The following is a 144,179-nucleotide window of genomic DNA, read 5'->3' on the forward strand; positions in this document are numbered from 1 at the left end:
TCTACTTTTGTTTTAAATGAACTGGTAGATGGTTCAACTCGTAGCAGTTACTTTTCCTCCTCCTGTTTTGCTAATAGCAGCAAACAAGAGGTCAACTACAAACTGATTTCTAATTAGCCCTACTGAATCTTCCTGGAAAAGACTGAGATCTTGTTAAGCTTTGAAGCTGGGTGGAAGGCAGTTAATGGATTTATATGGAGACTTTTAATTACCAGTCTTAAACAAATTTATCTTTTACTGCTAGATAGCACCCAAGGGCAAGAGGTAATCTGCTTTATAAACCTTAGAGTGATTTGCTTTATAAATCCTGGAGCTTAAGAAAGTGGAAAACTCTCTTTAAAGAGAATATTCTCTTCCACTAGAAATTATATTTTTGGCAGTTTTGTGAAAAATTTAGTGATGGATTCTTTGTGACCTCCCAATTTATAAACGTCAGTGACCAAAGCACATTCAATGTGAAGGCCAGTTCCTCACGGTAGTTAGGGCCTGTTCAATGGACAGGATTCTCCAAAACCACACTGAGCATACAATATTAATAAACCAATTAACAAATTGGCCCATCTAATGTTTTGAGCAAATTGACTCTAAATTTCTTTTTCATTCAAAGCATTACATCTTCCTGCCAAATGCAGGTCTCCCCACCGCCCCCCCCCCCCCACCTTCTTAGTCATCTCTATATTAGAAAGCCACTTGGTCTTGCAGAGGTCATGTAATTTGTGCGGTTTACATTGTGTGGATGGTAAAACATCTGAGTAACATCGGAATTGACTGAAATAAAAAAATTAAAAATCAGATCCATAGCCAAATACAGAAATATTCTAATTCAAAGTCTAGAGTTAAAAAGAAAAATAGTGACCGTGATTTTAATTTTTCAAAGTTATAAATGGCTCAAGATTAACAAGGAGCACCCTGTTTCTGAACTAGATCAATTTAATTGTGTTTTTCTTGGATACTTTGCTTGCATTACTCTGACATCTGCATCTCAGTCCCGGATGAAAGATGGAGTTCACAGGGAATGCAGTGGGAGACCCCATTCCTAGACTGTCTCCCACAGCAATAGTACCAAGGATAACTTTCTCCAGATTTACTATGGACAAATTCACTTAATAATTCTTCACAAATGATATGCTCAGCTCCTGGGAGGATGGGGATCACTTTAAACGCATGGTCTGTCTGTCTCCCAGGAAATGGAGGCTCAGTGATCACGATGCTGCGTTAGCTTCACATTCAAGCGGATGACTCTTGCTCAATGATTTCCAAAGCAATGACCTCGGCACCCTCCTCGCCCAGGTTGTTGGCGGCTTCGTTCCTCGGCTCCTGATGGCAGATGTAAACCGGGATGTCCCCGGCTTCGGCGGCGGCGGCGGCGGCGACCGGGCGGCGGCGGGGGTTCCTTCGCCCCCAGCGCTGGTCCCACTGGGTTTTAAACTGGGCCCATTGGCGCTTCACGGTGGTTTGGACCTGGAAGAGAAAAGGGAACCTTGTTGTCATATAATCGTCAGAAACGACCGAACCAAGCTTATGGGCACAGTTCGTGGAGCCTATCAGAGGCTAGAGGAGGCCGAGTTGTAATTCTGATCCAAAGGACCGTGCAGTATACACGCTTTGGTTGGGGAATATACCATCTTGGGAGAAGAATTTGCAAGTCGGAGAAACGAGCTGCTTGCCTAAACTACCACTGGCAAGGTCGTTTGCCCTTTTGAGCAAAAAGTGTCTTCTTTAGCTCTTCTGTCCAATGAATGAAATTTGCCTTGGTTTTATACCCAATATGGTATACGTGTCCTATCAGAGGAAAAGATTTTGAAAAGTTCTTATCTGCTACCACCTCTGATAATGCAGAAGCTTTAATCTAAACCTACACATTATTGGTCATGTAAATACACACACACACACACACACACACATATATGTAAACCACAGCACAGTTCAGGGGTTTCATGATAAGGACTTCATACTGTTGATTTTCCTTTCTCCAACATGGCTTGGGGTGGGGTGGGCCGGATAAAACTCTGGTTAATGGAGTGCGAAGCTTTTAAGCATAAAATTTCAATCTCTTCCTGTGGAAAAACTTCTAATATGTAAACCAACTTACCAAACTTGCTTCACGAATATGATAAACTATACAGTAGAGAAGAAGATGCTAAAGCCAGGAAGCTCTAAATATGAAAACTACAATAACCACAGCAGAAAAGAACACCACGGGCAGTGACACTGCTTGTGGAGCTCAGCTTTCTTCAGAATTGAATTCAATTTAGTCATTAAGTTCATCTTCCCTGTTGTTTCCTAACTTCTTGCTTTCCTCTATAGCTGAGCAAGACTAAAATAATTGGAGATTATTGCTACAATATCTACTCTACATTTCTGAATTTCTGTTGTTCAGTCAGTACATGAGACAAGCTTTTATATAAAAATATTTGTGTCGATTTATTAATACATCTTTCATTATTTTGCTACCGAACTTGAATGTAAGACCTAACCATTATGGGGGCACAGGAGGGGGAATCTGGAAATAGTATGACATGAGATAAAGTGTGTAAAAGTTAATTGTGAAGAATCAAATTTGTATGAATCTAAAAGAAGATATAAATGATGGCCCAACCTATTAATCTTATAAAGCGATATGTATGATAGAAGGCTGAATAATTTCTGTGGCAAATACATTTTCTGTGTATCATAGCAGAACAATCTTTCCAAATAATTATTAGTATTTGTCACATCATTTAAATAGTTTACGCAGAAAAAGGCAAAGCAGTCAAAGGATTCACTGATGACAAGAGGGTATGAAACTTGTCACTGGGAGGTTCCTTTTCATACAACAGAGCAGCCACCAAGTTCAAGGTGACAAATGGCAGAGGAACTTGGTAATCTGATCATTTGGAATTACTGCGGCAACACACTCTGTTTTGTCTTTGTGTTTTTTTGGAGGTGATGAGTGTGTGGGCGTACTCTCTAAGGTGTGTCTATCTAATTTCATTTAAAAGAGACCAAGACCAAAACTTGAAGTGCCATGGTTAAGCTGTGTGCCATGCAGCTGGACCTTGTGTTGACAAAAGATGTACACAGGACCGAGGATGGCATGAAAAGCTGTAGCCGGCGCTGTTGTTTACTGAGGGCTTACCGTGCGCCGTTTTCCAAGCTCTCAACTGGTATGACCTCATTTAATCCTGTTGATTTAATGACTACTGTTCCCTTCACTTTGCATACGGGGACTGAGGTGATGTAATGTGTCCAGGTCGGACAGTTGGAATGTGGTGGACCCACCAGGGCAGGGGAAGCCCGTGCCGCTCCTGACCTTGCTGCTTGGCCACAGCACACGCTGTAGAGAGCTGACCATCAAGTTCAGAGCTGAACTGGAAAGAGGACTTGTTTCTTGTGGTCACGGCATCGGCAGGATGAGAGCATTAAGTGTTGACACATCTGCTCCAAAGACTGTACTCTTTGGGTTTGGGTCCCAGCTTGTTTCCTGCATGTTGTTTTTTTTTCTTTCTTTCTTAGACTTTTCTCCTTCGTGAAAAGGAGATCAGGACACGAATTCAGAGTTATGAGTAAGATTTACTGAGGCTATCGGAATCACCTCGTATGGTGTTGGTGCGTAGCAGCAACAACTCCCTACTTTTTCTCCTATTCTCTCCCCATCCTGACCGCGCCCCCCCACCCCCCACCTCCAAGCTTCTTCCAGTCCATGTGGCTGGATTTGAGAGAGTCAAGTATCTCCCTTATGATAGTCTGGCACCTTCAGGCTCCTATCTGGCCTCGTTCTTTATTAGGGCTATTTACTGGTTGAAAATTGATTCATGGGCGCCTGGGTGGCTCAGTTGGTTAAGCGACTGCCTTCAGCTCAGGTCATGATCCTGGAGTCCCAGGATCGAGTCCCGCATCGGGCTCCCTGCTCAGCAGGGAGTCTGCTTCTCTCTCTGACCCTCCCCCCTCTCGTGCTCTCTCTCCCATTCTCTCTCTCAAATAAATAAATAAAATCTTTAAAAAAAAAAAAAAGAAAATTGATTCATGTAAGTGTTTTGCCTCCTATGGTTTCCTAAGCACCTTCGTGGAAGAGGTACAAATGGAAGGTGTAATATAGCTAGAGGGGACGGGATGGATTGGAGGAACGGAAGAGGCAGAGATGAGGAAGAATGAAACAGTAAAGAAGAAAAGCAATTAGGACAGTTTATCTACATTTAGTGCTGAATAACTGAGCACTGACTGGTTTGTTCACCCTCTGAGACATTTCTGTCTAGAGGTCAGGACACAAAGAGAAGACAAAGTCTGAAGGATTAGGTCCATTTATTCTCTCTAATTGAAACAATGTGCTCGTGCACACACCGGCTTCCTGCGCTCAGCTACTGCCATTCAAAACAGCAGTAGGGTGACATACTCCAAATGGGCGGAACTTGATCAGGGTTATTCTCTTCAGGAGGAATGCAGTCCACACCCAAAGTGACCTGAAATCTTGGTCTGATGGTTTTGTCCTTTAGCGGTTTATCCCTAATGCCCCCATTTCAGCCACCCGGCCAGGCACATACAGAAGGGATTTGGGTCCTGTAAGAGCACTTAGACACCAGGCACAGAGCTGCTGTCAGGGGCAGGAGTGGAAAATTCCCATCACTCTGCTGCTTTTGTCTGAGTTGGCTCATCTCTCTGCCAGAGTGGTTTTAAGCCACTTACGGCCTTGACCCAAGTTCTCCAAAATTAACCAACTGCTTGTTTCTCTCCACCAGCTATATCGTTTCTTCCCATCAGGCCTCTCTGCTCACGCCGCTCCCTCTCCTGGAATGGCCCTCTCCCCACCCTTCACTGATGTCAAGACTTGATTTTCAGGACTCAACTCTGTTTCTCTAGGAAACTTTTCTTGACCCCCGATAAAGAGTCAGGAGTCTCTTTTCTGTGCTCTAGTTGCAGTAACCTATATTCCTTATTGCTCTTACTGCGTTATCGCATCATGACTTGGTATGTCTCTCTCTCCTCCTGTACGGGGAAATCCTTAAAAGCAGGAACCATGTCTCGTTCATTTTTATATTCCCAGAACGTGCCATGCTGTTGGGCATATAGCAGTTATTCAACAAACACTTGTTGACTGCTTGTCAACATCCATTCTAGAATGAGTTCATAACTCTTTCAGCCAAGAAAGTGATCACTAATGACCATAATTAGTGCACTGGTATCCAGTGGTACTAGGGTGGGGAGCTGAAAGCATCTGGGGTAAACCTAATGGAGAAATTAAAATTTTCTTTCATGCAAACATGACACACTGGGTTTTGATATGAGACTTAGAATCACTGCTTTTTGAGAACTTGAATTCCTTCCGGAGGTGAACTGTAAGCCACTGGGTGTTAGATCATCTACAACTGTCGCTTGGTCTTCTCTAGGTCTTATCTCATGCCATGGTGTATGTTTTTGGGAACTGCTCTTGAGCTCCAATGACTCATTACTTTTGGAAATGATCAGAAGCAGGTACTTGTTGTATTGCCTGGGCAACCAGCTGGGCAGGAAAGGAAGACTGTCACTGGGTAACACCACACCACCTTTCTGTTCTTTTTCCACCTACAGCATCATTTCACAGGATCTCATTCAATGCCATGAAAAGAAGGACCGAACTTTGGGTCAAGAAACTCACTCTGCTCACATTAGCCTTGTAATCTTGGGTAGGATAGTTAACCTCTCTGAGACTCCTTTCTTCAATACAACTCTTCTACCTCACCTTGCTGTTGGAAGGATTAAATTGTGACAGTATATATCAAAGTGGCATCTCAGCTTTAAAGTACCATACAGGGAGGCTACTGTTATTATTGCTATTACTGTACTGTTATTAGGGCAGGATGTTGACCTCAAGTCTTCAGACGACGAAAATGAAACTCTTCTGTCATATTCTCTTTGGAGGGTGGTGGTGCTAAGAAAATACAAAGACCTCTCAATGACACACATAGTTTCTGAGCTCATACATTCTAAACTAGGTCTCCACAGAGTGCTCCATGGCCCAGGCTTGCTACTTCCTGGATTTCTTTTGGATTTCTGTACAATTTATTTTTCTGTTGGGACTAGTCAAGAGATGGCATGGTTTTATTTGGGTCGTACTGTCTATTAAATGTAGGTCCTTAAATGCTTTAAATGCCAGGTTTATAATTTAGAACCATCAAATGCCCTGTTGAGGAATTAGGAAATATACTGCTTCGGCATATTTTTGGAGAAGCGATGTCCCCAGACAAAAGGAACTGATAGTTTCCGTGGATTCAGCATCTCTCAAATACCAACACTGTCTTTATAACTAAAACTTACACAGATATTTAGAGGCATTCCAAAGCAGACAGTTTAAGTTTAGAGTGAGTTTGTAAAAGTGCCCAGCAGACCAAAAAAAAAAAGTCTTTGTTTCTCCTCACCTGTTCTTTTAAAATAATCCCCATTGGAGTATCCATGCATATTAATGAAGTATCCTGCCCAGCATGAGGCCAAAGGGTTTGAGGCCTATTTTATGTTTTTAATATTATTATTACAGAAATGTTGATAGCCTTCTATAATTGCATTCCTGAATTATAATCTATTCTTTTGTGTGGAGATGGCAGTCTGCTTCAATTTGTAAACCACACATATAAGAATAGGCCTTTAGCTGGATGTAAAAGACACTTGAATAATTATAGTTTAATAGGGCAATTATCTCCTACAATACCACAGGTTGAGCTTGATGCTGCTTTGATCACTACAATAAGGGCATTGAATCTGTTAGAAAAAAAAAAAACAGGGAGACTTTTCATTGCTCCTGAAAAGCATCAGAAATGTTAGGAGTTGCCAATGTGATAAATATAACATACAAAGTTTTGAATTATATAGATTCACCACTCATTATAAAAGCAATTAACACAGATCACTTTACATTTTCCCTAATTATATCAACTTATTTATTGCCAACTTTAAAAAAATAGAGCCCTGGTCTGATGAAGACATAATTATTGCATCTGGCTCTATTATTAACCATCTATATGAGGTTGGTATATTTGGGCCTCAGTTTCTACATTTGTGAAAAAGAAAATCAGGTCAGAATCTTCGTGGTTGGACTTGAAAGCTTTTATCTTTGGCCTTTGTTTTCTTGAAGTTCAGTATAAGCACCAGCAGTCATATACTGTTGAATGGAAGGTGGGATTTACCCCCGGGAGTTTTGAGTCAATGGATAGCAAGATTTTCAGACCTGCTCCCTCACACCTTCACTTGCTGATGCCACAACTCAACTGGCCTGCTGCAATCTAAATTTAAGATTAAAAATCACAAGTTTTAAAAACACTTTAAATCCACCTGGAAGTATGCTTTAAATGCTTTTATATGACTTTCTGAAGCGGAATCCCTATTAAACCCCGTTAATTAGATGCTGAGGGGTACTTCTGAATATTATTCATAAAGTTGTCACTGATATTTCTTTCACCCTTTTGGAGCATTATCTTTACTGGTCTTTATCTTACAGAATGTACATGCCCTACAGTTTGAGGTAAATTGGGTACTTCATGATTATAAGATCAAGGCTTTCTAATTCCTTTTCACTACGTACTCTTCTATGTCTGTAGAAGCTTTCCTTTTCTAGAAGACAACAAATAAATAGCATCTATAATAAGGTTAATATTTTTCAAAACATTTAACTATTATATTTCCTAAATAACATTCCCCTGCAACTCCCTCATTCATTAAGTCAAGGTCATTCATTGCTTGAAGAACAAATTAGATTTTGTCTAGAGTAGGTTCTCAAAGTGGGTTCTCTGATCAGCAGCAGCAGCATCACCTGGAAACTTGTTAGAAATGCAAATTCTCAGGCCCCATCCCTGTCCTGCTGAATAGGAAACTCTTCTGGGAGGGGTCAAGCACTCTATGTTTTGACAAACTTTTCCAGGCAATTCTGATGCACATTAAAGTTTGAGAATACTGGTCTAGAAAAAAGAAATCATTGCTTAGCTTTGAGTCTCAAAGCTGACTTTCTTGAGTCTCTAGGACAACAGCTTTGAAAACCAGGTTTTATTGAGTGAGAAAAAGAATTTCTAAGTAGAAAAGCTTATCTTTGCATATGAAGTGAAAACCATACTACTCTGGAAATAGAATTTTACTAAAAGCCAGAGTATTGAGAACATGCAAGATATGGCATAGGGAGAGTCCCCTGCAGTTGGAAGGAGCAGTGGTGAGTACAAAGCCCTTCCAATCCCGAAAGGAAGAGGAGAGAGCTATACGGAAACACAAATAACCTTGCATTTCCCCTTCGTGGTGGAAATACCTGGGGAAATGGGGAGAAACATAAACAAGAAGGATAGAAACACCCCAGTAGAGCAAATCTTTCTCTTCTCATAGTCATGGCTATGACATGTGCTGAAGGGATTCACGGGCCCTTCACAGTGTGAAGAAAGGAGGCTGACTCTGCAGGCTCCCCGGGTGGCTTGAAAGAGAGAACTGGTGTCGCAGAACAGGGCTGGGGCCTGGCCAAGGAGGCTGCAGAGTCAAAGGATCTCTTGGCTCCTCAGAAGTGAGGGGAGCCACCTGAGTGTCAGCAGGGGCTACCAACTGCACCTTTGGATAAAGGCTTTGGAACTAAATATTTTCTAGAAAGAGACTGCTGTCTCTTAGAAGCTGGTGGGATGGGCCCTCTAAAGCAGGATAAGTTACAACAAACAAAAGTAGTTGTAGTTTCCATCCACTCCAATCTGTTACTGTTAAATTGAGATCTTTCTGATCATGCTACTTTGATCGACAAATGATTTTACCCACAACGCATGGACAATGGCGGGAGACATGAAAAGGGAGAATATCCACTGTGTTGTTGGTGCTCTCTCAATTTTTAAGTTGCAGCTTGGAACCACTGGGCATCTTTAGAGCCACCGTCATCTTTTTGAGGTCCCTTAGATACTTAATAATTTACTGAAAGGTGTGGGTGGTCCACGTCCACACTCTTGGAAGACATGTAGGAAATATGTGACCCATAAGCGCGCTCTCATGGGCGCTTCCTGACTCGTACTACTTTCATTCTCCAAATTCCTTCCCTGCTTCTAGTCTCTCTGTCGACTCTCTGATCCATTTTCATAATGGGAATCACTGATAACATACAGGTAAAAAATGAAAATGAAAACGTCAATCTGCACCGTCTAACTGCCATCTCAGCCCCCGAGACCTCTGCTAAAACTCAGCGTGCTGCCAGCAAAGCCCAAGCACTGCTCTGTGGCGGCTGCAGCTGCAAAGGCATCCCGCAGGTCCGTGTGTCCTGCCGGGCTCGTGGGGTGTAGACGGCACCTTCACAGAAGGCCGGGTGGAGAGCCGCAGGCCTAAAACTCATGGCGCTGTGAGGTTACATTTGGCACAGTACACAATTTCTATCTTATTAGAAACATCACACTTGTAGCTTTCCCTGGTAACAGAATCTTAATTAAAAGGGAGATGGTTTCTTGACTTCGAAAAGCGGAGATATCATACTCAAATGAACTAGAAACATTCAATTGTTAGGAGGACTTCTTGGCTTGCTTCCTATGCCTGACGCTCCAAAGACAGCGTCATGGTTAAAAATGAGGCATTTTTACAAATGCCTGCAATCCTCTCGTGTTTTCAAGGTATGCCCCTTCTGAACCTGATTTTTACGTTAGCCCTATATAGATACAGCTTTAGGTGGAAAAATTTATTTGTATGGCACCTGAAACAACTCAAAGATATAAACAACTCAAACAGAGATATACATTCACAGAAATTGATAGAAAGATGGGATGCCCTGAGCCCTATTTATTTATTTAGCTTTTGCTATGCTTAAAACAAACAAAGAAAAAGACAAAGAGACTTTAACAGCTGGCAGCAGAAGAATGTCTTTTCATTCCTATCTCAGGCCTTCAGTCTAGCCCCTAGCGAGAGTGAATGCACAGCATATTTCTGCTGAGTGATGGGATGAGTTTATGGAGGAACGGATGAAGGGAGGAATAAAATGTACCAATTAAAAAGGAGAATGAGAGCGACAAAAATCTTGTGATGCAGTGACAAGGTTGGAGATAAATAATAGGTCACAGAACAGCAAAATCTTATAGGTGCTCCCTATTTACCTCAAGAAATAAAGAGTAGAGAATCAATTAAATATCAATTGACTCTGGTTAGAAAACCTTTCTAATTAGCAACAGGAAAATCATATGTTTGTTGATCTCTTAACCAAATGTGATTTTCCTTGGTATAGAATTATTCTTACTAGGAATCAATGTAAAATTATAAAAAATGTTTGTACATTGCAATTCATGTGGTATATAACTAGAGAAAGTATACTAACAAAGCTCCAGGGAGGAATCATAGACATATTACAGTGCAGTTGGAAGAGTCTGTTCATTTAATTAAGAATCAGGAAATTTGGTTCTAGTCCTGGTTATACAACTATGATTGTGACATTGTGCAAGTCACATGTTCTTCCTGGAGTAGATTTCTTACCTAAAAAATGAGGGAGCATACAAACCATGTTTCTTGAAGCCCTGAATATTCTTTGGTACAAATTTAAGCAGCTCCACTTTTTTTTTTTTTTAAATTCAAGTATAACTAACATATATGTTGCAAATGGCAAGATTTCATTGTTTTATGGCTGAGTAATATTCCATTGTATGTATATACCAGATCTTCTTTATCCATTCATCCATCAATGGATGCTTGGGCTGCTTCCATATCTTGGCTATTATAAATAATGCTGCAATAAACATTAGGGATGCACATATCTCTTTGAATTAGTGTTTTCATATTCTTTGGGTAAATACCCAGCAGTGGAATTACCAGATCATAGGATAGTTCTATTTTTAATTTTCCAAGGAGCTTCCATGCTGTTTCCCACGGTGGCTGCTCCTGTTTGCATTCCCAATGACAGTAAGCAGCTCCATGTTTCTGCTTCACCAGTTGGGGTCCCAGGCAAGAAGATTTCATTGGAAGAAAGGGAACTCTGGCTAACCCCGCCCTGACAACACTGGCCATATGGATCCCTAGATTTTACTGAGCTAAATATTCAGATATTAAATTACTTATTTGAGAATTCTTTTGGGGTCTTAACTTCAAGGGGATTGTCACAATGTCAAAGACTTGGTATGACACCGGCACCAAGCAGTGGGACAAGATAGCAGTGAACCAGTACAAACTGGCTGGATACTGACTCCGCCCCAGTGAGGAGCTGGGTCTTCCAAAGGGATGGCAGCATGACTTCTCTTTCTATGGGAATCCAGAATAGCTCTCACTCTTGCTGCTCAAGGGACTGACCACCTTAAGGTGCCATCCAAGGAAATCAGAACATAGCTGCCCGTGTGGGTAATATCTGCAATTCTCCCATAGAAACATAGATAAGATTCGGCTTGAAGTAGTGGAAAAATACATGATCCTGCATGTCACGAAACCCCGCGAGGTCAACTGCATAAGTGAGAGCAAATGAAATGTGTCCAGAGGCCCTCTGGGAACTGTAAAGTGCTGGCTTTATATCAACAAGTGATGGTATTATGTGAAATGCATGCTTACCTCGTTGTTGCAGAAGCAGTAGATCACGGCGACGAAGAATCCCTAAAAAGAGGAGGAAAAATAGAACTGAAGTTATTTTTGGGTGCATTATGTTGTTTAGGAATCAATATAAATAGACAGCCCAGAGAGGAACATTTCGCTATTGCACTAGCAAGTCAAGGTTTGATGAAAGACGATTACTAGCGCACTCATATTCAGTGCTTCACTCTAAGAATATTCTAGTTTAAGAGGGATGTAGCTTCCAGCTTGGGGTCCAGTGGAGGCATTTCTGACTGTTAGGAACATCTGCCTCTCTGCCCTGTGTTTTCATGGCATTGGTGACTATGATGCTAGCAATCCAGGTTGGGAAACTGATTGGCATTGGTTATGTTGATCTTCAAAACTCCCCTTCATGAAGGCAAAACAAATGTGGCCTTCAAACTACTGGAAAGGGGAAGGAAAGGTTGAAAGGACAGTGGGAATAGAAATTCTGTCCTCAGTACTCAGTACTGTGCAGTGGGTCTGTCCCTGGACAAATATTTGTCCTCAGAAAGATGTGTTCTCAAAGCTCATACTCCCCCTGTTTCCTTCCTCAGTTTTGAGATTCAAAAAAAAGGGAGAAACAGGTAATGAGAAAGAGAGAAGCTGTATCCCTTCCAGGTTACATCTATTTGAAAAGGCCAATCACAGATGGGCCTTGGAAAATGCTTCACCCTACGTCAACTAGCTGAGCGAATAGTTGAATAAATACACCACTGGCTTCTTTACCTGGAAATGAATCAGAGAGTGCATCAGGTAATCATATATCTTCCCAAGCATCTTGTTGGAAGGCCTCCAGGGAAAGACGACGAACTGGATTCCCAACAGGGGCACCAGGATCAGAGTGGCCCTCACTGCCTTCAGGTACATGTGCGATTCCGCCTCCTGGGTCTCCCTCATCTTGCTCACGAGCACCCGGACGATGTTGAGCAGGAAGAAGAAATTGACCTGCCAAGATGTGATGTTATGAGCAAATCATCCAGGTTGGACCGACTTAAGGATGCCTGCTTTCCTCGGTTCTTGTTTATCTCGTCCTGGGAGCAGATGTCACCCCACAGGACGGGACAGACAGCCTGTGAGGTGGTGTAATTCGCTCAGCATTGCCTGAAGCATCCGTATAACCAAAGACACTCCCCAGACCTGAATTAACATTTCCTTTTTTTTTTTTTCATCCAAATGAGAAAATATTTTTTTCTTGTATAAGTAAATATATTAGGTTCAATTCCAATGAGGGTGGTTTATTCTTTACTTTGATTTTTATGATTTTTACGAAGGAGAGTCATAAATGACACTTTTAGATCTTGCTTTCTGATCATTTCATTACAAAGATTTTCCCCTTAAGCAGGACCACTTCATGGAAAGTGAAATGAGGACTGAAGAATTTGTCTGTAAAGTTTATGTAGTAGAGACAGTTAACCCAGCCTTCTTTTCTTTCTAATAACATTTTTTAAAGAAAATAACTTCATTGAGGTATAAGGCACATTCAGTAAATTGGAGATTTTAAGTTTACATTCAAGAAGTTTAGAGAAATGTATGTACCTGGGTAGCAAGCACTCCAAACAAGAAAAGAGCATTTTCATTACCCCAGAAGGTTCTCTCCTGCTCCTTTGCAGTCAACAACCCCCTCCACCTCAATCAACCACTAATTTCTATTACCATAGAAGTGGAGTGTTATACAGTATGTTCTCTTTCGTGTCTGGCTTCTTTGGTTTGACATAGTATCTGTGAGATTCATTCATGTTGTATATACTAGCATTTCATTCATTTTTATTGCTGAGTAGTACTCCATTACATGGATAATACACATAATTTGTTTATTCATTCTATTGTTGATGGAAATTGGCATGGTTTCACAATTTGACTATTACGAATAAACATGCTATGAATATTTGTATACAGGTCTTTGTGTGGACATATGTTTTCGTGTCTCTTGAATAAGTACCCAGGAGTAGAAGTAACTGCCTGTTGATATGGTAAGCATATATTTAACTTTATAAGAAACTGCCAAACTATTTTCCAAAGAAGTGGCTTCATTTTATGTTCCCTCTAGTTCTAGTTGAGAATCCCAGTTGTTCTCTACCCTTGTCAACACTTGGTATGGTCACACTTTTTAATATTAGCCATTCTGGTAGGTCCCAAACTACTTTTGACTATGAAGATTAGTTTTGAAACCAAAGTTGTTTTTAAAACTTAATTGATGATTTATTTTTAAGTTATTAGAATGATTTTTCTACCCTAAATAGAAGTAAACATTGTTGCCCCCAAAACTCAAGGAAGGAAAGAGACCTTTAGTAATAATTAAACTCTTATGAGGTATTGGAAATAACTGGACAGTTGGGCTGGTACGTCCATCACTGCTCTGGAGAAGGGTAAAAGAAATCGAGTGTGCACTGGAGAGACTGGAGCAGTGGGAAGTCAGGCTGGATGATGACTCGGTTTGATGGGTTACTAATGGATACTTCTTCAATACGACCCAGACTGTTTTCATTTTTCTCATTCCTACCCAGAGAAAAAACACTGTCTTTGAGGTTAGTGGGAAAAATAATGTCTAAATAATAAATGGGATGGTTGTCATGCTCGCTACCATAGAGTAAACCTTGGGTAAAAACAAAGAGCTTGGAAATAGATGCAGATGGTCATATTCTCCCCAAACCCAACTTCTTACTAGTCATGTGATTTGGGGTGAGTTTACTTGAACCTTTGGGTCTAGTTTTCCTAATGAGTTAAAGTAGTCCTGATGTATCTACTTTGAAGGGTTGCTGTTAGGAACAGCCTGGCAATGTATGTGAAGGGCCTGAAATACTTTTAAGTGCATGCTCCGTGGTAGTTCTGATGATGGTTCACGGACCAAAGATGAAATGAAAGATGGTTTTGTTTGGCAGAGACCAGGGAAAGAGGTGCAGAGGGACTCTGATTTTTCACTTCCTTTATCAGTAACATCTTCTTACCATTCTTTAGCCCCTTGGTCTTTACCTTTAATGAGGAGCATGTAGGTATAGCATTGTTTAAAGAAAACTGTATTTTTGTGATGGCGGGGGTACAAATGAACTTATGCCCCTTCCCCAACTGTGTTAAATAAAATTTAGTTTTCTCATTTGAAGACCCTCAAATTGAATTGTTACAGATGATCTCATTATAGATCATCATTATATTAGCCTAATTTTGAAGTTATGATACATATGCGACACAGAGCCATCTCTACAGAAATCTTCACAAAGAGATAACACTTAACAATGGATTTAAAAAGCAATTCTCAACAACAACAAAATAAATAAAAAGCAATTCTCACCACCAGCGCTGCCATGACGGGGCCGTGGATGATGTAAAGCAAATGGGTTTCCACACTCAGCCAGCAGCTGAAAAAAAGGAGGGAGGGAATGCATGAATATAAATGCATTTTCTTTACAAATATGTTCACTTAAAAACCACCAAAATACTTACTTGTCATTGAAGTACAGCGCCCTAGTAATCGCATGGATAGTGGTTGGCACCAGCGGGAACCCTGAAAATGTGAAAAAGCAGAAATCACACCTGATTTCTTGGTCATAAGCTACAACTGTGATTGCATGGAAAATGGTCGTTTATTTTCAAAAATAGTGGCAAATTGTGATATCTCTGTCAAGATACTTCCCTGATGTTTTTACACAAACTATTTGTGGTCAAACCAGGTAAAAGTCTCTTGGTTAGAACATCATGTGTCTTCAGAGTTTCATTAAGAGCATCCAGATAATTAAAAGCCTTTTACAAATTATCCAGGATGGTAGGCACCTTATTACTCTATGACCATTATACCATTGTTATGTCTATGGTGATGACGATGATGATGATGATGGTGATGACTATTAGTTGAGACCAGAAAGCTCTTCACTGCGTGTGAACTGGACTCTCTTATAGAGAGGAGTTGGGTCCCCATGGAGGGAAGTGACTTGGGGCAGCTTATGGAGACAAAAGCCTGATTGCTCTGAAAGCCTTGTTGATGTTCATAGTATTTCTTGTAGGCTTTTTGTTTTCCTGTCTGTTTATATCACGTATATCGATCCCGTTTTCTTTCCATAAGAATATTTCAGGGCACAACTGCATTCCCCACCCTCTGTAAGTTCTGCCTGCAGAACCTCTATGAAGGCAGCTTAGCATCTACTTCCCTGACTAAACTCCAAGTGCTAGTAAAAAGCAACTTTGGATTTATAAACGGAACGATGGGGGTCATTACCGGCAATGCATTCGGTCAGGGTACCTCTTTTTAAAATCATTTTTCATTCTACAAGTGTCATCTAGAATAAAGTTGTGATTCTTGCAAAATGATTTTTTTCTCAGATGTACCCCAGCCCAACAGAATATTGCTTGAGACATTTGTAGAAAGAGCTTTTAAAATTATCATCGGATTAAGAAATGTATCTCAGAAGTGAGTTAGACCTCCACACTTTTATTTTCTGTGAATTATATGCAGAAAGAGAATGCCTCAGAATATTGAGTTTTCACATGAGAACAACCTCAGCTTCTTAACCCATGAAGCATATCATTCAATAGGGCCATTGATTAAATGCTTGGCCTGAGAGAATTTTGAGTTAGACTCTTTACACAAAACATAATTGTGTTTTATTCACAGCAGTTCTAACGTATCATTTCCCCACTTGGGTTTTAGAAACAGAAATTCATTCTCTTGATTTATTCTGAAACATACGTTTTAGAATTAGACAGCAGAAGAAGCATATGGAGATTCCCCCCCACCTCATCATTTTGTAGAGAGGAAGATGTGTTCCTTAATGTACAGAGGAGCGCGGACCCTGTATCTGCTCCTTCCCGGTGCTCTTTGCCTTGCTCTAGCCATGATACCGCTTTTGATGCAGTTTGTTTACCCTTTCTCTTCCTCTCATCCCCCAGGCACCAAGGGCCATAACGGCCCTTCCTGCCACTGAAGTTGGGGAGGGTAAAAATAATCTCTTCTCCCTAGGATTCTTTTTTTTTTTTTTTTTAGGGGGACCAAATAAATTCTATGTGTTCATTGTAAAAGTCCACGGGGGGGAATTTCCTTCTTTGAAATTTAGCAAGAGGAGAACGAGCAAGGTGAAGAATCAATCTGGAGAGTGTTGTAAAATAAATGATTTTTTTCAGAGAACTAAACTTCACTATTTGAAGTTGCTTCAATTTGAGAGAAATCAACTAGTAAGCGGCCCCGTGCAGATTTGTAAGGGAGTAACTACCGAAAGAAGCCTTCTTTCACTTTCTGTTGGGAAGAATTGCACCACTGGGTACTTTTCTCCCAGAGGGTGATGTTCCTCAAGTCTCTTATAATTTTTAGGATCTGTTCCAGATCCTGGAGTGGGTAGTATTATTCACAGCTGAAATGAGTGGATGGGATGTACGTCACCTGCAAACAAAGTTATGTCTTAGGACATAGCTTTCTTGGGCCAAATCTTCTGCCGTACCACTTTCAGACTCTTTTCAAAGCACAGGTTATGCCTTATTTCATAGTACCATAAAATTTAGGACCTATCATACTTTTTAGGTGTGAAAATAATTTCAAAAGGACAATAAAAATATTATCCAGTAGAAATTTTTTCTTCTTCCCTGCTCCATTAAATTCTTTAAAGATTCTGTGACACTATTTTTCTTGAGAAGTTATTTCAGTTGTACTTTTCACTGTCTTCCTCTCACCCAAAGATAATACTTGCCCAAAGTTCTAAGACAGAACAATTGCTTCAAAACACATCATCATGGTTGTCTCTCAACTTTGTTCCCAGACATGGTGAAGAGTTGGGTGGAATTTTGGAGCGTGTGCACACACACACGTGTGTGCAGGGGTAGAGAAAGATAGATTTAAGTCTGGCCTGCTAAGAAATAATTACATTTTAGAACTATATCGGTTGACTATCTGTCTTTCCAAACATCTGTCTAGAGGGAAGTGCAAATCCTCATTCTTTTAAATTTATGATTCCATGCTTACCTTACTGAGTGCAATGTTCCTTAGGATCCCACTTCAATCATTCTGATAAAGTTTTAAGTATTTTCTGATTAAGAAAGGTTAAGGTATCCCATAAATATTTTTACTTATTTTTATTACCTTCATTTTGATACAGCTGAACAGCTTGTTCCTTTTTCTCTTTGAATTGTTTATGCGTGTTAAGCAGATGTCTTCATCGAGCTGTCTATGATGATGTCAAAAGTTTTATAACTAATTCACAATGCATCAGAATGGAAAGAGTAGTTATAAATTGTTCCTTCCAGGGTGTCCTCATCTCTGCTGAATGTCACAGGCAAGAATAAATTTACAACCTTTTTCTTCCATGGGAAATTTTCTGAGTATGGCAGAGAGATGTTTTTGAATAGTCAAAACCAGTATAGGAAATATGCCATAGATTTTATTTTAAAGGAAATAAGTAAAATACATCAGACAGAAATGGCGTGTGTGTGTGTGTGTGTGTGTGTGTGTGTGTGTGGCAGGCCAGGGGTGGGATGTTATTTTCAGGTCTTCAGTTGGAAGGCATCTGACCAGCACCAATCATTACTATTGTGATGATCAGAATTACTATTGGGGGCATTGAACTGTATTCAGTTGATTCCTGGTATGATTAGCTTTGGAGGACAAGAAATCTCTGACAAGGTACATATGAGGCTGAGAAGGTCAGGGAAAGGTAAGATCAGCCTCTTGTGGAAGGCTGCAGCTAAAAGAAAAAATAATAAAAGGCCATTTTGATCTTTGTATTCTGACCTGTTTTGAGGTCAAGGAAGAGCAAGAGAACCCAGCACTGTAGGACAGTCACAAGCCTGCTTTCTAATCTTGCTAGATCGTTAAGGTAACAGAATAAGGGGGTTGTGGGGGAACAGTGGTGAGGTGGTTTGGGGTATATTCTAGATGGGTTGTCCAGTTCACAAAGACCCCTCTCCCATTTTTTCTGGATGGGTCACCCATCTCCAGACATGTTTGCACTATGTGATAATCTCCCTCTCAAAGTCCGTGGCCATTATTCATTGAGTAGTGGCTGGCCCCCTGAGTTCAGTTGGAGCAACCAGATTCTCTTGTCCTGCTATTCAGAATTAGGACTTAAAGACAAGCACCTAGTCTTTTTATGTACCTGGAACAGAAAAATGTGAGCTCAGGAAAATTTGGGGTAGCTTTAATTGACCATTAGGATTGGGGGAGCAGAGACCCTATGATCTATGGTCTGTAGAGAAAGAGAAGGGTTAAAACAGATGCTTAGGAAAAAAAAAAAAACACACACGCACAAGACAGAGACAAAAGATAGAAGGAGAGTGCTCCTGGTTTTCTAGTCCCAGTGTACAACACTTGTAGTAGCCTTGGTCCATTTCAGCCCTTGACTTCCATGAGCTACTCTAGATTCTGATAATTTCTCTCTTTTTGCTTAAATTAGAAAATCTTATTCTCTGTTACTTGCAACCAAAGAGACGAAGCATCATCAGTTCATCGATGACACACCCCAAATATCTGCCCCACTAGCCCACCACTATACTTTTGTCCTATTGGTTTTGGGTCACGTGTTTTGCTAAAGTCCATATATACCTGTTAGGAAGGGTGTTTTGGAAACAAATATTGCATAGCGCCAGGCCTGGTGTAGACTGTGAAAGATTTTAGGTCACTTACATGACTTCCCAGACATATTTCCATACAGTTGGTGACAATGCCTGTTGAGTAGGGGTTTAAATACAAAGGTTGATGTTTTCAGAAAGCTTTTGGATTATCTTCTCTCCTCATTAACTCTTTCCTCTCCTATCAATATTTTTAGGGGCTCTGCAAAATGCTGCATTAAAGAGCAGGCTTAATTGAGAGTAATCCACAGCTTCTGCTCCAAGAGCCATAGTCACCCTATCAGTGGAGAATAAGGGCAAGCCTTTGGCTCTACAGTCGGGATCCTCCTCTGATATGGGAGGTTCACAGGATGTGTCTTTTTTTGGTAAGGCAGCATGCTTTTTTTGTCCCAGAGCTTTTTGCCTCTCCCTGTCTCACTACCTACCTAGTTCCCTTCCATGAGAATGAGCTAGACTTTAGCAACCCCTGGGGGAAGGGGAGAAATTCTAGAGTGGCCTCATCGACCTCAACACCCTACCTTAGTCAACCAGTACAGAAGCAGCCATGGTTTAAGCAACCAACCACAGGCTTTTCAAAGTCATTGCCATGCACTGTGGTGTCAGGTAGGCTGCACTTGGAGTCCCATGAGGTTCTTTATGTCTATTGTTTGGTGGGATTCTACCTCCTGACCTTTCACTGGAGGAGTCCTGCTGATGGATTGATAAGAAGGAATGTTTTTGAGGAAGGGAAGTGGTGCCTGGATGGAGGAGATACAGAATTCAGAATGTGAAACTCTCCTTTGTTCTACAAACAGGATGATAAATAAAACTGAAGGGAGGGTCTAATCAGATCTCTCAGTCGGGGCACATTTGTCCATCTGGTAGCTGGGTTTGTTTCCTGGAGAAATGCATAATCACACTCCTCCTTCTCTGCACTGACTCCCATGCTGATCACAATCCATATGAACTTATTAAAGGGCTTCTACCAAGCTCTCTTGGAGACTGAACTCCTGCCCCCACCTGTGTCCCATCATTCCTCACAAGATCTAGGCCCCTGATCAGTTTCTGAGACCAGAAAGACTAGAAGAAGGCTGTAAATATGCAGACAGAGGTGAAGGTGGCTCAAAACTCAGCTGGAAAAATACATACCCCAGCCCAAGAGATAATACCACCGCAGGTGCTGCTCCTCGGTGAACACGGCCACCACGATGAGTGTGTGCAGATAGATTCCTTCACAGAGCATCCAGAAATAATTGCATGCCATCATGTACTGGTGAAAGAAATGCAAAATCTTGCAGCTCAGCTGTCAGAAAGAAATGGAGAAAGTCAGTGGAAGATATTGACCGTGAACAGAGGGTAATGTGAAAACGAGCCAAAGTATTTGTATTCAGCCTTCGAGGGAGTTTCCCCAAGCATCTGTGGACACGTGCCACCCTCTGTCTCCTCATATCAGAATGACAGTGCATAGAGCATTAGTATTACAGGTAAACAGCCATCTAGGGCAATGGAAGCCTTGTCCTCAAAATGTTCTTTTCCTGTTACATTCTGGGGACTTATATAGACTAGACAGGTTGATTTCCCTGCAATGTTTCTGAGGCCCATAATTTTTGAGAGCATCCAAGGATTTTTCACATGACTTTTATGGCCCTTTTTCTGTGGCCAATGAGGCAAATAACCCAGAAATTGTTAATGATGCTCCTAAAGTTCATTGATCTGTTGGTGATGTCTCGTTAGCAATAGAGAGGAGAGAACCAAGTGATAAATTTCTCATATATGAGCCGGGAGCTATGCTGAACCCAACTGATGTGAGTGATATGGGAGCCTTAGCTTCTACATTGGGATCCACATGTTTGGTGCACAGAGATTAGGAATAGCATCCTTGTTTAGTACTCAATGCAGACGTAGGAACCACATCTCTGGGGGAATCAGATCAGCTACATATTGTTGTCTGTATAGTAATAATCATTGCTTAAACTACATAACAGAATACCCTAAATTACTTCGTAGTCATCTTTAGAATAGGGCTTCTCATCTTGGTACTACAGATATTTTGGACTGGATGATTTTTTTGTTGTTGTGGGGTGCTGTCCTGTGCATTGTTGGGTATTTAGCAGTATTCCTGACCTCTGTCCATTAGACACCAGTAGCAGCCCGGCCAATTCATGAAATCAAAAATGTCTCCAGACATTACCAAATATACTCCGGGGAGCAAAATGTTCCTGGTTGAGGATCACTACCCTAGGATATTTAGCTGTGCTTAACTCTGTCTAGCAACAATGACAACAACAACATTTACTATTCAAGACGTTAGGTATTAGAGATGATTGTTTGCATTATTATTTTACCAGTTGCTCCCTATTGCATTTTGAATCTGACTGATTTCAGGCTTTCTTTTTTACAAAGTATGATAGCCATAACATGACTTCCAGTGCTGCACTAACCTTTTCAGGACTGCACATTTCTATTTAATGCATAGCAGTAATAATTTATTTACTGAGAATCCAATGTGCTCAGTCCTTTCGGGACTCATAGAACATAGGGAAAAGCCAGCTGGGTCCACAAGAAGGCAAATATTGCATTTTCAGAGATAGAAGCAACTTCTGATTCTGACCAAAGTGGAACAGTAGTGCAAATAATTCAAAACATCAGGTAATCCAAAATAATTTATAATTGGCTTAGGAAGGCACTGATTTTTTTTTTCTATCTGAATACCTTCCTGACTGGAATTATTTGATTTAATTTTATATTAGTTTGCATTTGCTAAGCAAACACTTGCTAGGTGCACATGAACTCAAACATATAGGTGAAGTAAGAAATTCAGTCGATACTCCGCATTCATTTTTGAAGACTACTCTTATTTCAAAGCCCTATACCTTCTGGGTCAAGAATCCCAGTGTAGATGCTTAGGTGTCTGCCACTTGTAGAGGAGGGGATAGGGAGAAGATAAAGATGATAGCCCTGTGCAAATATGTGGCTCTTTGTCATCCAGAGCAGTTTGGCTTCATGTTTTATAGACAGTCAATTCTCATTATTCACAGTAGTTATGTTCTACAAAGTTACTGCAAAAACTGAATTAGCAAATACTGAGCCATTGCTCCAAGGGGAAATACAGGTTTAGGTTCCTATAAGCCTCTGGTCAAAATATTTTCATCTACCAATCAATATATAACTTTTATTTGTTTCTGTTTAAAGATAACTTATTTAATATATATTGTTGATTTACTAACATTGAACTCATGGCTAACAACACTATAACTTCTGCCTGAGGGAAACTTATCTAACATATCTATTTTTTCTGTAAGATACATCATAGCCTACTTGTGCTTAGGAATATGACAGCACTTAGGCATTGTGCTTGGGGGCTATTTTAAGCAATTAAATCACCAACAAAAAGCACAAAAATGTGAAAAGCATGGCATTAAATAGACCGTGAAAAGGACATTTACACTATGAGAGATGAAATAAGAAGACAGAGTGTTGCCTTGTTCAGCCTCAGCTGGGAATGTGTACATCAGGTGACTCAGTGTTTTTGCTACTCTGTGCATGTCTGTGAATGACCATGAAAGCACTGAGAATATGGATTTTGGACTTACAAATAAATTTTAGCAAGTAGGCAAATTTGTAAATATGGAATCTTTGAATAATGAGGATCAATTGTATTTGGGTTCAGGGTAAGATATTTTCTGAGGATAAATGGCTCAAAAGTTCACAAAAATTCTGAAAATCACCAGCCTATTAGTTTTTTCCCCAATATATCATGGACATAATTGGATATATCTAGATGATCAAGATGATTATTAAAATTTTTATAAAATTGGTCACCACTTTGATCAGTGGTTCATAACTAGCGTTGTTTATCAGTATCACCTGGGGATCACTTACAAAATATACATAACCAGATCTCATCTCCCTTGCGTATTTTCAAAATATTTTAGGAGTTTCTAATGTAGGTTCCTAATGAAGAATCACGTGCCTGAGATATTCAAGGTCATTCAGTTGCATTCAACAAACATTTATGGAGCACCTATTAGGAGCCAGGAACTACACTAACTCTGTGAATATCAAGATGAATAAGGTATAGTCATATAATCTCTGACTTGATTATAACTCTTCCCTCAAGGATGGAGTAAACCAGGTATTCAACAGAGAGGTCCTCTTGCCTAAGGTTAGTCCTTCCCATCATTCTGGGATGGTTTTCTGCTTAGCAGCATGAGGTAATAAGATATTAACTCTGAGATCAAATAAGCTAAATAGCTTTTTGACTATTCTTCCAGGAAGCAGTCATAATACTGTAATTTTGTTTAGAATAATTATTTCCCAAATTGCAAGAAATAATCTATATTCAAATATAACTAGATCACTCCCAAGTAAAACAACAAATGTTCCAAGCCAAAAATATATGGAATTTGTGAATTATGCTCTATTTTATTTTCTTCACTAATATGGGCAACAAAGAAATAATTCTACTGTGAATGATATGTATCCTAAGAAGTAAAAGCAATACTATCCACTTTGGCTTCAGAAGACACCATTTAGTGTCTTCCTTATCTGTTTGTGTTTCAATAAAACATAAAATTTGTTGAGCAATAATGTCACTATCAAGAGAAGAGATCCTACAGTTTTCTTGATTGGGCACACTCACTAGACAAATCTATGTTTTCCATCAAATGGCATGAAGAGCTTTTATAGTAATTTGATTAAAAATGGAATTGGAATTATAGAGCAAAGATTTTCTTTAGTCTAACAAATTAAGTCAACCTCAAAATTCTACAGAATGTTGATGTTCAGTTGTGGATTTTATTCCAATTATATCTCCCAACCACACTTAAGAAAATTCTTCTTATCTGTATAGCATAGAAAATACTGTGCGTCAATGTGTTTAAGAACCATTCAGTGGGGGGTACCTGGGTGGCTCAGTTGGTTAAGCATCTGACTCTTGGTTTCAGCTCAGGTCATGATCTCAGGGTCATGGGATCAAGCCCTGCGTCAGGCTCCATGCTCAGCTCAGAGTCTCCTTGGGATTCTCTCTCTTGCTCCCTCTGCCCCTACCCCTGCTCATTCTCTCTCTTTCTCAAATAAATAAATAAATAAATCTTTTTAAAAAAAATTTTATTATGTTATGTTAGTCACCATACAATACATCATTAGTTTTTGATGTGGTGATCCACGATCCATTGTTTTCGTATAACACCCAGTGCTCCATGCAGTATGTGCCCTCCTTAATACCCATCACTGGGCTAACCAATCCCCCCTCCCCTCTAAAACTCTATTTGTTTCTCAGAGTCCATAGTCTCTCATGGTTCATCTCTCCCTCCAATTCCACCCCCCCTCATTTTTCCCTTCCTTCTCCTAGTGTCCTCCATGCTATTCCTTATGTTCCACAAATAAGTGAAACCATATGATAATTGACTTTCTCTGCTTGACTTATTTCACTTAGCATAATCTCCTCCAGTCCCATCCATGTTGATGTAAAAGTTGGGTATTCATCCTTTCTGATGGCTGAGTAATATTCCATTGTATATATGGACCACATCTTCTTTATCCATTCATCTGTTGAAGGGCATCTCGGCTCTTTCCACAGTTTGGCTATTGCAGACATTGCCGCTATGAACATTGGGGTGCATATGGCCCTTCTTTTCACCACATCTGTGTCTTTGGGGTAAATACCCAGTAGTGCAATTGCTGGGTCATAGGGTAGCTCTATTTTTAAATTTTTGAGGAACCTCCACACTGTTTTCCAAAGTGGCTGTACCAACTTGCATTCCCACCAAAAGTGTAAGAGGGTTCCCCTTTCTCCACAACCTCTCCAACATTTGTTGTTTCTTTCCCTGTCCATTTTTGCCATTCTAACTGGTGTAAGGTGGTATCTCAATGTGGTTTTGATTTGAATTTCCCTGATGGCTAATGATGATGAACATTTTTTCATGTGTCTGTTAGCCATTTGTATGTCTTCTTCAGAGAAGTGTCTTTTCATATCTTCTGCCCACTTTTTGACTTGATTATTTGTTTTTTGGGTGTTGAGTTTGAGAAGTTCTTTATAGATCTTGGATACCAGCTCTTTATCTCTAGTGTCATTTGCAAATATGTTCTCCCATTATGTGGGTTGCCTCTTTGTTTTGTTGACTGTTTCCTTTGCTGTGCAGAAGCTTTTTATCTTGATGAAGTCCCAAAAGTTCATTTTTGCTTTTGTTTCACTAGCTTTTGGAGATGTATCTTGAAAGAAGTTGCTGTGGGCGATGTCAAAGAGGTTACTGCCTATGTTCTCCTCTAGGATTTTGATGGATTCCCGTCTCACATTGAGGTCTTTCATCCACTTTGAGTTTATCTTTGTGAATGGTGTTAGAGAATGGTCGAGTTTCATTCTTCTGCATGTGGCTGTCCAATTTTCCCAGCACCATTTATTGAATAAATAAATCTTTAAAAAAAATTCAGTGGGGGAAAGAGTGCCTCCATATGAAAACTGCTTTGGAATTTTTTGTTTTTTTAGAAAAGACCAACCTTAGAACAGGTGGTCAATGTTTTGAGGTGTTCCTATGTTGTACTGGGGACAAGAGAAGGATTTTGGGATGAGAAGTAGAAAGGAAATCAGCACTGATCTATGGAAGTAATGCAGGCAACAGTAGGTCACAGCCTATATCCTACCTTTAAGCCATTGAAGAATCTACAATGAACCATTCTTGGTACCATTTGCCCTATGGGTATGTTACCAGGTCTGAAAGGGAGCTAGAGAATACCATCTTGCCTCCCAGAATTCACTCCACCATCTTCATAATGTCTGAAATGCCACATAATTTCATTTCTTTAGCTTAAGACTGTTTTCCTTATTAAAATGCCATACCTCTGGAAAGGATTACACATTTAATCCTATCATTCATAGAAACCTTAGAGTGGAAGGATTGAAGAACTTAAAAAGGAATGGGGATGGAGAACCATAGGAAACACAGATGTGGAATGTGGCATAACAAATACTTATTAATCTTGTACTGGATGCAGGCATTAGGCTGGAAGATTAAAGTGGTCAAACACCAACTGTACTCCCAAGAAACTTAAGAGTCTTGAAGGCCCAGAGAAGTGCTGCCAAAGGTAAGCTTTCTACAGTGGAAATTTTTGGCAAGGGCCAAGCCAGTGCATACTTCATTCACATAATAGATTTTGTATGTGACCAAAAACTCTTCTCTTTTACAAAAAATACTTGCAATTTCTCCCTTTCATTGGTAAAATGGAATAGCGGGTGAATAGGTTCGGCTTCCATATTAATTCTGTCAAGTCAAAGCTGCTAGGTTTGTCATGTTTTATTTTTTTATTTTTTTATTTTTTTTTTAAGATTTTATTTATTTATTTGACAGAGACAGAGATAGTGACAGCAGGAACACAAGCAGTGGGAGTGGGAGAGGGAGAGCAGGCTTCCCGCCGAGGACGGAGCCCGATGTGGGATTCGATGCCAGGACCCTGGGATCATGACCTGAGCCGAAGGCAGACGCTTAACGACTGAGCCACCCAGGCGCCCTGTCATGTTTTAAAGTAGAAAGTTTAAAGTTTGCTCTAAGTTCAGAGTGATTTCCAGTGACTAAGCATGATTATTTATGTTTCCCTAAGCTTCTAAAAATGTTTTTTTTTTTTAAATGTGGTAATTCTTTTTATTATTTTTGCTTCTCAGAAAAATTAATACTTGACACCAGTCTTGCCTGAAGTTTTAAGTCAGCTGTTCAGGGTTAATAAGAAATGAATTTTTCTACTGAATTTACAGGACATTTAGCTTTGTTAAATAATTTCTCATCTTTTTCTTCATTATTTATTATACAACATTCGAGGATAATACAGCTGCCTTAAGATTTCAGATCTGAGAAATCTATGGCAAGACTTTTAGAAAGTGCATTAGTCAAGGTACAATTTAAACATGAATATACACACATTCCATAACCCAAATCTATAACATGGACTATAATCTTTCCCCCTACAATATGGCCTGACTTTGTAGAACAGTGGATTTCAACTGGCACCCTAACACAGAAGGAAGGGTGCAAAGTCATATTTACTTGAGCCAGGGAAGAAGAATCGATAAGTCAATCTCTAGATATTTTGCTCGAAGGAAAAGACATTTTTAAAAACCGTGAATAAGAAAGATTTGTGGTCTATATTGGTTAAATTTACCAGGTTAATTTATTACATTTTACTTTTTTTTTTTTAAGATTTTATTTATTTATCTGACAGAGAGAGAGAGAGAACAGGTAGGCAGAGAGACAGGCAGAGGGAGAGGGAGAAGCAGGCTCCCCACTGAGCAGGGAGCCCAATGCGGGGCTCGATCCCAGGACCCTGAGACCATGACCTGAGCCGAAGGCAGCCGCTTAACCGGCTGAGCCACCCAGGCGCCCCTATTACATTTTACTTAATGGACATTTAGATTACATATTGAGTGAACATGTAATTGCTGTTAAATATGTGTCTCCCTGATCATCTTTTTGTCTCTGCTGTTTCTCCTATCTTGACCCTCAGGATTTAAACCCAGTAATATTTATACAATAGGTGAGCAGTAGGTGCCAATTAAATCTAAATGAACATGGCTTTGGGTAGTGCTTATAATGTTGTTAACTGAAAACATTTTGATACCTAATTTGATTATTTCTCAAGTATCCAAACAAGAGCTGCTTAATCAAGATTGGACAAATAAATTCCAGGGTCCTTTTTTCCTAACAGACCTATGGTTCTCGCAAATGTCTGAAGGGGTCAGGCTATTGACATCAATAAAAAACTTACAGTGCTGGGCAGGATCCCCGGCAGGGGTGCCCTCCTGAGTCTCTGCCATGTTCTTCTAAGTTTTGGCACCTTTAGAAGGCCAACAATTCCCTGTCATTTATGCCCTGTAGCCCTGCTAAAGCAGTTCCTTCTCTTTGCACAGCGGTCTTCAAGCTGAGCATACAAATTCTTCTTTCTGAAAACACTTCCAATCTTCGTGATTTGCAGTTTATCTTTTTTTTTTTTTTTTTTTTTTTGAGAAAGAGAGAGCACAAGAGGGGGTAGGGTCAGAGGGAGAAGCAGACTCCCTGCTGAGCAGGGAGCCCGATGCGAGACTCGATCCCAGGACTCTGGGATCATGACCTGAGCCGAAGGCAGTCGCTTAACCAACTGAGCCATCCAGGAGGCCTGCAGTTTATCTTAAAACATTCCCAGTCTTGAAATAATGGTTAAATAACATATTTAAAACTATAGTCACCTATAAACCTGGTAGTTTAATTTTGATAATATACCTACTTTTTACTCTGTCACAATGGTTCACATTTTTCAATTATTTACACTGCATGCAAATCATCCAGAACTTTTCAAGGCCTTTGAGCTTATTACATGTAAAATCCATAATCACTTTTTTCTCATAAAGGAGAGATGCAAGACTTATTTATCAGCTGAATTCAACTGCATGTGACAGGAAGATGGATGCTCTCTATTGAAGTACTATTTATGTATGCAATTGAAACATTTTTCTCCAATGGCCATCTTTATAGGAGACCTATTTAAAAGTATGTCTTTTGCTGCTTCCCTTATCATTTCAATTAAAAGAAAACAAGCTTTTGTGTGAGTCAAATATACTCAGTATCTCTTCTCCCCACCCCATCATTCCAAATAGTACTTCTTTAGAAAACAGAAAATCCAGAGAAAACATGCTCTCCAATGATTGAAAAAGGTCCTACTTTATGGGCCCTTCATCAGTCTGCCCCCGATCTGTGAGAAGGAATTTTGATTTCAGGATCATTTTAAAGTATTATTATTGGAGAAGGGTTTTCATGATTAGCTTTAGGTTTTACATAAAAAAGTTTACAAGTGTTCCCATTCTCTGTAATATGATGGCAAGTGTGTGTTTATTTCTCATTCATTAGAAACACTATTGAACCCAGTTATAAGACCAAAACAAAATGGGAGATACTAGATCTGATGAGATGAGGGATGCTGAGAAGAGTTTTATTTCCCTTACTTAATTATTTGAGGTTGTGAATTGTCTTGAGACATGTTACGGGAGAATGAGGTATCTGAGTATTTTGACATATAATCAAAGGAAGGTAAATTATTTTACATTTTTAGAGCCAAGGACTCACTTTTTTTGTCTTTTCTATTGCTTTTCTTTTCTAAAACAATATCAGTTTTACAAAGTTTCCAAAACAATATCAGTTTTACAAAGTTTCCAAAACAATATCAGTTTTAGAAAGTTTCCAAAAAGACTTAGCAAAAAATTAGTGATGTTATTTATCACTGCCATTTTCTCCCTTTTGTAAGTGGTCCCTTATCATTCTGGAAGCTATTTGAAAGCAAGGAACTCAGCATTCCCAGCAGAGAAAGTTGCCCAGAAAAATAACCCAAAGTATCCTCAAACTTTTGTGTGCATAAGTATTTCTGTACAGGAATGTATATTGTACTTGATAGATGATTTAAGGGATTTTGGAGAATAATTTTGATTATTTGAGAATGTTATTTTTATAGGCAAATGTTAATAATGCCCAACACCCCTAGTGCACAAATCCACAATTCTGCTTCTCTGTTTAGGCCTTCATTTTAAGGAGAATAATTTGTAAATTTATAAGCAAAACTTTATATTATTTTTTTAAGATTTTTTATTTATTTGAGAGAGAGAGCACAAGAGGGGGGAGGGTCAGAGGGAGAAGCAGACTCCCTGCTGAGCAGAGAGCCCAAAGTGGGGCTTGATCCCAGGACCCTGAGATCATGACCTGAGCTGAAGGCAGCTGCTTAACCAACTGAGCCACCCAAGCGCCCCAGAACTTTATATTCTTTAAATCAATTTCTTTATTAGGTGACTGATTATTTCATGCTGTTAGGAATGTCATCTGTTTCCCCAACATATCAACCCCTGACCTGCATTCCAAATGTGCAGAGTTTAGAGGGAGAAATGAGAATGTTTCTCTGGAATGTGATATATTTATTTCAAAGGTAACTTATATCTGGCCTGGTGCCTCATGCCCTCAAATTTCAGGTTTCAGTGAAGATTTTCACCTTCTTGTTTTCATCCTAGGTTTTTCCTGCCTATCATACCTCTGCTTTTCAGATTAGCATTTACCTTGCTGTAGTCACAGGAGTGTAAATTTTCTTTTCTGGGGTGTTTTTATTTCTAAATGATATTTCTAAATCTTCAAGGTCTCTATCTTCCTATGAGGAGATTTTTGATTACTTTTTTCCAGGAGATTTTTGATTACTTTTCTCTTTAGAACTTTTGGGGAGCTGCGATAATGCTCCTCCAGAGAAGTATTTTGTGTCATTCTCGGGTGTCTCAGGATGTTGTGTGAATCAGAAAATGCTGGAAAGGGCTTCTTCCGGTTTCTTTAGGGAAACATGCCATACTGGGCCCAGGTACAACGGAAGAGGTATTTTATACTTTCAGAGTCAATGTGGGGTTTCCTTTGGAAAAAGCAGTCAGGCCTGTAGGGGCAATGCAGTCTCCTGTGAATGACTGCTCGGATTAGGACTTTGTCCACATTCTAGTCACTTCCACACAGACTGCCAGGATTGGTTACAGGTGAAAACTGGTAGGCAACCATCCAGAAGAACTAGGAGATGGGGAGGAGTAGTGAGTAAAAATGTAGAGAAGAAAATCCTTGTGGGAGAGAGGTAGGTTAATCACAACTAAAAGCCAAAACGAAAAGGATTCTGATCTTCTAGTCGATTTTGTTGGAGTCTGATAAGTTCCTGGAAATCACGTTTTTGTTCTTCTGTGAATGTTCCAGGAAAAGCTGGCCAACATATGTATGAACGTCAACAAGGCACCAGCCAGCACTCTGGCTCTGGCTTGTTCTGCCTCCTGTGTCCATGTGATGTGCAGATCATTCTGTCTTGTGTGGGCACAAACTTTTGGGAAATGGAGGCTGCATCTCCATGATCTTCCCCGAATTATTTGGAACTGGAGTAAACAATACCGTGAATTTGTGGGCAAACGTTTTGTTTGTCTATCAGGGAGGATGGATTAAATGAGACTGACATCCAATTAAGTTGGTAATTTCCCCAGCTCTCTTCTATTGAAGTGAGAGGGTTATTTTGATACATGGAGAACTAAAAAGGAATATTGCTCAACTTTTCCTCTCCATCCCTTCATACATCTTACAAGGTTGAAAATGCCCTTTAATCTACTCCTTTTTAAAAAAGATTTATTTATTTATTTTAGAAGGGAGATGGCAGAGAGAGAGAGAATCTCAAGCAGACTCTGTGCTGAGCGTGGAGCCCTATGTGGGGTTCGATCCACACCCTGAGATCACGACCGGAGCCAAAACCAAGAGTTGGATGCTCAACCAACTCGTACCACCAAGGTGCCCCTAATCTACTTTTTGATATTAAATTCTAAAAGGGGTGGCTATGGCTTACTTACAGGAGTCTGAGTTCCTGAAAGCATTTTAAAATGCATCCCTCCAAATATGTCCAGTTCAAATGTAAATAACAAAGGCGTCTACAGTAATTATCTTCCTATGGGGCTGATTTTCTCAAATTTTAGGATGCATCAAAATCACTGGCAGAGCCTGTTAAAACACAGGTTCTTGGGTCCCAGTAGTAGGAGATCATGATTCAGAAGGTCTAACGTGGGACCTGAGATTCTGCATTTCTAGGGAGCACCTGGGGATCCTGATGCTGTTGGTCCACGGGCCACCCTGAATGGGTTTAGGGTATAGAAGGAATTTCCTCAGTACCTGATTCCTGTTTTGGTTACTCGCTGGCCTTCCAGTGCTGATAATCCTAATTATCTATGTTCCAGTAGACTCACAATGCAGTGGGGAAAGTCCTGACTTTGATGCACATGTATACTAAAACCTCATGAGAAGGAATTACAGTACTTTTTGTCAAGATGCCAGTGCAGTTGATAAATGAAGGAGCAAAAGGCACTCATATCAACTCGAAAACTGTCAACTTGTACAGTCTTTAAAGCTAGCTGAATGAAGGAGAAAAATCCCCCAGTCAGAAAGTCAGCATTAAATAACTTTGTAAGGAAGTACTGCAGTGTTTCTCCAGAGGAATTTAAGGATGTAACATTTTCAATTAAATGTGAGTCTGTCATGCAATCCTGAGCTGATTTCTGATAAAGCCTCAGAGAAAATGAGCTTGAGTCTGTGGAACGGTAGTTGGGATTTGGTGTGTTTAGGGGGAAAAAATGCACTGGAGATAAAAGTCCCATCTAAGATAAGAATGTTGGAAGATGATCTACAAATTGGCAAAGGAAGCACTCTGGAAGTGTTCCGAAAACAAAGCCACAGTAAACAGAAAAGCAGGATACACACATGATGGAAAAAAAGCCTGTTAGGAATGCAACACGGGAATACAATTAACAGCTTGCTATGCTCAAGGGTCTTTCTCTATATGGTATAATGAGGATATTATGTCACTCTTCACTAGAGGTTCTCAAGCCATGATTGACTTAGTTTTATTTTCTCAGACCACTGCCCTTTTGGTGATTTCCTATTTACTAACCTCTGAGTATTCTCTGCATTCTGTTTTTACACTTAGTCCCTTTTGGATTTAAGCAGTTTTTTGTTTGTTTGTTTGTTTGTTTGTTTGTTTGTTTGTTTTACAAATGCTCTGAAGTTTCCAAATCTATGCTGTTTAACGCAGAAATGAAACCAGGTGCCACCATGAGAAAATGGCAAGTGCTTAAGGCCTAACGACAATAGTAGCAACTATAATATAAATAATAATAGCTAACATTTGAGAGTTGTTAATGTGCCAGTGTTTTGAAGATTTTTAAGTGTATCAGTTCATTTAACCCTCACAAATGACTCTATGAGGAAGGTGCTATTATCATCTGCACTTTACACATTAGAAAAGTGAGGTTAAGTACATTGCTTAACATTGCAGAATGATCTGTAAGTAAGTAAAAGAGCTAAGGATATGAGAGCCTGTAAGATCAGTAGGATCAATGCTATAGTATTTGGAGCAATCCAGCTAAGCACAGCAAATATCAGACTGACTTGCTCCATGGCTTTCTAGCAATGAACCAACAGAATGTACCACCAAGGGAGAGTACAAAATTCCTTCTATCTCAAGTAGAAGCTTTTTGAGAATGAAAACAAATCTATAAGAAATTCATGATAGCCTAGCTGCAAATGTTGACATGAAGCCTCACTACATAAACCGTCTCACAAGGTACCATTTGTAAGACACTGATTTCCTGTGCAGAGGAACCACCCAGATTGGCCAGATGAGAGAAACTACAGGTTGGGTTGATGTTTTATAGCCATTTTAGGAAAAAATTCATCAAATCCATATGGGAAAATGGCCAATTATAAATAATACATTTTAAAGGAAATAAAGAAATCCTCCATACTTTTCTGCACCATATGATCTTGGTTAAAATACCATTTATTGGTTTTGACGAATAAGTAAAGTGAAATGGCATAAATGACCAGAGTAGGATATTCCCTTACCATCATTCTCTCTGCATTGTCCCTCAAATCCATCATACTTTTTCATCCTCAGTCTAATTTCTTCCATAAGCTACTAAAGTGGATAATTCCAATATATTTTTATCTGCATTGATCTCTCTCATCTCAAAAAATCTGCTGTCCCTGTCACGTCTCTCACACTGAGATGCCCTCCCTTGCACCAGCCTCCTCTGGGCTGAGTATGAGATGAAACCCAGTTTCCAACCCTGGGTTTCATCTATCTCTGGTGTCTCAGTTCTGGACATCCATTCCAAACTGATCTTCCTGTGACTAGGATGAAGTTCTGACATAGTCTGGTGGCTCATCTGTCCCGAACAAATTAGAATTAGAAGAAATTCACTTTGTTTTTCACAACTTGGGACTCATTTGACTTTACTTATATAAGAGGCTACAGATAATGTGACTGGATTATTTTGGCTTTTGAAGTGCAAAGTGCCCAGGTTCCCAGTAAAAACTAATCTCCCTGTATTGTCCCTTTTAGACCCAGAGAAAAAGTGCAGAGAGACATTTCTTTCTAGAAAATGACAAATATGCTGCCAGCTTCCTTTAGATTCAGTAAAAACAATGCTTTTAATTCTGCCTCCTGACTCTCTACATGAAGATCATCAAATAAGCAGATAGAACAAGAAAATGAAATTTTAGATATTATGGAAATGAAATGCTCAAATGACACAAATGACAATGGGCAATTTTCACGTCACTCAATAAACTGAGGCTCTATTCAGCCCTTATTTATGCCATGAGTTATTTTGAGTTTAACTTTTTAAAAAAGAATATCAAGGAATGAAATTCTCACCCTTGGTTTTACAGGAGAGACTCTGCCTATCTAAAAAACTTCCAAGGGAAGAAACTAGCTACTTTGATGGGAAAGGGACCACAAACCCATGGGGATTCCCTACTGAGGAGTGAGAACATTGTTTTCTTTTGCCCCCAACTAAATAAACTCTTATAGAAGCAGTGCAACAGCATTTGGGATGATGCAGCCTCCTTTTACAAGAAATAACTTTCTTTTTAATATATTCCCTTGGGCACTGGGAAGGAAAATCTTTTTGCCTCTTAACTGCTGATTCAGTGACCTAAGAACTGGGTCAAAATGAAAAAATAATCCACAACTCTGCCTTTAGTTTGCTTAAGAGAAAAAGTGTCTTAAAAAAAAAAAATATATATTTTTTTAAAGGAGACACATACCTGAATCACAGGTAAATGGAATGCTGATAAATATGCTTTAATTTATGGCCTCAGTTATATATTTTTTGTTAGTTGTAATTTCAATCGATATTTGTAATTGACAATGTCCAATAACTTCCCTTTTTCAAAAATTTACTGTGGTTTTTTTTATTTTTTGGCCTTTTCTTGGGTTTTTCTTTATTATCTCCACTCTTCTTGGCTATGGAGAACCTTAATCTAAGTTTTCTGGAATGTCACTTTTTCAAGAAAAATGCAATATTTCAAATAATTCATTTAAAGTAAATTTTAAATATATAATTTTGCATGTGACTTAGTAATATATTGATGACCTGATTCTCAGTGTTGAGATGTTATTTTGTCTGTCTCTTCAGAGGTAGAGAACTTTACTCTTAGGAAAGATGGGGATTTCCTACTTAAACTTTTCCTACTTCTTGTTTATCCCCTATAAATTTAAATATATTACAACAGGGAAAATTTCTCCTTTCTTGATGCCTGAATTTATAGTTTCAACTGCAGTTCACTTTCAGAGTCTTCTGGATGGGAAATGATACTTAATAAATTGGGCTTCTATGAACGCATTTATAACAGAATATGTATTTTCAAGGTGAGCTACAACACAGATTTCAAGACTTGTGTCTCTTTTGGAAATAAGCAGTTTCAAGGATGAATAACATATAAGACATGTCCTACTTGAGGGTTCTTTCTTGCCCTTTCTTGAACTAACTTTGCTTAGACAGAGCAGCCCTGTGTTGTTTGCATACAGAGAGTTAGAGAAGAGATTTAGGAAGATCTCGCTGGAAAACAATAACTGTTGCAAATAGAAAACATACTAAACACAAATGACCTAGTTTTGGGGGGCCAAGTGCATTACGCTTCACAACTTACAAACATGATTTAATTTTTGTCATTGTAGCCATTTCTTTTTAGCCGACACTATTTATATGTATTTGGTAAAAGGTGCAAATTTCCAAATTTTGTCTTAACGGAATAAAAAGACTTTTGGAAATGTGAAAGAGGGCACAGGGTGTTCACACATTGTGACCGTTCCCTGTTTCCCACTGTCAGTGGCTTATTATTGGTGGTGTATTCTCATTTGGTCTGCCCTCAGAGGAATGAGGCTTCTCTTTCAGGCACACAGTCTTTTTGCTCCTTTGTTTTCCGTTAAAAAAAATCTTGCAAACACTTGGAAATAGGTAAACAAAGGGCTCATGGTTGCGAGACATAGGAAACCGTTTCCACATGAGGTGTGGTCCATTTCTAGGGATTGTCATAAATAGCTATGTTCCCCAAATTCTATGAATTCAGTTCAGTTTAAAGCCTAAAATTTGAGTTTGGGGCACTCAATAAACACTTGATTGATTGGATTAAATTCTACCTTTCAAGATTTTACAATTTTTCCCTAGGAAGTGTGTTCTTGGATAGCTAAAAGTAATAAGTCTGTTAGGTTAACAATATATTGATTGGCAGAACCAGGTGCTAGTCATGCCATAAAGATAAGCTTCTTTCCTGATTTCCAAACTTAGATCACTTTGAGAGTGCCTAATGTGTGCAACAGAGCCACCCTCACTCCTCCATAAAAAAGCTTCCTGTTAATTTCTCTGGCTCCTCTATGCTCACACTTACATTCTCCCAGGAGATCAGCTGCATAGTAGTTGAACTGGGTCCCTAGACATCTGCTTAGAGGCTTTAGTATAGGTTTCCAGGCAATAGAGAAGCTGCAAGGCGGAGCAGGGTTGACCTGGTGGTGGCTAGGAGGCAGTCTGTGCATGGTGACAGGCAAAGTATATAGGCACGTCTGCCCCTAAAGTGTCCTATGAACGTGAAAACATCCAGTGATGATAACTCATGAGACTGTTAAGAGCAATGAGTCGACTAATGGATGAGTTAGGGAAGCCAAGTGCAGAGACCAAGGGCGTTAGTTATAGGGCAAGAGTTAGCAGCAACCCTGTGAGCAATCACTTGCAATATTGTGCCCTTGGGAATTTTTAAAAGCTTTATGCTTCTTTTGGGACTCCAGGACAAGCTCTTGGAAGTAAACAGGGCAGTTTTTATTTTTCTTGTTGATGGATAAGGTTAAATGGCTTCTGTATTTCAATAGCAAATCCAGAGAAATCCTGAATTTAGACTATTAGGGAAGATTGTAGGTTTAGTATGGTCTTACAATGGATGAGAAGCCCCCTTCACCCTACAAGCCTCTAGAGAGTGGGCTGGTGGAATGACACGTGGGTATGATACCCCCATAAGAGTGATGGGAGAGAGCCTACTCAAGAATTTACAATACTTTATACTGTGACTGAGCACTGCATTGATTCTTTAATGACTAAAGTGCCATTTCCTGGCCTCCTCCATACAGTAGTAGCTTTTTAAGGATTTCCACACTTAATGGGATATGGGAAACCAAAAATTTGAGTCTTTTCTGCTGAGAAATGCTTAGTTAATTGCTTCTACCACTTAATAGGAGTCAGCTTCCCTAATGTATGTATCCAAATATGGACAATTACCACTTTGGAATGGTTCAGCCCATTTCTTTCTTTCTTTTTTTTTACTTTTTAAAAAATTTAAATTCAACTAACATGTATTATTGGTTTCAGAGGTAGAGGTCAGTGATTCATCAGTCTTATATAATACCCAGTATTCATTACATCACGTGCCCTCCTTAATGTCCATCACCCAGTTACCCAATCCTCCCACCCAGCCCCCCTCTAGCAACCCTCAGTTTGTTTCCTATGATTAAGAGTCTCTTATGGTTTGTCTCCCTCTCTGATTTCATCTTGTTTTATTTATCCTCTCTTCCCCTATGATCCTCTGTTTTGTTTCTTAAATTCCACATATGAGTGAGATCATATGATAATTGTCTTTCTCTGATTGACTTATTTCGCTTAGCATAATACTCTCTAGTTCCATCCACATTGTTACAAATGGCAAGATTCCTTTTTTTTTGATTGAGCCCATTTCTTTAAGAACACATCTTCCTAAGGAAATAAAGCAAGGGCACAATGTGGTATATAGAAGAGAGGGTGGGCTTCTGAGTGAGACATGTCTGGGTTTGAATCCCACCCCTAAATAACCACAGTACAGAAGACCTGTCCCTTCACTGATCCTCAGTTTTCTCAGTTAATAATGGGAATAATATCCATTCTTTGCTGGGGTCTTGGGAAGACTAGATGAAATGAAATTATTTTTATTAAAATCAGTTGACATTAAAAAAGAAAACTCATCAAGATAAACCCATTGGATCACATTCTGCAGGTAAGATAGGACTGTCTCAGATAATAGATGCCACGGTTTTAGAAGATGACCCATAATATCCTTCTGGATATATTCACACTGCAAAAATTATTAACACTGTGGATTCATTAGAAGCCAAATTAAGCTGCTTTCCCATGCCATGCCACTGTCACGCAGGATGCATGCTCTGGGCAGATTTCACGCATTTTTGTCTTTGGGTTGGCAGAGCTGTCAAATGCCAGTTTTGAAAGATGAGGCTATCTACAGATGCTTGCATAACATAGTTAAGCAGAGAAACAAAAATGAAAATATCCCTTGGTCATTCATTGTGTGCTAGATAGCTTCTGTTTATGCTTTCAAATGCACTCTCCACCCTGCTCCCACCGCCCTGGGCCCAGAGAAACCCATCTGTACATCTCCATCAGGGTTTCCTTGCCCTCTGATTTATGGCTAAGCTAAGTCAATGGGGATCATCAGCAGAGACTGGGAGATGAGAGTGAGTGAGCTTGGGGTATTTAAATCTTTTTCAACTCAAGACAGTATTTATATGGCTTACCAGAGTAAATGCATAGCTACTCATAGCTCAATTGACTGGCGCAAGCCCAGCCCAGTGCCAGGACGCTAAGGGGATTCCTATATAGGCTTACCTGTAACCCATTAGTGACACCCTGAGGCTCTGCCTTAGTACACCCCGTACTGCCTATGTTCACAAGATGTGCTCAGTAAATTTCCCATAGATGTGAATACATTTTTGAGTAGTAGTAAAAAGTCATGATTTGTTGTATAATTCTTATTTGGTTATGACTGAATTATTCCCAACCCATTACTACTGCATATAGCAATTACTTCCGATAACTGTATAGAAATGACACACCATGCCTTATGCAAAATTCGACTGTAAAAGTAAATCTGATCACACATGTAAATAGCTGTTTAAGTCAGACAACAGCAGCATGTTCACTATTTATGGGGACCATGTCTTTAAGAATAAATCACAAGCAAGTCATGCAATGCTTACCGGATCCCTTCTCACAAGCTCTCCATTGGGTACGACTTCAACCAGGTGGATGATGATAATCATAGAATTCAGAATGTAAGTCAGAAACATGTTCTTGTGCAGAGTCACCCTCTGGCAGCCAAGGCTCCTGGAAGAAAATGTAATAGAAAGCATTAACCAGTGCCAAAATGTGGAAGGACCTGGAAAAAAAATATTTTGGTAATATTTGTAATATTTCCTTTAGCAATCAGTGAGAGACCTATAGGAATAAGTGAGGCTGGTCCCATCTTTAAGATTCATTACCACTTTTCTGCCTGATTTTTACAAACAGTTTTCCAGTCACAGTAGCTCATAGTTTTCAGTCCTCAGGGTGACTTCATACAATAACTGAAAGAGTGAGTGATAAAATCACTTTTAATTATAACAAATGTCGTGAAATTAATTAAGAGAAGGACTCTTACAAGAGAAGCCATTAGGGTTTGGAGTGTGCTTCAGATGAAAAGTTGAATATTCATTGATGTAACCAGGCAGAAATCATGTGGCAAATGGGATAACAGAGCATGAAGTCAGAACCAAGGCTGCCCTTGACAAAGTACCGACCCATCCCAGACTTCATTAAGTCTCCGTCATTCTTCTCTTTTGCCATTTCTTCTAACATCTTCTTATTTCTCATATTCCAACTAGAATCAACTCTGTGATTCTCCCTTTCCACATCCTCCTGATGGTGGAGCTGAGACACAGTCAGAGAATTCTAAATAGGCTCAAATTTGATCTCATTATGAGGCATATTGTGGTTTGCATCTGATGAAACCCATCCAAGTGCTGCTGCTTGTTGGCATAGCCATTTCCCACCTTTTGGATACTAAACAATTTGTTGGATTTTTCATTCCTTGCTCCTCCACTTCATAAGCTTGTACATATGTATTTGTGTGAATGAGCACATAAATAAACATTAGTTTCAATATTCTATTTCACTTTTTGATGCAAATGGAGAGAGCCCTGCAGGATGGCTACAACAAAATTGGAATGATTATCCTTGATGAACAAAAATCTTGCATTTACCATAATTGATCCAGTCAAAAAATATTTAACATAATGTGAAAATTTAAAACATTCAGTTAATGATGCCAATGATTGATCACAGTAACTATTCCTAAAAAATCTTCATGGAAGAAAGTTAGGATTCCAGGAATTTTGAAAAGGGAATTCTGGGGAAAGCTGAAATATGAGAATGGTCTGGGTTTATTTACAATGCTTTCCTAAATTTCAAATCAAAAGAAAATGCAATTATCTGTAGTAAAAAGTAGATTTAAGTAATGAGGGCATCTGTTAGAGCATATTTTGATTATTGTAGCTACATCTTTCAACTTTCAGGAAGCAAAACCATTAATAAATTGTTAATACAGAATATTTTAAAATTTGCAACTTGTTGAGTAGGGATAGAATGCAGAACTTTATATCCAGGAAGGGTTTAGAGAAGAACTTCCACACACACACACACACACACACACACACACACACACACACACACGCACACGCACACACACACACATCCATGTACTACTTTCTTTGGCAGCAGAAAGCTCTGTTAAATAAACCAAACCTAATTGGTTTTATAATAGTACTATAAAAGTAGGTTGCAAACTTAAGGCTTTAAAAAGAAAAAATTATTTATGTGAAACATCATACCCATTTATATTGCATAAACTCTTCAATATTGCAACTGCTACGTTAAACCTGTGACCTGCCATTTTCCATAGAGTCATACGGCATTTTATAGTTCTTCTCACTGGGGGGCAAATATCTGTGGTCTCATTATTGGATTCAGCCTGGCTTAAGCCAACAACAGTTGACATTATCCAGAACTAAAGAATATGGAGGGGGGCGCCTGGGTGGCTCAGTCGTTAAGCGTCTGCCTTCAGCTCAGGTCATGATCCCAGGGTCCTGGGATCGAGCCCTGCATCAGGCTCCCTGCTCAGCGGGAAGCCTGCTTCTCCTCTCCCGCTCCCCCCTGCTTGTGTTCCCTCTCTTGCTGTGTCTCTGTCAAATAAATAAATTTAAAAAACTTAAAAAAAAAAAGAGTATGGATGAATGCATCAAACAGTGCGGCTATTCTCGTGCCTGGTTTTCTTTTAACTAGGTAGGGTTCAATAATCTGCCGGTGTACAACATCAGTTTAAAGGACTGGTTAATGCTCAGTCTAGTGTGTAAATAAAAAATATACTTCCTCTGCTGCTAGCTTATTACTCCCTGGCCCTTTTATCCCTGCTTTATTATTTTTTGTTCTTAACACCACCTCCTGACATAACATCTATCTGTTTATTGACTCTTATTTTCTCTTTTTCTCTCACCAGAGTGGGGGTGCTAAAGGAATTTGTTTTGTCCACCTAGAAGAGTGTCTGATACCTTGCAGGGTTTGATACTCATGTTTTTAAATTAAAAATCTTTACATAAGAGTGGTTTTCTTCTTCAAGCTGTGACCAGTAAACAGGTTTCCAGTACATCAGAAAATTACGTTAAATGCTAGATTGTCTCACATCTTATACTTTGTATCATACTGAACATTTGCCAAGTTCTTGCTATAGGTATTAGCTAACTAATATTGGACATTATGCTGTTGTTCAACAGTAGGGAAAACCTATATCCAGTGCAGTATTATGTACATAATGAGAAAATTATCTGGTTTAAAGCCAGATAAACTGTTAGGCTCCAAAGGAAGAATATGGCTAGTATAGAATATGAGTTTCTGTGTCTTGAAGTTTCAATATAATTTCTGCTTATTGAGTTTAAAAAATTTTATTACACTTACTTGATGACATTTACACTCAGCTTTTTGAAGCAAGTTAGAGGTACTTTAAGTTTATTAAAATTCATTCAGTAATCTAACACATATTACTGTGTACCCATTTAATAATCCAACACACATTACCGTATGATTCAGACCTTCTGGTAGATGCTAGGGATATATGGGTGAACCAAACAGACAGCTTCTGTTTGTTTACAGGGACCTTATATGCTACATAATTGTTTATTTACTCTTATTAGGATAACTGTTCTGAAGGAGAGGTATAGGATGCTAAAGAGATTAACTGAACTTAACATAAGTAATTAGGTGTTCAATTGTTCTCAATGCAAATGTCTTGTTGCTTGGATGAACATGATCTGTCAGATCTGAAATGTCTTAAGTAGAAAATAGCACAAACCTGATGTTAGCTATACTTCATTCCTCTTGATGAAAAGAATTGGTATTTAGATAGACCGAACATTGCTTCCTTTTTGAATGACAGGGAACCCCAAGTACTATAGATTCTCTAATAGCAGGATAAGACACCATAATCTACTTCTGTCTTGGCCCAACCAAAGTGTCACTCATATGTGAGGAAGAGATAATGATTTACTTAGGTATGAATCTCAAGATGCCATATTTTAAGGCTAAAACTAAATGTTATTTTCATGGTTTTAGTTTACTTGGTATAAATCTTCCACACTAAAAAATGTTTCAAGTAATTGGGAGCCTATGTATGTATGCGTGTGATTTGGGGGAGCTTGTAGTTGTATGAGGAGGCATTGAATATTTGCCTTGAGTTTTGCAGATTGCATAAACCAGTTTGATATCACAGCATAAGGAACAGCAATCTTCAGTTCTTTACAAGACTGTAATGATAGTCACATTCAAAGTAAATAAGGAAAGAAGCAAGTAATAAAACAAGTAAAAGTTGTTTTGAGTTTACTGGTGCATGTGAAAATGCGCATTGGTATAACTGCTGTGACTGGGACAAGCAGGTGTAGCTTTCCTTTACCTAGAAACCCAGTATCTTATACATCTTTCCTCTCTGACAAGAGACTTTATACCTTTGGATTTAGCACAAAATCCTTATCCTTAAGGAACTCCTTTTCAATCCTAATTCTTGCTTCTTTTCCTATTACTTCTGTTCTATGAGTGAACAGTTTGCTAAGACGTGAGTGACAGTTATCTTTTGTGTCCAGTCATGTCAAGGGTTGGGTTGGGAGAAAGGAGGCTAGCTATCTTTGGTGCCATTGATTTAGTGGTTTTTCTGGAGCAATAGGAAGGCAACCAGAGATGTAGAATAGTGGCTACTATACAAGTACAAGATAAAGTGTTATCTCTCCATCCACTATGTAGATGTGACAGAGAATACTAGGGCATACTGAGTGAGTAGAGAGGAATCAGTATTGCTTCTGGAGGTCCCTGTGGAAATCCTTCTTTTGTGCTGGTATGGCTAATGTAATGTAACATAGACAAGGCAAGGCAATAAAGACACCCCCTGCCTTCCAACATACATCTCTATTCATTTTCAGGCAAGAGTAATTAATATTCAAAATTTAACAATCAGTAAGGCGTGAGTATCAAGTAGTCAAAATGGATGTTAATGAATGTTCTATTGTGGTGCTTTCTTGAGAGAAAACAGTAAGATGTTTTAGTAATTTAGGACGATTCCACAGAAATGTCAATTGATACATTCTAAGTGGAACTGATGGGATAAGTGAATTTAATTGCAAACTTGCTTAAATGGTCAGGGAACAAACACAAATAAATGGCCACTTATGTGACTTTCTCAAGACAGTCTTCCCTAAGGGTATCTTCATCTTAACTCTCTTGTTGACATTTACTATTGGCATCTAGTAGTAAGGAGTCTTGCTGAATAAATTTGATGTTTCTATTTAATCCCTCTCTGTATTGTTGCTCCTAACTATTTTTTTCCTGCAAAGAAAATGAGTATATATATGAGTAATTTCCTAGATTTTTAGCAGCAAAGTAGTGGCAGTTCCACAGCCTCCCATATATTTAGTAACTTTAAATTCCTCTGCAGGCTTTCTTAGCCTGCTGGTTTGAGGGGGACACCTGCAGGGTTATTCCTTTTTATAGACCCTATAAGGCACATTTTATGAGTTGAGAGTGAGATTTCAATGGGATGATTATGAATGGGGCATTAGGTCTCAAAAGTGGAGCTGGGTGTAACTTCTCATTTTGGTTTCATGAAAGTTTTATGAAATTGATTAGATTTTGCAGAATAACTCAAGCCTGGGAATGTAGATTTAAGCAAGGGAGTGATGATTATATTTTTGCTCAGGTTTCACACAGATGATACCATTTAAGCACATAAATCATAAAAGCTTCCATTGTAATATGCAGTAAAGACCTTAAGGGTGATGTTGAGCATTTGAAAACAATTCTGGGAAAATATTGGTAATTAAAAGATAAAACCCAGTGATAGATCAGAATTACCTTTTTTATTTTTTTCACTCTTAATATTTATGAAATGCAAATGTACAGAAAAAATCTGAAGATTGAGAAGCATACTTTAATTTTTTTTTCATACTTTAATTTGAAGAAAACGGATGCCCTTGATATTTTTAGTTTGGGTAGGTTTAAGATAAAATTAAGAACAAGTATAAAAATCAGGGCGCCTGGGTGGCTCAGTCGTTAAGCGTCTGCCTTCGGCTCAGGTCATGATCCCAGGGTCCTGGGATCGAGCCCCGCATCGGGCTCCCTGCTCCGCGGGAAGCCTGCTTCTCCCTCTCCCACTCCCCCTGCTTGTGTTCCCTCTCTCGCTGTGTCTCTCTCTGTCAAATAAATAAATAAAATCTTAAAAAAAAAAAAGAACAAGTATAAAAATCAGATGTGACTGCTTTTAGATCTCAGCATGTGTGTTTTTCATATCCTAACCGTCTCCGGTTGTGTGCACTCTGGAGAACAAACTATTTCAGTTTCTGTCTTCCCATTACCGTATTCAGATTATAAATCAATAAGACTTGATTTTCCTCCTAAGATTTAAGTTGCTGTTTGGTAGGCTTTTGGAATTGAGAGACAGTAGGACAAAATTAGGTGCTTTCTAGACAGTCTGCCCCCAAATTCTCTCAAGGGTTCAACCAGATTAATTTTGTTCTGGGTCTAACTGGAGTTGAGAAATATTTTACTTTACTTATGTGCTGCACTTTTAAACACACATCTTCAGTGGCTTCATATAGAAATGAGTGTTGAAGGAATATTCTTATTTTCTTAGCTGATTTGGCTCTCACATCTCATCACTTACTTAAGTGACTGCAGAAATAAAGAACTAAGAAATGTCCGGTTGACATTTTTTTATCTTTAAACTCCTGCATACATTTATTAGCTGCACCATTACAAATTTGGGGGCTGTTTCTTTCAATTTTTTTCCTTTCAATTTTTTTTAATGGCTATATTAAAAATTTTAAAGGTTAGACTTTTAGTGACAGACTTTTTAATCAAAGTTGTATGGGAGCCATCATGATGTATTTATTCACCGTGGTCAAGTGCAGTTGAAAAATGAATAGAAATTCCAAGATTAATCATGCTATGTGTTTATTCTGATGCATTCTGATCATTATAATTGAAAATACTCTTCTATTCTAATTCTAGGAATTAATCCCTTATATCTTGTTGCTTTGTGTTTATCTTTCTCCAGTTAAACCATATATGGAAGGAGCTCATGTTAATTTAAATTATTTAAATTATTATTTATTTGTTTACTATTATTTATTATTATTCAGTTAAGAAAAAATTGCATTCAGTTACATTGCTTGGTCAGAGTAAGAACCTTGACTATATAAGATATAGACCTAATGTGATAATGGTATAAGATGAAGACAAAGATTAAAAAGGATCAAGGGAAAAATGATAATAGTAGTTGTGTTCAGGGTGTGCTTACAGGTGATTCTCCCCTTGGCTTAATTTTCTTTAGTAGTATCATGATAATATTTTAACAAAAATCAAATTAAAATTCTGTTATACTATGTATGAATCACTGGATATTTAGTTACATTATATATTTAGTTACATTATCACATCTTTAAAGTGTGGAGGATTATTTGTAGTCTGAGCCTATGAAGGAGCTTTTCTTGACCATTTGTATAATACCACCACGACTAAAGAACATATTAGTTGAAGGAGACAGCCCAGTAGTATAGAAATTAGTCAGAATTCTCATGAAAGGGTAATGTAGTGCTTCCCGCCTTTGATTTAAAGAAATCACACTAAATTTAGGACGTTTCTAGGACTGAATTTAACATACATTAACATCTCACATGCATGATGAAGTCATTCCTGAAAAAACAGATTCAATGTTTTAAATTCTCTGTTATTTCAAAATCAATATTTATACCAACTTAATCATTTTGCCATAGGTAATGCAATCAAGTGCACAGACATGGCCTCGGAATAGAAACCTCATTGGGATTTTACTCTTCAGAGTGTTAGAAGATAACTGTGGTTGAAGATGCTCAGTTTGCAAGGGCAAAACATTGACACTTAACTCTTCTTCCAGAGATTCTCCTTGGTCCCAGCTGAGTGAGTCAGGACCAGAAGGGAGCCTTACCTTCCTTCTATGGCTAAACACTATTCTGGGCTCACTAGCCACACTTCTCTTCCAGCCAAATCCACCTATGATAAACTCATAATTAGACAAGGTGCATTTGAGCTTCTGGCCATGGCCTCCATATTTTAGGATGAGGGTGAAAGAAGGAAGAGGAGCCTCTCCTCAGTACCTCCTGCAACCTTAGCCATGGTAAGTGGAGCCTTTCACATGTTAACACAGTGTACCTATGGACTCACAGGACTGTTTCATTTTGGGAAGAATCATATTACCTTTGAAAATTATCTGAATCCATCTTATTTTCCTTAGAGATAGTGTTAAAAAGCATGTTTTAATTAATTTCATTTTCCTTGCTACTTCATAACTCCCAGTGCTGCATTTCTCTTGTGGTTTGCAGAAGACCACCCTTCCCCTAACTCTTGCAGTTTGCCATTTATTTCAGTACCTTAAAGAAGAAAATAAAAAGCAGATGCTATGAGGGTACTTACTTGAAAAACACGAAAATCCCCAGGGAAATCACCAAGGTGAAAATCGACAAAGAATGGCCCACGATAGCCAAGTAGTACAGAACGTATGCATTCTGGAACAACAACAACAGCAACAACAACAACAAAACAGTTATAAAAATAAACAGGCAAATAAATGATAATAGAGGAGGGAAAATAGTTTCTATTTTTAATATCAGTGTAAATCAACAACTGTTCTCATCCTTTAAAAAAAATCTACTAAAATTATAACAAATGTTTCAGAGAATTAAATTATATTGAATCATAGTATTTGGGGTTAACAGGTTAAATATTATAAGATTACCAGTTATATTAGAATATGCATGATGTGGTGGGAAGAACGTAAGACTGGATTCATCAGCGCTGTTCTTTACTTGGAGTACTAATCATTAAGTCTTTGTGTGACTCTCATAAGTCAGTCACTTCCCCCCTCTGGATCTCAGTAGTCCTCATCTCTAAAATAATTTGGTCAAAACTAAATGATTTTTAAAACAATTATGTGCTGCTTATAAGAAACATCGTTAGCTACTGGGATGCAGAAATACTGAATATAAAAGGACGGGAAAAGATGATCTAGGTAAACACTAACCACAAGATAACTGGTATCATATCATAAAGGTCCAGATATTAAGTCAGGAAGACAAAACAATTTTTAATTTCTATTCACCTAATAATATAAACTCAAACCACATAAAGCATAAAGCAAAAGCTGATACCACTTAATAATCAATAGAACATATGGTATAAATGCAGTGTAGATAAGGTGGATAATTTCTATGAAGTTTTTTAATTCCTGGGAGAATTGTGGCATTTATGTACAAAGCATTACCCTTCAACATTTAATTCTTGTCAATTTCCTTGTGAAGAGCCTGATATGGAAGCACTGATTCTGCTAAAAGGCTCTTGGAGCCTGCAGAGTCTTTTTTTGGTGATGTGCAATAATGCTGGACAGAAAAAAATATTGCCTTTCTAGGCGTTAGAATTTCAAAATGAACTAATCAACGTCTCCTGAACTGTGGCTGTTGTACCACTTGATGGGGCATTTACATATTATTTGCCACTTTCACTGATAAACTACTCTTCTAACAGCACCCTTTTTATCCTTGCAGAAATGATGACCAAGTTGGAATAGTGGGTTTATAGCTAGAGCTGATAAAGACTTCAAAATAGCCGATACTCCCTTTCTTAGAAAGTATTTAGGAATCTTTGCAAGAAAACAAATACTCAGCTCCTGTCTCTTCTCCCACCAATTCATTTTCTGGCTACTTTTCTAACTTCACCACTAGACAAAATCAGGAGTGGCACTTTCTAAGAGTTCTTCCTTTTAAATAGTTCACCATATAGATCCCCTTGCCATTTAAAATATTGTTTTTTATTTGGATATGCAAGCCATGCCCCTAACCTCTGTCACTATTTTATTTTTATCTCTGTATATTTTATTTCTAAGAAAACTTTATATAACTTAATTCATTTTCTTTCAGTTGCCTCCAGAATACTTTAAAAAATATTTATTCTTCTGAAATAAAGTTGTCTAAATGTGTAAGATTAAACCAACAGCTCATAATTTAGTTGCCATTCTTGGTGTCATTCTTAAGACTGAGAAGTGCTTCTTCTTTTTTTTTTAAATAAATTCTAAGTTGGTTTCTCCACCTTTTTTTTTTTTTTTGCCTGTATATAGCTGGAAGATTTGTGCAAAGAATTTCAATCATTATGTTAGGTTCTTGGAGACGAACATTTATTCTTAAAGTACTTTATTTCTATTTTCTCAGACATGGCCAGAGTGAGGTCAAATCTGGCAGCACTAAGAATTATTTATTTGGATCTGCACTCTTTGTAACAATTCAGGTAACAGGTTTATAATTTTTTTCTGTAAAATCATAATCAGCACTCATTCAGAAATTCCTTGCTTGGTGACATGTAATTTCCATCAGATCTTATTAAGTAAATAGCTCTCCATTAGGATGTAGATATGCATCTGATTCTCAGGGGGGTGACTAAGTAATTTGTGAAGAGGTGATGGGATTTGGTGCCCCCAGCCTGTGTCTGTGACAAGATATTCCTCTGGTCTCTAGTCAACTGGTCTCTAAGCTACCTATTCATCTTGTTTACTTTTTGTTCTTGCTTGTTTTGTTTTAAACAAAAGGAAAATTTTCCATACTCCTAAATCTGCTCTATAGCAAACAGAAGCACTGATGGGCTTATAGCTTCCAACTTAGTAATAACTTAGCATCCAGGCCTATCTTTGAAGGAAACAATAGGTTTCCGTTGTAGCACCAGGGCTGCTCAGGGATAGCCTGTGTGGTTAAATACTGACTGACTGTTTCTCCCAGCACGGTGGGGAGAGGAGGCTGATTGTGCGCTTAGTGATTTTTTTCAGATTTCTCATGCACTTGGAGAGTAGGTATCTGGGTTTTTCCCATTGGCTTAAATGTTTCCGAGCAGCGATGATATTATGAATATTTAACAGACGGTAAGACACAAATACCAACAAATCAGAACGGACTAAACTGCCACACGTGTGTCAACAGGTAGATGAGAAGCCAGATTCTTAGGGTTCCTTCAAGACCGGAGAGTAAGACTATAATGGGCGTCTTGGGGCAGGGAATAGGAGGCAACTGTCACTTTGTGACTTGGGGAAAAAGATGCGTAATTTTGGGACTCTTCCGGTAGAAGAGAGATCTTAGAGAGTCCCTGGAAATGCTGCCTAATATCTGGCATCAGGGGGAATCCCATCTCTCTTCCATGGACACTATTTCCCTCGTTATGAATGGCCTGATTCTCATGGAACTCTTTGATACCAAGTGCCAACCAAGAAGTAAAATGTCATTTTCTCTAATGCTACTTCATAGAGTCCCTAGAACTCACAGGCCATGATCTGATTTCCTTCTATAGAATAGCTTGGCTTCTTGGTAGCAGGTATTTTAAAGTTATGCATTCATTTCTATGTAAAAATAATGGCATTCTCACCCAATACCGAAATGTGAAATAGAACCTACCTTCAGTTTCTCAGGAGTGAAAGCATTACACATAGTGTAGTTGGACCAGGTTCGATTGTTCTCAGGATGTTTATACCAATCCCCGTTCTCATCACAGTATTTTGTAACCTTTTCTGTTAATGAAACATAACAGTTATTACATTGTGATCTCAAAATACCAAGAAGGAAAAATAAAGCTTTATTAAAAGCCATTCCACAGAGTTAATCACTTTATAGAACTTGAATGTGAATATAGGTCAAAGGAGACTACCCTGAATCATGCATTTTATAAGATGTTTTAGTATGTGTTGTCTCATTTTATCTTCAGCAAAGCCATGTAAAGCCGATGTTGCTATCTCCACTTTATAAGCAGGAAGCAGGGAGTGAGAGAGGTTATAGAGTTTGAAGTCACTAGAGAGTGGGTCAGCTGGGATTTAATATCGGGTCCATCGCACTAAAAAGTGCTACCTATACCGTGCCTCATATTTTTTAACAAACCTTACATTTCTGATTTTAGATAGGAACTATGTGAAAATGGCAAGACCATACTTTTCTTCATTTATATGCAATATGTATTTATTAGGTTGACTGTATGAAACTGCAGTTTTTGTGGGTCAGATGGTCAAATACTGGCAATTTCATATAGTTAAGTGCAATAAAACAAAGAAGTCCTAAACTAAAGGATGTATCAAGGAATCATTTTTATGCTTCTCAAAAAGATTTCATTTGAATCATTTCTCTTGATCCCACAGAGGGCATATTAGGGGTTTATAGATTTAGCCTTCACTATTTACTTCTTGAATCAACTCTTAGGTGATAGTGAAATTTGCTAATTTGGCTGGATTGGCATATTAAAGATCTCTACTTTGCTATGGGCCAGGTGTTGTGCTAAGCACTTTGCAGAATTGTCTTCTTCAACGTTAATAATGGCCCTTTAAGATGGGTATTGGTCTTCCCATTGTACATATGAGGGAACTGAGGCTCAGAGAAGTTAAGTGAATTCCCCTCCCACAGATAGCAAGTAGAAAGGCCAGGGGTCAAATCCAGGTCTAGTCTACTTGATTCCAAAGCTATTGCGGGGCTACTAAGCTCTGTATGAAGGAAGCTTCATAGTCCTGCGGCAAAGTTATCTACACTTCATTCAGTGACCCAAAGAATCATAACTAATTTGGTTGACTGCAAGATAGTATTAAAATTCGAATCTGATTGGCTACACAATTGGAAGAAAAAAGATTGAATTAAATAAAATAGAAATAATGAACAAGTGAACATTAAAATGAATGCACTTGCCAAATTTAATCTGAGTTATTCAGACTTTCCCTAGTTCTCCAAAGTACCTCTGCAATGTGTTTATTGCCTCAGAGATCATATAGTAACCCCAAATTGGCATAATATGCAAACAGATTTTATCAGTGTATTTGGAACCCTCAAAAATTTTTGATTTTTGATAATTTTTTGGGAAAAATATTTTTGAAGCATTTTTCTTCATTGGCAAAGGTAAAGAGCTGTCACACCAATGGATAACACTTTTATGTATGACTTCTGGGGTTTTTTTTTGTTTGTTTATTTGTTTTAGCAGAAATGTGGAAGTCTGAATCACATACTAATATTTGGAGGCTACTATTCTTGTTTTAAAGGCTAAGAAAACAATTCGTGTAAAAAAACTTGTCTGAAATATCACTGAGGTCTGATAATATTTAAAATAATTTTCTATCAGTAGTTCTGGTTAGTCAATCAATATGCTAATGGCTAGTATGAAAATTCTTTTATCTTTGGCAGTTTTTAAATGTAATTCAAAATTTTTCATTGTATGACTGAAACAGGTACTACCAAACTAAACACAAGATTCAAACTAAAAATTGTAGATTTGTCTGTATGTACTCCAACAATTATTTTAAGCGGCTGAAAAAACACATTTTTCAAGCAAAAGATGTTTTCAAGAAACCTATTAGAATCATCATTGCTTAATGTCAATTTGTTAGAAAGTTAAATAGAAAAATTTTAAATTGTGAATTTGCTGAGACAGTCACTGGACAAAAACTATTTGACAAATCACCATTGGACACCAACAATATTTCAAAAAGGGTTAGCACTAATCAGCATAGAAAAACTGATATTGATGTCGATGATGACCATTCCAAGCTTATTTGCTATTTTAAAAAAGTGGTTTGTAACGAAGCATTTTATCTTCTATTGTCAGAAAGTAGCTTATTATTTTATCAAAAGGAAGTTTTAAACAAAGTTATTTAGCTATATAAGGCAAAATATATTCTATGGAGGAGGAAGGGGTGTTCCTCCTGAAAAAATCCATTCCAATCACGGACAAGGCTGTAGGAGATATTATTTTGTTCCGATGTCACTAAAGTCTGGGTCTAGGCATTTCCTGGTTCTACCCATTGCGGCTATAAGAACTTGTCCTCCTCCACTTGGCAAATCTTTCAAAATTTGAAGAAAGGATAGGTCTAACTTCCTTTTCCAAACCAGACATCCCCATTTACTCACACTACACAGCTTGGTGTCCCTTCACAACCTAGAGCCACTCTGCATGTGCTCCATTTTGGTATTTCCCTCTGAAATATTCTAAGTTCGGACTGCCCCATGAAGAGGACAGCATGCTTATTTCACTCCAGATCCACATGGGGGAGCTTTTTACAAATTCTGAGGCCCAAACCCCAGAGATTCAAATTTGCTTATCTGAAGAGGTAACCAGGCATCAACATTTTAAAAAAGCTCACCAATTCCAAAGGCTATCAGGGTTGAGAATCTTGGTCCTAAACCATATGTTGACCTTCTTGGCTCTGTGCCATTAACGTTGATTGTTTGACATTAAGGGCAGAGCTTTAAGTACATCCTTGTTAAATGTGCTTTTTACATTCTAGCATATTCCTACAGGCTGCCAGCCTCTTTTGAATTTCAATGCTGTTATTCACTCTATCATGACCTGTCTTTTACCAAACACTTCGTCTAAAATGAAATCTCTGTCATTTCATTAAACTGTTTTATCATTAAAATATAGCACTGGGTCAATGGTGAAATCCCAACGAATTTAAGTTTGTTGAATATAGATATTTTTAAGATGTGCTTTTCTTTTGAAGTGGATTTGTCCCCCACTTGAGAGGGTTCTTTCTAAAAACCAGGCTGATAAGATGGATCTATGCCTGGAAATCCCTGTTTTGCTGACCAAAACCTTGTCTTTTAGTCAATAATTATAGCCACTTTGGCAAGAGCCCATTGCTGCTCTGGAATGGCCTTGTAGCCTCTATTGTAGAAAAGCTCGTTATGCCAATCAAGTTATCTCTAATGTAGTTGTCAAGTCAAGATGAATGAAGCATCATTTATTGGGAAGAGTCAATAAAAGCCAGAAAGATGATCATCACACAGCACTGAGTTAGAGTTTACAGGAAAGTAGTGCTGAGCAGGGCAGGACACTCAGACCTTCCTCTTTGCACAATGAAAATTTTCAGAAGTGGCTGGCCCAAACTGGTTTTTAAAGTAGTCCCCTGTAATCTCATTTTCATTATCTCTGTTTTACTGGGGTGGAACTTTGGATCTCATCCTTGTTGGAAGCACCAAAGCATCTCTTAAACACTGACACAAGGATAGATTGATTTCTCTGCTCTAATCTGGATTCCGGAAACTTTCTTGCCTAGATTTTACCATTTGATGATTGTTTTTCTATCTTAACTGATGTTCTCACTTTTGGTCTATGCAAACTAACCTCTTGTTATTCATACTCAGTGAGCAAAGGTAAACAGATGGGCTGGTTGACCCCAAAATGTGGTAGAAACTCTGACCAAACAACCCTTGGAAAAATCTGAAAGGCAAGGTTGTTTTTCATCATCTCTTATGAGACATGAAACAAACACTGATTCCTCTTTTCAAAATGCTATTTCTAGTCAAGACCAGATAATGCAATGAAGATCCTTCTTGTCAGGACCTCGGCATTCCCTTCCACTGACTGAATGTTCTAACTCTCTTCCATGGAACCACTTCCAAAAGGATACTGAAGGAAAGAGAAAGATGAGCACTGTGAGGTGTGGAGGGATTACTGTGTTCTGTTATATCACATCCCATCAGACGAGGTCTGGAGCTTGAGGTGGAAGGACAAGCTTCATGGAGCCCTGCCCCACAGCCAGCCAGTTCAACATCTGGAGCAACTTAAACACGCTCTGCAGCCTCAGGCTCACTCTACTCTCAGGAACAAAGCTCACCTGTTAACTGGGGCTTAAGCGGTGTGCCTGTAGCTTAGGTTCAGCATCTGGGTTTCTCTTTTTTTTTTTTTTCTTAAGATTTTATTTATTTATTTGACAGAGAGAGACACAGCGAGAGAGGGAACACAAGCAGGGGGAGTGGGAGAGGGAGAAGCAGGCTTCCCGCCGAGCAGGGAGCCCGATGCGGGGCTCAATCCCAGGACCCTGGGACCACAACCCAAGCCGAAGGCAGACGCCTAACTGACTGAGCCACCCAGGTGCCCCCTGGGTCTCTTTTATAACTAAGATGTATGGTCCCTTTACAGTCTCTTAATCTCAGTTAATATTTCAATGGGACAGATTTTCTATCTAGTTTCTTGGAACAGAGTTTTTCTGGACCCAACACCTATAGTCCCTGAAGCTGGCTGGCTACTGCTTTTTACCCCTCTGGTACCCGCCTTCCTCCATTGTATCAGTCTCATCTGATTCTGCGCTCCACCTCCCACCGCCGCAGCTACTCAGTGTATTGGTTGAGCTTTTCTGGTATCCGCCACTTTCTTATCTGGACTTTCTTTATTATTTAACACATTTTCATCTTGGCTGCACATTTTGTCACAAGCAGAACTTTAAAAGATCCTCGTGCCCAGGTTATACTCCAAACTAATTCAGAATGTCTGGGGTGGTACCAGGCATCAGGATTTTGTTAAGTTTCCAAGATTCTTAGCCAAATTGAGAATCAGTCACTACTAACACCTATCCAAATCCATCCCCCTGATCCCCATGTGTCTAGTCTCTGGACTGAGGCTGTTATACAAACTCAAATTTTATCTCTTTACACATTCCTTGCATTGCTCCTGACCACTAGCCACTGGGCCTCTTGGATTCCAGACCTCTAATCTTTTTGGATAGCTGATGTTTCTGAGATACATCCCATCAGCCCCCTTGCTTCTTACTTACTCCACTTGGTAGCTGGTACTCCTAGACCTTTATCCTGCCTATGCATCCTGATCCAACTTCCAATTATACCAGTGTGGCTAGATTGAGGCCTGAAGGAAAAACATGTCTTCCCTAGGAGGTTCTAAAAGTACTTCAATCTGCGCAAGTGTGTATGGGGATTTAGAAGTACTGTTTCTCAAATGCTTTTCCAAGACTGTTGCACTTACTTATAAAGAGAGGGTTAGGTAAGAGCTCAGGAGACTTTGTTCACTTGCAATTTTGTGTCAAATATTGTGTGAGTATATAAATTTAGATAATATATATGAAAATATTTTAAAAAGTAAAAAATGATACTCAATGAGAAGTATTCCTATGTTACTTTTATAGCTAAAATGAATTTGGTGTCACTTATTTACTTAACACACATTTGTTGACTGCTTGTGTTGTGCAGGGCATGGAGCTGGATGTTAGTATGATCCATTCATTGTAACTTCATTAGTCATATTTACTGAACATATATTAATAATCTACTGTTGGAACAGAAATCTAGCAAGTGTCTAGAGTTACTACCTTCTGATTTAGTTTCCTTTACACATGACAGTTTTGTATAACTTTCAGTGTGATATAAAGTTTCCGTTGTGTGTGCTCTATCAGTCCTGTACACCCAAAGTCTAGATCAAGTATTCGCATAAGTCACCAAATGTGCGACAGTTGGAAACTGAAAGATAACCACATTTAAGTAAAACTTCACGGAGTTAAAAAAAATTAATTTAAAATTTTATTAAAATTTAATATTAAATATTTAAAATATATAAAAATTTAACTTTCATTTAGAATTAAAGACCAATGTGCTCATCTGACCAGTAATGTGACCTAAAAAATAAGGAGAGCTTGAAATATTTGTACAACTCAGTGATATTTCAAGTAAGGAAATGCTTCAGAAAGTGCTGAAACATGTAGAGTATGATTAGATAGGTATCTTTTATATCTGATTTTTTTTTTCAGAATCATGAAAATTCTAAAAGCTTCATAGCAAAATATGAAATAAAAAGAAATATTTTACCTGTTGGATCAAAGTCTGGAAAATAATCTGGGCAGTACTGATGGGACAGTACTCCAGCTGGTGTATCATCCCAGCACAGCCATCCATCCCACGTGCGGTTGCAATATGGACCTGATGATTCACAAAGAAATTGGAAAAAGTTGGAAAAAGCTGCAGAATCATCAGCAGGATTTAACAGTGTTCAATAGGACCTAACTATTTAATAGTTATTCTGGAACGCTCTACATGCATATGGAAATATGAAAAAGAACAGCCGCAGCAACAAAACAAAGATATTAACTTGACCAACTCTTAATCAAATTTACATTTTTATAGGGTTTTCTCCATTTGCTCTTCAAAAGACACACATGTCATCCGTATGGAATCTTTCCTCCAAAATCTTTCCTTTAAAATATCTCCAGAAATGCTGCAAAGAAATCTTGTGAAAATATATGCAGTATCACCCCTGGATAAGAGGCTTACTTTGAAAAAAACCATATAGCTTTAGAACATATACAGCCTACTAACCATTAACCTTAAAAAAGGTTGCCTTGGATGGCTCTGTTCTTTTTTTTTTTTTAAGATTTATTTATTTATTTGCGAGAGAGAGAGAGAGAGAGAGAGAGAAAGAGAGAGAGAGAGAACACACACCCACAAGAGCAGGGGGAGGGGCAGAGGGAGAGGGAGAGAGAAAATCCTCAAGCAGACCCCCTGCTGAGTGCGGAGCCTGACTCAGGGCTTAATCCCACGACCCTGAGATCATGACCTGAGCAGAAATCAAGAGTCAGATGCTTAACGGACTGAGCCATCCAGGAGTCCCTAGGATAATTCTATTCTTAATCCAAGGGTTTAAAATTCAATTGTTCAAAATTCCTATTGGAGATGCATTTGTAGACAGTTAATAGATTACGTATAAAACTAGTCTTATTATTTTAGAATCACACTTCATTAGTGGCTAAAATAATGCTCAGTTTGAGCAGTTTATGTATTTATCAGCATTGGCTCCAAGTAGTTTCTCACTCCTTTCAAAATTTAATTTACCCTAAAACATGAAGATCTGCCTCTATAAAGCTACTCAAAAGAATAAGCCTCAGGCTTTGAAGTCAGTTCTAAGAAAGGAAGGAAGGAAGGAAGGAAAAGAAAGAAAGAAAAAGAAAGAAAAGAAAGAAAGAAAAAGAAGAAAGAGAGAAGAAAGAAAAGAATAGAGTAGAAAAGAGAAAAAAGATTAAAAAAAAGAAAAAGAAAAGAAAAAAGAAATCTTAAAATACTGATCACAGTACGAAAGTTCAACCTCTGATTAAGACTGAAGTGAAGGAGGCTGCTCTCACTTGGTCTCTGAAAATAAATTTTGTATTTCTCTTGTTTCATTTGCTTCAGAGGAATGGTTTGTCTTTGGGCAGAGCTGCATCTAATGACTTTTCAGGTTCTTAAAAAACACTGAAACTACTGCAGACGGAAGAATAACATGTAGCTGTCTTTTAATTGTCTTGAGTTTTGTTTAAAGGAAAATGCTAAAAATAGGAACTAGAAATTAAAACTTTAACAATTTGAAGGCAAACCATGCATAGAAACAGAATATACTTAAACGATATTCCACCCTACCAAGCAGTGTTATCTTAGAATATACAAGGGTGTACATGATCTTGTTGGGACTTTTCAAATGCTTTAGGGGACAGGGGAGAGAACTGAAATGGATGTAGTAATGTTTGGCCATCTCATAGCCTTCTATAACTAAGAGAATGTGCTTGGCCCTGAAAATATTTGTACAGTCACATAGAGCATTCTAGAGAAGGTGATAGATAAACAATGCCTGCCTAGGAGAGAGCTTGTATTAATTCCTCTGGGAACTGGGGGTAGAAAAGAGGAAGGAATAGCAGGAGTTGCCAACCCATTGACAGTTAAGGGAAGATACTGCCTAATTAACCCAAGCAAGACAGGGTTTTGACAGGATTCACCTGAGGCTAATTCTCTGCCCTCTATTTTCCACTTCCCTTCCTGTCATTTTCCAGTTCCTCTCCATCACTTAGCCCTGTATTGTTCCTCTTTGCCAGGTGTGACTACTGAGTTATTGTAGTAATTTTGTCATAGGTGCAGCTGTTAGCCCAAAACCAGTTGGGTGAACTTAGGCAAAGAAAGTAGACATGTCTCGGGGCACCTGGGTGGCTCAGTCGTTAAGCGTCTGCCTTCGGCTCAGGTCATGATCCCAGGGTCCTGGGATCGAGCCCCGCATCGGGCTCCCTGCTCCGCGGGAAGCCTGCTTCTCCCTCTCCCACTCCCCCTGCTTGTGTTCCCTCTCTCGCTGTGTCTCTCTCTGTCAAATAAATAAATAAAATCTTTAAAAAAAAAAAAAAAAGAAAGTAGACATGTCTCCAGCATGAAATACACAAAGATACCATAATTTGAGAACCACTGTTAAAAATGCTGGCATATTAAAATTAGTCAACATGTATTTATCCATGGAAGGAAATAAGCCTTTAATGATATTTGAAACACATATTTGCATACATCCTTCTTTTTACCTTCTCCTTGGTATGGGGGTAACTGCTGCATGCGGTCATAGCATTTGTACTGTGCATCCGACATTTTCTTTCGTCCTAGGACGTACAGAAATGGCTCGGACTCCATATTGGGAGGATAGGTGTTATTTGAAGTGGCAGGAAGAATCGGGGTTGGGTGCTGCGTTAAAAAGAAAAATCAGTTACTTATACAGAGCGGGAATGGGTATATACAGAAATAAATGAAACAATCAAAAAGTTTGAAAACATTTTCCTTCATGAGCAACAATTACGAATGGTCTCCATGTAGGATGTTTTTCTTCATAACTAAAAAGTATATTTATATTTCATCTACAAATTCTACCTACAAATTTCATATTTGCATTCATCCCATTCACTACTGAAAATGTATAGTGCCCACCCAAACTCATGCACCTCTTTATCATATGAGATTGTTTTTATTATCACTGTGAAGTTTAGAAGTAAACAAAACAAATAACTGATTTCCAAAAAAAATACTAATATTAAATCAATTTTGCCTTCTTTGGAACCTCTAATAATCATGAGTCATGCTATTAAAAATAGATATGTTAGTGCAATAAATGAGCTTTTATATTAGATTATTTCAGCTTTTTTAAAATTTGTGCTTAGATTATGTACACTGACAAAATTTCACCCCAGTTATTCCATAGAACAAACAAAATCTGTTCTTCTGAGATATTCTGCATTGGATGATTGGCCTTAATATGTTTAAATTGGCTTCATCAGCTGATGACCTACACAGGGTTATTTATTTTCAATGCTGAAAATCACTGGAAATCTTAAATATTTCTCCTGGCGCTTCTGCATTTTTGGTGCAGGCTGACATTGGTCATGATCGCCGTCTAACACATCATCCTAAGTTGTGTTTACATAGATTTCAATCTCTTTTGTGGCCATGATGTTTTTGGTGGTGCCTGAATCCGTGATTTTCTATATCCATGTTCTGCATAGAGACTTTTTTCAGAGAAGACTGCAAGCTTCAGCCTGCACTGACTTTTCTTCTTCTGAAGTTAGAACACTCCTTGCTCTCTTTCTATCACACCTGTTAAACACACTTTTTATTTGGCCTTATTCTGTCTAAATTATTCTAAGATTAAAGTTTCCCCAAATGTATCGATGGCAGAAATAGTGTTCTGTACTTTTCTCTATGCCTCACAGTCTCTAAAACAAACTCATTTTTATTAAGTTGGACTGTATACGTCAGGCTACTCATAGTAGGACCGCACTGTTTTCCAGCGTATGTCATTGTGTAGACGGGGCGTCCTGTCCTATAAGATAGCATGGTGCTAAAAGCTAAACGGTACAATGCATAATACAACAACAATTCAGAACAGACAAAGGGCATGGAACAAGAACAGTCAGGGATGACTATAGACACAAGGTAGAACTGGAATTGGACTTTGAGTGCCTGCACAGGAGGAGAGGGAGGGCTTTCTGGATGGAAGGAAAGGAATGCGTCTAAGTCCTAGAGGTAGGAAATGGCATGTGTGAGCCACTGTTAGGAAACCATCCTTCCTGGAGGGGAGTATCTTTGGGGGTTAGTAAGAAATGGAGTCAAGGAAGATCAGATAACACAGAGCCCTGAGAAAATGCATACAAAGTGTGCGGTGCAATGAAAGGCTCAATACATTTTAGCTAATGTTATTACAACATGACAATAAAATAAAGATGTCATGCAGGTTTTTGATCAGTGAAGGCTGCAAAAGGAGAGTGTTAGTAAAATTCATGTGATGGGCGTCAGATGTGCACAGATCAGAGCTGGGGAGGGAGCCAGGAAGCCCAAGGCAGGGACTAGATCACCACAGGAGGGAGCAGGGAAGTACAGCCCTCAGCACTTTCTCAAATAACAAAAAGATGTATTTGGAATATACGGAAGGGAGAACAGTTAAGAGTCAAACAGCTCTGATATTTTAACCTACATAATGGAAAAAATGGGAGTGCCCTGAGAAGGGAGAAGTTGGGAAAGGAAAACCTTACTGGGGGAAGAAGGTAAGTTCTCTTTTGTACTTGTTTTGAAGGTGTCAGCAAGCTGTCTAAGTAGAAATTGCTTGCAAACAGAAGAGGGTGAATACTTACTACTTATAATTCCAGATGGACACTGTGAAGATGGCTGATACTACTCTTTGAATATTAGGATTATTTCTAATTTTAATGCCTCTTGGATGTATGACAATGAAAAGAGAAATTAATGTACTGACAGAAATTATTTAAAATGTACAAATCCTTTACCCATGTAGTTGAACATCATTCTGTTGTCATATGACCCTTTCTTACTCATTTCAAGACCAATCCGTTGGCAAATAGCTATTATTTGCTAGTAAGTCAAGCATTATGCTAGAAACTGAGGATACAGTGCTGAATAAAACACACATAGATCCTGCCCTCAAGGAGCTTACAGACTAGCAAGAAAGACCAACATTATAAAATATTTTCTGACACCAGAAATTGTGAACAGTAAAGAATCATCAATCACTGAATGCTCAGATATTCCTTCAGGAATTGGAATGTGGTTTGCGAGTAAAAAATACATATTTTGAAGCAATTTCATGTTAAGGCTTCATTTTGGATTGTATGAGCCTACATTTGTATGAAAGCACGTGTCTGTGTGTGTGTTAATAATCTCACTAGAGATCACATAACCATGGTCTTTAATAGATCATTGTGTCCTCACAATAAGAGATATTAATTATAGGTTAACCTTGTGCATCTATTTTAGATTCTTTGTGGCTCTATTCTTAGAATCTTTCATTGACACGAGAATTACCATTTCATATATTATTTATTTATGGGCCATTTTCTCACCACATTCAAATCAAATTAGAAGATGGAATGTGATGTCATATATAAATATTTATATTTTAGATATTAGGGACTATTTTAAGTTTGGCATTCCTTCCAGAAGTAATATTCTGAATTCTATCTTTAAATTGACTGGGCAACCAGTTAAGAAATGTTCCTGGAAGCCATGGGGAGGCATTATGTGCAAGGATATCAAGAGGAAAACCCTGTGCTTGTATTTTTCAATTACAGCATTATTTGTTTTAATGCAGTTTTAACATCAGTAAACAGTATAGATATGACCATCTGAAAGAGCAGGTGTAGTTCATGTAGACGATAGTAGCATCAATCTTATCATTCTTGCAATATTGAAACAAACTCCAGTGAACTTGGTTTGGAGCCTGGTTCAATAGAGATTGTTTCAACACTGAAGGAATGAGAAATTAGAACTTCTGTCGTAGATGAGCCATAGTGATCTGAGTCCGCTCCTTGTCTGGTTCGTGTGTGAGCACTGACGATGGAATTTTTCCAGTGGTAACTGAATGTTTCAGCGATTTTCTTCTGAAAATAACATACACATTGAGGCATTCTGTCTATGTATGTGGGCATAGACAGATAACTATTTTATATATATATATGTATATATATATTTCCAACAATGGAATTACTACTGCTTGACAATAACACATATAAAAATTTCATAAAGTTCATTGGACATATAAACTTTTTGCTGATGATTTTGTACCAATAAAAATGGCTAGGAGGTAGTGTAGTTTTCAGCAATATAGAGACAAAACAGAAGCATAGTGATTAGATAAGACTACCAAGCAATGTGAAAGACTTAAACATATTTTACTTATCGTATTATGTTTATATTATATATTTGGGGGCATAAATAAATATTTTATGCTCACATGAGGATAGAGATGAGCTATTAAGGGCACACTGCTTTTGTGGATAAAGATTGGTGTTCAAAGATTTGCATACAAGCCATCTTAACATGATTTTTCCAAAGCAAAACAAAAAACAACCTCTTAATTGTTGTCCTATGTAGCAGTTTAGCCGCCGTATATGTGATGTCACTCCTAAAGGTGCAAGTAAATGGCGCCACACATACGACCACCAAGCAGCCACCAATGCCTGTCGTCCTCAGCTGAAACACCGCTGGTTCTCTCGGGTAATAGGTACTTTGCTTCCCACATGCCAGGTACTGTTCTAGGTACTGGAGACTCAGCAGTGAACAAGACTGGTAAGGTCCCTGCCCTCACAGGGCTTACATTCTAGGTTTCGTGCACACTAATCATGGAGTCCAGTGGAAAGCAATCTGGTTTGAATGGTCATGTAGTCAAGCAACTCCTACTTTGATGTAAGACAACCAGCCTACTTTTGGGATCCAGGTGGTTTCTAGAAGCACAGAGACAAAATAATTACAGGACTGTTCTGTGTAGACCTTTAAGAAATGGCCCATCTCTGCAATGGCTTAAACCTAATGAATGTGGGAACCCATGCTACAGTGTTGACGGGAAAGATTCTTAATGATTGCCAGAGACAGAACTACTCTAAAAGGAACATGATTCTAGAATCCACAAACTGATATAACCAACAGGATTTCGATGTCACCATCCTTAATATTGACAATGTAGATGTTGGAATTATTTGTATGTTTCAGTTACTTATACTTTTCAAAATAGCAATGGATAAAATAGAACTTTGTAGACTGTTAACCCTGGTTCTTCCAGGTAGGATCAGATGGTTGGTGTCCTACGTTACTTCCTACTTAAGCATTATATAAACAACAAAACTGCTGCATGATGATAAATTCTAAGCAAATGAGGGAATACAGCTTAGTTAACAACAAAATGCTTCTCAGAAGAATCTAGTTTTTCTAGGTCCTCATCATTGTTGTTATAATTATCATCATCATCACTACATTTTTGAGTGCTCACTATGTGTCAAGCACTGTTCTAAGCCTATTGCATTACTGCAGATAAGGGAGAGGAAGTGAGTGGGTGGTTTTGCTTAATGTAAATTGAGACTCATGGAATGTGGTAACAAACTGATACTTTAAAGAGCATTTGGAAATCAATTTCATAGAATTCAACAAATATACTCGTAGTGGTTTTTCACACTAATGTATTTAAGAAGTAATATTTTATAGTAATTAAAATCAATATCACTTTTTTAAAAAATTTAATTTTCTTGGAGGAGTATCCATGTGGAACACAATGAATGTTTTAGAAGGAAACTGAGATAATTATCAAAACTTTTTTATGGAAAAATTCTCCAAATCAAATATATGATCCAAATACAGGGTAGAGAAGCAAATTTCTGTTTGTCACAGCAGAGAGCACAAAGCCACTCAAGTGTCCTGTGCAGGGGTGCCTGGGTGGCTTGGTTGTTAAGCGTCTGCCTTCGGCTCAGGTCATGATCCCAGGGTCCTGAGATCAAGCCCCGCATCGGGCTCCTGCTCAGCGGGAAGCCTGCTTCTCCCTCTCCCACTCCCCCTGCTTGTGTTCCCTCTCTCGCTGTGTCTCTCTCTGTCAAATAAATAAATAAAATCTTTAAAAAAAAAAAAAGTGTCCTGTGCAGTATGTTTGCTAGCAAAGAGATGCCCACAAACCAGAAGACATTTCTGTCCATGGCTCAAATATATGATATTCTTCTAATGTCTGAATTTTAAGATATATTGGGTAAAAGTTTTGAATAGAATTGATCTACTTTAGTTTTTTAACACATCAGAAATGATCTGTAGTCTTTCTGGTAGTACTCAAACTGTCTTATTCATATCTAGTAAGTTACTTTAGTAACTTAGTAACTACTTTAGAACTGTTCTTCTGTTACTGTCTAATATAATTATATGGTTTATGAAATAAAATTATTTAGAAATATTTACATGTAATTGATCACACAGAATTTAATTTAAGCTCTAAAGATAACAATATCAATTACGAATGGAATATACCACTATTTCTGCACTATAGAATCTCATATAAGCCTTGAGCATTTAGAGACAAAATAAAATATGCTAGTAGTTCCTACAATATTCTTGTTTAAGTGTTTTTATTATATTTACAATGACATGAAGTTACTTGCATTTCCAAATATTGGATTACTTTTAGTAAATTATACTGTATTTTATCTAAAGATTAAAATAATACAACAATATTACATAGTAAACTATACTCAATATCCAAGTAGATACAAGAGGGCTACATTAACAATCATACCCATAAACCGTTTATTTGATGTATAACATTACAAAATAAAAATTCCCTTAAAAATGAGAGGAACATTTTTGGAATATTAGTAATATTTTTCCCTGAATAATGTTAAGAGAAACAGTTTATGCAAACTTGTAAGCCTATGACTACTCATGAATTAACAATGTAAATCCTGGAACCCTGGGAAAGTTTTGTTTGGGTGAATATAATAATATCAGGTACTGACTTATTTTTATTGCCTCTATGATTCATTGGCCAATGTTGTTCTGATGTGCTAGAAAGGATAAGGATCAAGACAACTCCTAATTTATTTATGTAAAATTTACTCATCTCTCTTTCATGTGTTGTGGAAGCTGATATGATGGTGGGTTAGCAAAATCAAAACAAACAAATAGATAGGCCCTGGTAGTATTTTCTAAGATAATTGCAGTTCTGACTACTTGCTAACCATTTAGGAATAAAACAATATAAAACCACATAACTTGGACATGATTTAAAAGGTTAGAGAAAGAGTTCTGGAGTGACATTGGTCTGTTAAGACTTAAGATTCTTAGTCAGTTTTTTTGAGAGACGCATTTAAAATCAATAACCTGACCGAAAGAGTTCAGATGTTTGAAAAAGACAGGAGCCCAGAAACTGTTTCAAATCCACCTGTCTAACATCAAAAACATTTTACCCAAGAACATTATTAACCTTCCATGTTAAATTCCAAGATAATGTGGAGATGTCTCAAGTTAATGCTAAATTTTTGTAAACAAAGCTCACATATCTCAGTGAACCATAACAGTAATCTAAATTGTGAAAGTTCGGAGTGGGGATCTATTAGCAAAATATCAAGAAAATAATAGTTTTGAGGAACTTTTGGCTGGTGAAACTTAGCTTTGGCAAGATGTCTACCCTTGCAAATGCCCATTCAATCGTACGCTCTATTTCAGCATTCTTGATTAACGTAGCTTAAATGATGTTTTACTTACGTTTAGAAAGATGAAGAGTACCAAGCACCGGCGTGTGAGTGTGAACTTCATTTTTGGTTTTTGAAGATGATCTTCTAAGTCCTAGAAAAATATAAAGTAAAAAAGACATTTACATTAATAAACATAGCTTTCATATTGACTATAATCAATTTCTTTTTTCTATTTGACTTGGAGAGGATCATGTCCCAAGACACCCTGCATAAAATTCATGTATGGAAGCAATATGCCGGTGATGCAAATGCAGTTGCGTGTTCCACTCCTTTCCTTTCTGCCAGGAATGACTGGTGTCTGGTTGTTGTCGAAAGTCCTCCTATTAAGAAATTCCGGAGCCACATTTACATATCAGGACCAAAACAAAGGATTCAGAGAAATCAAGAGCAACCAATGTGGACTTCCTTTAACCCGCGGCATCAGTAAAACTGCTGAAAATTTCAATGGAAACATCCACAAAGAAATCACTTCATTGGACATGAACAAATACAACCTATGATTTGTAAAGGACCGTTAGTCATGCCCTCTAGGTAATTTAAGGCCAACTTTGATTTAAGTAGTCTTATTTAGAGCCTTGAGTATTTTTCTTTCCTACAAAATTTTCTACAAGTTTCAAGTTGGGACTAAGAATAAATTTCTTCAATAGCAAGGATTGAGTATGTCACCTAACGGCTCACCATTCCTTCTCAAAAGCATATAATAGTCAGAAACATGCTGCTGTGTCACAAATAACAGTTTTTCATGACTGTGCAGATAATTTTACCCAAGGAAAGATAATAAAAGAGAGAAAAATTTAAAATATATATGTATTTTTTTCATCAGTGGGATTTGTGTGAAAATATTTCACCTAAGGGTGAGTGGTTATGATTGCATCATATGTCTTATACTTAATGTATTCTGCTAGGTATAAGTTAGCATTTACATTGTTTGCCTGATATATTTGCTCCCAAAAGAGTAAGTTGTATTCCATTTATATATCAGTACTATATATCAGAAAATGAAGAAGGAGAAATTAAAGTTTTCTCCCAGCTTGCTAGCATGGGTACAAGGATGGATAGTGAAGAAATTCAGGAAAGGAAGTAAGGGAAAGAGAAGGACCTTTTAATTTGTCCTCTCCCTTAATGGAAAATACTACTACCTGAGTATCGGATGAGTCCTATTTCTGGAGTGAAAGGTAGGACTTTTGAAATGTATTATGTGTACTCATGAAATTAACACAGCTTTTCTTAACTAGATCCTGCTTTTTTTTTTTTTAAGAAGGAAATTATAGACATACATTGAATTTCTAAAGGTCTGCTGCTTATGGTGGTCCTATGATTTAGCCTCTGAGAGAAGCAGGATGTGTGGAACATTACAGGCGCCAGAATTAAAAGCCAGATCTCTTCTTCAGATGAAAGTCCTACTCATTAGTTTCAAATGTAAGGGCTAAGCACAGTGAGAAGTCAGTTTCTCTATGAAGGTGAATATGGGGTGATTAGGCAGTTAATTGGCTTGTTCTATCTATGTAATATATTTGATGTCATTTGATATTTTATAAAGTATGAGTTGCTAGGTTTTGGCTCAACAGTATCATTACCATGGGGAACATGAGAGGCTGTGGGAGAATTGTCCCGCTGAAGGTGAATGAGGCTGCACAGTCATTTTGCTGTAGGAAAGGAGAGCCCCATGGTTTCAAAGCCCCACACACTGCTTTTACGATTGTACCACGAACAACTAAGGGGAATGAAAATAGTATGAACATGGATCTGAGAGTGAACATTTGGAAATGACAGAGGGGTTTAGTCAAGAAACAAAGTCCTTTCCTTTTTCCTATTAAGTGGAGAGGTCAATAATTTTAAATAATCTTGCATTATTTTGAACTATAACAAATTTCTCATGTGCAACTTTATAGCAGATCGGGGCTGTACTAAACCTGCCTCTAGTTAGAAAAGTTCAGTTGTAATTCTCCAGGGTTAAACAGTACTTTGCAGATATGCCTCTCTTTGAGAGAAGTATTTCCTGGTGATCTGTGAAGAGGACAGAAAGAACATGTAAGTAGAATTGTGAAGGAAGACAGGTCTTTATGAATTTAAGGGAGAAAAACATGGCAAAGAAGAGTAGAATCAGAATGGAGAATGAAGTAATTCACCTTTGCTAAGATTCTTCCAAGGAAAGAGAAAAAAAAAGAATGAAGAAAGTTAAAAAGAACGACAGACGTGGAGAACCCAAAATGAACTAACAGAGACCTATAGCTTAGTTGAATGGATGATTAAAGAATGGATAGACTGCAGGGTGGAATCTCGGGAAAGACTAACATGGAAAGACTAACATGGAATTTCCAATAGGCAAGGTTTAGAATTCAATGACCCTGAGGAGAACAGTTTTGACTTAGGTTTAGGGAGTTAAACCTGCACCCAAACAGCAAAGGACAAAGTCAGGCAAACAGCAGCTAATGGAGATAAAAATGGAATTTGGAAATGTTCAATTTGGATTGGGTACAGATGAGACAGGTAGCCTGTGATCAGACAGTCATCTGGAATACCTGGAAGATGACTCTGAGAAAACCAGAACAAAGCTTAACTTTGACATTAGATTATTTATTTGTTTACTTCCTGTTGTTTTCCCTATTCCTTCTCTACAGGAAGGACTTATTTGGTTTTGTCACCCAAGAACCTAGAAAGAAATCTGGGACACAGTAAGTGCTCAGTAAATGTTGGTTGCTTAGTTCAAGGGATGATGTTGGGTCAAAATTTGGTAAGGCAGCACGCATTATTCTTTTCCTAAAGAGCCCTAATTAGAGCCCTAATAGAGCCAAGAGATTCTAATTTCTGCATTTACTTTTATGATTTCTTTTATTTTGGGCAAGGAGCTTCACCTCTATGCCATTTTCCTGTCTATAGAAAGACTCCTTAGCCAATCCTTCTTGACTAGGAGAGGAACACACTTCCATATGTGAAGCATATTGATCCCCCTGGATCTGTCCAGCAGTCTAGTTACTAGGGGAGTGGTTTCTAAGATGTCTTTTAGCCACCTTTAAAAAACAAAACAAAACAAAACAAAAAAACAAAAGCTCTTATGGGAGCCCCATATATAAACCAGATGAATGTGGAATCTAAAAACTTGATTGTGGAGTGTGATTCAGAACATGTACATGAAATAACCTTGGACAGTAGTTCAATTACTGGGTGGGACAAGAGAATCTGCACTGCTCTGAATCCACAAATGAGCACTCATCACTAATCTCATCTCTAGAAAATTGTATTCCTTTGTTGCAGGGATGAGTTGGTCAGTGGAAACCACTTCTATTAATACACACACACTAAATCACTAATTCAATGATGATGATTGAATAGAATAATCTTCATTTAAGGAGAACAAATTTCCTTGACATGTAAAGTTACATTATTTTTATTTATTTATTTTTTGTGGAAAGAATATGAAATGTCAATGTCTGAAAATAATGTGTCTATTCTCATAGATCAGCATTTCCAAAAGTGTATTCCATAGAATAGCAGTAATCCCATGAGAAGCAGCATAAAATAAAGTTTCCATGGCCAAAAATGTTTAGGAAATTAAGCATTTCCTATATTCTTCTTAGAGATCTACCATAGACATTAGCACTTTAAAGTACCTAATTTTCCTATACCAAAACCACTAGTTTGACTTTAAATCTTCATTCTCCAAACCTGTTTGACTATGAAAAACAAAAAAAATTTTTTTTTTTGCAGTCACAATTATTAACCCATCTACAGAATATACTTTGGAAAATGCTCTTTTGGCTCAATGGCAATTTCTAACCCACCATCGTCTATTAAGTTTGCAAGTCATGAGAAAGAGCTGCCCTTTTACTTAAAAATTTCTTTTTTTCTTCTCCATGGAGCAAAAGTGGAATTTCTGAGGTCTTAAATATTCCCCAGCCTTGGTACAAAGCCCAAAGCTATAAAAGGCATCTCAGAGGCAATTGCTCCTTTGGAGCATTATTCGTTAAGAACCTCTCCCCTAATACCCTGGCTATGAGAACAGGAGTGGGATGGGGGTATGGGCAAAGAGCAGGAAAGAAAAGAGTCAGGCATTGCTTATCTCAGAAGAGCTATATAGCCTTGTGTCACCCAAGGCCTGGAATCTGTTTCAAATTTGAAATTTGACATTTGTTTAAAGACAGATCTATCTAGTAAGCTTCTGTAGATATAGTCCAAGTGAACAGGTAAATACACTGTGTGAAACCACAGGGTCTGCTGGTTTGTTGCCTTAACGATGCCTTCTGTTTGGATAACTGCTTGATTACACAATCTATTAGAAAATCGTTCTTGATTACTACAGGAACTCACTTGCCAAGACATAATGTTGTCATAAACCCAATCTATGTGGAGATATTGAGCAAAGCAGAATGACTTTGCTCCTCATTGTGAGTTTAAAATGCTCATCTGACGCCAAGCTCCAAGTTTAGTTAGTGAAAACTGGTATTTCTGCATTGGGGAGCTGTTTTTGGTAAACAGGTTGGCACATCATGTAAAAGAATCTAGATGAGAAGGGTAGTGGAATAAAAATGATGTCATATTGGGAAAAAGTGACTTTTTCTTTGACTCTTGTCAAGGACCTGACATAGTAAGTGTTCAATAAACATTTATCGAATGAAAAAGATAGCTTGCCTCTAAGCAGCTGGCCAGGCAACATTAATCAGTGGGAAATCTTGGAGAAGTGGTTCAGGATCATGTGCAGTTCAAAAGTATGACATTACTCAAATGGATACTATTAATGAATAATTAGATAGGATTTCGTTAATTAAGACTAATTTGAGGAAAAGGCATTGTGACCTCATCAATACTTTCTAGTACTGGATCTGCAATAGCAGCCATGATAGAGAAAGGAGAGATAGAAGCTATTTGCTTCAAATCAATTTAATTAAAAACACATCATGCACTTATTATGTGTGTTTTAATACCATCTCAAGATAAAGTTTAACTTCAATATGTGAGAGGTTGGGAGAAAAATAGTCCAGTCTAAAGGGTCAGCATAAGCAAAGATAAGGATGTGGGAATCACTGAATATGTTGAAGAAACTCTGGGCTGATTTTGAAGTTCATGTTCTTAGTCATTACATATATACTGCCATCTGACATGAAAGAAATACTCAGCTTTGGACAAATGGAATTTGAGTTGGCAACAGGGTCATCTATATGGAGAACCTAAAATGCACCTAATTGGTTTTTTTTTTTTTTAAGATTTTATTTATTTATTTGTTAGAGAGAGAGAGAGCACAAGCAAGGGGGAGTGGCAGACAGAGGGAGAGGGAGAAGCAGTCTCTCTGCTGAGCAGGGAGCTTGATGTGCTTGATCCCAGGACCCTGGGATCCTGCTCTGAGCTGAAGGCAGCCGTTTAACCGACTGAGCCACCCAGGCGTCCCAAAATGCACCTGATTGTAAATAACATGTTTACTGCTTCTGTATAAGCTCATAACTTTAAAGCTCATGGTTTCTGTTGAGATCAGCTATGGTGAATATGGGAAGAGGAGTCATTGCAGTGTAATGGAAAAAAAAAAAAATCTTGGGCTAAGGAATAAGGAATCCATATTCTAATCCCAAAACAACCTCAAATTCATCATGTGACTCTTAAGCATGTTACTGCACCTTTCTGGACATCAATTTCATTATCTATAAATTAGACAACTGGACTATAATTAAGGGTTCTTCTCACTCCAACATTGGCTCTAAGTTGAATTGCAATAAAATATAAAAAATACATTTTGGAGAAAGAGAAAGCAGAGCAATTAGATAAATATTGGGTCTTCGTGACCCTCCAATAGAAAATAAACAAAGACAGCATTTTCCACATTGTGTTCTCCAAAATATGATCCTTGTGACTACTCATTTAATAATGAAAAAAGGGAAAGAGTAGTTCACCAGGATAAGGTTTGAGAAATGTGGAATACTATGTGCTCTTTCCTGGAAAAAAAAAATTATGTTTATGTTAGGATACTAAAGGTTCTGAGAAATCCTGCAACAATGGATCCTTTAACTAAATTCATTTAAGTTAGCTCTTGTTATCAATTATTTTACCAATAATAATGTGCAATTAACACTCAAGGAAGGGACAGGCAAGTTTAGCTAATAGTTGACTTCCACTGATTTCAGTGAATGAAACGTATGTTGCTCTCTCCTTATTAGCAGAAAAGACTGTAGTTACAGGCAAATGTTGCAGATTTATTAGCATTTCTTTATTATATTGGAATAGAAATGACAGGACTTTGCCACAACTTATCTAGATTACTGCAACTCTGATGAATAGATGACTGAGTTAAATATGTTGGTGCTATTACAGCATAGGGAATACAGCCAGTTAAAAAAAAAATATGTTGGTGCTTTGTTTTGAAAGTCCACGTTCACAAATACTGATATGTGAAAAGTGTCCTTCTCTCTTACCCAGGAGACTTCCTGCGAGGTGCTATACTGGTTAATTCAAATGATAAACCCTTTTAAGTCAAACTTTAAAATATTTATGTAGAATTCACTGCCCGACGCACATCAAACCATTCTATAAATACAGGAATTCAAAATTGTGGGTTTATGATTTCGTCCTTATCTACACATTATTGTGTCCTTATACACCTTTGACAAACTTCTTCTTTCAGAAAAAGATATGCCTGATTTCATTGGATGATGGAACTGGAAGAGACTCTAGAATTCACATTTCCCAAAGCCTCTCACTATACAGGTGAGTTAACGAAAACCTACTGAAATGATTTCCCTCAAATTGGTTAGAAGGTTAGTGGAAGAGCTCCAGTTAAACCCCTATTACGTTCCCAAAACGAGTGTACACCATAAACTCCTAGGATGCCTCACATCAAAGGTTTTTTTCTAGCTGGCTTCAATCTTCTGCTAGTAAAGCCTGTAAGGTCTAGTCTAGTTGGGATAGAAGTCAACCACAACCGCAGTTCATCCTTTTGCCCAGTTTGGTTCCTCGTAATCACCTTCAGGAATTCCATTTGGTTCTGATTTCAAGGATATCTTAGGGTGGAAGATGCTCAGGCCTGAATAAAGTGGATTAAATAAAGGAATATCCTGTGGTGTCATTCAAAATGCTTAACAGTGGCTGCGACTTCCACACCCACCAATCAGAACAGTGGCTGCGACTTCCACACCCACCAATCAGAACAGTGGCTGCGACTTCCACACCCACCAATCAGAACAGTGGCTGCGACTTCCACACCCACCAATCAGAACAGTGGCTGCGACTTCCACACCCACCAATCAGAACAGTGGCTGCGACTTCCACACCCACCAATCAGAACAACGCTGGCTGTAAACCACAGGCTCTGGTGCTCACCAGCTGCAAGCCAGCCCCGGAGTTCTCCACTTCCTTCCTCTCTCCCGTAACCCCGGTGTTCACTGTGCATGTATCTCTGTATGTTTGTGTTTGCAGAGATGAAGGTGGAGTGGAATGAGGCAGAGAGCTCTTACTGTATTTATAAATTCACTCGTCAAGTATTTACTGAGTCAGATGCACTTTTTGCCCTTATGAGCCATTAGGTACTACAGAGAATGCCTGAGTGGAAGCCACTCTTATGTACCCCCTTTATTTATACATGCTTCCCAATCCCATCACCATTTCTGGGGTTCTACACAAAGATATTTCACAGAGAACCTTACCAGGGACAAGGCTGTTCCTGTTTTTCCAGTTCTAGTAGCATATATTTACTAATAGAGAAAGGTGCTATCAAATATAATTTAATCATTACAAAGCTTTCCTTTTCTTCCTATTAAATTATTTAAGGGTCCATTTCCCTGAAATTTGAGTACCTTGGAAATTATCCTTTTTGCATGGCTGTGCAAGCAGTTCAAAAGTTTCTGTAAAATTAGCTGGATTCCCTTGAAAAACAGAGATTAAGTGAGATTAATGACATCAGGGATGGCCAGCCAAGCTGGAACCCTCAATGTCAGCCATGATGATGCAAATAGTTTTCATCATAGCAGTTGTTTCCCACCATGACCTAACAGCTAATATTCAAGATGGTGATCTAAGGAACTTGTCTAAAATGATGGTGTCAAAGTCAATGTCAATGTGGCAATTTAATATTTCAGGTGAAGCCAACATTTTGCAACCTGCTTTATTAAAGAAAGCTTGGTACTTCCTTTTTTTTTTTTAATTTTATTTATTGATTTAAGAAAGAGAGAGAGAGAGAATAAGTAGTGGGGAGGAGCAGAGGGAGAGAGAGAGAGAGAGAGAAGCAGGCTCCCTGCTGAGCAGGAACCTGATGCGGGGCATCATGACCTGAGCCGAAGGCAGACACTTAACCGACTGAGCCACTCAGGAGCCCCGATACTTTCTTTATTAAAAGAAAACTTGCATGTGACTCACTTTGTCAATTCAATTTTTAAAAATTATATATGTAAAGAAGTTTTGGTCCCTAAAATAAGACTTAGCCAATCCTACATTTAATTAGAAATACCAAAGAAGTAATCTTAATGCATGTGATTTGGTTTGGGGATGTAGATGGGATAATGACTGAGAAGCATGCAGCCAAGTTCAGTGAATTCAGAATGTGTCTGGAAGGCATCTAGATAATCTCCATCCATAAGTAATCTTTATTCATATTTTCCCAATCTCTGACTGAATTTCTACGACAGCTCTTTGTACTTCCCCCGCCTCCCTCTGGTGGTTTGCATTCAGTGATAGTAGCTAAAGGAAACACTGGAGAAGTAAGCGCTAGGATTCATGTCATACCAATGAAGTGAATTGGAATAACTGAGTTGACCAAGAGTTTACTCTAACAGAACCTGTGACTCTTTCCAAAGGAAACTTGACTGGCAATTTCTTCTCTAATGTAAGTTGACTAACGTAAGTTCACTGCTCTGCTGTTGCTATTGGGCAAGGTAGCTAATGGGCAGGGCTTCCTGGGACCTGAACTAACCGCTGGTAGGAAGCAGTCAGGTAACGGAGCTCTGTTGTAGGAGTGAAATACAACACACCTTTGAACTTAAGGCTTTAGGCTCAGGAAAGTTTTGATACTCTTTGGAAAGATACAGATGGAACCTAATGTTTATCAAGAAAACCTATTATTAACATAACAATAAAAAAATTAAAAAAAAAAAGAAAACCTATTATTATCATGGCTGATTGAAACACAGGAATATATAGTAGTCTTTAACCAAATTAAAATATGTATTAAAATGGACTTATGTATTGTATGGTGACATAACATAATAAAATAAAATTTAAAAAAATGGACTTTTTAAAAAAGAACTGATGGGAAAGGAAGGAAGGAAACTAAAATGAACTGAGTGCATACTAAGAGCCAGGTAATTATATTTATTACATTATCCTCACATCAAATGCAAATAAACATTATCCCCACTTTAGGCATAAGGAAACAAAAGTTTGCAGATGTTAAGTGACTTAGTAGTAAGTTCTCACAGTCACTGAGGGGCAGAGATAAAATTTGAAAACAGTTCTTCAAAACCATGCTCTTTTCATATTTCACACTGATTCTAGAAATACATACATTTAAAATCAATTATTAAGTAATGACAGTTTGAGAATAAGTTGTCAATAATTTTTCTTTTTAAAAAATAATTGTGCTTTAAAAAGTATGTGAAATTTTGCTTTGGAAAATAAATAGAAGTTTGGTAAACATTTATTGTCTCTTAAATTGACAATTTGAAGATTGTTAAATATGTTAAGCACATTTCATTCTTTCTCTTGGTTAATAGATATTTTACCTTATATTTTTATAGAATTCTAGTTTGTCATACATTTTTAATAATTAATTACAAATAATGACAATATATTTCCCTTTAGAGTCTCTTCATGAACATTCCTTGTTGAAGGGTTATAGGCCCATAAGGATTCTTAGTTTTCATTAGTAATCCATTATAACCACAAGGACCAAATCTAAAAGGCAGTAAGAGATTTATGACTACTCATTTTAAGATCGTTAGATGGGACACCTGGGTGGCTCAGTCAGTTAAGCGTCCAACTCTTAATTTTGGCTCCAGTCACGATCTCACGGTTGTGAGATTGAATGCAGCACTGGACTCCATACTGGGTGTGAAGCCTGCTTAAGATTCTCTCCAACCCTCTCCCTCTGCCCCTCCCCCCCCAACAAAACAAAAACCATTAGACAAATATTATTTTCCTAGGTCAACTATATTGGCTATATTGACTTTTATCTAAATCATACAAGTAAACTAATAATCACACTTTGGAATGATTATTGCTTAAAGACAGATATAAATTATTTATGCTCTTTTTTCTAACTTAACTGTATTGAAGCAATTATTCACAAGTGCTTCAATGTCAGTTTCAAAGTTGCTCTCTGTGGAATCATGCTAATTCTAGAGTTGGCCACCAAGGTAAATATTGGACTAGATTACCACTAATACTCCTTGATTAACTGCTTCAATATTCTTAAAATATGTAATTTAAAAATGCAGTACTATATTCTCTCCTTCTATCAGAATTAAATGCAGAGTCTGTACAACCAGAGATAATTAAGATAAAAATCAAAATACTCAATTCATCAAGGATCTTCTTAGCGCAGTATCAGTGGTGAGGCTAATGTTGATCCCAGGGCTCTCCTAAACCAAAGAACTGTGGGAAATAGAGCCAGCCAAATGTTTCCATCTGGTCCATATCAACTGCTGTTTTAGAGTCAGCTTAATTAAGCATTGGCAAGAAAAATGCTGAAATAATTTAGAAAGGTGTAAAGAGAAGCCCATTAAAACAAATACATAACAAGTGAACTTTCAAATATAAAAAGCAACACTTTTAGGAGTGGTTTGCTATACTGCCATCAGTTAATACTTTGTTAAATGCCACGGAGTTTCATAGTTCGTGGCACTGGATTAATCGCAGTTCAATTCTAATTTGTCTCCCTAGAACAGAGATGTTTCTCATGGAGCTCTGTGTATATACAAATTCAAGACTTGAAACGGGCAGCAAACATCACTGTAGAGTGCACAAGCCCACCCACCCCATATATATATATATATATATATATATATATATATATGGAAAGGTAAACTTTCTCTGTGCACATATGTATATTTACAAAAACAGTGCATTCAATCTGTAGTCCTTTTAAAAAGTTGGCTGATAATATTTACTAGATGTGCTGTCTGAGCATGATATTATCATTGCTCTTAAATGGGGTGCTGTTGATAGTATTTACTAGAACAGGAAACAAAATCAACAGCACAATTGGAAACATAGTCTAGAAGCTGTTTCCTTGATTTATTTTTAAGACTAGGATATTTATCATAGTCATTCAGAAATGTCTTTAAAGTTATTTTTAATTAAAACTCAGTGTTTCTTGAAAAATAAAGTAATAAAAGTCCTATTTTATTATAAGAAGACAACAAGAATTTGATTGTCATATAGATGAGTACTATGGTAAAATGTGCTTTGCTGTTTTCACACAATACTATCAAAGACACAAAATTCAACAGCACCCCATTTAAGAGCAATGAAAATATCATGCTCAGACAGCACATTTTTCCTTGTATCAACATAAATATTAGATGCTTAGAGAACAAGTCAGAATATGTCTCTTTCGGCTAAAACAATTTAGTGGAAGCAGGAACAAATACTGTAACATAAGGATTCATGCATTTTAACATAATTGCTTGATGGGATTTTACCACAGGAAATCTTAACTATTATAAGCATTATACTAATGGGGATATATAATTATCTTCCGGCAAAGTTTTGCTTTATTAATTGCATAAGTTTATAAACTATAAACAATTTTACAATATGTGTCAAAATCCTTAAAACATAGGGATGCTTTGACAGTGATTTCTTTCCTACAGATATAATCATAAATTGGTTGATATTTAATTATAGAAATATTAATTATAATATTGTCTACTATGGTGGAATTTGGAAATAATCTAAATGCTCAAAATAATGGATTTGTTAAATAAACTTTGGTACATCTACACCATGGAACACTGTGCGGCCATTAAAAATTGTATTAGAATATTTAATTACCTTATTATATAGATATTTATTACATTAACACTTTTTAAAAGGTCTACAAATTGAATGCACTGTTTTTGTAAATATACATATAAGAAAGGCTTGAAGAATAAAATAAAATGAATTTTCTGAGCTCTTATTATGCAGCAGGCACTCTCAATATACTATCTTCCTTAGTCCTTTCAGTAGCCTTTCTATGTAGATACCATTATTGTTACTGCAATTTTGTAGCTGTGGAAACGAAGTCTAGGGGGCTAGGTAAAATATTAGTCAGGTTGGTTGTGTAACAAACAACCCCCACCCCCAAGTCTCAGTGGCTTAGAACAGATTTCTTTTTTTTTTTTTTTTTTGCTCAAGTGACATGGAGCTATGGGACAGCTGAAGCTCCCTCTGTGTGTCTGCTTCCCATTGCTTTTTTTCTGTGACCAAGGCTGAAGGAGCAGCACTGATCTTGAGGGTGTTGCTCTCCTGGCAGGGGGTTGTCAGGCCAGAGGAGCCAAACTACAAAATGGCATTTCAAACTTTGCTCAGCTGGGGTAAGAACAGCTACTCAGTCACCTCCCATTGACCTAAGCAAGTCACAACATGAAGCCCAAAGTCAATGTATCAGGAACAAATAATCCTTTTCTGAGTAAAGAGAAAGTGAATAATTAGACACACACACACACACACACACACACACACACACCCAGTACAACTGCACAAATTTTCACAGCAGAGTCATCGCAAAGATGATACTAAAACCTCTCCAGGAGGTGGGTTTGCAGGTGATTTTCTTTTGCTTATTTGCATTTTCTAACTTTTATAACATGTAGGAATTGCTTTTGGAATATAGAAAAGGGAAAAAAAAGAAGACAAAATAAACTAACTTGTATTTGTTCTGGGTTTTATTTGGTGTTGCTAATAGGGATGTTCCCTGTGGTGTAGCTTTGGAGCTGAGAATAAGACAGCTTTACAGCGGGGAAGGGAAAGTTATACTCATCTCACCTTGTTTGGCCCTGCCTTTAGTCTGTGTTCTGGTAACTGGAAGAATACTTAAAAAAATATTTGACAATAATCTCTGATAAGGAATACCCCACAGATTAAAAGAGGACACTTAAACCAAGTGGGAGTGCCATTTCAGAGAGGTCCAGTCTCTATAATTAAAGCTTCATTCATGATACCAACAGCAAGTTGCAGTAAAAAACAATGAGTTAGTACTAAATTAGCAATACGTTTAAGACAGAATGTCTGCTGGTCTTTCTAATTACATCTCTTAAGAGTGCCCTGATGGTGATTAGCTGTTAAAAATATATTTCACAGATGTAATTACTAAACTATAAAGGGAAATGAATCTCAGTGGCCAATGAGGAATAGTCATAATACACCCATAAAAACAACAGCAAACGAAGGTGGAACACATTCGGTGATACTATAGAAAATTGCCCAAGTTTTCCATTTTACCTCTTAACACTGTTTTGCTTCTTTGGAAATTCCCACCAGCAGGAGAAAAAAACAACACATCCTATCTTACATTTCATATTTGCCTTTCCTAATGAACGCTATGGTAACATTACTTAAATGTAGCTAAAAATAGTCAAATTTTGCAACATCTGTGCTTGAAATAAAGGCAACGCCTGACTGCGAAACAATAGACCACAAGATAGTTACAATATCTAACCTCAGCAATATCTGGTACTCAAAGAAGGCCAGCAGGAATTCTTTAACCATATATTATTTTCTCTGTTCAGCAGTATCTTTTCCTTTCTCTCACTGTATGTGAAATCTGTGATCTGCCATCTTGGGCAGACACTCAAATAATACTTGTAAATAAGATAAGCCTCTATATCTCTCACAGTCCTTAAGGTTTTAAAAGACCAAAAAGAGATAAATATTGAAAATGTTCAATGAGTAGGCTTGTGATATATATTGGACAAAAAAAAAAAAAGTGCCCCATTGGCAGCTCTGTGTAAATTATACCCATGGTATATCTTGAAATGGTATTTTTTTAGCATGACATTTCTCAGGAAGAGAGAGGTGTTATATAAATGTTCAAAAAACAAAACTAAACAAAACAACCCTCAACAACACCATCAAAAAACTACATTAAAAAAATAAGCAAAGCACATGATTAGAAATGTCTCCAAAGAAGAAATACAAATGGCCAATAAGCACATGAAAAGATGTTTAACATCACTAATCATGAGGGAAATGCAAATCAAGAGCACAGTTGAGATACTACCTCAGTGGGAATGGGGAGGAGAGGTTACTGTTTAATGGGTACAAAGTTTCAGTTTTGCAGGATAAAAAAAGTTCTGGAGATGGATGGTGGTGATGGTTACACAGCAGGATGAATGTACTTAATGCCACAGAACTGTGTACTTAAAAATGCTTAAGATGGTGAATTTATGTTCTGTGTATTTTACCACAGTGAAAAATAAAAATAATAAAAAGAAAGACAACAGAAGAAAAAAAGAAGCAGCTCCAAATGACTGGTATCATTTCGAGTTCATCACTGACATGATGGGAAAGGATTAAGTAACTGGCTGGGGTGGGGCTGAGGGGTACTTGCAAGTGCCAGTTTGGAGACAGGGATTCAAGACCCAGCCCTGCAATCTGCTACTTGTGGGAATTTGGGCAAGATGAGGACTATGGATGTGTACACTGAGAAACCGGACTGTAAGCTCTCTAACTTCCAGGAACTCTACAAATGTATGAAGATGGAGAATGATTGAATAGAGAATTGAGTATTAAGCACTGCAATACTCAGTGACCGGGGACAAAGGAAGGAGGAGAGAGAGGGATTTCCTTAGGGAAGAAAACTCCGGCGTTCCCAACAGTAGCCAGGATCTTAGGACCTAGAGGATACATTGTGTACTCTTCTCTCTCCCTATGGGGCAAGGTCCCCTTCTCCCCTCTGGAGGGCAGCGTGCCAAACACTGAAAACTCACTTCCACGACACTGCTTAGAGAGGAGCAGATGCCTTGGTTCAGCAGGGAATGGTTTGGAAAGAATCATGAGGACATCCATTCCTGGATAGCTCCAGACTGTGGCCAAGAAATAGAAGACATTCAATCAGGGCTATTAGCTATTTTAATAGCTCTTCTCTTTCCCTTGTGGGCACTGCGTAATCCCTAGGGACAGTGCAGTGACACAGGTGCCTTGCACTACCATCAAAAACAGAGGGCTGCGTCGCCCTCAAAATGCTTCATCAGGGTGGTTTTGCCCAGTTAATAAGCATATCGGTGGTGGGTGCTGATATCATCATAAAAAAGCAAAAAAAAAAAAAAAAAAAAAAGCATAAAACAAAACTGAATCACAAACTAAGACAAACAGACAGATAATAAGATTTTCAACAGAAACTAGTCAAATGGCCAGAGGTCCCAAATAACCCTACTAATAATTATTACAGATGTATTGCCTGTGTGGGAACTAGATAAAGTATATCATTATGGGACAGATATCAGATTTTGGCCACAACTAGAGATTTCTATGTTAAGTCTCTGATTTCTTACTCAGGGTTGTAGAAACCTCAAAATGTATATCATTTCCTTATGCTAAATTCTGTTTGCTTGGTTATACGTGTACATGAACACAGTAAACTTCTGGAGTCATTTCATTTATTCAAACAAAAAATTGTATTTGTTGATCTTTTATTTTGTGCCATATAGTGTGCTAGATCTTGGAAATACAGTGAACAAAAATATATGAGATCCTCACCAACATGGCACTTAGAGTGAAGTTGAGAAGACAGATAACAAAAGAATTGGGAGAATAAATGCAAGATCATAATAAGTACTACAAAGTGGAGAAAGAGCCCTCAGTCAGGCTGAAACAATATTTAAAGTGCTACACTGTGGGGGAATGTAATGAATTTGACTCCTGTGAGCTAAGGGGAGACACGAGGCTGGAACAGTGAGTTGGGATCAGATTACACAAAACCCACGTGTTGTGGGTCTGAACCATGTCCCCCTAAAATGCATATGTTGAAGTTCTAACTCCTAGTACTCCAGAATGTGACTATATATATTTTTTAAAGATTTTATTTATTTATTTGACAAAGAAAGAGATAGCGAGAGCAGGAACACAAGCAAGGGGAGTGGGAGAGGGAGAAGCAGGCTTCCTGCAGAGCAGGGAGCCCCATGCGGGGCTCGAATCCAGGAACCTGGGATCATGACCTGAGCCAAAGGCAGACGCTTAACAACTGAGCCACCCAGGTGCCCCGAATGTGACTATATTTGGAGCAAGGCCCTTTAAAAAAGTAATTAAATTTTCCTGAGGTCATTAGGGTAGGCCCTAATCTAATGTGACTGATGTCCTTATAAGAAGAGACAATGAGGACACAGACACACCCAGGGGGAGGAGCATGTGAAGACACTGGGAAAAGATGGTCATCTACAAGCTGAGGAGAGAGGCCTCAGAAGGAAATGAATCCTGTCAACACCTTGATCTCAGATTTTCAGCCTCCAGAACTGTGAGTAAATACATCTCGGTTGTTTAAGCCACCCAGTCTATGGTACTTTGTTATGGTGGCCCTAGCAAACTAATATGCCATACAGGTCCCTTGAAAACTTTGACTCTATAATCTAAGATCCATGGAAAAGACTTTAACGTGTTTTAATGGGGGCAGAGGGAGGGGTGGTGACTTGGAGGCAACTTGGTAACTTGGAGGAAAATTTGGAAGGGGGTGGGAATGGAAGCAAAGAGACCAGTTAAGGAAGTGGTTGCAATTTTCTAGAGGAGAGACATTGCCTATTCGGAAATGACTTAGGAGGTAAAATTGACTAAATATTGTGGATTAAATATTGGGGAAAGTGAGGGTGAGGAAGGTGTGCAGGATAAATCCTAGGTTTCTGACTTTTATAGCATAACTGATGGGGGTGTCACTTAACTGAGATAGGGTACACTGGAGGCTAATCAGGTTTTGTCAGAAGGCTCGTAAGTTTAGTTTACCTGAAGTGGTTTTTATTAAAGACCAATTTCACAATTTCTTAGCCACATTCTCCTAGAAACATGGGTTTCTTGTGGGCACACTTAGGGCTATATTACCAACTCATCGTGACTTTAAGAGCAGTCACAGAGGCGGTGGTTAATATACCTTAGTGTGTTTCCTTAAATGTCTGTAAAAACAAAATCTCCATACTACAGAAGAAGATTGCTAAACGGCCCTGTAGGAAAGAAACAGGACACTGTTGTTACTACTACATGCTACTAAATATCTAGCTGGCTCAGTTGTTTGTTGAATCATTTAGCCAAAGAGTTGGCAGCGGGCAGAGCAATGAAGAACAGGGGGTGGCAGGTAGTAAGCCAGGACTGAAAGGGACAGCGGCATGGTCAGGTAAGGCGGGCGCACATGGGGCCTTCATACTGGGTGTTTGAGACAGCCTACAAGTTCAAGCAGGTCCCGAGGAAAGGAACAATGACTGAGAAAGAAAAGTGGAAGAAACCAAAAAAACCATACCCTACATCATTGTATAGGCTGATGGAGTCTGCATTCCCTTGGGCAATGGTTCACATAGATAAGACGAAGCTGACTACCTCTTCTCAATTTTCATCTGCTAGGAATTGATGCTCCCGATCTCACAAAACTTAAATTTTTGACTAACTTATAATTTCCGGGATCAAGTTCTACAATTTGTCATAGGATACCCTCAGAAATCTTATGGAAGCATAGTTCTACGTACAGTTAAAACTTCTATTGCCATTTGGCATATACACAAAGAAAGATAGGTGTACATTTACTGCACAGATACTGACATGAGAGTTATATATATTGGGGATTTTACCAAAAGCAAATCTCCAATGTACTTAGTCAACAAAAGAGAGGAATGAGTCAAAGCAAAATGTAATATATTTTCCAGTTGGATATATTGGAAGTGTGGCTACCAGAAGGCATGTGGACTGACAAAGGAGGGTGGGCTTTTTTTAATACACTCCAATTAAAGCATTAAATGCAATTGTTTTCCTTAATTTTGCTTCTACTGGCATTGAATTCTCATGTAGCGACAAACAAAATGAAAGTCGTAGTAACTGTAAATAGTAGTTGAATGGTCTGGTGGGTAGGGTCATTCAAATATTTTTAATTAACCCAATCTGAAATGAAAGTCCATCAAGGGCATCACAGGTAGAGTGCTGCCCTTGTATTGAGCTATTTGTATGCTAATAACTGTGTGCCTAGAGCAGTGCTTAAGGCCTTTACTCTCATCACCTGAATTAATTAACTCAACCAACCATAAGAGGCAAAGTTTGCAGTGAGAAAGTAGGAATCTGGGATTCAGTATCAGATCTTAAGATCTTGCAGTCCAGGGACCCAGTAAATATGTAGTAAACTCTCCCTGATATTAATTTCCACAGAGCTGGGTTAAAAGTTGGGAATTTGGGTTCCTCTTTCTTGCTCCCTTGTTCAAAATTAAACAAACTAGGTACTCAATACAGAAAAAAACTGGCTATGAGTTTTCTACTTCTCACTAGTCAGGAAATGACTGACATACCAGTGCACTCAGCAGTCAGGAATATTTGGAGAATTAACTTCAAATAGATTGCACTTATATTATGCCCAAATAAGTGCCAGGAGAGAGTAAATCAATTAATGAAGTGAAAATTTCAGACAAACTAGGAATTATATATTAGATACGTGGTTCTCACATTTTCAGTTTATGGGTGACTTGAGTGGCAAAGGAATTCAAGAATAATTTGTCCCACCATTTATGTCTTCCACTGCATGTTTGTGTACACAAATGTGTACTCATTATATACATATTCTTTTTCGGAATTGACAGGAAAAAGATGTTATTAGTTCATGCTAAGAATGAAAGTGTGGACAGTGATTATAGACCAAAATTGCATAAACATCAATGCTACAAGAAAGAAGTTCATGAGCCATCAACAAAGCCTTGTGACCTTCATTTATAGATGAACAACACTAGATATTTTCCCAAACAGGTCATTAAATTTTAAGTATACCATAATTATAGGGACTCTGATAAATAGGTGATAAGAAACATTTAATATGATCCAAGATTTTCATTTTTATAGGATATAATATATAATAGTTATCATGATTGAGTAATGTATAAAGCTTTCAACATTGTCTTTATATTATAACATCAAGGAAAATTTTATACATGTACTTCTTTAGGAATGTATTTTAGAATTAAGTTAGTTTTAAAGGACTCTTCAGTTGAGGTTTGACTTAAGGGTCATTCAATTAATGATGCTTGAATCAAGGACTCTGTCCCAGCTACATTTTTAATTTGAGGACTATGTTTTACATTCTAAAAATATTAGAAAATGATTTCCAAAATAAATTGATAGAAGTGTCAAAAAGGACTTGGAACATCTACTTGTTTAGGGGTTAGAAAGGATGAATTAATAAGGATGTTCTTCTGGGACCTATACAACAAAATAACTTTGACATCAAATTGAAAGGATTAGAAAGATTTTTCATCTTATTTTTTAATACTGTGTCTTTATGCATGTATTTAAGTTATCATATGCAATATAATGAGAGATGGTTGAATAAGATAACAACAGTGGCTCCTTGTGTCAGTAGCCAAATTGGTAACAGCATGTCAAAACCATTTGAATCTACTAAATTATGTTGGTATTTGCCCAACTATACCAGCAACAGTAAGGCTGAAAAAAACAGACTATTTTCCAAAACAAGATGTCATTGTAGTAAGTTTGGAAAATAAAAACTAAAACTAAGGTTTTCCATCATGAAATCAAATTAGATGATTTAAAATGTTTTAACTTTTCTGGTTATTTTGCATTAATCACAGTGGAAAATAATATCCTGTTGGGTTTAAAGTTTGTCGACGATTCCTGTCTTTCAATGTTCAGATATATATATTTTTTAATATTCTAAAATAATGAGAGATTTTCTAATATACCTTTATATAATAAGTTTTTTGTGGGTTTGGACTATGAACCTGCTTATTCATATTGGAAATAAAGCCAATAAAATTCTACTTCTCTCCCATGAATAAATAGGAAGAAAAAATTACAATGATAATAAAAAGAAGTCTTTTGATATTTTTCAGCACGTACATACTCTGCAATGTTTCTGAAAGATAAAATGGTTCAGTATATATATTGACATATATTAACATACATCATATTGTGCTAAGGACTATGCTGGCACTAGAAATGCCACTCTGAGTAAGAAAGGCACAGCAATTCCCTCTGAGAGCTACATTCTATATAAAGATACAGAGAAGAAAAGAGGCAGTTGTAAAATATATGCTCGGGAGGGGTAAGTTCTAGGTTCCAGGAGACATTTAGTAGCCTTACTCCACTCAATTGCCCAAGATATATTGTAATTATTTCCTGACTTCTTGAGAGTCCATATGATGAAGCTAAAGTCCTTCTCATTTTCTAAATGCTATGGAAAATAATAAAGAGAAAATTGTTTTTTTTTCAAGAGTCTTACTTAACCATCATTTATATAGCATTAATAAGCCAGAGCATGAAGCTAGAGCATAAAATCAGAACACTAAATGTGGAGGGTAAATATTGTGTATATGTGGGGTTTTTTGAGGGGATATATTGCTTAAGCATGATTGGCTTTAGGCTTTTCAGAGATATATTCTCGAGGGAGTTGTGCTCTCTTGCCTCATTTATATAAAACAGTGATGGACATGGTTTTCAACTTGTGCCAGGCTCCCATAAATAACCTCTGACTTGTGGCAGATTGTATTCTCCCAAAGATGGTGGCTCCAATAGGATAGATATATCATCCCACATTATCTTCTTACAATGTGATGTGGACACTCTTCCAAGAGGTGGGGGCTATGGTCCCTCCTCTTGAATCTGGGTACTTTAGTAACTGACCTGGCCCTCAGAGCGTGGCAGAAGTAACTCTTCATGACTAAGCTCATCTATTTTTCCTTGGCTCTCTCTTTTTCTTGAGACACTTGCTCTGGACTCAGCCACCATGCTGTAAGGAAGACCAGACTATAACACATGGAAGAGCCAAGTATGGGTTTTGTGATCATTAGTATGAGCATCAGCTGCCACACATGTAATGAAATAGCCTTCAGATGATTCTAGCCCCCTACCTATGAGACTTCTAGCTGAAGCCCCAGACATCAAGGAACGAAGTCAAGTTGTCCCACTATGCCCTGTCTAAATTCCTGGCCCACAGAAATGGTGAGATATAATAAACGATTTTTATTGTTTGAAGCTACTAAATGTTAGGGGAATTTTTTATGCAACAATAGGTAGCCATATTAAAATACGGCTCAAGGACTTCAGGTAAAAGATTAAGTAAGAGTATTTGGGTCTATTTCTAGCTCTGCCACTAACTAGATGTTTTAGTCTACTGTAACTAGTCTTGCATAAGCTGCAATACCCTCTGGGTCTCAGTTTTTTCATCTTCTAGTTGAGAAAATCGGAACATGTCCCTTTTAGCCCTAGGATCCAAGATTCTGTGATGGGGGCATTCTAAATAAGGGAGTATCAAGAGATGTACCCAATGGGTATTTGTTGAATGAAGGAACAATTTAAAAATAAAATAATATAATAGCCATTAACTAAATACTTTAGAGCGAATGGAGTGGAATCAATATATTGATTGTCCTAAACACAGTGATGCACATTTACAACATTTGAAACAGAATGAAATGCTATATGGAAGATAAATGTTTTTGCTTGTGGTTTTCATGATGAAAGAAAGATAGACCAGTTGTCATTACGCACCACCTCCCTTTTACAGGTACAAAAACAGGATAGACAATATTAAAAGTCACACAGGTAATATGTAGTAGCAAGTGCAAGCTGAGGACACAATTCAGTATTGTGTCGTGATTGGAAACTCCAGGGCTTCTCAAACCTGGATACAGGTTAGAATCACCTGGGGAACTTTCAAGGCACACTGGTTTCCTGGCCTCTCATTCGAGGCTCTGACTCACGGGGTGTGGCCCAGGTGTTGGTAAGGAAACATCCTCTTAAGTTCCCAGGGAGAAGTCTGGCTAGAGCTAAAAGTAACTTTTAGCTCTTCATTTTACTCTTGCCTTTCACTTCTCCTGAGATCTCTACCTGAAGAGAAACAGAGAAGAGAGGAAAATGGAACTTCTCTGTCAGAGGAGGCATTTGGTATCTTTTTTATTTTTAGAAACAAAATGATCCTTTAAAAAAATTTTTTTTAAAGATTTTATTTATTTATTTGATGGGAGAGGGAGAGAGAGAGAGAGCACAAGCAGGGGGAGGAAGAGAGGGAGAAGCAGACTCCCCGCTGAGCAGGGAGCCTGACATGGGACTCAATCCCAGGACCCCAGGATCATGACCAGAGTCGAAGGCAGATGCTTTATCAACTGAGCCCCAGAAACAAAACGATCCTTAACTGAAATGAAGGACCTAGTTATTTTAAGGGAACAAAATTATATTAAAATCCTATGATTCCTCTTTCTTGATCACAGAAAACCCAACTTCTATGTTAAAAATCCCATGTGGCAGAAACGGAGTAGGACACAAAGGAAAAGACCACACTGTGAGGCTGTGACTCAGCTGAACCAGAATGAAGATCTACACCAGGTAAGTGGGCATCAATTTATCATTCTCAGAACCACCAGCCTAGGAAATATGACCTTCAGCAAATCAGACTGAATGTTTTTGCTTGGTTTTAGTGAGAGAGCATAAAGTTTTGGTTCTAGGAGTTGGACTCTGCCTGTGGGAGATCTGAGACTGAGCTAAGGGCAGAACAAGGCACAGTAGTACTGTGTTGGTTCAGATGAAAGAAAGCAGGGCAAAGAGGAATCCCACAGACTTGGGGAAAAGAATTTTGCCTATAGATTCGTAGGCAAAATTCTTTTCCCCAAATTTCTTAAATTGTCCCCAGTGATATTCATTTTTAGGCAGGAAATAATAAGTCTTATCCTGCACATTTCTGAAAATCTAATTTGGGGAGCCATTCTCTCAAGAGTTGCTGGCAACTCTGGGACTCGCGTTATTAGAAATGTGATATTGTTATCAGGGTAAGAGAAGATCCTAATAGGGTATTTAAGAGCTAACAGGCTTCCTAACCTCATATCATATAAATAAACTAATGCCCTAGGTCCTTTTGGACCTTTTAGTACGTATGACAAAAACAAAACAAAATGAAAAAACTTTCAAGACAACTCAGCAAAAAATTCCAATTTAGAATCAATATAAAACTTCGGAGGTCAACTGCTTTCAAAGCAGAAACTGGCTTATTTTCTTTCTAAAGATTTTGGCCAAAGCAACGTTTGGAATACTCACATTTGGAGATTAACTTTCTGCCAAACACAGAAGTTCCTAGTTTATTTCCTCAGTGGAAATCATCCCATCAAGTGAATCTTATTTATTCCAGGAACAGTGTTGCATTTGTAGACTACGTCCCTAAGGACTTAGCATCAAATAAATTACATATATGGCATCAGTATATCATGAAAGTTTAAATAAAAAACTAAAAAATCTCTATGGTAAAAGTAGTAATATTTAATTCTATTTAGAACATGTGAATACGTATAGTCTGAAAACATATAGTTTCCCTACATCATTAGTTTGACTTAAAGCTTCCCTATAGTCATATTAATTAGGCATTATATTTATAATACTTTTACTAATTTTTTAATATAGAAGGGATTTTCAGAGCTGATTTGGAATGGTCTATAACTTAAAAAAACAAAAGCAAAACCAAAAGTATTTTCTAAAGGCTTTTGAGTTGTTTTTTTCTCCCAATCAATTTCCCTGTCATAAGCAAGGGCATTTATTTATATTATTTCCCTCATCAGAGTGGAACTCAGAGTGGAGTCATGATTACTCTATAGTTATTTACATGGATGATACAGAAATGTGTCTTCCCTTACAAACTATATTTTGAAGTCAGAGCAGGTCAGCATTTCTCTGCTCCACATTTTCCTTGTTCAGAGTAACATGAGCTAAGACCTTCCAGTAGGAGGCATCCAGCAGGAGTAACAGGGCTTTCCCAAGGGAGCTTCAATCAGTCTTTTCAGAAAAGGTAGGAATAACACTGCAGTTTGCATAGGTTGCTTCAAACCTTCATCTCTAAGCCTGGACCAAGAGAACTGGGGAGCCACTAGAGTGTTAATTGGGAGAGTGGTAGGATTCTATTTCAGGGAATGGGTTGGGGAAAAGCAATTCTAGTGGCAGGGACAGTCAGGGAGCTGGAGCCTGGGGGACTGGGGAAGACTTCACGGAGGAGGTGACCTTAAGCTGAGAAGAGAAAGTTAAGTGCAAAAATATGCGAGATGGGCAAAAAAATATTTATTGCTTAAGGACAAAAACACATGCAATTAAGAAAATCATGGAGATCATAAGTAGACATTTTAGAAGAACAAATAATAGTTGCTTCCAAGAGGGAAGGGAATGAAGTGAGATCGGGGAGGGGGAGGAGTCATAGGGTAGTGCTCATGATCTTCTTAAACTCAAAACTGTTGGAGACCTGGTATGGCCATGCATCATGCTATTTACCTTCCCAACAACCCAGTGTGAGACATGGCATCTTCATTTTATTGAGGAAGACACTGCATCCCAGAGAGATTAAGAGATTTATTCAAAGTCTTCCATTTAGGAAGAGGCAGAGTCTAAATTCAAACCCAAGTTTTTCTGACTCTACAGCCCATATTTTCATTGTCCCAGTACCTCATGATGGTTTCCTCATTTTAGAAAAGCATTTCTTTTGGTTTATGGTACCCACAATTTGTAATAAAAGTAATTCAGAGCCTTAAAAGTATACATAACATGAGACTTTTTGTGCAATGTACATGGGATCAACAGTCATTTGGTGAGTATAAACATGGGGGTATCCTCTTGCTTAATTAAATCCAGCTGGAGATCCTAAAATATTTAAGATAATTATATTTTTGATATTATGAATTACTGTGACTTATACAGACAACCTGAAAAGTCTAATTAAAAAGCAACTCTCAGTGTGGAAGAGACTCTTCAGCAACTCTTTAAAGAGCTCTATGCATTTGGCAACAGCTGCCCCTTACATACACAAGAGTATCATATGATTCCATGGAAAATGATCTGGTTCTAAATAGCACTCATAAAATTTTTTTCCTCAATAAATGGCAACACTGACATAAATTATGATAACTACTTTCCTTCCAACATATGATTTTTGTACTTAGGAAGTGGCATCTCACTAATCAGGCAGTAAGCCTGCCATGTAACAAACAAAATATTAGGGCACACCAGAGGCTCCATGAAGGCCAGGAGTGACCATTAACACTCTCCAAATACATGTCCACTCCCAAGTCCTGACACACAGGTGCTGCAGGACGCTGCCCCTCCCCAGTGCTCTGTGTACCCTGAAAGCCGACACTTGTCTTCACCTGCATGTGGATCCTGACGCCCCTCCTCACATGGGCTTCTGGGATGGTCTTAAAGTAATACTGCTTTCAAAGGAAACTGGGGTATGCGTAATCCCAAAAGACAATTAGAAGTCGCAAATATTCCACAGAGGATGTGAAAAAAAATTTATTTTCACAGAAGATCAAACTGATCATTCATGTTAATACAAGTTAAAATGGAAAAAAAAAATCTTTCTAACAACATCTGCTCAGAGTAAAAGTATATATGTTTTTATTTGCTGGGATACTCTGCTGAATATTGCAATAAAGAACCACAGGTTTCTTAGAGAACAACTGGTTTGTTTTATTTTTTTTTAAAGATTTTATCTGAGAGAGAGAGAACAGCTGGTTTAAAAGATATTTCTTCTGTTTTTATATTTCCATTCATTCGAATTGTTGTCTTATGTTTATTCTTAATATTTCTATATATGTTTTAAAAGGTAATATTTTCTAGAATGTTGTTTTTATTTATTTTTTTTAAAGATTTTATTTATTTATTTGACAGAGAGAGACACAGCGAGAGAGGGAACACAAGCAGAGGGAGTGGGAGAGGGAGAAGCAGGCTTCCCGCGGAGCAGGGAGCCCGATGTGGGCTCTGTTCCAGGACCCTGGGATCATGACCTGAGCCGAAGGCAGACGCTTAACGACTGAGCCACCCAGGCACCCCTAGAATGTTGTTTTTAGTCAAACCTCTTAAAGTTTCCTCATGGCATCATGTAATAACCAACAAGGTTTGAATCCCTGCTATGGCATTTATGAGCTATGTGACCTTGGGAAAATCAGTCAATCTCTCTGAGGCTCCATTTTCTTATTTGGAAAAATGGGGATCATAATGCCTGTCTTGCAGTGTTAATGTGAACTGCAAGGAGGTGGGTCCATAAAACATTTCACATGCAATAAGCATTCAATATATAGACACATTTTTATTGTGACCTGAGCCTGTTCCATTTCTCTTTGAGAATAAACTATAATTTAAGAATGTAGCCTCTAGAAAGCCTAATAAGTCAGGGAGAGAAGGCCCAGATACAATCAGAGAAGTAGAAAAGTCCTTAGACAGCGTATAGAATTGAGATAATAAACTTTATCTCTTTGTGCAGTAAGATTATTAGGAGAGAGTCACACATTTATGGGATTGTTTTTGCATATTCCCGGTAAATTTTTTCCTTTCATAACCAAATAAAATTTTACACATTAAGAAGAAAAGTTCTATTCATACACATACTATCCTCTATACCATCTTATATCATTATAATGATAAGGAACAAAGTTCAATGGGATCTTAAAATTATTCTGCTGTTAAACCAGCCTTTTAAAATAATCTCAAATATTCTTTTGAGGCTATTTAGCCAGATTTTTCCATGTGCCCTGTGAATAGCCTTATACCTTAAAAAGTGGTATCTTGGGGCAGCTGGGCAGCTCAATTAAGCATGTGCCTTCGGCTCAGGTCATGATCCCAGCGTCCTGGGATCCAGCCCTGTGTCAGGCTCCCTGCTCAGCGGGGAGCCTGCTTCTCCCTCCCCCAGCTCTTGTGCTCTTGCACGTGCTCGTGCGCTCTCTCTCTCTCCCTCTCAAATAAATAAATAAAATCTTTAAAAAAAGTGGTATCTCAATGACACTGTCTGAAGAAAGGATTTAGCAAGTAACAATGGTGGTAATAATAGCTAATGTTATTAGCATTTGCTATGTATTAGCAATGTTCAAAGTGCTTTCCATATCTTGTCTCATTTAACTCTCACAGTAATGGATGGGATAGGTACTACTGTTACTTCCATTTTACAGATTCAAAAATGAGACAGAGAGATTAAGAAGATAAGGAGTAATTGACATATGTCCTGAGAACATCAATATTAAGGTATGTTGCTCTAGACATCCTGGAAGCAAAGGAGCAAAGACCTTTCAAATTAAATAAGGAGAGTGACAATGAAAACAATAGAATACAGCATTCCTATCTTTCTTCTTCCTCCTTCCTTTGAGTATATAATCCATATGTAGAACCAGTTCTGTATCCTGGGCAGATGGAGAAGGCATTTTAGGGAGGGCCCTAAGTATTCATGAAGTAGTGTTTATAAGTAAAACTAGAAGGAAACTTAAAAAATGTAAATAACTACTAGAGTTACAAATATTAATATTCAAGTGATATTACTGATCCATATTTTTGTCCTGGTTTTACCACTTACTGTACCTATATCATCTCAGGCTAATCAATGCACTGCTCTAGTTCCCCATCTATAAAATGAAAGGGCTTTATTAGCTGCTATCTAAGGTCCCTTGAAACTTGACATTCTCTAGTTCTTATAACAGCTCAGGAAACTTCATCCTAATCTTTATATGATGTTCTGGTCTTTAATATATTTTGAGACCAAGGTCCTTATCAAATTGCACTTGACCTCCACCCACAAGGCCAGCTTCTTGTCTTAGTCATTGAAACTAAGGCATGAGAGATTTCATTTGCCTTGAAAACAGGGAAAAAATGATACTGACATCCTATAGATCTAATCTACTCCACTCTGTCTGCTGACTGGGTTATTTCTGCTGTGATACTGGCCTAATAAAAAAATTAGTAAGTTCCAGTTGTGGCCAAGACAAAGAGGACCTATCTTAGGGGAATTATACCCACCTTTGACATAATCAGAATAACCTATAACTCAGTGCAAGGGAAGAGATGGAAAACTTCTTTGTTATTAATGTTATGATGGAATTTTTATTTTAAAGGTCCAATATTTCTGCAGAATAATTAGCACATTTGCTTGTGTCAATCTCCATCTTTCTACATACCAAGAGTAGATCCCTCACACCAACAGAGATCAGAAAGGTACAAGCAGGATTCATATGAAGATTAGCGTCCCTAAGAGTGCATTGCTCTGAATCTTTGAATCTTATGCTACATTATATTTTGCAATTGATTACTACATACATGATCTATTAACTGTACCTCACAACAACACTTAAAGGGGACAGCAAATGGAAATATATTCATTTTATAGATAAGGAAATGAGGCTTAGATAAATGGAAGTTGCTCATGTTTTACCATATGCATAAAGGCTAGATATAGCCATTATTACCCAACTTGTAAGTGCTAAAGACAGGACTAGAACCTAGATCTTTCCATTTGAAGGCCCATTTTCTTTTGTTCTATTGTATGTGTATATTTGTGTATGTATATATATATGTGTGTGTGTGTGTGTGTATACACACACACAGATTAAAATTGTTTATCTCTTTTTGAAAGGTAATAGGTGATGTTTCCCCTAATGCTACCTATTTTCCAAAAGGAACTATATATTTCTTTTTTTTTTTTTTTTAAGATTTATTTATTTGACAGACAGAGACACAGCGAGAGAGGAAACACAAGCAGGGGGAGTGGGAGAGGGAGAAGCAGGCTTCCCACGGAGCAGGGAGCCCGATTCGGGGCTCGATCCCAGGACTCTGGGATCATGACCTGAGCCAAAGGCAGACGCTTAATGACTGAGCCACCCAGGTGCCCCTATATATTTCTTTTATAACAAAAAAGTAACAATCAGTTACTAAAAGTCTTTCATAAAATACAAATGGCCCCAAAGAGAGTGTTGTATTGCATCACTCTTAAATTATCATGGGTTTCTGCAGACCACTTTAAGATGCAGAGCTGTAAAATCATAGCATTGAGAGTAAAAAGGAATTATGAATCAGACCATGAGAGTAAGTCCAAGGAGGACAGGCTTGGGCAGGACACTGGGATGTTTTTTGTCCATTAGAACCAGGAAAACATGAAATGGCTGGTGTTTGAGAAGAGGAGACTATAAACTTGCAAACAGGGTATCAAGATAAGCCATTATTTACAGCTTTGTCTCTGCCTAAACTATAAGGGGCTTCACAAGTCATTCCACCTTAACATAGGGAGCTAGAACTGAAGATTTTTTTTTCTATAACCCAATGTCTTATCATAGTACCAGTACATAGCCCAAACTCTGAAAATGCTTCTAAACTTAGGAAATTTGAAGTACTGGAAAGAGCTTTGCATTATTACTCTGAAAAGATCTGGGTTTGATTTGGGATCTCTTTTTGTTATTTGCTAGCCAAATCCATGGTCCTGGATTAATGACCTGTATCTCTGAGACAGATATCAATCCTATAAAATTTAGATGATATTAATAATTATCATGCTTCTTCACATAGTTGGGAAGATTAAATAATTATATATGATAAACTATGATTAGTGTACATAAATTATTACTATTTCTATTTTTCAAAAAGACTTTAAATATAGCATAGTAATTCATAACAGTGCTGCCATCTTTTTAGAATTCTGAAAGATTACAAGACAAAGAACTAAGAGCAGATGGAACTATATATAGAGAAAAGACAACTTTAAATTATTCTTATATTCAAGCTACTAAAACTTTAAAGATCTAAGATATTAAATACACACACACGCACACACACACACATACACACACAGACACACACACACACACTTCTCTCTATATAGTTACTGTGAAGGCAGCCTGACTCATCGACCCCTTAGGATTACTTTCTATCTTATAGCTATAATGAGGATATATTTTCTATCCAAGATAAGGAAATCTTGTTGAGTAAAATACTGACCCAGGGAGAACTTTAAAAGGGATTATTGCAATATAACTATATAGAAAATCCAGAAATAAGTCCAGCTCCACATGGGAATTTATTATTGGGTAAAGGTGGCATCTGATGTTGGTAGGGAAAAGATGGATTACTTAATAAATGGTGCTAGAACAACTGCAAAGCCATTTGGGGAAAAACTGGGTTCTTCTTCATTCCCTACATGTAAATATATTTTAGATAAGTAAAATAAGTAAATGTAAAACATGAAACATTAAAAATAGCAAATATATGAATGTTTTTATAATGATGGAATAGAAAAAATCCTTCCAGGCATGTCAAACTCAGGAGGCATAAAAAACAAGATTGGTAATTCAGACAAAATAGAAATTTAAAATTTCTTTACACCACATACACACAGCAAAACATAAATAAGCAAAACATAAATTAGGAACTAGGGAAAATATTCACAACATATATGACAGAAAATAGTCTAAAACCTTTAACAAAACGAAGAACAAAATCAGTAAGATGAAAAACTCAATAAAAAATGGACAAAATAAAATACAAATGACCAATTCAAATATGGGAAAACTCCATTCATAATTAAAGAAATACTTAACTCATTAATAATTAATTAACTCTATTCATAATTAAATAAGTGCAAATTAATGTGAGAAACTTTCCCACCTGTTAGTTCAGCAAAGACTAAAATGTCTTATTATCCAGCATTGGTATTATCCAGCACTTTTCCCTGTCGGTGGGAGTGTAGGGGTACAATCTTCTTGATGGGCAAGAACTATAAAAATTTAACCCATCTAGTTCCAGGAATTTTTCTGTAGGGTTAACTAGTACCAGCATGTGTAGAGCATCGAGGATGTTTGGTTACAGTGGTTTTTGAAACAGGCAAAGTTTAGAAACAGTTTAGAATAGTTATTTTTAATCCGTGAAATGGAGCATTGACTATTAAAAAGGATGAGCTCAATCTCTATGGGATAATATGGAAAGATCTTCCTGATGCACTAAGTTAAAAAAAAAAACTATATAACAGTATTTATATTTGATCTCATTTATGTTTAACATAAACATATATTTGCATTTACCAAAAAAGCATCCAGAAAGGTACAAAAGAAATTATATATAGTGGGTTCTTCTGGGGAGTTGAGTTGTAGAATTGAGAGGAAAAATACTTTTATTTTTATGTAAATCTTTTGTATCATTTACTTTTAGATAATGACCATGTTGATTTTATAATAAAAAGTTTAAACCATGCTAAATCAATGTGAGTTACGCTCATTAACTGCTATTCATAATCTTCTAGATGTCTTCGAATCTTATGTGAAGACCTTTTCTATAGACTTTAAAGACTTGTAGTCTTCACTTATACATACCAATCTTTTCCTCTGCTTTATCTACTCTATGAATTTAATCTTTATAAATTTGGTTGTCATTTTATTTAGAATTCTTTATATTGTCATAATTATCTGATTGCTTTAACGTAAATTAGCCTAAATAAAAATGGATATCTACCATCAATATAATAATTTTAAATAAAATGATTTAATAGGGCAATGATTCTAGAATTAGACTTTCTGGATTCATTTTCCAGCTCCTTCATTTGTTAGCAGTGTGACCCTAGGAAAGTTACCTAACTGCTCAGTTTTCTCATTTGTACAATGAGGTGAATGGTGGTCTTTATATTATAGGGCAGTTGGAAGATTAGATAAATGCATATAAATTTAACAGTTCCTGACACTTAGTAAATATTCAATTAATGTGCTGAGATTACCATAATTTATATTATTATTAAAATACTTTGAAAGAGGGGGCGCCTGGGTGGCTCAGTTGTTAAGCGTCTGCCTTCGGCTCAGGTCATGATCCCAGGGTCCTGGGATCGAGCCCCACATCGGGCTCCCTGCTCGGCGGGAAGTCTGCTTCTCCCTCTCCCCCTCCCCCTGCTTGTGTTCCCTCTCTCACTGTGTCTCTCTCTGTCAAATAAATAAAATCTTTAAAAAAAAAAAAAATACTTTGAAAGAGATTTTCAAATTCAGTTGTTACAATATAGTCTGGTCTTCAAGTACAAACAACCTCCTAAGTATGTTTATAAAGATAGAACAAATTGTTATTAATGCTGAAGATGAAGCAACTGTTTCTCATTTGTTGAAAACTATCAGAGTTGTGAATATTACCTTTAATTTCTCAAGCAGAAATTACCGAATATGCCAAAAATAAAGATAGAAAATGAGATGAAGATCAATCCTAAATCAAAATTGCCAAAGAGGGTTCACAAAGAAAAAGGAAATAATGTCATTCAACCTGATGGGTCAGTGAGATTACAGATGTATATGAGGACTCAGTTAAATTAGTTATTTTTTACTCTATCTAGATGTAAAGTGCAAACAATGTGTATAGCATTACCCAGATATTTTCCTTATATTTCACTGACGTTATAATTAATCATTCAATGGAATATGTTGCTTGATTCCACTTGGAGAAATCAGAAAGCCATACATACCTTCCCGGAGTTGTTAATTTTCAGTGAATTCTGCCTCTCTTCCCTCAATAGTCTTTTTTTTTTTTTTAATTTTTAAACAACAGTTCCAAGATAATATCCCAAATATAAGTATATTAATGAGACATTGTGTGTATGTTTGTAGTACCTGAACAGGGATTTTTTTTTTTTTAAGTAGTACAAAGCATAACACTCATATCATGGAGGGAGCCAGATACCTCATCAACTGAAAAATTGAGTATTATCATTCTCTAGGTGGTAAATCTAGCAAAATAAAAGAAAACAACTTTAAACCTCTCAATGCTGCTATTCATTTATTGATTTGTGAAGCATTTGAAACTATACAAGATTTATTCTCTTTCATTGTACTGGATATAACATGACTGCTTTAGGTAATGTATGAATATCAAGTTTTTCTTTATCTACTTCAGTTTTTGTTCCTCTGGGTCCTTCAAGGACTATCAGAAGTGAAGATTGGGAGTGTTTGTGTGAGTACACACACCACACATTATTCTCTGAGCTAGCAAAGATATCTGTAAATACCTGCTGTTCTTTTAATTTCAAGACCGAAAGTATTGATAAAATGTTAATGATTTTCAAACAGAAAATTTCAGTCTGCCCATGCAAACAAAAGTGCAGTTTTCTGGGACGACATACTATAAGTCATTCTCAACATTCATCAGAAACATTTCAAACTGTGCTTCTAACAATTCAAAAACAGATCTCATCAAGTCCAGAGTCATTAAAAAGAGTCAAGACGGATTATTGATTATTAAATTGACATGGATATATACCTAGGGACCTTGAGGAAATAATACCACTAGGTATGTGCACTTTGAGGAATTATTAAAACTTTGGAGGTGTTAACTGAAGATGGTGGTATTCACCGAAAGCATTTAAAAATTGACATCAGAAGTGAAAGTATGGCTTCAATTTTCTTTGATGAGATATTCTAAGCATTATAGGAAATGAGAAAGTAGAACATGTGTCAGAAATAAACCTCAAATATCTGTTTATGGCTTTGTTTTTTTGATGTGTGTGTGTGTGTTTGTACGTACATATACACGTATGTACATGTGTGTATGTATTTATACATAATACATGTATGTGTGTGCATGTTTGAGATTGAGAGGCAGAAAGAGAGAGTGACAGAGATAGAAAGATGGGGGGGGCTGGGTGACTCGGTTGAGTGTCCGACTCTTGATTGCGGCTCAGGTCATGACCTCAGGGTCCTGAGATCCATCCCCGGGGAGGGCTCCACACTCAGTGGGGAGTCAGCGGGAGATTCTGTCTCTCTCACTCTGCCTATCCCCCCACTTACACACGCATGCTCTCTCAATAAATAAATAAATCATTAATTAGTTTAAAAAGAAAGATAAAGAGGGAAGGAGAGAGGCAAGGATGGAAGTCAAAGATGTACCTTATGAAAGTAAAGTATTTTAAATAGAAGGGTACTTCTTTTTACAATTTCCTTCAGCTTTACCCAGTTTGAAGCTGACTGAACTGAGTCAAAGGTGTGCACAGATCCCAAGCTGATGGGAGTCCGAGGCAGGAGGGGACCTGATGCGGTCTGAGGCCAGTGCTTCCTTTAACTCCGTCATCCTAGCTTGTTTTGTACAGTTTCTCTCTTGTGGTTACAAAGATGCAAGTGATTAGGAAAAAAGACGAGTATTTAAGTAAATGTCAGCAAAATTTTTAAAAAGTGTGTTTTCTTAGGCCACTTACAAACCTTTTGGAGGCAAAAAACAAAAGCTAGAGCATCATCAACTTATTTTTAATTAGCTTATTCCTGTTTGTTTGTTTGTTTGTGTAAAATAGGCTAAGAAAATTGAGATGACTCAGCCATTCCATTATTAATATTAATGCTTTAAATTAGCATTACTAAAAATGTTGCTTCACAATAGGGATCTCTTTGAAATGTAATAGAATATAGTAATTTAAAAGTTACCCCTTAAAACGAACGCTAGAGAATACTTCATCCATGAATGTGTCCCTGGCTCAATGAGGTTCTTCATTTATCTCCTTTATCACTCAAAACCTAGAAAAATTGCTTTGAATCTTTTTCTCTAATAATTTCAAATACAAACAGTTGCCTACTTCATTCTACTTGCCTAATTCCTCTCCATAAGGACCTAATTTTGACATGCTTCTTCAGCCCTCACTTTTGTTTCTGGTGGTGTTTTTGGTAGCTGCACAAAGGATGCTTAGTGAAAGCTTTAAAAATGAACTAGAGATAAAAGGATGGATAAATGAGTATATTTGTCCCCTCATCACTGGATTTCCTATCTAGCTATTCTACTTGACTATGATGTTATCTACAGCAGAGACTGCTTCCTGTTGACCACTGTGTTCCCATCATCTAGTAGGTATTCAATAATGTGTGCTGAATGAACCAATGAATCAAGTCTCTCACTTTTATGTCTTCAATTTTTTTCAACTTTTATTTGGCTATGTGTCTCATGTCTTCAACTACACCAGGAGCTTTTTGAGGGTAAGGCTCATTTTTTATTGATGTGCTAGCAGAGTGCCTTGAATAAAGCAACACTTCTAAAATGCAAAACATTCATGCAAATGAATGCAAAAAGGAATGCAAAACACTCCAAAACAATCAAAAAAAATGAATGCAAGAAGGAATGCAAAACATTCCCTTTGATTGTTTTTTTAACCTAGAGATAGTTCCTATATTTTTAAGTCTAAACCATAATAGTGAAATAAAATTTAGGTCAACATAAAGAAGTTTTCAATAAATGGATATTAAAAATCCAATATCAAGCTCCAATATCTAATATTTTAATAATAAGGTAGATTTCCTTTTGAAGTCATTTGTTTCTAAGATCTCAAATCTAACAAATATGCATATTAATGCTTAGAAATTTCTATAATGCATGCTCATACTTTATAGAAATTTATTTTAGATAATATATTTATAACTCTAAGACTCTCTGATTATAGCACTCTGTAATTACATTTCCTATTTCCATACTTAAATATTTGTCATCATAGAGATAACAACCATTCATTAAATAAAATGGAAGAAATATGTAGAATGAAGAAAATTGGCTAGAGTCCCACCACCCCAACACAACCACCTCCAATATTTTGGTCTATTTTTTCCAATTTTTTTGTACACATATTTATAATTTTCTCTTCTAAGTTATAATCAAATTATAATCTTATATCTCATATATTTTATTTATTAAGTTTATTTCTGCTTAAGGAAAAAAAAAGTGCTTTCTAGTACTAAGTAAGCAAATTTAATTCCAAATTGTTCCTAAAACTTACTGATGGTGTTCTCCTCTCCCAAGGAGCTCATATATGCAATTGATCTCAAAGAATTATCAAAATATTGGAAAAACGAAATAAATAAAAATGAAAATAATGTATGTGTGTCAGAGAGTATGTATAATTTTTATAGATAGCTGTATCTCTAACTCTTTGTTCCTAAGTAGATAATGAGACTACAAACTTTTTCAGAAAACTAATTCCAAAGGTATTCACAATAAAGTATCTTTTAAAGAAGTGAATTTTGTGTACCTGTTGGTTTTTACTATAAAACTGAAATTTTTAGGTCAAGTCATATTACCTCTGCAAGCATCAGTCTCTTCATCTTTAAAAATAAAAGGCTAATATAAACATTCACCTTATAGGTTTGTTTGGAGAATTAAAGTAATTAATGCTTACAATGTACTTAGAGAAGTGTCTGAACACATAGAAAGTGCTTCATAAACGTCAATTATAATTATCATTCCTGGGCAAGTTTTGTGGTCAAATAGTAATCTCAGATCTTGAGGCTGAATTTTTTTCTTTTCCTGGCTTCAATTACGTAGAAAATTACAATTTTTTTTGTCATAATGCTCTTTTAGAAATCACTTAAATATTCCTGTCTTTCATGTTCTATACTTTCCTATCTTCCCAATTTGACCAATTCAAAAAATATTCAAAAACATGACCTTTAACACTGACTCTCTGCTGTACTTTCCTCCCATTATTTGCATTTCTTACAGAATCTGGATTTAGTATAACAGAAGTTGCTAGGCTAGTAGGGATTTGTAAGCTATCTCCGAAGGTACCTGGTGGGATTTCTCAGAACTATGTTCACACTAATAACATGAAATAACTATCCCACCAAGGTAGAGAGCCTTTCAAATTAAGGTTGAGAGCAGAAGACGATACAGAGCAGATCACAGTGCATGTGCTAGATACAATGCAAACGGAATCAGGAGCCAGGAACTCAAGTTGTGTCTGCTTTGCCACATGGCAATCTATCCCTTCTGCATCAGTATCACAGTATAGTCATTGATATCAAGGCTGGAGATTTTACTATAGGGATTTAAGTCAGAAAGTTTGTCAATTTGAAAGTTTAGGAATTTAGGCCAGTTAGGAATTAGATTGACAGTAGTTAATCGGTGTTGATCCTTAGGTTGTTTTCCTCCCTCCCTCCTTTCCTGGCTTTCTCAGAAACATCTTTATTACAGTGTTCTTAAACACTTCTTTACATGCATTGCAGAATGTGTATTAACATCCTGTCAGATTATTTCTTTGACTATGGAATATTTCAGTAATGGTTTCAATATTTCTTTTGGTTAATGTTCTTTCTGAGTTTAGAAACTTGTTTCATATTAAGTTAATTTAACAGTGAGTGCTCTTTGGAAAAGAATTATTCTGTGTAGGGAAACATCAGTGTTTAATCTTAGCGGAACATGTTAGCAAACTTGGAAATCACATTTTTGCTTTCATTGTCACTTCTAGACATAGGAAATGAACTAAGGCAGATGAAATGTGATTGGAATCAATGGACATTTCTCAATGAACTAATTTGATGAGGAGTCAATATAAAGATTAGAAACCACTATTCCAAAAGGATTCATTGGCAGTAAAACACAGAAAGAGCCTTTAGCGCCTATCTATGAGAATTGGATTGTTTTTTGTTTGTGTAGGTGAGAAAACTTGGACCCTGAGTGATGAAGCAATTTTCCCCAAGATGACACTGTTATATAGTAGCAAGGCATGGTAGAGACACCACCTCCTTTGGCATTTATTCTTTTGTTTGTATCAATTCATCACACTGTTATTGTCCTTTAGAGATGAATGGTCAATACACTCTATAGAACAGTGTAAAGACGGGGGAAAAATAAAGCATTACTGATATTGATTCAGAGACAAGACAAAGAAAAAAATTAGATTGCGATTTATAATGAATATTTTGAATCGCTTAGATTTGTATATGGGTTATATTGAAGTATGGTCATAAAGAATGTTAATAAGACTTTAAGGATATGTAGAGAATATAAAATAATGTAAGATGATAACCTGTGAAATTTTATTTCAATTAGGCAGATCGTACAGTTTATATTATTGCAAAAAGAAACAAAATGACTCCATGTATTTGTCAATACAGAGAGAATACAAGATGTTAGTCTTTATAACTATGTAAGTTTTATAAGTTTATTCAACAGCATAGCTCCTTATGACTTAAACAAAATTTTTTCTAAAGAGAGAGATTCTCTGTTTGATGGTGTAAATTTATGAGCAAACATAAGTTACCAAAATTCTATCTTTGTGTCATTCATTCTCAGAATACATGACAGTAGGTTAGCCATTCTTTTGATACAAGATGAACTAAATTGTTCCAAAATCATAAAACTATGAATCAAAATAAAATAGTTTTGAGAAAAAAAATCTATTCTTCATGACTGCTCTCTTTTTCCCAAATTTGGATTTGTATTATGGAATGTATTTTTATTTATAAGGAGTGATCATATACAAAAGTAGCTCTAAAGCTTTTAGCAGAACTTCAAATTCACTCAATAACATATCTTCCTCATTCTCTGTCAAATAGGTGGCTTGGCAAATGAGTGAATATCAAGAATATATATAAATACAAAATATTGATTTGTATTTCATATTTACATATATTTATATACAGTAAAATATTCATATAAGTCTACACTTATACAAATTCAAATAAATACATATTTGCATCAATTTATAAATTTATGCAAATTTATATATAATTTTTATGTTAATTTGTATTATATACTATTCATTGAAAAGCATATATTTATATTTAAATTTTATATCTAAATATTGTTTATCTATCTCTCTATTTAAAGGGTGTCCCAAAAGTCTTCATATAGTTTTAAACATTAATTACTTCTAAACTATAAATGCTATAAACTTATGAAAATAACATTTGAAAATTTAATTACTTACATTTATTTTACATTTATTTAGTACTGTGTACTTATTATTATTCAAGTAATAAATTTTTTACCTAAAAAATTTTTTTTATATCCTCTGATTAAAGATGACAAACAACTGAAGTAGGTAGACATCTTCAGAAAATGACTGATTCTTGAAAAAAAGCATCCACAACAAAGTATACCCGCTTCAAAACATCGTCCAGGGTTAGCTCTGTATATACGCTTCTGAGACAAAACAATGGCCCACAGGCATTATAAAAGATAAACATAAACAACAGAAGCACTTCACTAACCAGAAGCTCACCTCAAGGGGGCAGAATTCTGTACTTCATACGGGTTTGCTGTAGTGGGGAAGGAAATAACAGAGTCAAAATGATTAAAGGTGATGTATCTTCGCAGGAAACAGACCCGCTCAGTTTTAATGACAGATACGGAGTTTTTGTTGTTCATTTCCTCAAAATGAACATTTTAAATTTAACTTAGTAAGCTTATTAAAAAAGCATAGTGGTCTGCTGGCTTATTTGAGGTGAAATATTGGTCTTTTTTTGTTCAAAAAGTCTAGAACTGCTCAGGAAATACCCTGACACCTGTGATTAGTCCAAAAATTAAGTCTATGTTCAAATAAATTCTGTAGGTTACTAACAAAGATTAGCACTAGCCTGAACACTTCCAGGCACACCTCCAGACTCCAATCATTTCTGCATTACCAGCACCTTGCTCAGTGTTTGGTCCAAAGTACACCCTCAATAATGTTTGGGAAGTTGCTGTGAAATTTTAAATTTTATGATGTAATATAAATAGCTTCTAAAACAGTATTCTTCATTTAAATATATCAAAATTATTTTCTTTGAAAAGATAATTTGAATAGACTTTAATGGGAAAAGAATTAGAAACATATCTTACTCATATTTAGCCCTTAAAGAACAAATTAAACCCTAAGGAAAAGCCACGCTGAAACATTCAAGTCAGAGTTCCATAATACCTATTTTACCCTAAAATACTTGCCCTGAATAAAGCTTCTGATTTACCCTCACATTCATTGCTAACTTAGCCTGAAACTGATATATATAGTATTTAACCAACTTTATTGGAGATTTTGTGAAAGAGGAATGTTTGGCTTTATTTCTGTGGGAAATGAGGATCTTCAAATTCTCTTTGAGGGGTGTTGTGTTCTATGGCCGTAGGCGCTGGCCTGAAATATGATCACAGGCAAATTGGTTTATTTTAATGCCTATTGCATGCATGGATAACTCTATTAAGTGAATGAAATTTGACAAGCAGATATATGATAAAGATATAACTGTGTATTTCACATAGTATCAAAGGAAAACAACAATTTGAAGAACCACAAAACTGTTTATTTGATCTGATTTTTCACTTATTTTTTAAAAATTTTTTAGATTTTATTTTATTATGTTATGTTAGTCACCATACATTACATCATTAGTTTTTGATGTAGTGTTCCATGATTCATTGTTTGCGTATAACACCCGGTGCTCCACTCAATATGTGCCCTCCTTAATACCCATCACTTATTTTAAATCATCCCATAAGTGACAGATATCTTTTCATTTGTCTTCTTCATTCCTTTTTAATTTCATGTTTGAATATCTTGTATCTGGGACTTATATAATAACTTCGATTAAAATGTAGGGTCATGGCACAGTTCCAACCACAGTTCAGATAGAACACTAAGTATTAGTATTTATTCAATGAATGAATGGATGAATGAAAAAATGACTAAGGTTTGGGCAAAGTCAGTAATTACCACTCTAAAAATACTTAGAGTGGCCATTGGAAAGATAGTACAATAAAATTAATATATGTGAAGGCAAAATTTTCCTCTGTGTTTAGATTAATGGTTCAATTTGTACTCCCCTTAAAATAGCAAAAGCCTCACAAATGTCACTATTTCTACATGTGAAACAGTTCTTTTTTTTTTTTTTCACTACTCTCTATCAGTATTCATGCAGTTTTACAGCATGAACTCTCAGGTAAATTGGTTTATCAAATTGAGCAAAGATATAGTAATAAGTGCTCTGACCATTATTTATTCTAGAAAGTTAAGTTCTGAAAGGAGCTCTGTTCTATTAAACGTGTTCTCACAAAATTATGGGGCAGGTCAACATAACTGTCCCTTGTATGTAACTGGGGAAATACAGTGTTTGAGAGGTTAGGTGATCCTCATTAGGAAATCAGTGGCAGACAGAGGTAGTAAATTTATAAATAAAAATATTCAGATTTTTGCTTAGTTTAAGCTATGACCAATTCCATTTTCTTAGAAACATTAGATATGTGCTCTCCTGCCAGTGGAGAATACTCCCTAGTCCCTGAGTGCTAGGCTGAACTGGGGACTCAGCAGGTAGACCAGGTTTTTCATTCTAGAAACTGTATAGATTATGTAACTATAGACTTTATTCCCACCTTTTAATTAACTTTAGTGCCACATCATACAAAAGAGTTGGCTCAATTTCATTTATTTGGATTAGTGTAATATATTAGACAGGAGGTCCATAATTTCCCTTACATAAAAAGTGCTTAAGATCATCCACAAGTGGTGCGTTTTAAAATTCATTAAAGATCTCTGACATGTTCTTCTATTAGCAAGATTCCAGAGAGCACAGATGGCAATTAGTCACACAGGTGTTTGGTGGTTAACTTCTTTGATTGAAGAGAGCAGCACCATCCATGAAAAGAACCTCTGAATCTCCAGAAACAGTCATAGTATTAGATGCTATTCAAAGCATCTCCTATCAGTACTCTAACTTTCCTAGATTCTTATATAAATTCTTTGCTTATTAATCCACACGTTGTACACCTTAAACTTATGCAATGTTATATGTCAATTATATGTCAATAATGTGGAGAAAAAAAAGTATTCATTTTAGAGTTTTCAAAATGGTTGATTGATGGAAAATCCAATCCTGGCAGGATGGATAGTCCTTTAAGCCAGTGGTTCTCCAAGTGTAGTCCCTGGACCAGCATTATCTTCATCACTTGGGAGCTGGTTAGAAATGCAAATTCTCTGGCCCCACCCCAGGCCTACTGAGCCAGAAACTGGTGATGAGGCCCAGCAATCAGTGCTTTTACAAACCCTCCAGATGATTCCCATGCAAGCGAAAATTCGAGAACCCCTGCTGTAAGCTAGTTGGAGGTGCCTGGAAAAAGGGCTCTCCAGAGAGAACACAGGAATGTAAAAATTAAAGTATTCTTACAATTTATATTACATTTAAATTATAAAACATTATTTGGTCATGGACGGGATGTTTAATTCTTATCTTTAATTTCTTCATTTTGAATTCATTAGGATTAATGTATTTGAATTAATAATTGATATACATAGTACTATATGGATAGTAATGTGACTTCACTATGTGAAGAATCTGCTTTAGGCAATGGTGGGATGGAAGTCAGTGAGTGTGGGAACCTAGACTGAGTTGCTGTTAAAGTCTTTGCACATTGGCAGGGACCTGAGATGCTAAATTACCACCTTTGGTGTTCCATGTGTCCCTCCTGCATACCCTATGGCTTCAGGAATATTTCCTTCAATCATACATTGCCTTTACATATCACAAAACAGAGGTGAAAATTAAAAAAAAAAACATCTTGGAAGATGGAAAAATTAGCAAATTACCAATCTAGGGAACCAGTATGAAAAAATATTTCTTTTCCTTGAGTTTATTTTTACATACTCTTCAAAGCAATTCCAGAACTTCATGGCAATATGAATATATGTGGCCATACAATTATATTCACCTTCTTTTAATCCTTATTTCTTTTATTCTGTTCATTCTTTGTACTGGTTTCCAGGTCAACAGTGCCAATTATGAAAGCCACCGCTATTGGAAGTTTAAGAACAAACAAACAAAGGACTCCTCTAGTTTTAGGATAATTGAAACAACCCCAAAATATGGTGGCCAAAGTGTTAATCAAAATTCAATGTGTAGCTAAACTTTTAATATGATGAAATCATCATCAACAAATTATCAGAAGTTGTTTTTAAATTATAGCTGAAGAATATTTAATATACTGAATAAATAAATCAACAAAACTCATAATGCTATTAATATTCACACCAAATTAAAAAGGTTACTCTTTCTGAGATTTTAAAAAACTACTTATACAAGCTGTAAGAAGGGTATGAGTTTTACTGCTATAGTCACTACTGAGTACTCTCAAATACTGTCTACAGATAGCCATGCAGAAATCATGATCATAACTGTGTGGTGTGAATAAAAGAAAGTAGTGGTAAAATAATCAATATTCTCACTACTTCAGAACTTCCATCTTTCTCAATTTTGGGAAAGATACTGCATGATTAATTCTATCTAAAGGCAAATACAGGCTGTAATAATAAATAGCTATTCCTACAAGCCCTGAAGAGATTATGTCTGTCGTTGGAAGGGTGTAGCTCCAAGGGTGGAATGTTGCTAAAGACAGGAAGAAAACTCTTGTCAGTCTTTCATAGTCTGCTCCGCTATCCACTGGTCACTAATCTATCTTTATAAATCCTTCTGTTGAATGTGTTGCTGTTCGCTGCATCGCCTTTTACCTTAGGCAGCATAGAGTAATATTCAGGAGGCTAGGTTAAAAAAGACCCCAAGCAGCAGAAAATGTAGTTTATTGACAGGATGCTTTACAGATGGATAATGATAGTAATGAGAAAGCTGCATAATTGCTCTTTGTGGTGGGCCAAAACCTCAGTCAATGGCTGATACACATGGAACAAAATTATTAAGGCACTTTATTTCAGAGTTGGAATGGTTCCCAAATTAGAACAGACCCGCTAACAGTCCATCTGGCTAGGTTTTGGAATGGTAGACAGATTGTGGCCTATGGATGCAATTCTTTAGAATAAAAACAAACAGGAGAGGTGCTCCTTTGCCAAAAGACCGAGAGGATTTTGCAGGGATTTAAAACACATCTACATCATAGAGCCTTGATTGCTTACATCCAAAGCAGAAAAATCTCGGGAAACACATGAGTATTCAATGTCATTGGTGTGAAAGATAATTTCCCATTTCCTGGTAAATGCAGAAATGCTTGGCAAACTAGATATGAGATCAATTTATTTGGCTGGTATGCTTTACAAAAGATCAACATACTGCCAAACCAGTGGGAAAAATATGGCGCTCTGGCTTTCCTTCATATGATTCTGGTATACACAAGAGCCACAGAGAACCAAGACTTGTTTGGATCATGGTTAAAATTAGGGCTGGTCTTAAATTTAGGAAGAACATGATCATATGTTCCAGTTGGTTAACTATCAACTCCTTTAGTTAGTTTTGCCAATTTCAAATAGTACCTTTCTGCTCAAAGAAAGATTATGGAATAGAAGCCTCCAAAGGATCTACAGTTCCATATCAAAGAGAAGAGCTTTGATTTTTTAAATTTTTTGTTTGTTTGTTTGTTTGTTTCTTAGGCATATGTAGTCCAACCCAGGGAACATAGCTCAGGGGGGATCACCCAGTATAGGCTGGGGCTTCTGAGCTTTATGGTGCAATGCAAATTGGAGGAACCAAAGCCCTCCCTGTTCCTCCTTGGTCAACTCATGGCATTAGTGTAATGAATGGTTGCACACCCCCTTTTGCTCTGCCATACCAAGGCCAAGCAGAGAGGAAAGCCTGCAATAATAATGAGGAAAGCCCAGTGGCACTGGATGGTAGGTGACCTGGCTCACAATAGGCATTCAGTAAACAGTCCACTGAACATGATAAATTAATTCTAGCCTCAGTTCTGTTAATAACTACCTATTCAACCTTAACTACTTTTCTGAGCTTTCACAAAACAAGGATGATAATGGTGCTTACCTCCCAGGACAAATATGAAGTGGGACAATACCTAGAAACACATCTTATGAAGTCTGAGGGATTAATGATGATACTTCTTTAAACCCAGGAACTAATATTTTAGAGGATAAAAGTGGTGCTGATTTTCTCATTTTTATTCCTGTTTTATTCAATAAAATAGGTAATCTAAATTGAAGAATATTTCTTTCCCATGGGATTCAGTTATGTGATTTTCATTTTGAATAAGCCAAAAGTGTGTCTGATAGACACTTTCATTTTTCCTTGAATTAACCAAAATGCCCAAGAGATGTCTCAGCACCAATTATCCAGTATGACTTTATTTTTGCAGGAAGTTTTAATCATCTTCCTAATCTGGCAATCTTTCCTCCAAAAGCCTGACATTTTTTTCTTAAACAAATTATGCTTCATGTTTTCAATTGAAATATGGGCCTTTGACCTCTGTTGAAATGCAAAGACCAGTGGGAGGGATAAAGCACTAAGCTGCTATTGGTTTTTGTGGGGTTTTTTTTGTGTGTGTTAATGAAACATCAGAGGATAGGTTTCAATGGGGGAGGATATTGAAGAAAAGATCAAAAAGACTTGGCACTGTTGGATGCGGAGACATGGACTGGGAAGTGAGGGTGGGGAGACACTGTAATAAAAAGCTGCTCATTTCATTCTTTTACTGTGGGTTTACCCTGATTGAAGAAAAGTGGAAACGAGTCCTTTGCTCACAGGTTTAGTAGCTAAGTAGATCTAAAATGTACAGAGATAAGCTATTAACATTTTATGAGTCTTTTTCCCCCTTGCCCAGTAAAGTCAGAAAGTACTCTTTTTTTTGCTATGTTATTTCTTTGAGAAATAAATCTGGGGGTCACTGCTCACGAGTTTCGTAGCAGTCTGCTTTGACCTTCCTGATGTTTATTTAGCAGTTGGCATACTCTTATCATCTTAGACACCTACTGTCTATCCCACATTTCAAAGTGGACAACAAACCAAGCACCACTGGTTAACAAAAGATCCCTTTATCTAACAGAGGGATGATTTTGAAGATGCTACTTTTAAAAGAATGATATAAAAAAGAAAACTAACTATGAACATTTTTGTCAATGTCATAAAGTTTTATATCAAAATAGCTAAAAGTAAAACCAAGAAACATGATTTTATTACACACCTATCAAACGTTTGGCAAGTATTGCATATTACCTGTAATATTTTCCACAGCCCTAAAAAGTATGAACTAGTAGTTTCTATTGAAACAGTTGAAAGTAGAGCTGAGCAAGGTTAAGAAGCATGGTCCAAACTGTACAGGGAGTAAATGGAGGGGCTGGGATTTGTAAACTAGAGGAATTTGCCTCCAAAGCCCATTTGCTGTACTAGGCTGCCTCTTACGATATGATCTCTTTGGTCCCAAGTGCACAGATTTGCTCAGAGATTGCAAAGAATAAATATTTGCTCAGAGATTGCAAAAAAAACAAAACAAAACTATCTTTCTTTTGAATAAAGATGCAAATGTAGGTAGACATTATTTCTGTTTCTATCCATGTTAGCACCCCTTCCAACAAAATTCCAAAGTTTTACAAAGTATGGTATAAAAAGAAACCATTCTTATGAAGAATTTGCATTTCTTAGAGTAATAATGAGGGATTATTAAATTCACATGTAACAGTGGTTGCAGAACTGAGAATGTTTTTGTGAAACAAGTTTCATTACATTGTTTCTTCCTCCCTCATTTTTCAGTAAAATTATATCAGAAGGCTATCCTGAAGAGAAACACAGACACTATAAAAAATATTCACCTTTACACAAGTCCAGAGAGCATACAGTATTTAGAAATATATAAATAACCCCATATAGAACTATTTATATACTCATACAAAAGAGATAAGATTTACTGAGTTATACTAGGTATTTTATGCATAGGGTCAATCTATATAAAAACCAAGTGAGAGACTTATTACTACCCTCATCTTACAAATGAGAGAACAGATTCAGAGAATTAAAAATTTGCCCAACATTGCCAACTTAGTCAATGATAGATTTGTAATGCTAATCTTAATTCAGTATATTGCCTCTCAACATTATTTACAGATTATTTTATGGCTACTCACAATAATTCTCCTGTAATTATTCATGTGAATATACAAAAAAATGAGTGTAAAATCACTGTCATTAAATCTTGCTGACCTATAATCTTTAACTCTATACTTACGCTCTATTTTTCCAAGTATGATCAACCCTTCTTCTAATCACAATATATGGCTTATATGAGACCCTGGTAATTGTATAACTGAAATCTACTAGATAATTCATACCAAACAAGCTGAAATGCAAATTTCATTCTTCATCTTTAACAAAAATTCCACCTAACTAGGTATTTTACCATGCAACCTTAACTTCCTCAAGTGCACAGGGCTGTCTTTTTAAACATATTATTCTTGTAAGCACTTGTAAAGTGGAGACATTGAGAACCTCTGTCTTACAGGAATTAAGTATGAGGATTACATGACATTATGTATGTTAAAGTCTTTTATAAACTGAAAACTAGTATACAGATAATGATTATTATCTTGCTGCTGCTTCCATCAATAAGTTCAGGTTTACAGCTTTTGAATGAGTGAATGAATGAATTAATGTTCTCACAGAGACCAAAAGTTATCTCGCCTTGGTTCAGTAGTTTTCACTTGAGATATACAGAGAACTGCCAAGGAATTTCAAAATTGGAAGAATTTCATATTGAAACCCCAAAGTAAATAACCTTGGCTTATCTACTCAGGGCTGTAAATACTCTTTAAGCACTTGCTCTTGGCCTAAGAGGCAGTGTGATGACTTCTCTGACCTAATTATGAAGTCGGATGCAGACTGAGCCATAGTGTGGGACTCCTGGAACACCAAACCAGACTGAACTCTCTTAGCTAATGCCATGATATTTAAAGTTCTCTGGTTAGAAACAGGATTTTCAATTTTAAACTTGTTATTTGTATCTTCTCAAATCTCGATCTTCTTAACCTTTGTTGAGCTGAATAATTTTACCTATTTGTTTAATACCATATATGTTTTTGTGCATGTACCAAGATAGAAAATTCATTCAGGTTAGCATTTTGCTATTCTGTCTAAGAAGGAATAAGTTAATTGGCAAGGCTGTCCAGAAGTTTTCTTGCTTCTAGTCATTGATTTTAAGTGGTGAGTGCATGGAAGAAGTATAAGAGCATTTTAAAAGTACAAAATAAATCCTGATAGTTGTTTTCTACGCTAAATGCTTTTTGCCTCCAGACAGGACACATGCTATTTCATGGAAGTGAGTGGCACACTTTGTCACCAGTCCTGGGCATTAATTTTGTTCCTGCTCTATTGATCAGCTTAAAGAGATCTGTCTTATTGTGCCATGCACTTCTGTTTAAGAAAGGTTAATGTTTCCTGGTTAACTGGTTTTGGAAAGAAAAACCAGAGATCTTATAGAAAACTCTGAACTCTTATTACATTTTTTTTTAAAAACCCCAAATCTCTAAAAATCATAGGGGAAGGCACCATTCCCCCCTCTAAGAGTAAAGCTTTTTTTTTTTTTTTTAAACATGTTTAGTGACTTCCTTATTTTCTTGTATATTTTCAGAAAGTTTCTTTTGGGTCATTTTTGTTATAAAGAATTAGTGATGGAATTTAAATATGGACTGTGGATTAAATAATAGTATTGTTAAATAAACACCACTGATAAATGTCCTGATTTTGAGAACTGATGTGCGGCTATGTAAGAGGATATACTTATTTTTAGAAAATACACACTGAGGTATTTAAGGGTAAAGGAGCACAGTGTTTCCAGTTTATTCACAAATGGCCCAAAAGCACTTGTAAAATGGAGACATTTTACAATAATTATAAAAAATGATAAAGAAAATAGATTGGTAAATCTGGGTAAAGGATATATAGGCGTTCCTTTTATTATTCTTATGACTTTTTTGTAAGTTTGAGGTTCTATGAAAATGAATGAAAGAAATACACTGATATTAAGAAAAAGTTGTGAAACAGTTTTCTTCATTTCAAATGAGCATTTGTAAAACATTTATTAAGCCATAAGTAATGCAAAGTTTAGTGAATGAATAGAAAGACTTTTTTTCTCTCAAACTCTGTTCCAGGTTTCAGGCTAAAGTGAAATTCTCTCATTGACAGCATTTTCTAATATGTTTAGTGCTGTAGGGAGATTCAGCACTTTGAGGGAGAAAGTGCTCATTAGGTTACTCCATAGAACCATGGTGTATCAGAAAAAATTAAGACAAAAGCTGGTGGTAGAAGTCAGAATAGAGTTCAGGTTTTGGAACAGGTTATTATTGCCCTTTTACTATGCTGCAATGGACAAGGTCCTTTGTGTATCATATGGTATAGAGTTTTGTTAGTCTAATTCTATATCATACATTTTCCACTTTTCATTCCACCATTCCACTTTTCAACCTTTCTCTTTGATATTAATATAATTAAATGAAATTATATTTCAAACATTCTAAAACATAAATGAAAACTTACAGATATAACTATCCATCTCATCCTTTTCTTAAGCTTCATAGAATCCCATAGCTTTTCAATGTAACAATGAAAATATTCTCTCCATTTTTTTTCCTACTACTAGTTTAAGGTTAGTCTATGTGATTAGCTTCTTATTTGATCTTTTTTTTGTAATTTTATTTTAAGAATTAAAAAAAATAATTCTATCAGTCATGTAACCAGCTCTTTACAATTCTTTCAATGAATCACTTTCTTCAAATATATATACTCAAACCATTTGAATGAAAAAATCAACATTTTTGTTCTCTTACATAAGGTCAACAATATGTTTGATAGATTTTTTTTCTCACCAAATTAATGAAGTTGACTGGTTGTTATGGGATTGTTTTAGCCAAAGCTCAAGACAATTTATACTATTCCACTGATAAATGTAAATTTACTTTATTTAGAATGGGTACTATGAAATATAAAACTTTTCACATCTTTTTCTAGTAGAAAATTAACCAGGCAATATATGCTCAACACATGCCTTTTAAAATATCACTAACTGATCCACTAAACTGTAGCACTGATCATTTTGCTATGATAATGGATAATTAATGAAGGACATAGAAAACATAATAAGGGACTGACTTAAAATTTAATTTTTAATAAACCTAAACATTCAAAATACCTTAAATGTCATAAAGCCTATTCCTTTATTAGGACCATTGTGGTTACTGTCATAACAAAAAATAGCCAAAAATGCATAATTCTATTTTCTGCTGAAAAAGCAGACAGACCTGAATCATCAATCTTTTAGTGCGTCTGACTTTCTGGATGGGTGATTATCTAGTTTATTCCCACCCTCTGGGGTATTCCCAGCAGTTTTGTGTGAAAAAGTATTTATTTCCTGTCTCAATTCTTCCCGTTACAGTTTTATGATACTTATTCTTCTTCAGTAGAGGTGGTGAACATGTGGTCAGCAGCATCATCCATTTAACATCACTCTGTGCTCAGATCCACCCTCAGGTTAGTGTTCTAGCCTGGGCTAGATAGTTCTGGTCCCCTTAATATTGAAAACATCCTGTTTCTCTTTCTTTAAAATGCCTTAGCCTTCTTTCCTGTATTCTAGTGATTCTTAATAATTTTTTTTTTTTTTGGATTGCACACCTTTTTAAGAATCTTTTTTTTTTTTTTTAAAGATTTTATTCGTCAGAGAGAGAGCATGCACAAGCAGGGGGAGCGGCAGGCAGAGGGAGAGGGAGAAGCAGGCTCCCCGCTGAGCAAGGAGTCCTATGTGGGACTCGATCCCAGGACCCTGGGATCATGACCTGAGCCTAAGGCAGACGCTACCCGACTGAGCCACCCAGGCGCCTCCCTTTTGAGAATCTGACGGAAGCCATGGAGCTTCCCTCCAGGCAGATGGGCACATGTGTTCAAGGCTTTGTATGCTGTTTCAGGGTCTGCCCCACCTTGTAGCTGTATATGTACCCTTCAGGAAAGCAGTTATTGAGATAAGAATGTCCTCAAGTGTTGTTAAAATAGTGGGTTCCTCAGACCAACTCTCTGAGATATTAACTGAGTACAGCTGCAGAGGGACTTAGCATCTGCATGTTAACAAACATGATGTTTGAAGACTGCATCACACTCTGAGAAAGACTCCTCTAGAGTTGAGGAGCCTCAGATGAAGAATCTCCACTGTCGGGACGCCTGGGTGGCTCAGTTGGTTAAGCGACTGCCTTCGGCTCAGGTCATGATCCTGGAGTCCTGGGATCGAGTCCCGCATCAGGCTCCCTGCTCAGCGAGGAGTCTACTTCTCCCTCTCCTGCTCCCCCCTCTTGTGCTCTCTCTCTCTCTTTCTCTCTCTCAAATAAATAAATAAAATCTTTAAAAAAAAGAAAAAAAGAATCTCCACTGTCTGCGCTCTCCAGGTTTTGTGTTTCTTAGAAGCTCCTAGAAGATTTAAACTTAGAGGACCTGTATAGTTTACAACACGCTACAACATGTTGTGTTTCAAAGGCTCCCCAGATAATTTTCTTTTATATGTAAAAAGTTCATTCAAATCCCCAGCATAAGGATTTATGAAAACCCAATCACTTACATCAAAGTCCCATTTCCTTTCTGAAGTTTTCTGTGAAATTTTTAGCTCATAATGGTCTACATTTATTGACTGCACCACTTGTTTGGCAAGTGTATTATGTTTTAGGCATTCAAGATCTTAATTGCTATTTAGGGGAAGCATATGATTATCTTATTTCTCCCATTTTTTAAACTGAGATATAATTGATATATAACATATTAGCTTCAACAGCATAATGAGTTGATATTTGTATACACTGCAAAATAATCACCATAATGTCTAGTTAATATCTCTTATCATTCATAGTTACCAATTTTTTTTCTTCTGATGAGAATTTTTAAGATCTGGGGCGCCTGGGTGACTCAGTTGGTTAAGCGTCTGCCTTTGGCTCAGGTCATGATCTCAGGGTCCTGGGATTGAGCCCCATATGGGGCTCCCTGCTCAGCAGGGAGCCTGCTTCTCCCTTTCCTCCCCTCTTGTGCTCTCTCTCGCTATCTCTCTCTCTCAAATAAATAAATAAAATCTTAAAAAAAAAAAAGAACTTTTAGGATCTACCCTCTTAGCAACATGGTGATTATAGTTAATAATACTGTATTGTATATTATTTTCATATTTTGATCATGAACTTTCGAGGACAAGGATCTAGTATAGATCTGTATAACTACTGATTGCTCAGCCCAGTGTCCCAGGAAGTGAGGAACTTAATAAATCTTTCTAGTTGATAAGTGCATGATTAAGGGAAGAAATGTTCTTCTGAAATCAGTAATTCTCCTTAAAAGTCTATGACAATGTATTCTTTGGCCAGTGACATCCAGTGAGTCATTTCTAATGGCACAGGTCTCTGGAGTCAGACATTTCTGACCTAGGATTACATCTCAGCTGTGATACTCGCCTGTTGTGTGTTCTTGGGCACGTTAGTGAATGCCTCAAAGAGGCTCAGTTTTCCCATATGTAAAACAGGGATAATAAGAGAATTTCCTTCATAGAATGGTTGTATCAAAACGAATTAATAGAAATGAAATGCACAGAATAGTGCTGGAATATGGAAGGTACTCAGAGTTAATTATTTGATTTCTTGGTGATGTTGGCCTTTTTTCTTTTTTTAAAGATTTTATTTATTTGAAATAGAGCGAGAGAGTTCGAGTATGAGCTGGGGGCAGGCAGAGGGAGAGGGAGAAGCAGGCTCCCTGCTAAGCAGAGAGGCAGATGCAGGGCTCAGTCCCAGGACTCAGGATCATGACCTGACCCGAAGGCAGACGCTTAACGACTGAGACACCCAGGTGCCCCAATGTTGGCCTTTTATAGCATGTGGTAGACAAAATTCTAAGATGACCCCCAAGATTCTTTCCCCACTGGTGTACTGTTCCAGTATAATACATGCCCCTTGAGTGTGAGCTGGATTGTGAATATATTCTAATTCAGTCCCATGATTAAACTGTGCTATATGACAAGAGTAAAGAGCAAAGAATAAAAGGGCCTAAGACAAGGGTCACGTGATAGTTTGTAGGATTGAACTCCCAACTTCCTTGCTAGCTATAGGCCAGGGACCTCTCTTAGCTCTTAGAGGCTGCTAATAGTTCCCTCTCATGTGACAAAATATCATAGAAAAATTGAGCTAGAACTAGTTTTTTAAAGAGTTGCCAATTTAGCTCAGTTTTGATTCTGACCATTTTAAGTGTCTGAGTGGGTATTATTTTCTTTGTTTGTTTTCACATTATAACTGACAACTGTCATTTCAGGGTATTTCTCAAGTATTTTTGCTAAGATTTAATTAACAGACATAACAAAACACTGCGGGCTGTTTTTCCTTTTTTATCATCAGGCAATATTGTTTTCCAAAAAATGCACCTTATCATTGATAAGAAAATGGTCATAAATAATCCCAGGTGTCACTAAAATCTCATGGAGGAACAAATAAGGGGAAAATAATGATGGGAATTTCATTGATAAGGAAAAATATTACACAGCATACACATAAAAAGAGAGCTATGAATAATATATTTAAAAAGTAAAAGTGTAATTAGCTATAATCTTGAAAGCAATATTATTATTTGTATTTAAGTGTTCTATAAGATTATCACTTAGTTGAGATGTGTTAGACTTAGCTTTAAAAATTTGATGGACATTGGTTCAGGTAGTTTTTTCATTTTTAAAGATTTATTTATTTGAGAGAGAGAGCGTGCACGAGGGTGGAGGGGGAGGAGGAGCAGAAGGAGAGGGAGAAGCAGGCTCCCCGCTGAGCAGGGAGACAGATATGGGGCTCGATCCCAGGACCCTGGGACATGACCTGAGCTGAAGGCAGACGCTTAACCGACTGAGCCACCCAGGTGCCCCAGTTCAGGTAGTTTTTTAAATATATTATTTGTCTAGATTAGATGCAGAGACTACATATTGAATTAGAATTTTACTAAAACAAGTAAAGGCAGATGTGGTTAATCACAGTGATACAGAAACCTTGTATAATAAGAAGGAAAAAATCAGTAATCAATCCTGAGAACATATGTATGAGATTGAAAGAAAACTTTTAAAAGCACTTCCTTTAAGTTATCTCTTTATATAAATCATTTGGGAGCATTTACTATCCAGAGAAATAAAATGGCCAGCCTGCAAGAAGGCCATTGCAGTTCTCATTACCATCTTGAGCTGAATTCTATTGTAGCTCCAGGATTCCATTCAGCTCATTCCACTATATTAGAACATCAAAGATTTTAAACATTGCATTAGGGATTTCTGCATATCCACAGAAGCAGAATGTGCAACAGCTAGTTCAGTTGTTTCCAGCACCTACCGAATTGAATCCCGGGGACCGGCCAAGTAGCATGAAAGTCTGAATCTGGCCTGATGTAAGTGTGAAGTGCAGAGTGCTGCCCTGCCTAATGTATTAACATTAAAAAAAAATAATTAAAAACTCTACCAGTCAAAATTGCCAAATCTGGTGTGCAGATTACTCTGTTCTACCACCGTTTTTGAGGGGGGAGGGTGATCTCATTTTTTGTCATAGCCACTCTTCTAGTTCATGTTCTAAGTGTTTTGGGGGACACCGGCCTTCTTTCAGTTCTTCAGATGTACTATGGAGCTGGTACACATTCTGATTCCTTTGGATCAGAACCCTGACTCCTTGCCCTTCAGAGAGCTCAGCTGAAATAACACCTTCTCAGGTAGACCTTCTCTGACCACCTGAGCTCCTCCTATTATTCTTTATCCTATCACTTTCCTCTCTTGTATTTGTCATAATGCATACTTATATATTCCTCATAGACCACAGCTCCATGAAGGAAGGGACCAATGTTCATCCAGTACCCAGCACTGTGTGTGACACATAGTAGCTACTCAGGAAATATTTGTGGAATGAATGAATGAATGAATTGTCTAAGAATTAAGGGAATGTGGAGGAAATGACTTTTAAGTTGAAAACCCAAGGATCCCTAAGAGTTAGCAAGGCAAAGGGACACTGGGGGGGTGGGGGGGGAAGGGGAGCATTCCATAGCAAATGCTACAATGGGAAGAGAGCATGGTATGCTCTGGGAATTGAAAGAAGCCCTCCTATGACAAGATTCCAGAGAGTAAGAAGGAAGAGGCAGTCCATATCCTTTTATGGCCTGAACTGGAAGACCCATGTCAAAGAAGGATCTGTGGGACAATTGTCTCCTGCCATGGACATCACAGGTTTGCAGTGGAATGAAGCCGATGAGCAGAGAGCAGCAGAGATGAGAGCTAGAGAGTAGTGCCAGGCTTCCTCAAAGCTTTCAATGTCTAGTTCCATTCCCTAGGGTGGGGGGCCACAGGGGGATTAGAGAGTAGTTTCTGTAACCTGCCCTATGATCCTTCCAACTAAACACCAGGGGCTAAGGTGACTGCAAATTAGTTTCTGTTGGTGTGAAATAAAAAACACCGATTAATTCAACAGGATTTGAGGGGCAGGTAGTTCAATTTGGACTTGGTGAGTTTTCGGTACTTGTGAAAAACTTGCATGAGTACATTAACTACGAAGACAGGAGTCAACTGTTAGGATACGGTTTTCTTGTACAAAGGTTCTACTTAAATGCAGTCTTCGGTAAAGTTGGTTGAAAGTATTTTGTGCTGATGCTCAACATTTTTCATAAATAGAAACATGATCAAATTTTGTTTGAATTGAGATTTGGCAAAAAGTTTATCTTTGCTGATATATTTCCTAACTATTTTGATCTCTACGTAATTCAATGTGTTTATTTGTATTTAACTACAGGAAAATTGGATGCAAACTTAGTACCCAATGATAATCAATTTATTTTAAATGCCTAGTGAACTCCACTTTTTATTCCTTTTAAACAATTTATATTGTTTTATCCCCAATTGTCCTGTTTTTAAAATATGCTCAAACTTTAAGACAGCTCTAAAGATGTATGTATTCATTATATTTAAGTGGTATAACAGAGAATGGGAATATATAAATATTAGCATTCCTCTATAAATCAACTTAGTTCAACATCTCTCTCCATTTATAATCAATAAGGTAGGATTCAATAAAAAATAGTTCAATATTGGTAGCAAAAAATCTATTTCATTAAAAAAAATGACAAGTGATTTGGTACTAAAACTCACTGTAGCCTTATAAAGAGTGTAAAATTTCAGATGTGTTTTGAGTTTATAATTTGTACCTATGATTGCCATGCAAATTCACTCCACTGGGCTAAACAATAGATATAAACTGGATTATAAACTCCAAAGTAACAAAATCAAATTATGGCTTTGTAAATGAAACATGAAACTGAGCACTGAATTCTTTTTCAGATAAAAAAGCAATAGAATTGAAACTAAGTGATAGAAACTGGGAGAAGATACTTTCCCTGCTGCATTTGCATTAAAAATTGAGTTTAGAATAATATGTCGCATAGTTATATAATTAAAAAATCAGTTGCTGGAGTATTTTGTTTTATGTTCTTTTGGTATATATGTTAAACAATCTGTGAGCGAGAGGGCATCTCAAGGTTGTGATCTGTATAATAACATATGAAAACAGTTTGGCAGAGTGCAGGTCAAGTTCCATTCCATCCATTTGTCCATCCACAAATACCAAGCTTACTGTGTGGCTGGAACTAGCCACCCTTCTTAAAGGGCTTGGCCTGTGACCATCCATTGTAAACTGGGTCCCTGGACTTCTAATTAATCTCTATAATCTGCTACATGGCATCAGAAGAGTTTTGGCTGTTTTTGCTTTCTGAGAAGCTCATTGCTTTCTGAGTTCATTGATAAGCATGTTGAAAGTCACATTAGTGGTTGATTTGGGATTATAAAAATAGTATGAAGTCATTACATAAATGTGGAAAATTTTGAAAAATGCGGTAGAGAAAAAACTACCCATAACTGATAAATAGGTAACAATCACTGTTGCCATTTTGATGTATTTACCTCTTAGTCTTTCTTATATAAATACTATAATATATACACACACACATACATTTGGGATCATACTGTACTAGTTTTTTTTTTTGGTGAAGTTTTGATTATACTATGAGATTTTTTGCGTCCTAAAAATTTTTTAAAATAAAATGTTAATAATTACAAAACATTCTATCAAATTGTTAAACCTCCTATGTTTAGTCTTTTTTGTTATTGGTTATTTGTATTTTTTTCTGGTAATGGCCTATCATTATTACAACTAGTAATTAGTAATATTCACATGTGATAGCAATTACTATAGGACTTCCAAATTTTACATTTCAATAGAAATTAAAACTAAACAAAACATAGATTGCATAACAACAACAACAAAAAGAAACAGCAGAGTAGAGAGAAATTGGAAAATAAACAGCAAAATTTACGATCAATCATGCCAATTATGACAATAAACATAGTTGGAATATATTTCTCCATTAAAAGAGTTTGGTTATAAAATCCGACTATATCTTGCTTACATTGATAATTGTACATTGAAACTAAATAAAATGCAGAAATGAATAAATAAAACAGATAAAATATGGTCTGATACCAAATAAAATGGAAAAAGTTGAAAATTGAAATCAAATGGTGTAGAGTCTCCTCTTTCCACATCCGAGTTGAGGCTGGATGTTATAATTTAAAAAGAAAAAAATGTCTTCAGTTTTATGGGCAAGTAGGGCACATATATTTTTTATATTAATTTACATATCTCTCAGTATTAGTGAATTTCACATATTTTAAGACTTTTTCCACCCTTTTGACGATTTGCTTTCCATTTTCTTTGCATAGTTTCATACCAGTTTAACTCACTTTCAGAAAGAATTTTAAAACACTTTATATAGTTGTGTTGTTAATAATTTGTCATACAGATTACAATTTTGCCTTTATTTGTGTAAATTTTTGTTTATGGAGTTGTTTTTTTTTTCAACACATAGAAGATCTCAAGAGTTTGTGGTCCAACACATCTACCAGTTTTGCGCTTTGTGGTCTTTTTTTTCTTTTGTTCTTTTCCTTAGAATGGTCTGAGATACGTGTTCACCTTTCTCTAATTCTTTTTCATGAGTCTTTTAATTGGAAGTTGGGATGAGACTCATCAAGCTCCCCGGCAACGGTGTGGCCTAAATGACCATTTCGTTATAAAGGCCGACTTGGCCAAGAGGGGCTTGTGTCAGCTCTTCCCACAGCCTTCTTCCAACTGCGAAACAGCAAAGATATTTATGTCACTGTGAATCTCTACACCTGTGGTCAGTGATTTCATGCTGCTCATGGCTCATTTCATGCAGAGCAGCAGGAAAGGCTGCTGTGCAGCTTTCCCAGGGCTGAGCATGAACTCATCTTCTCCTGAGCTGTCCCACGCTCTCCCCGGCCTGCCAGAGAAGGGCTGAAAACATGCTGCATGGTCCTGCTGTCTGGGCGTCCTCGGTAGGCTGCTTCGTGCACGAGGCTGGACCTGCTGCGTGTTAAATTGGTGGAACTGAAAGAATAAAATGCTCATGAGATAATGTATCTTGGCTTACTTTGTAAACTGGGAGGCCCTGATATTATGATCAGGAAAAAAGACACCTCTTAGGCCCTTCAGTAAAATGTGACTTTGGTGTGTGCCGTTGCTTTTTATGTCCCAGAGCCCCAAAATCCTGTCCTCTTGCCAAGTGTAGAGTGCTAGTTCATTAAATTTAGACTTAGAAGGGTGAGGTAATTTTGATGGTAAATATTAAAAGAATTTGAAGTATGCACTGTAAATTCTGCTTCTGGATGCACAGGCTCAAACAAAGCAAACACTGGCAAAGAAATGGCATTTACCGGAAACTTAATGTGGTATCTCCTAGTACTGGGACTGCACCACCCTGAGAAATCCAGGTCTGAAGGTCTTGCCTGCTGGATTTCGATGCTGTTTTGCCAAAGAAATGATGGAAGCCCCATCTTTGGGGCAGCTGATGCGAGGCTGGCCAGGACCTTGAGAACATGTTTTTAAAAGACCCTATGCTGGCAAGAGGTATAGAGATGACTTCATGGGACTTCTGAGTCTGGAATTTTTTTGCTTCTATTACCAATTATTTTTGCTAGATTTTTGACACAGTGTTTTTAATTTTTAAAGTCTAAATAAAAATAACTGTCCACTTCCTGAAGTTAAGCCTTAGTCCTCCTGCTAGTGTGAGACCGACCTCGTGTCACCCCTCTTTCATCATCAGACAAGGGTGGGGATTGGAACAAACACAAGGAGCCTCCTTGCTTCACTCCATGCTTGCATTTCTCTTGCAAAAAGTGAGAGTAGGTAGGGGCTAAATAAGTGAGCACACTTTCTTTCCCCTTGTTTCCAAAAAGACCCTGCTGCAAAAGAACAAACTCTGAAACTACTAATAATGGAAGGGAATGCCCTATTCTCAGAAACGTTTTGACCACAATCCCTCAGGCAATTTAGTAGTATATATTAATAGCTCATTCTAGGAAGATGCCAGGCATCATGCCAGGTGCCTTACGATAGGGCAGTCCTAGACATCCTATATTTCCCAGGAAAGTCCTGGCTTATTCCTGTTGTCCTGACGTAATGATTAATAACATCCCTGTTCACTCACAAAGGTGTACCAGTTTGAGCAATAATTTATATAGCCATATTTTCTTTTTTTTTTTTTTAAAGATTTTATTTATTTATTTGACAGAGAGAGAGAGACACAGCGAGAGAGGGAACACAAGCAGGGGGAGTGGGAGAGGGAGAAGCAGGCTTCCCGCAGAGCAGGGAGCCCGATGCGGGGCTCGATCCCAGGACCCTGGGATCATGACCTGAGCCGAAGGCAGACGCTTAACGACTGAGCCACCCAGGCGCCCCTATATAGCCATATTTTCTATGTGACTTATCTTTTCTCTTAGTGAGAACCATGAGAAAGATGCTATTATTATGATCTCCATTTTGCAGATGAGTTCCTGATTTATAGAAAAGTTAAGTAATTTATCTGAAGCCACACAGTTTGTAAATGGCAGCAGCTGGAAATCAAACCCAGGCAGTCTGGCCTCAGAGCTCATCAGGGTGGGTCCCCAAGATTTGTCCTGAAGTGCAGTGACTTCTAATTTACAGTGCATTCCTAGAGTGGAGAAGAATCTGGATTCAGATTTTGGGTTCTCTTCATCAGGATAAGCTGCTGTGTGTGCTTTCATGCTCTTCTCTCAGGGGTAAAATGAGAGGACAAGCTCTCAGGAGCTCAAGTCCTCTTGCCCCCGGAGAAGAAAGTGAAGAACGGGAATGGAAATTCTCCCATTTGACCCTAGCAACTTGCAGGATGCAAGGGAAAAGACCCTCATCTCATGCTACAGACCCCTCAGGAATGGTTATGAGGGTACCGGAACCTACTCTCGAGGCATTAGCAGGCCGACTTGGATTAAAAGGTAGAGTTTGCACACTCTGGCTGGTAGTTCGGGCACCCAGCTAGGGCAGTGTGAGGACAATGTGTGTTAATTTATAGAACACGTTTTCTTTGGAAGTTTACATTTTACACAGCAGGACGGATACTGCTACTTCTTGTTGCTGTATCTGACTCCTGAATACAGAAAACTCTTTTGAGTATAGAAAGAAAAAATGGAGAGTACTAAGTAAATTGCATTTTAAAAAATGTCAGTTATTATTATGTTAACTAGCTTACTTTTTTGATCCTTAAAATTTCCAGTGCCTTAAAAATGAGGAGCATAATATTTTATTGTAATAGTTTTCATTTTGTACGTTTTTGCCCATGACAACTACATTTGTATTATTCCTCACTCAACAAAGAATTTGAAGTAGGCCATAATTAATTAACTCCTCTGTTTTATGGACAGGAAAATTAAGAAGTTTAGTGAGCTACTAGAAGTCACACAGATCAATCATGTGGAATTTGAATTAGAATGTGAATGCTCTTCTCCCAATCACACCACTGGCGAATCCCACGCAATTATGTTTCATTATATTTGAAAAGTCACACCTGAATAGTCAAAGCAAGTAATTGGTCCCAATAACTTAATGTGCTGGAATCAGCCATTGCTGGATCTATTTGACCCCTGTCCTATAGGTTCTCAGGTGTGCCATCTTATTAAGGCCTTACACACTGTGTGAGGAAAAATCTTCTAAAAAAGGAGTTTGTGGGATTGCCCTGATTGCTAAGTATGACAACAAATGGCTATTTCCATGGGCATACTCCTCTGGCTGGCTCTAGAATGTTGCTCACCCTGAGGCTTCTCTAAGTAGTCTTCAAATGGGTATACATATAACCTGGCAACATGAACACTTTCTAAGGTGGAGCGCCTACGAGTAACTCTGACTGTAAATTTCTACATTTTCAGTGTCTATACATCCTCTTTCCTAAGACTGATAGGTCTTCGAATTTGTCTTACTTGTACCAAGTTCTTCTCTAACTGCTTTTCACAAACACCTTCTCCCATTTTACAAAAGAACAAATGAACAAACAAAGCACAAAAGCCCACCTGTCACCCATCCCTAGCACATCCTTTGGGATGTAAAGAACCTTCCTGGCTCCAAATATTGGGGTGGTGTTGGTAGAGTGAATGACTATAATGATTGACTAACAAATCTTTCTGCAAGTCAGGTGGAGTCCTTTGCTTTTCACAAAATTGTAGGAGGATCTAAATAAGTTAAGCTGAAAAATGATTAGACATAATTCTTATTTAAGGATCAATTATGTGATTTTTTACTTATAACAAGGGAAGAATTCAAAGAACTAAGGGATATAACTGTAATAAAACTCCTCTATCCTACTTTCTAATGTAAATAAATTTTCTCAGCACTTCAGTTGGAAAAACCAAAAATATGAATAGAATTGATCCTGAAATCTGTATACTTCTATCAATATATAAACCTTTATATATTATGATATATAGGATATAATATATATTATGATATCCATATATCATATGGATATATGAACTAATAAGAACAAGAAAAACAGAAAAATGAAACCCCACAAACAAAATACTTCAATCATCTCATTCAGAGAGGCATCTGCAATAGAGCTTTACTTTAGATATTCAGTAATTATTAAAATTCATGATATATTTATGTTGTCTTGCACAACTATACATTGATAATACTTGTAATGGCAATTCAATCCAGAAGAAATTATTTTCATGTGTGTATATTTAAATTTTTATTCCCTGGGATTCTTATTAAGATTTAAATTTGTACATGTTTTTTTTTTTCCTTCAGAGAATCATAATGATGTGATTATCACAATTTTCAAGTAAAGATTATTTTCAAGTAAAAAAAAAGCATTACATTGGGTTTATTTCCTTATTTTCAGAAAGTGAAATGGAAATATGAGTTAAAGCATATGACAAAAATAAATGATGTAGAATTTCCAATTGTTAAATTTCTACCTATTATTCATGGAAGGATGTCTGGCTGATCATGTGGTCTTTTTGTGCCTTCCTTTTCTCATGTTTACAATGAAGGGGTTGGATGAAATTCATTTATTCTTTTAGCTGCTTAGCCCATTATTAAGACGGAATTTTAGGTGGAGACTAAAAAGCTGAGTTGCTTCGGTGGAACTTGGTCATAGCTAAGGCCCCCGCCACTCTCTCACTGCCACGGTAACCTTTGAAGAGCAGTGAAGAATTCCTATGGAAAGGGACTCCACTTGGAGGCCAGCGGTTCAACAAGGCCCTTCCTGACTCAAAAAAAAAAAGAAAGAAAGAAATGAATATTTCTAGCCTTCAAGCTCATGTGGTGCAGCAGTCTTAAATCAGAACGTGTTCATGTATTAATTGGTGGTGTGATGGGCCCTTTTGTTTGATATGCAAGGACGAGAAGTAGGATTTAGTAGACTCTGGGGTGGGAAGTTTTGCTCTGGGTGGCAGCAGATATTCTAAATGTTGACCATGTTGGAGTCTTCTACTTACATCTAGGGAACACAGGGCTTGCTTTTGGTAAACCTTCCTGGATTTGCCAATGATTCATTACAAGAAATGTGCAGTTTGATGTACTCGATTTAATTTGTCTAAAACACCAGCAAAAGGGTTATTTTTAATATTCTGACTTTAATTAAAGCACTTGCCACTCTGTCTCCAGTGTACGATGAGACAAGACCACATACCGCATGAGCGCTAGGAGGCTCCGGAAGATTTACGTCCGTATTAGAGACTGAATGATGATAAAGTACTCTTAGGCCTCCTGTTTTCTATATTGAAGGGCAATAACATTTTGTAGGTGATTTTCATAATTCTCAATTCTATGCCCCTTTCAACTAGGGAAGGTGGAGAGAGAAAATGGGAAATCTGGTAGAAAAGAAAGAATGAAATCTCAACGACTGAATTTTCCAGTGTGTTTCTTGAGATTCTCAGCTTGTGGACCACTTAAAATACCCAGTTTAGGTTGAATCACAGACCTGTATCTCTGAAACAAATATATGTTACAAACATATATACAGAGATACAAACATGTATCTCTGAAACAAATTATATGTTAAGAAAAAAAAAAAAGAAGATAGTAGGAAGGGAAAAATGAAGGGGGGGAAATCGGAGGGGGAGACGAACCATGAGAGACTATGGACTCTGAGAAACAAACTGAGGGTTCCAGAGGGGAGGGGGGTGGGGGGATGGGTTAGCCTGGTGATGGGTATTAAAGAGGGCACGTACTGAATGGAGCACTGGGTGTTATACGCAAACAATGAATCATGGAACACTACATCAAAAACTAATGATGTAATGTATGGTGATTAACATAACATAATAAAAAAAATTACCCAGTTTAGGAAATGGACATTAGATAATATGAAGACAGCTCTGGAGGCTAAAGATATTCACTATTTGTCATAGAAAGTTTCCCGGGAGAATAATTTTAGGTTAAGATTTGTGGTTAGGGTATTAATATGAAAAGATCAAAGAAAAAAAAAATTAAGAGGTTGATCTTAGAATTCATTCAGACCATCTGACTAGATAAACCCTCTGCAGATTGAAGCCTTGCTCAAGATCTTATTAAGTCAAGTTAATGGGAAATGCAAAGCTAATGCAGTTCTTTATCTTTGTAACTCAATTGAGATGTAAAGACCATGAGCAGCGTTTAAATATTATTACAATGACAAGTACATTCAAGAGGGCCTATCCAGGAGCTCATCTGTCCCAAACTTCCACATGCTGCTGATGGACCAGTGCTTCAAATAGGGCAAATAGGCAATTCAGTTTCAATCACTAAAAATCTTATCTTCTGGAGAGATCAGACTGGCAACATAATTAAATGCAATGATTTGCTTCAGAACACAATTATAGAGTTCATCATTTGTTGCACTTTAGCTAAATACAACACTGTGTCAAAATGTGAGGTGGAATCTTTTTTATTTTTCCCAGTACAGAATATTTAATCAGCTCTGTTTCTCAAAATAATGACTTGGTTAGACAGTGTTTACTAAATAGTGCACTATGTGTTTTCATTTTCTCTTTAAAGACAAATTAGTGGAGAAATTTGCCAATTTGATCAAGGTTGGCAGGTTTTAGTATCTTTAGAATTTATATCTACTGTAAACGAGAACTTCCATTTGGGCTAAATACACATGAGAAAATGAGATGTGGGACCTGGGACAATCGGGAAAGGGTATTTAGGTAAGTACAGTATCTGGGTGGATTAAAATGGCAAAACAACTACTTGAAATATTCAAAAATCCACTTTCAGTCTATATCTGCTTCTACTTAATTCTATGGAAAAAATAATTAGAAGTGTATAATATAAATATTTGGAGGAAGAGGGCGTAACGAATGCATATAAAGTTAACAAACGCAACCCAAACATGATACATAAGCTCAAAAAGTATTTTATCTTGAAACGGATTCCCCAAAATGAAATAAGTATTATGCTTGTATGTTTAAACACCATAAATATACAGCAAGTCCTTCCTGAGATTGTTTCTCAACCAAATTTAAGAAAATTTCTTTCAACACGAAAAGCCATTAACAGAGTGTTAACACTCTGCCACCTACTGGACAACTTGTCAATTCCCAAAATTGTGCTCAAGAACTTGAAATGTGTGTTTCAACAGCGAAGCTTCTGAAAGCCTTAGGTAGGAAATAAAGCTCCGGGATATACGCAGGCAAACTTGTCCAGCTCGTTTGATAACAAGCTACTTCCCCATTTGTTGCTAAAGGCTGTTTGCTAACGTGATTCCTGTGTTCAGATTCAGCCTCTTAACGTTCAAACAGTAACAACAACAACACAACAACAATAACCTCCTGCAGTGAGTTTTTGGTGCCGGCTAGTTTAGCATCAATAACAACTTTATCCGGCCAAAAGTGACAGCGACAGTGAAGAGGAGTTTGGCAAAAGGTTGTAGGCACTTCTATCCCCTCACCCTTTGGGAAAACAGATACAGGACCGTCCTGGTGGCGTGGCATCTCCTGGGGGAGGGGGATAGAAGGTGCCAGCACCCCTGCTTCCAGCAAAGTGCACCTGTAGCTTGAAGCTTCAGCTGTCAAATTCTATAATATTTAACTTTATTTCACAGAGACAACAAATATAAAATTAAATCATGATGATATGGTATATGTAGCCAACCCAAGTAGAAGTTACATAATTTGGCAAGTCTGACTGAAATAAATGTTTAATACAGATAGTACAAATTAAGAAAAAGGCCAGCCAGCAGTGAAGTGGGTACTACTAATAATAGAATAGGACATCGTATTTAAATATTTACACTGAAATCGAAGAACATCAAAGTTACAAAGGATATAGAGAGCCTGTGGCCTCACTTCTACAAAGAAGTAAACTAAGACCCCAGATATTAAGTGATGGAAACAGTTCAATGCAGAAAATGGCTGTGTCAAACCCTAGCTTTGTCATTTTCCAGCTGGATGATCTTGGCCATTGTTAACCAGCCTCTCGGGAGTTTTAATTCCCTCACTTATACAAGGTAAATGTATCATCCAACTTACAAAATGGCTATAAAGACTAAATGAGATCAAATACCCAGCTCGATTTCTCAAAGCCAAACAGGTGCTCAATAAACATGTTACCCAAAGTCACAAAACCTATTGGCAGAACTGGAGCTAGAACCCAGGTGTCCTGACAGTTGATTAGATGCCTTTTGCAAGGCTGCACTGTTTCAGGGCTTACACTTAAGGAATTTTAAAACTAAGATTCAGGGGGTGCCTGGGTGGCTCAGTCATTAAGCGTCTGCCTTCGGCTCAGGTCATGATCCCAGGGTCCTGGGATCGAGCCCCGCATCGGGCTCCCTGCTCCGTGGGAAGCCTCCTCCTCCCTCTCCCACTCCCCCTGCTTGTGTTCCTGCTCTCTCTGTGTCTCTCTCTGTCAAATAAATAAATAAAATATTTTAAAAAAAACAAAACTAAGATTCGGCTCCATTGGTATGTATGTGAATAGGCATGTAAGTATGACTTCAACTAAACCAAGGTCAAGGCTTGCCCTTTGTGAATCAATTGATTGGCTATATTTCATTCAGTCCCATCTTTGGAAAGTCACTCTTCATAGACTGAAGTATGGGTCAATCAGGTTTGATATTAATTCTTTACATTAAACGACATCTTTGTAATTCTCTCTCTCTGTTTCCATCCTCTTAGGAGGACATAACCAGATTAATTTCCCAAAGTTAATCTTTGATAATTAGCATTATCTTCATATATGTAGTACAGCACATTAATAGATTGTTATATCAAAGAGAATGTGTGAATCTCAAACAACAAGCAATTGAGGGACATCATAAGAAGAAATGTTTAAGTAGGGCTCCCCTCCCTATATAGCAGCCCATCTCCAATGAAAAGGGGATTACTTTTGTCCAGTTGGACATGGTGAATCATATTCAGTGGAGTATGACAACCTTGGGAAAAACCAAAGAAGTTCTTCCTCATTGGGTGGGATAGAGAATCTGTTTCTATGGTAATAGCAAGAAGTGCCCACTTTTTTAGCTACTGAATAGAAATATAAACCCTAACCACCTTCTTCTTCTTTTGAAATGTATAGTATTGGTTTAGAAGGAAAAAGTTTTTAAATAAAATGGCCTTTCACTAAATGATCAGTTATTTTAAAAATCTGCCTCTTTGTTTATCAAATTTCACTCATGGTAGAGAAACTTCACTGACAAGATGTTGACTGCCATTCCGTGGAGGAGGGTGTAGCCTGGTTTGCTCCATAGAGAACACACGTAGGGTCAAAGGTGTGACTCACAGGGAAGTAGGTCTGGGCTCAAAATGGCAAAGGGTTTTGGGAGCTGTTCAATAAGGGGAGAACCTGGAGATACTGAGATGGGACTGGGTACTAGGGACTGGATTTTTTAACAGGTGGGAGTTTAGTCCAGATAACCAGTAAAATCCCTTCCTACACTAAGATTCTATGATACTAGGTTTACAAAATTCATGCTGTAGAAAAGCATTTATGAAAATTTACTCTCTATTGTTTTTTTTGCACAAAAAAACTTTGGAGGCATATTAGTATAGTAGTAAGGACAGAGTGTGGAACCAGACTTCCTGACAGTGCTGCCAATGAGTTTTGCTCATTATTAGCTGCGTTGCTTTGGGCAAATCACTGATGTTTTTCTATGCCTGAATGTCCCATTTGTAGAATGGGGTTAATAATAGCATGTTACTTTTTAGGGTTATTGACTCAATGAGTGAATACAATGTGAAGTGCTTTGAATATTGCCTGATTCAGAATAGTCCTTGTCCCCCTCCCCAAATGTCGGTGCAGCCTCTCTTTCTACAAAATGCACATCATACTTTGACTACCACTAAGGGAATATACATGTGATCCAAAATCAAGCAGGTAACTATGAGATTCAAACGTGGCAACTATGTGGTCCAAATCCCATCACTTTGCACTCCTATAGCCACGATAGATATTAATCTTCTAGCATGGCATTCAGTGCCACTGTGTTTTAGATGGTACCTCAGCATCCTTCTCAACACAGAGCTCTAGAGTCGACAAGTGAGAAGAAACCCATTCTGTTCAAGTATTCACGACGTTTGAATCTAAACTTTGTCAGGATCCAAAGACAAACTTAAGACTGACACATCCACTCCACTTGTTGCTTTAGTGTAATAGTTTTCATGGTGGCTTTGGTAAATTGCCACAAGATTTTGGTTTTATCTGTTTATTTTTTTCATATGCAAAGACGTGCATTTTTAATGAGCCATTATGAATACTGGTGTGTGGAAATGTGCTTTTGTGCTTTGTTAGAGGCAAATTCTATTAGAAGTCATCTGTTTGACAGTATATTCATTTCTCATGATATTCTATTTTTTAGGGATTGGAAAGAAAGGTTTTCAACACTTGCTAGAAGAGATCTGTCCCTATTCCTTATAAATGAAAAACCATCTTACAGATGCACACTTTTCTCAAAGAAAGGAATCTACATGCACAGAGATCAAGAAATAAAACTTAGATGGCAGGAGCGATCTAAATTATTAAAGATGATCCGGTCATAATTTGTTTCCAAAAAGAGATTGATCTTTATCACTGGCCTTTGCTAAGAACAATTTGGCTAAACCTAGGGGAGTGAGGAGTGTAAGAGAACTATAGTCTGTTGGGAAGAGCAGAAAATCTAGCCATTCTGTCTTCTCTGCCCTGAGAGTAATAATCCCCTAGGGGTCCCATTCCTCCGCAATGGTTAAAAAGCACAGCTAAGACATACTTTATGGAAAAGCAGAAGGTTTAAGACCAAGTAGCAGCAGGCTATTTCTAGTGTAAGCTAAGCAGTCTATTCCAAAGGGAAGTCTCAGCTGCAGGGATGGGACAAATGGCAGAATTCTAAAGGTAGAGCTAGTGAACAGTCCAACTGCCCGGCCAAACATAAGTGTATGTCATTTTATAAAATACATAATATCATTAATATTTGAGCACTTATTCTGTACCAGACACTGTGCTAAGAGTCTTACTCATTCAATCTTTATTGACGCAATAACTCTGAGAGGTAGGAACTAGTATTCCTGTTGAATGAATGAAAAAACTGAGGCGTAGGAAGGTTAAATTGTTTGCCTCAGGCCATGTTGCCCGTAACAGGCAAGGTTAGGACTTGATCCTTGACTTAGAATCCTTGACTCCAGAGTCTCTGCATGTAGCTATACTGAGGGTCCTTGTGGTTATGGGATAACTGCCAGGTCCCATCTTGCCAGGTCTCAATGGCTAGTGGGAATTTCTACGCAGGCAGGTCCTAGCCAGATGACGGAGAATGTCAAACACAACTATTACTCAGGTGTCAATACTCTGCATGGGGCTGGAGAAACTTCTGGATGAACAGAAGTTCAGGAACTTGACAGTCAGAGAGGATTTTGATCTGATTAGGCTTCAGCAATGCTCCATGCCCTCCGTGCTCCAAAGCAAAGCAGATATTGTTAACTCAGGGCCCTTAGGGACTGTGGGTGGGCTAGAGAAAGATGGACTTATTATCCTCAAACTGGCTGTAAAGAAGAAATGACAGGCCTGTATACCCTTGGGATCATCTGCAATAGCCCAGATGGGACTAGGGCTGGTAGCCCCAAATAAATTTGATAGTGGTTTTAACAGCAAAAATCACTTATGGAGCACATTAAATGCAAGCATTTAGAATAATGTCTCCCTTCAAGTAGTTTTGAAGGGATAGGAATTTATCAAAGGGGAAATACTGTATTCCAAACTTGTTAAATAGTTTGATACAGGTCAATGACTATACCAAAGGGGCACAGATTAAGCACAGCACTGAGTTTATCACAGGTTTATTAAAACAGGTAGAAATATCAAGCTAACATCTAATCTGAAATCTTATCTTTAAAAACAGGTCTTGATAAATAAGAACTTGACAATGAAGAGGGGAAACTAGAGGCTGATTGGTAGACAGACAAGGTTTATCTTATTCATTAACGAATGAACAAATATTTCTGCTCAATTTTAATCTAATTAAAACGGCCCATATTCACTGAGGTCCTTTTCACTAATCGTGAAAAGAATGAAATTGATCTGTAAAACAGAGGTGAGTGGCCAAATGCTAGGAGCAGATAGTTCATACTGCATGGCTTACCTTAACCAAATACTTTACATCCTGCAAACAAAAAATGAAAATTAACATGGGCATGTAATTCTTTCTGAATCCATTAAGGTTATCCTTATGTCTCCAAGATATTTGGGGATAGTTAAATTCGTGGGTTTTTTTTTTTTTTTTTTTTTTTCAGGGCAAGCTTTTGTTTTGTAACAGCAGAGTAGGGATGGAGGATGAACATGGAAATAGAATTTGGATGGCTTTTATTATCAGTGGCTTGGAAAAGCATGAAAGCAAAGCGAGGCACTCAAGGGTATTGAAATCCTTTAGTCAGATATAAATGGGAAGTATTTTCCTTGCATTCAGAGATCTTGTTCAAAAGGAAAGGGTCTCTGCTGTTTTACTTAGAATGTCTTTGATATGTTTTTACTTTTTATTAAAATTTGTTTTTAAAATATATAAGTTAAAGTTCTCCCTCATAACAATCCTACTTTTCCAATATTACTTGCTCAGAAGTAAGAACCATTAACAATTTGAAGTTTACCATTCTGGATACTTTTCTGTGCACATAGATGTGAGTAAAATGTATAATTTTACAAAACAGGATCTATTTATCTATCTAGATATATTCTCCTGAAACTTCCTTTTTTCTTAGTATACGATGAACACTTTTCCCTATTAGTGCATACAGATCTACTTCATTATTTTTAATGGCTATATAGTATCGCACAGTACAGGTATGCCATAATACATTGAGCTATTCCCTATTGATTAGTGTTTAGGGAATACCGATCTTTGAAGTATTACAAATAATATTGCAAGGAACATTATAGATACTGAAGGATACGTACAGAAAGACCATTTCTCTACAGTAGATAATAAATAGAAATGCTGGACCAAAGCATATGAGCATTTGTAATTTTGACAAGTAATACTAAATCGCCTGCTTTTCCTTGATTGTTAGTGAGGCTGAATGCCTTATTATAATGACCTTGGCCATTTGGTTCATCTTCCATGGATTTATAACCTTTTGTCATTTTTTAAAAAATGAGTTATCTTTCTTTTTTCTTTTGGATTTACAGGAGCTCTTTGTATCTCAATGTTTTGTAACAGACTCTGGAGTCAGGGAGATCTGAGTTTAAGTCCCAGTTTTGCTTCTTTCTTACTAGATGACATTGGCATTTTGTCTAAAGTCTCTAATCCTCAGACTGTTTATATATAAAACAAGGATAATAAGACTACATACATGATAGGTTTTTCTTGAGTTTTAAAAATAATACAGTGTTTGTTAATTTTTAAGATGGTGCTTGGTACAGAGTATATATGCAATAAATATTAGTTGTTCTTTATGTTGCAATTACTTTTCTCATGTTGTTAGTTGACTTATAAATTTATTTGCAGAAATTACCACTTTATAGAAATTTTGCATTTAGATACAGTCAAATCTTTCACTACCCCTCCCCTCCTTTTGGGCTTTTGGGTTTTGTATAATGCTTAGAATAACAATACCTAGATTATGAACAAATATAATCTCTTAAATTCCTCGAAGTATATTTACAGTTCGAATTTTTTACACTTAGACCAGTATTTGTTTCTGAGCATGGTGCCAGGTAGTTCTGTATTTTGAATTTCCCATCATTTTACCACTGATTTGAAATGCAGATGTCATCATCTACCAGATTCCAAGGTATTTCTGCACTCTTTATCCTATTCCATTTACCTATTTACCCTTTTCTGGGTCAATACCGTTGCATTTTAGTTACTTGTCTCATGGTATGTTTTGACCTCAATAAGGCAAGACCCTAACTCCATTTAATCTTTTGGTTATATTTATTCATCACCTATCTTCTACATTAGAATGCTTCCAGAGAAGCTTGGCTTTGTTTGTCTTTCATTGTTGCATCTCCATTGACTAAGACAACACCTAGCCCAGAGTAGGCACTCAATATATGTGATTTGAATAAACAAACTTAGATCTAGTAGTCTTTTTTTTTTTACACGCAAAAATTTTTTTGCCTTTCTTTAAAACTTTACTGTTAAGTAAACACAAAAAACAACATAAAACGAAAATATAAACACCCTTGTAACTACTATCCTATATCTAATTTTTAGAAAAAAAATAAAGCAATCCTTGCCTTCTATATAATTACTGTACCAGCTCTAGTAGTTTTAAAAACAGTGATATTGGTAAGATCTTTATTTCCTTGTATACGAAGGTTTGGCAATTGTGTATTTATTTGTACTGACTAGTTAAAAGGATATTATCTACTCTGCTATTTGTTTTAGGAAGAACAAATAGCTACTTCCTGGAACTTCCACCTTTAGTGAGCTAGACGAGTGCCATTTGAAATAAATAGAGCTTCAGATTCCTTCTGTATCTCTCAAAGACTGGTGAGATGTTTAGAGCAGAGGGTAGACTTCATATGTCTTTCTGTTCTTGATAATCTTTTAAATAAAAGTTTATTTTAATAATAAGTTTTATTATATTAACATTTAACTGGAATGAAGAAAAATAAGGGAGGAAAACCATTCATTTTTCCTATTCACCCGGCTATTTCTGATATCAATTTGGAAATATTGGAAAGAAAGTACTGGAAATATTGGAAGGAAAGAAAATATCAGAGACATGGGCAGTGAAGAGGCAAAGCCTCTGAAATGCTTCACTCAAAATATAGCTTCATGTTGTTGATGCTTTGCTGACACTGGCCAGGGAAATGCTCAGGCTGATGTAGGGCTGGATAGGCATGGGCATGAAGTAGTCAAACTGAAAACCCTTGAACTATGGAAGGGATGGGGAAGAGAGCCTGTTGAGAGGTGTCTGTGAGCTTGATAGCTGGACTAAAATCACCTGCATCACCTGCGAACTTATGAGAAATGCAAATTTTGGTGCCCCACCTTAGACTGAATCAGAGACTCAGGGGTGGGAACAGCAATCCATGTTTTAACAAGCCCTCCAAGTAACTCTGTTGCTGGCTGAAGTTGGAGAACTACTGTTTCAGTGCAAAAGGGGAGATGGGGAGTTACAAAATCTGACAACTAATAAAATCCTTGTCCCCCATCAACTTCCATGTCATGAGGATAAAAGAGAAGTTGAGACAAATTATTTGAGAAAATATTGTAAGACTGGCAGTAAACTGTCACTTTAATAATTGGTAGGCAAGTTAGGTACTTCCTACAGTGCGTCCTTCTGAGCGAGATTCACATACACAGTCCATAGGGCAGAACTGTTTAATTGGATTCTAATAAGCCAAAACTTTTCTGCTTCCAGCCCCAGACCCCAAGACAACAAACCATTCCCATGATTGCTGTTCAGCACAACTAGGCTGTCGTGGTTTTCCATAGCTTGCCTATTGAGACGTGCCTTCTAACATACAGCATGATGACTATAGTTAATAATACTGTATTGTGTAGTTGAAATTTGCAAAGAAAGTGGATCTTCAGCATTCTCTTTACAAAAAAAAAAAAAGGTAGGGGCACCTGGGTGGCTCAGTCAGTTAAGCGTCCTGCTCTTGATTTCGGCTCAGGTCATGATCTCAGGATCATTAGATTTAGCCCTGAGTCAGGCTCTGCTCTGGGAGTGGAGCCTGCTTGGGATTCTCTCTCCCTCTTCCTCTGCCTCTCCCTGCTCTCATGCTCGCTACTCTCTCTCTCTCTCAAAAAAAAAGTAAAGATGTAGAGTAGAGACAAAAAAGAAGTGCCTTCCCCATCCACATGGATTATGTACCGAGGCCATTGCCCTTTTGTGGCTTAGCAAAATGATTTATTGGCATTATAAGTCAAGTTGACTATTTCATCTAAAATATTTCCATTACCTGAAATAAACTTGCAAGGCCCAAAACGATATGCTCTGACTCTCTCCACCTTGTCACTTTAGGAGTGGTGGTGAGTTGCTAGCAAGATACTCAGGTACTTGAAAAAAGAGTTTTTTGAATATTTCTACTCATTCCTTTTAATGGAGGAAAGTTAATCTTTAGGAGCGCCTGGGTGGCTCAGTCGGTTAAGCGGCTGCCTCCGGCTCAGGTCATGATCCTGGGGTCCTGGGATCGAACCCCACGTCCGGCTCCCTGCTCCACAGAGAGCCTGCTTCTCCCTCTCCCTCTGCCTGCCACTCTGCCTACTTATGCTCTCTATCTCTCTGTCAAATAAATAAAATCTTTAAAAAAAAATAATGGAGGAAAGTTAATCTTTAAAGAAATATGTTGGACTTTGAAAATAAATATTTTCAATCCATTTTCCTAAATCGGTGCAGCAGGTTAGAGTCTCAAACATTATCTCCCGCTGTCTCTCACTCTCACTGGTGTCCCTATCTCTTGTATAACTCTTGACTTCCCCTTTGGAGATCCAGCCTTGTTATCGTCCCCATCTGGTCGCTCACACACCATGTGACAAACTCTCTGCTGCAAATTTGCACCCTAAATCACAGGAAGATATGAAACTCAATTAATAACTGCTACATTCTTTAAGTTCAAGATATGCATTCTCACAACACAGTGTATATTCAGTCTACACTTGTCTCTGAATATATTAGAAGCAGCTATTTAAGATCCAGATTTCTGATGAACTCAAAACAAGAGATGGAACTCTAAATTAGAGTGTGCTATATTAAGAGAAAATCCCTCTGAAAGAAAAGAAAAGGAATTGGCTTTCCTTCCTCATTTGCTGGCCTCTGAGGGCTGAAATATGTCATACTTCTCCTTTCTCTTTAAAAAGACAGAAACTTCTTATTCTTTAGGATTGTGATGAAAACAAAGCTTTTTTGACTAAGGAATCAGTGAGATGCCCACTTTTCCTAATCTGCCATTGACAATTAAAGCCACTCTCTATCCCAGGGAGATCAAGCCACTCTTCAGGTAATTTAAATAAAAAAACAAACAACACACTGACTACCAGTGTCTTGTAATTTAGGAAAATATATCTGCTGGTATGCACTAGTCACACAATGAGCCCTTTTTATAGATATAAAAATTATGGGTCCACTTTCAAATTTTATCTTCCCATTAAACTGATGACCTTTAGCTACTGCCTCCTTCATTCACCGCAGGGTCTTACTTTTCATATCATCTGGTGATCTTTACAATTTCCATTCCGACTTGTATTCGTTTTAATGTTAGTTTTATTGGACTGATATACACAATACATCATTTTAAATCTCATCTGATTTTCCTTCTGAGTTTATGTGCTGTGTCCCTATGGACAGCATCATCTACGGAGTGACGGAGGCACATTTAAATCAAAGGCACTTCTCGGGTTTTTACCATTCCTGGACCTGTGGTGCCGGATAGCGAGAAGACCGTTTGGGATTCACACAGAATTCCAGCTGAGAAACAAGCCAAAGCAGCTCTGGGATATGGATAGAAGTGGGTCCAAGCCCAACTGCATCACTGGACTACTTAACTAGATGAGCTATTTTGGCTCATTTTAACCTGAACTATAGTTTTCTCCTCTATAAAATGAATATTATAATAGTTATAAGAATAAAGAGCAAGTACCAACTGCTCTATGCCTTATACCACGTGTGGCACTTTTCCTACTTTATTAAAAATCCGTGAAATAGTCCTGTGAGATAGAAATAATTCCTTTCCTAGAGGAAATTGAGGCTAAGAGAGGCCAAATAATACTAATAAGGAATATATCCTGTTGTGTTCTCTAAAGACAATACCCTTCCTGTTAAAGTGGCACTGGGGCCGGGAAGTTTGTGTACAGGGCAGTTGAGATACTGAATATGAAAGCATTTCCTAGACTGTGTACACACTAGCCCACCAAAGCTCAGGTGTTTTGTGTATGGAGTGTGCTATTCTAGAAAAATATATTTATACACTGATAATTTTAAGGGTAACATGCTTCTTTGTAAATTCTTTAAAAACTATCAAGTGGTACTCACAAACATAAGGTTAGTCTTGGGCAAATTTGTAGTTTGCCTCATACACCGCCCTTCATTCCCTAAAAGCAGGCTTTTCCTTTTTTAAAAGAACCTCAAATTTTAAACTTTATGAATACATACAATTCCTTGCCCATTGTCCCTGATGTGAGGGAGCGGGGGCATAGGGTTGATCAATTTATAATTTTAAAATAAAGAATGTTTTTTAAAAAGATCATCAATTATCATCATCATTAGATAAAAAGAAGGGGTATTTTTGCTCCAGAAAGGGAAGAATGTAATCTCAGAACAAAGTGTCATCCTTGACACTGAACACACTTAGTGGTAGGAGAAACTCTTGACATTGTCTTTGATCTTTTTACTTTGCTGCCAGACAGGGAAACTCCGTCATGGATCAGCACGGGTCATCAGACCAAATTTGAAGACCATCATTTTAAAAGCCACGAAGGATGCTGAAAAATTATGGAAGGGAAGCAAACAGACCTAGGTGAGAATGCATGCTTGCTTTTAGTTATTCAGAATAGCGATTCAAACCATGCGCTCCAAAGTTAGGCTGTCCAGGCTTAAATCCTCCCTCTTCTTCAAGATATATCGCTTTCTTTAAGTTCCTAAATCTCACCATTCTCTGCAGGTAAAATGGGTATAATTATAATGCCTGTGATTATTGTGAAAATTAAATGGGATAATTTGTCCAGAAACCAACATAATTAGCCCTCAAAAATTTTAGTTTCAAAATTAACTTATTGTTAACATATTATTATTAACAATTATTGTTATTATTTTATTCTTATTTCTTCTTATTATTAATTTATTTAGCTTCTTTGATTTTCAGTTTTCCCATCTGTAAAATGGAGATAAAAATAACTAACTTGCAGGGTTGTTGTGGAGCCTAAATGAGATGATGCATGTGTTCACACAGATGGGCATATATCAGAATCCCAAAAAGTGGTAGTCGTTGCTATTTCTTGTGACATTTCCCCTCCTTACTCCCGTAGAGCATTCACAGTTGTCAGACTGCCTTTGGCTCCTCCCAACCCCTCTTTGGTGCCCTACTTGTAATTCTGTCCCAGGGTCCACCCAGTCTCTCTGTCATGTTACCTGTTCCATTTATTTGTCCCTTAAAGTTCTGAATGCAATGAAGGCAATTTCATCAGCATATCACCTTGGGAAAGTCTTAAACAAGCACACTGAAAAATCCTAAAAGCAAAACACATGCATGATGATCACTTAAAAAACTTGGTGTTGTCTATTTTGGAGCTCTGCTTAAAAGTATTATGAAGAGGAAAGAAAACAAGATGAAAGCTTTACAATAAAAAAATCTCCAGCTTGGACACAATGAGTAATGGTAAGACCATAAGCTTGCTTTCTTTCCTACCTAAATCTATATTTTTAGGTATTCATCAACCTGGGCAACTCAGGAAGTCCCCCGAGATGCTATGTATCTCCCATACCTCTCACCCACTAGTCACCGGGGTCCTGACCCTCCACTTTAGGGTGGAGTCTGAGATTCTGGACAGTGACAGAGTCAAAAGGAGGGATAAACAGCCTATATTGTTATATTGATATAATCGTGGCTCCTCAATGAAGAATGTCTTATTTTCTTTCCAATACACATCTCCCTATTCAAATCTAAAATTGTTGAATCCACCATGGGATGGAACTGATATACCTGTGTGATACTGGAGAAGTCCTGTTTCTTTTATTTCTTCATTTATATGATGAAGGAGTTGGATTAGGACCTCTAAGATCTGCTCTAATCATCTTTAAGACCATGGGTACTAAGGAGTAGGGAATGGTACAAGGTTATTTTAGAAGACTACAAGTAAGTGAGAAGAGGAAACATGGTAGGGAGGTATTATGTTCTTTTGAAAATTCCTCAAATACACAATTAAATCATGGACTAACATAAATTAACATGAGTAGAACTTAAAAATCCAAATGAAGCCTGGGAATGGGTATACATATGTAAAGCTGATGGTGAGAGAGAACTTTTATTGGCAAACCCTGGTGTATTAAAACTAGAGGTTTTATCCTGAACTTTTGAGGTGGGCTCTTTTAACAAATATGAAGAAGAGCGCAAATGTATTGTTCTTGTTATGCTAAGAGGTGGCACAGTGGGGGGGGGGGGTGGAGCTCAGAAAAATCCATGACTGTTAAAGCAAGAGAGAAGTAGCAAAGAAAGTAGGCTCTGTCTCATCTTTCGAGGATCAACATGCTATCACCAGTCAGTCTGCTCTGAATCATAACCTTTCTAAGTTTGTCAACTTTGGATTTCTGGAAGGGAAAAATTTAGGCAGGGTATAAATGAATTCTATAATGCAATGTTTATGAACCTTTGGGCTTCTGCTAAATTGATTTGACTAATTTACTTGTTTGAGGGTTACCTAAACTGAATGGAATGATGACCTGTCCTCTTCTATTAGGGACACTGATCAATCTTCAAAAGCATTCAAGATGAATTTCTGTGTTAAAGACCAAATGTTTTTATTTTATTTTTTTCCTATCCTAAGGGGATATTTTGCATTAGTGAAGGCAATATAAATATTATTCTGTAATATTCTGAGGTTGAGAAAGGGCAAAGATCCTGAAGTGTTTTTTTCTTTAGTGCTTAGAATACAGCATCATGTCAAATTGACAGAAGAAATGTTAAGAGTAGATTTTCTCTTCCATCCACATTGAAGTAAAACATATAAAAGTATCTCCTTGTACCGTATACACATTTTTTCTTCTATTCTTTTTTCTCCATGAATTTGATTACACTTTCTTGCAACTTTGGAGGATAAAAGCTTCTCACTTTCTGGTGCATTCATTTCCTGGCCTCTAAAATGATAATCTACTGCTGGAAAAATGACTTGATTCACAGGGAAATTGGATAATCTAATTAGGTTAGGTTCTAGAGCAATATTCTGTGAAATATCCCTGACACATGTTTTCCCATTCTTTCTTTCATTATTCTTAAAATGAGCTGTAACAGTGAAGGGGGGGGGAAGCTTTAGAGTAAAACACATTACACAATAGAATGCATGAAAAATTTAAGAGCAGTAAATAAGAACTATAATATTAGAAAATAAAATAACCTTGGATATGGCAAATAAATTAAAACGGATTGGATTGGTAAATAAAAATCACTTGCAAATGGCTGAGCATCTTGAACATGGAAGTACACACAGATTTTCCTTTGAGTATCTGATCAGATCTCTCCCCTTGCACAAGTACTCCGAGTGCCAACATAGTCATCACATAGGGAAATGAGACCACTTAGAACACATGGAAAAGAATTGGCATGCTCCAAAATAGATCTTGGAAAGTTTATCATCTCCAAGTGAGTGAATAGGAAACTTGACCATTTTTAGACTAATTAAAATTCAATGTATTTGTACTTGCCATTTTTAGACCACGTTTTCCCCCCACATCATTAAGACCATATATATCATGGGTTTCTGACTAATTTTCATGGAAGTAATAAAAATATAGTTTGGAAATTCTATTTAAAACCATATTTTGTTAAGAGGTGTGTTTTGCATTTTTGCAGCAGAAATTGTACCTTTAAAATAATAAAAACAGATTGAGTTTTTAAATTTGACTCTGCTTCTTATGAATGAGGTATCAACTTGGCAAAGTACAATTTCCTCTTCTTGTAAACCACAGGGCAGAGTGGAATACTATTAGCATGGGTACATCTCATGACTGCTGTAGAGATTCATATTTAGAACA

At 37.2% G+C, this 144,179-nt stretch overlaps 1 protein-coding gene across 1 annotated transcript; it reads right to left on the reverse strand.

Annotated features, from left to right (window-relative positions):
- Window positions 1-1,137: 1,137 nt before the first annotated feature.
- CALCR (calcitonin receptor) lies at window positions 1,138-65,409 on the reverse strand. Its single transcript, XM_036113302.2, has 12 exons — window positions 65,359-65,409; window positions 58,368-58,524; window positions 55,870-55,980; window positions 49,702-49,814; window positions 46,688-46,779; window positions 38,866-38,992; window positions 20,161-20,314; window positions 14,929-14,989; window positions 14,777-14,843; window positions 12,217-12,435; window positions 11,470-11,511; window positions 1,138-1,461 (listed from the first exon to the last, which is right to left on the reverse strand). Exons 1-12 carry the CDS (start codon window positions 65,407-65,409, stop codon window positions 1,228-1,230), a joined length of 1,428 nt encoding a protein of 475 aa, XP_035969195.1. The 3' UTR covers window positions 1,138-1,227.
- Window positions 65,410-144,179: the final 78,770 nt, after the last annotated feature.

Source organism: Halichoerus grypus, chromosome 12 (assembly GCF_964656455.1).
Source record: "Halichoerus grypus chromosome 12, mHalGry1.hap1.1, whole genome shotgun sequence".
Lineage (NCBI taxonomy): Eukaryota > Metazoa > Chordata > Mammalia > Carnivora > Phocidae > Halichoerus > Halichoerus grypus.

Excerpts from the sequence above, each read along its gene's own strand:
- CALCR (XM_036113302.2), bottom strand. The coding sequence starts at position 65,409 with ATGAAGTTCACACTCACACGCCGGTGCTTGGTACTCTTCATCTTTCTA. Across the intron at positions 38,993-46,687 it reads GGGATTTTCGTGTTTTTCAA|GAGCCTTGGCTGCCAGAGGG; the intron begins GTAAGTACCCTC and ends ATTTTCTTCCAG. Across the intron at positions 12,436-14,776 it reads CCGTCATGGCAGCGCTGGTG|GTCAATTTCTTCTTCCTGCT; the intron begins GTGAGAATTGCT and ends ACATCTTGGCAG.